Genomic DNA, 138,227 nt, shown 5'->3' with positions numbered 1-138,227 from the left:
CAGAAGCAGAGAGTGAGGACAGACAGACAGGGGCGTGTAGGGTGGGAGACTAAGAGAGCAGGGACAGACTGGACACAAGAAGGACAGAGAAGAGGAGATGGCCATGAGCAGAGCAGAGTCTCTCCGGGTCCATGGGGGCCTGCAGGGGCTGGCGCCCTTCAGCCACCTCCCCTGCTCCCAGCCCACGCCCTGCGAGGGGGAGGGGGCCTCCACCCTTGCTTGAAAGGCTGCAGACCAGACAGTGTGGCTCTGTGGTTCACCAGGGATGAAATCCGTTCTCACCCAGTGACCACAGTGGAGGCAGACGCCGCCAGCCAAGGGCACGGAGTGCCCGCTCCCTCTGCGTGCCCCGTGTTCTCTCAGACTCCAGTGCCCATCCACAGAAGCCGGAGGATTCCAGCAAGCCAGCACATCCCAGTCCTGCTGTCTAGCTCGGGCCAGCAAACCCGTCCTGTGAAGGGCCAGGTCGTACATGGGTTAGGCTTGGGCTGCTGGATGGTCTCTGTCACAGCTCCTCAGCTCTGCCGCTGCAGCATGAAAGCAGCCGTAGATGATGTGCGAGGGGGTGGATGTGGCTGAGTTCTGATTAAGCTTTATTTAGATGAGCAAGCAGTGGGCCACATTTGCCCTGTGGGCTCTGGTTTGTCACCCTGCGATTGTGGTACCCTACGCCCGACTAACTGTGGAGGTGGAAGAGGGGTAGGGGCGGGCCATGGTGGGCCGGTCACCAGCCCACTTGGCTCAGGGGAGGGTTTGCCCTGCCCTCAGAAGGATGTGGGGCTGCCAGACCTCTGAGGTCCCTGTCCTTTAGGATGGTGAACCTCCCAGCCAGAGGCTCTTCCTCCGGTGTGGGGCCCAGGGAGACTGGCCCAGAGAAGCCAGGGTCAGCAGCATTCTGCGTGGATAAAGAATGGAGGCCTGGGGCAGCCACGGTGGGACCCTGAACTTGAGCCCTGGCCCAGGAGACAGACAGCTCAGCATCAGAGGCCAGAGAACACTTTCTCCCCTCGCTGGGTGATCTCCACAGCCCAAAGCTTCTCTGAGGTCCCAGGAGATGTCTCAGAGCCAGAAAGTGGGCCAGGCGGGCTCTCCCTCCTAAGACATCACACACACAGCCCCAAGGGGGCCAGTTCCCAGAGTAGCAGCCAGAACAGACCCATGGCCAGAGGAGAGCTGGGCTAACTCTGCCGTCCCACCCAGATTGGGAAGGCCCCCGAGTGATGCAAACCCAGAGGGGCTGCATTTGGGGCCTCTTTGGCAGGACCAGCTTGGAATCCCCCAGAGGCGCCGGCTGCTCTGCGCCCGGGAGGCAGCCAGTGCTGAATCGGCATCAAGGCCTTGGGCTGAGACCCAAGCTTTCTGTGGCCAGCAGAGGGGAGAGTCGCGGGCGGGGAGCCATCGGGACAGGAGGGTGCCTGGGGAGCGTCTGCCCAGGGGGTGGAGGGTGGGCTGTCTCCTTCCCCGTTCTAGAGCCTTCAGGGGCTCCCACAACCCACCAACCGTCCCTCGCCGCCCCATCTGGGAGCTGCGACAGCACCCCCCACCCCCACCGCCTCCCTTCCTCGTCCTATTCAGAGAGCTGGTTGTCCTCGCCCCTGTGCTCCAGAGCGACAGGAGTCTGGGGGTGTCCTCCCCACTCCAACTTCACCCCAAGAATTTCCCTGCCTGCCCCCATGCTCTGGCCCTCCTGGTCTCGCTGCCTCTGTTGCACAACATTATCATTTCATAATACTCTGAAATATACATGAAGTTGGCTGAATGCAGACAAAATTGCACCATTTACTGCATGAATATTTCATGCTGGCTTCGCTCCGAGGTGTCCGTCTGATGGAGCTGGGAGCCTGGACCTGGACCTCCCTGCCCGTTCGGCTCCTGGCCGAGAGTGGGCAGTGCCGGCTCCTCTGCTGAGTTGGGGTTGCCCAAGGAGGAGAGGGGACCAGGCCTGGGGGGGTCCAGTGATTGTAGGGGGAGCCTGCGGGGTTTGCGGGCGAAGGTTGGATCCTGAGCTACTGTGTGGCAGCCACACCCAAACTTGGTGGGCTGGATATTCAGAATAAAATCTTAGCAAGGCAGAGAGCCCTGGGGAGGGGCAGGAACCACAGGGCACCCGCTGGCTGCTTTTCCAGAATGTTCCAGCACTAGCTGCTCCTGTCCAGGGGGTGCTGGGTAGAGCCCGAAGTGTCCTGGCAGGGAGGCTGCCATTTCACGTCTGCCCACTGCCACCTCCCCAGCCTGGCCCTCTGGGAACCGGGCACGGCAGCGTCGTCCTCCCGCAGACTCTGAGGTGGGGCCGCTGCACAGGGAGCTGCGGAGGGCACCCTGGGCCTGGGAGGGCGGGTGAGGGGCCTGTGCGTGGGGCCGTAGGCATGCACCTGCGCACGGGTGATACGGAAGTGTGCAGGTGGCGCAGGTGCTGGCTCCAGGGAGGATGTGGGAGAGGCCCTGCCACGCAGTAGCGGATCTGCACGGAGCCCCCGCTCCTTGGTGCCCCCTGCCACAGCCTCCCTTCCCTCATCAAAGCAAGGACAGACCAATGGGACAGGTGCCAGAGACTCGAACCTGGCCCCACCCCAGTCTCCTAGCTGCTCCCTGATGCTCTGGACAATGGCGTCCTTTCCCTCCCTGGCGTCCCGCCTCCCTGCTGGGGTACTGAGTATTTCAGTGCAGGTGCCCAACTTCCTCTGCTTACTGTCCCCTGCACCCATCCAATTACTGATTCATTCCTTTATTGAGCACCTGCTTTATGCCAGGCGTCATGATGGCACTGAGGATGCAGCAGAGAACAAGATACACGTGGTCCCAGCCCGCATGGACTTGCAGTCTCCTGGGGCACAGAGGCAGTAGACAAGAACCAGGGAAATATTTATAAGTTGGCCTCAGTGCTGTGAAAACAAGGTCCTGAGGTGGAAGCTAACGGTGGGACTGGCTTTAGACGGTGCTCGTGGAAGACATCTCCGGGGGGGGTGACTTTTAAGCTGAAGGACTCACAGTAGTTGGGCATGGAGAGACTCATGGGAACAGCATTATAGGCACAGGGAAAAGCGTGTATGGAGGCCCTGAGGCAGAGGGAGCATGGTGTGTCCAGAGAACTGCTGGAAGGCCCCAGTGACTGGAGTCAGGTGAGCAAGGCAGGGTTGGAGAGGAAGGCAGGGGTGTGAGCAGCAGGACTTGGCAGGCCAGGGGCAAGAGTGTGTGTTTTCTTTGAAGAGCGAAGTGAAACCACTAAGAGATTTTAGGCTTTGGAGTGACACGGTCCCACGTGTGCATCATTTTAACTCCATCTCCCTGGCTGCTGTGGGAGCTGGTCCGCCCAGCTCTGACAGTCGGTCTGCAGGAGTCATTTGAGGGTGACGTTGAGCGTGCTGCGCGGAGGCAGGTGGCCTAAGGTGATGCCCAGCCTGCGGAGGAGTCCTCGCCGGAGGCAGGGGTGTGGGGGAAGAGGGCAGGGCTGCCACGGCAGGCTCAGAGGGTCAACCTCCACAGTCCTGCCTAGGCCAAAACGCATATGCCTGTTGCCCCAGACGGGGTGAGGGGATGGGAGCACCAGGCGCTGGGGTTAAGGTTCTGAGATTGTGGCTGACTCTTTTTCTTTTCTGTTTTCTCTTCCTGTGTTTATAACATTTGTGCAACAGGTAAAGATTGGGAGGAAGCAAAACGCAAGAGTGCCGGACAGAAAGTTGGGAGCCTGGTGTTCTGGCTCGTAATTGCTGTGTGTCCTTGGGCAAGCCCTCTGCCTCCCTGGGCTCTGTTAAATGAGAAGTGCTGGCCCGCAGTGATTCCTGAGGGCCTGTCAGCTCATGCCACCTCTGTCATTCTTGAGACCCCAACCCTGTTCGGGGGGTGTTTCCCACACAGAGGCTTAGCTGGGCTCACACCCACTACCACCCCACCGTCTCTGAAATGGGCTTCTCATGAAGCTGAGGGGATTGGGAGATTCTTTCAATCAGGCGTGAAGTTCCTTCAACACATTCCAGAAGGCGCCATCCCCTTGGCTCTCCTGACCATGCCCTCCCATGTCTCGGCTGGACCTGAGTGCTGGGGAGCAGGGTGACGGTGGGTGGCTGCTGCTGCTTCTGGCCTCTCTCTCACCCACTGTGCCCAGCACCCCACCCCAGCCTGCGCCAGGACCCGGGGTGTCCACAGTCCACGTGATGGGAGGGACTCCAGGGCAGGGATGGGGTGGCCAGACAGCCCGACCAGGGCGAGGCAGAAGAGGGGGCTGTTGACAGACAGGGGTGGGACGGGGAAGCCAGAGGAGACAGCCACCGGCGGGCAGATGCCCTCGCCTCTACTTCTGGGAGTCAGCAGCGGGTGTGGTGTGCTGGACAGCAGTCCCCCCCAACCCCAGTCACCCACAGTCCCTCCTGTCCCCCGCATCCGAAAAAGGCCAGGAGCATGCCTGAGCACCCCCAAGCTGCAGTGAGGGGCAGTAAGTACTAAGTGAATAGATGGGCGGGCATTCAGAGTCTGGGAAGCTGCACCTGTCCTCTGGCACAGAAGCGGTCAGGATGAGCCCCTGGCTCTGAGCCCCCAGCATCACTACTGCAGCCCCCTCTGCCCCTCTCTCTGCCTTGCTCCCTTCATTACTTGGATACTGTTTCTGTCATCGTCCGTCATTGCTCCTTCTGCAGCCCTCCTGCCTCGCCTCTGCTCCGGCTCGGCTCACTCTCCCTGGGCCGGCACATATTTCCTTTGCCTTCCTGCCCCGCTCCTTCCAGGGTCCCTCTGCCTCTCTCATCTTCCAGGTCTCCATCTGGGGGTGGCTCCTTCTCGCGGTCGACCCCACCGCTGCGCCTCGCGTACAGCCTGACTTGTGCAGGGGTGCAAGCCCTTGTGGGATGTTAAACAGAAGGTGCGCCCTCTGTCACGAGTTGGGGGTGGCCCCTGGCCCAGCTGGAAAGCGCCTGCCCTGCCTTGGCCTCCCTTGAGAAAGTGGCTGCCGTGGGGGGGCCGGCGCCCACCCCCGCAGCTGCCTCTGCGGCCCCTCCCCACCGGCCGGCAGCTGGCGCAGCAGTGATTTATCTGGAGGCAGCATCCGTATTTGCTGCACCGAATCAGCCGCTGCTCCGCTCGTGGGGTTGAGCTGGGGGCCGCCTGGGAGGGGTCTCCCCGGGGGTGTCCAGGCCCAGTGGGCTGCAGAGCGTCGGGGCCTGCACACGGCTGCAGACCCTGCAAGGACAGAGCCCTCTAGGTCTGGGGTCCCCATGGTCCCATGGCCCACCACCCAAACATGTGGGCAACCCCAGACTCCCAACCAAGACCAGCTGTAGCCCACCAGATGTTCAGGGGAAGCTGCCCCAGATTGGGGGGCCAGCAGGTGGGAACAGAGTCCTCGGCTTCCCAGCTTCCCTGCCCCCTGCTTTCCCCTTTCAGTGTGTTAGCCCCTCTGCCCATTCCCCACTCCCCCACCGTGCTGTCTGCCAGGAAGACCCTTCCCACGCTTTCGTGACTCCGAGACCCACCCCTGCCCACTAGCCTTTCCTGACCGCCCACCCTGCCGGGGTGGCCCTCTGGGTGGGCTTCTGGCTCCCCCCGTCTCGTTACTCTCCCTGGAGTGCATGTGTTGTCCTTCTCCTGTGTCCCCCAAGACCTCCTGGGGCAGATGCCAGCTCTGCTGCTCACAGACCACTCACCCCGATGGTCACGCCTGCCTGGGTGGTGGCAGAGGAAGGATCAAAGCCAGGTCTGTGTGAGGGAACCTCCTGGTTGATCCCCCCCATCAAGACTTTATTGTTGTTCTGGGTGTCCAGGTGCCCGGCCGAGCAGAGGGACGAGCATGGCCCTGCGGGTGGGCCTCCCTGGGAGAGCGATGGAGCCAGGGGTGGCAGGTTCCTGACCGACGCTCTGTGTGGCAGGCGGTGGCTGGGCACTCTGCAGGGAAGGTCTCCCTGGGGGGCGGCAGGAAGAGTGAGTGAGACTTCATTCCACCTGCTGTGCAGATGGGGACACTGAGGTCCCACGGCTATTTCAGAGGGGTGGCGTGCACACCCCCGCTGGCTCCAGGTCCGTCCCTCCCCGCACACCACTCGCCCTCACCTGTGCTTTGGAAGGTTGGGGGCTGCCTGAGGATGCGGGGCAGGTGGGAATCGATGGGGAAATGAGGACAGGGAGGTGAGTCTCCGCTGCCCCCAGCCCCTGTCCTGCCTGGCCTTGCCCAGGGGGGTCCCCTAATTCAGTGGTGGCCCTGGACCTCCCCCCCGCCACGGCCCTCAGAGAGGGAGAGCTGGTCTGGCCACCTTGGGGGTTGGTCAGGAGGATCAGCTGCCTCCCGTCCTGAGCAGTGGGCAGTGACACTGGGGTGTCATTGAGGCCCCAAAGGAGTGGCCGTGTGGGTTGTGGGAGCCCATCCTGGGGTGTAGGGGTGCAAATAGAGCGAGCTGGGGGTTGGCACCCTGTGGAGCCCAGTGGAGAGCCAGGCCCTGCCTCTTCTACCTGCACCCCCAGGCCCAGCAGGCCCCACTTCTGTCCCCTGCTCAGACCCCCCACTTCTGAACCACTTCCTGCCTTGGGACAGCTGGGCCACTTCTTCCTCTCTGGGCAGTCCCCATCCTGGGCTTCCCTCTCCCTCCACTGCGCCCACCCCACCCACCCTGTGTCCACCCCTGCCCTGTGTCCCTGTTGCCTGTGTCTCTGATGCCTGTGTCCCTCATGCGGGGCTACAGCGGCCAATTCTGTCCCTTGGCCATAGGGAGTGCCCTACACTAGCAGAGCCAGCCTGGACGCCCCAGCCAGGGACCTCTGCAGACTCCACACCTGAGTCTCCCACGGGTGTGGCTACTGCTCCGAGTTGTGGCGGGCAGGCTGGCCACCCGCTGCTTCCCACTGTGCTTCTGACTCTTTTATCCTGACCATAGGGCTAGTCCTGGCCACCGCTCTCCCAGGGGACACCAGCCTCCCGAGAGCCCCTCTTTGCCTGCCCCCAAGTACATGCACCCTGTACCCCCTCCCCTCCCCGAGCACTTAACATGCATCCCTAATACAGGCTTGGACAGCCTGCTCATAATGCCCACCCATCCCCGGAGAGGAGGGGCTGGCTGCCCAGCTCTGTCCACTGGCCCTTGGCCTGTGGAGATGCCAGTGGAATGTGGCGGATGGTGGCTGTCCTGCCCTGTTCACCCCGCAGGACTGGCCTCTCCCACGATTGGCCTCTCCCAGGGAGCTGCAGGCCCCTTTGTCAGCAGACCGACCCCACTCAGTGTCCCAAGGTGGAGCCTGGGGTTGGGTGTCCAGCAGGGTGTGAGAAGGCTTGAGCAAGCACACAGGCCACCCCTGGCCCCCTGGCGTGCGCGGGGGCTGTCCCGGCTGACAGGGAAGGAAGCTTGTGCTCGGTCCTGCGGGAGGAATTTTCCACAGACGCCCCCAAGTCACGCCTCCCAGTGTCCCATATGCCTCGCTGCCTCAAGCTCCTCCAGGCAGCCAACCTCGGCCCCTCCTACTGCAGTCGAGCCCTGTTGTCCTGCCAGCCCCCTGTCCCCCAGGAGAGCACCTCCCATCTTCCAACTGATCAAGCCCTCCTTGTAGCCACCAGGAGGGTGTCAGGGTCTGGGCGGGACAGAGACCATGCCTCACCTGCTCCCTCTGCCAGAGCATCCTGGCTCCGTGCAGCCAGACCCTGCCTCCCAGGCTTTACTAATCCCCAGCTGGATGTCTCCGCTCCTCCCCTGCATTTGCTAATTTGGAAACACCATCCCCAGTGTAACAGCAGCAGTAACAAAGCCAGCACGTTCCCCAGCAGCCGGCTGGGGTCTCTGGGGCTGTGGGTCTCTTTTGGCGTCTTAAGCTTCTGGGTGCCCTGTCACCAGTCGGTAGCTGCAGGCCCCACCCGATGAAAGCCCAGGGCAGCCTGGAGATTTCGTGGTTGCTGTTTCTTGAATGAATTTTTTTCCAGCCCATTGAAATTCCTCGAGAAAGCCGCAGACGGTCCCCCTTCACCTCTCATGATCTTACGAATTCAGGAGCTGATTCGATGCCCAGGAAGGTGGTCCCAGCCTTTCCCATCCTCCGGGGGAATTCAGCCTAAGCTGTGCCCCGCCTGGCCCGCAGAGGTCCCGGGAGGGTGCTGAGAGCCTCGTGGGGGCCGTCCTCCCTCCCTCCATCTTCAGCCCCTGAGTCTGAGCTCCCAGGATGGCGTCGCCCGTTAATAGTCGCTTCCACTTGGCTGCCTCCTTGTTCATGTCGGCCACTGTGATTAGATTCTGTGTCCTATTTCACCCTCAGCCACCTGTCAGGTAGCTCCCGTTATTAGCTTCATGTTCGGACCAGGAAACCGAAGCTCAGAGAGGTTAAGTAGCCTGCAGAAGGCATCCAGCGGCTGAGGGGCAGAGGCAGGATTTGAACCGTGGGGTTCATGATTCTTTCCCCTCCCGTGACTCGACCCATCTCGGCGTTGGGGTCAGGAGGTTGGGCCCAGCAACGGGGAGCAGGGCAGCATGAGCTTCTAGAAACATCTAGAGCCAACCCACTTCTGAACGAGGCCTGCATACGCCAGCTGTGAGGCCATGGGACTCTGGGTGGGAAACTGACCTTGGAATCTGGGGCTGGGAAGTTCAGGATGTTCTAGAAGGGAAACTCCGTGCACTTGGGTCCAGGAGTGTTGGTGGCCACCACTCCCCAGACCTAGAGCGGCTACGCTGACTGCGCATCTGCCCGTGGGCCCCCATCTCTTTCGGTGCTTAGGACGTGCCCTGGGGTCTCAGGTGAGGAGGCGGATCTAGGTGACAGCCTGGAGATGTGAAAGATGGGCAGAGCGCTCACTCCTGTCGCCTCCTGGGCCCCAGCTGCACATATGGGCCAGCCCCCGGCATCCATGTCCACCCAGGGCCCAGCCGAGCTCACAGGCGGGCCCCCAGCATCCATGTCCACCCAGGGCCCAGACAAGCTCGCAGCCCTGCCTCCAGCATCCATGTCCACCCAGGGCCCAGAGGAGCTCACGGGCCGGCCCCCAGCGGCCACATCCTCCCAGGGCCCAGACGAGCTCACAGGCCAGCCCCCAGCATCCATGTCCACCCAGGGCCCAGACGAGCTCGCAGGCTAGCCCCCAGCATCCATGTCCATGCAGGGCCCAGACAAGCTCGCAGGCCGTCCCCCAGTGGTGGTGTCCTCCCAGGGCCCAGATGAGCTGGCATCCTGGCCCCCAGCGGCCACGTCCAGCCCAGGCCCCGGCCGAGCCCCCGGGGCCGTGCCGCAGCAGCGGCTGCTTGGTATGGATGGTGCAGCATTTTGGGTAATGAAATATTCACAGGTCAGTGATTCCTTGAGAAATGATGGGGATCAGTCAATTCCTTTTCAGGGAGTAATTTTCTTCCCCTTCACAGCCTCTGTTTCATGTTGACAATCATTAGCATGAGAGAGAGGCTGGATCGAAGGCGCTTGTCAGAGGCGGGACGAGCTGCCGCCTTGTCGAGGGTGGCCGGCCAGGTGCCTGGGTGAGGGGCTGGGGAGCCCGACCTGGATGCCCGCGTGGGGTGGCAGGTGGGGGCCCTTGACAGGCTCGGAACCAGGAGTGAGGAGGGCTGGCTGGTGGCCCTGATTGCTCTGTCCTCCTAGGTCTGCCAGCCTATCCCCCTCCGGGCCAGGGGGCAACTGTGGCCCCCGGGACACACTCGCCCTCCCCAGGTGAGCTCTTCCTGACCCCAGGCCAGCAGGGAACACCCCAGGGCACCCCTGGTGACAGCACAGAGAAGGTTCTCCAGGGACTGGGGCCCAACTCTCCTGCCTGGCAGGGGTCCGTTTCCATTGCACTTTGCTAAAGCTGGGGCGGGGGGGGACAGTGATGGAGCAGCTGACACCCTGCTGATGGCTGGCAGCAGGGGGCTACCCACTCCCTTCCCTCATGGTGGGACTGAGCCTGAAGGGGGGGGGTCCACCCTGCTTCCCAGCAGAGCTGCTGTGGGGGTGCAGGCGGCAGGCTGTCTCACCTGACCAGAGGCAGCAGGTCCAGAACACGCTCTCCTAGGCCCAGGCAGGGACCAGGACAGCCCCTTGGAGCCAGGGGGGCTGTGGACCTTTGCCAGGAGGAGCTGGGACTTGGGACCAGCAGCTGCATGAGTCCTGTCCCCAATCTGAGGTGCCCAGTGCCAATCTGGATGCTGTCACATACACACCAGCTGCAGGTGGACAAGCGCAGACGCCTCGTGTGCAAGCCAGCCCGGGCCCTGGGCCAGTGCTGTGATTGCTGCCCCTCGTGGCCAGGGGAGTGGGCCTGAGGGTCGCAGTGATGTGCCGGTGGTAGAGGGGCGGGGAGGCTACCCAGCTGGGGGCAAGGCGTGCCAGTCTGCTCTGCACATGCCGGGAGCCGGAGGGGTGTGGGCGTGATTTTGAGCTAGAACAACTCAGAGAAGGGAAGAGTGGGAGCTAAGCCTGAGCCGAAAGCTGATCAGGACACGGCCATGGATCCTGACTTCAGGTTTAGATTGCCACAACTTGCGGGTGCTACTGGCATCTAGTGGGCGGGGTCAGGGGCATGCTCAGCCTGCTGCAGCACACAGGACGGCCCCTGCAGAGAACGACCCAGCCACAGGCGCCAATAGTGCCCCACGCTAAAATGATAGGAGGTGGGCAGGTGCCAGCTACAGGGACCTAGACGGACTTCCCAAACCAGAACTGGCCCAAGAGAAACCAGAGGGTGCGGTCAGAGCATCCCCAGCGGCCACCCCGAGAAGGGACAATACTGAGTGATCCCCAAAGAGGCAAGACTCCCCTGAGCAGGGACGGCCAGACCCTGCTTACAGGAGGCAGGGCAGCTCAGGGCCGCCTCTGGAGAGCACCAGGGAGCCACTGCCCAGGAGGCCACCTGGGGCCGTTGTCCGAGCGAGTGATGCTCAGACTCAGTTGCACATCAGAATCCCCTGGGCAGCTTTAATAAACCCCTGTGCCCAGGCCTCACCCCAGACCAGTGACATCAGACCCTCTGGGGATGGGACGCAGGCGCTGGTATTTTTTAAAACTTCCGAGGTGATTTCAATGTGTGGCCACGTTTGAGAAGCACCGTTGCGTGGCCTCTGGGGATGGGACGCAGGCGCTGGTATTTTTTAAAACTTCCGAGGTGATTTCAGTGTGTGGCCATGTTTGAGAAGCACCGTTGCATGGCCGGACGGCTGCCCCGTCCCTGGGAGCATGTTTGAAATGCAGGGGCTCAGGCCTGCCCCACGCCACTGAGCCAGAGCCTTGGCCGGAGCCCGGTGCGGGTGGGTGAGCCTCAGGCCTCCGTGCTGGGGGCCTACCCGAGCTCAGTGACCGGGGGAGCAGGATCTGTGCTCCCAACTTCTGAGCTATTTTCCTCGGGGTCTGTGCTTCTCTGGCTGTTGTGGGACAGACAGCACCGAGGGCCCTGGGCTGGTCCAGCGATGCTCTGTGAGACCCGCGAGCTTTAGTGCAGTCACCAGAGCATGCAGGTGGGCTGTCTCCCTCTGAACTCAGAGCCTGGTGACAGGTCAGAGGTGGGCAGACGGCGGCTCCCCTGCCCATGTTAGGGACCGGGCTCGGAGGGCCTGGCCTGGCCGAGAGGCAGGGGGCGGCGACTGACCACCTGCCTGCTCCTCTCCAGGCGGAGCTCTCAGCTCCTCACCACCAGTGCCGGGCCCTGTCACTTAGATTTGTGCTCTGTGCAGGGGATGTCACTGGCAGAACTAACCACAAGGAGCCTGTTCTCCTTCCCTGGGTGTTGGCAGAGCAGGACAGCGCGTCTCAAGGGTGCCTCGCGGGCCAGCCTCCCCCCATGGGCTGTCTTTGAGTGGAAGCATGGGGGCTCAGAGCAGGTGGGGGCTGGGAGTCTGGGCAGGTGGGGGCTGGGAGTCTGTGCAGGTGGGGGCTGGGGGTCTGTCCAGGTTGGTGGACAGTTAAATAGAAGCAGGGGTGCGGTGAGGAGCACCCTCTGCTGAGGTGCGTTGCGGTGAGCACGGGCACCTGGGGTCGGGGGTCTTCATAACTTAGTGCTTCCTGCAGGTGGGGCTCAGGGCGCCCACTGCCCTTGGATGCAAAGCTGGCGGCGGCTTCTGGGGGAGGGAGCTTGTGCTGGAGGATGACTGTCCCCCTTTTGCCACCCATGGTGAGCCCCTGCTCATGGCTGACAGGCTAAGTGGGCCACCTGCAGCCCAGAGCAGAGATGTCCCTGGCGGGAAGAAACCCTGGCTGTGACAGCTAAGGCCCAGCCTGCGTCTAGGAACCACTCTGCACAGTCAAAGGTGATGGCATGCCTGTGGGGAGGGGGCCCCCGTGCTGTGTCTCGGGCCCCCCCAGGAGTGTCGGAGAGGCCTTGGGAAGCGGAGAGAAACATTCAGGGGAGACAGGGTCAGAGGTGGGAGCCACTGAGAGAGGACAAAAGAGACACCTGAGACCCGATTTGTAGGACACACACCCACTCCCCAGGACAATTACCCAGATGCTACCCCCACAGGCTGGGATGACCCCGGGGCAGGGTCGGGGGCCTGTGCAGGAAGAAAGCCACTGTGCTCAGAGAACAGGGTGAGCTGACCCAGCAAAAGTCAGGCTCTGGCCCCTCTCCCGGATATGGGGCTCTCCAAGATGCAGGCTTCCGGGACCCACATCCTTGGGGGCTCAAGTCCATCTCAGACCTGGCCAGCTCCCCTGAAAGAAAAAGGTGAAAGGATCGCGTCCCTCTTACGTTAACCCATCCTAGGAGGCACACTGTGAATTCTCCCCTGTTAGAGATGGGCGGGGACCCCTTCGCTCCAAGTGTCCCCTCCGCCTCCCACCCCGGTCGGTCCCTCACCTTGGTCTCCTTGTCTGGGCGCCAGGACTCCGTGGGACACTGGGAGGAGCCTTGTGCAGGGGTGCAGGGGAGGGGACCTGCAGGGAAGGGGGAGGGGCAGCACTCCCCTGGAACCCTCTTGCCCCCCATCCTCAGAGTTGCTCCTTGATGAGGATCCAGAGGCAGAACAGAGCCCCATGGGAACCATGCCCCCCTCCCCCAGCAAGCCCAAACCCCCACTTCATGAGAGCCCCAGGCTGGATCAAGAAGCAGGAGCTCTTGGCCTGTCCAAAGACCCCAGGCGCCCCCCCCCCACCCCCCCACAGGCCAGTCTACATGAGAAGGCAGGCTCTCCCCTAGCCCGCCCCTCCCCACGGCAGGCCCTTCCGAGGGGTGCGCTCGGCCACCTTGCCTTCAGAAGCCTATGGGCGGCGTCTGAGTGCTCGCTGCTGCAGCTGGGGGCCATCCTCCAGCCTGGTCAGTCCCATGAGGGTCAGCAGGGTGGGGAGGGGGCGCCCACAGGGAAGGGGCCACTTAGAATGGAAATTCCATTAGCGCTCAGCCATGGGCAGCAGGGCCTGTTCAAAGAATGCATTCAATTAAACATTGATTTCTCCGTTTACTCTCAATCATAATGAACCACACTCAGACCCTCCTGCCCCCCACCCCAGACAGTGCCACTCCCCACCCCCCTACCCCCCCCATCCCCCCAGCCTGCCCAGCCCGGCCCAGCCCTCCCGGCTCCACCCCACCTCCCCATCTTTCAGGGGGGATGCGATCTAGCGATGGGCCCAGGGCCCAGGAGGGGCCCATCCTTCCTGGAGTTTGGGAATAATTACAAATGAGGTGCACAGGGGGTCGTGTTAAATGAAAGTGCCACGGTGGTAAATCGTATTTTTATTTACTACGAGGTTGTGTTTTCAGTGTGGCTCCAGTTAAAAGCTGCAATATTTAATTTCCCCTGATCCAGACAGTATTTCAAAAGCTCCATAAAAGGAAAACAGCACCAAGTTTTCCTCTCTCTCTCTTCCCGCAAACTCAGGGGCAGCAGGTGAGGACACCGCTCAGACCTGCCACCCGGCTCCCGGGCTCTCTCCCTTTCTCCATGATTCCTGTCTTCTCGTGCCTCCCCATGTGTTTCTCTCTGCCTCTGAGATCAGGCAGGGAGGCCGGCCATTCTCTGAGGCTCCCCAGGGTGTCTGGGCACCGAATTATCGTAAATACACTCGTTTTCAGCAGCCTGGCTCGCAGTTTGGGGCACGTAGGTGACACGGCCCTGTGCTGCCCGCTCACCTGTGTAAACACCTCCAGTCTCGTACCGTCTGCCGGCGGGGGGCGGGGCGGCGGCTCTGTTCTGATACCTGCCTTGCAGGTGAGGAGACAGAACCTCAGGGAGGTAAGGGATTTGCCAAGGGACCCTCAACTACGGGGGACTGGCGCTCAGGCCTGCTTGACCCAGGCACACAGCTGTGGTGCTGCTGTATTTGGACCTCAGAATGCCCAGCCCCACCCTACTCCCCTCCCAATGTTCACCTGCTGATTTGCTCTGTGACCTCAGGCCCCATACTCACCCTCTCTGAGTCTCCGTAAAATGAAAAACCCAACCCTGGCTGCTCGTGACACAACTGCAAGTTCAGAATCGGATGCCCAGGAGACACCCTCCCACCACCTCGGGCAGGTCCTCTGCCTTCCGCCCACCAGCTCTGCTCTCACATAACTCCCAGCGGCAGGTGGCCACAGACACAGTGTCCTGTGCTTAAGCATTTACTGGCCCCAGCTCCAGCTTCCTGGTTTGTTGGGCTTTTACTGATTCCAGTCACACTAAGCAGCAGATTCATCCATTCTCCTCCTTTATTACAGAAAAGGTGGTGCCTCAGACCTCTCTCCATCCCACCCCCGCCCCCAGGCCACCACGCTGGAGGCGCTCAGGCTCGTCCTCTGGCCTGGCAGCCTGTTTCCTCCGTATGCATAGCTGCTGGGCCCTGGGGTTCCCCCACCCCCCTCAAGTACAGAGCTTCTTCCCCAGCAGGTCCTCAGGGACAGGTCGCTGCGTGCGGTGTCAGGACTGGACCCTGGGAAGCCAGCCGCCCTGTGCCTGCTTGACCCTCCGCTCGGGGCCGGGGGTGCCAGGAGGGGCAGCCCCCGCCCACTACTGGGGCCTGGGATCTTTCTGTCCTGCAGCAAAGGCCCTCAGCATTGCCTGGGAAAGGACCCTCTCAGGGCACCAGCCCCCCCGACCCCTGACCCCCAGTGTGGTGTCTGGCTCTGTCTTCCAAACGCCTCCACTTCTGGTACACCTTGGGCAGAAAAAGAATTCCAGGTCTGAGAAGTGTGGGAAATGGCAGATTCGACACCAGTAAACAGATCTCTTTACTGCGGAACTTCTTGGGGCCTTTTCTAGAACATTCCAGAAGACTAGAGTTCTAGGGTGCATGCTGGTCCAAGGAAAACTGCCTGGGCTCCAGGTGGACTGGAGTCTATCTCGCCGTGCCTCTGCGAGCTGTGGGACCTTAGCCCCATTCCTTTGAGCCTCAGTTTCCCCGTCTGCAGAAATGAGGACTGTAATACTGCCAGGGCCGTCGTGAGTTTCACAACTGCTGTAGGTGGAAGTGCCGGCGCGTAGTAGGTGCTCAGCATGCGTTGTGTCTCCATTCCACCACCGCTGGTCCACACGCACATCCAGAGATGCAGATGAGCAGCTGGCGCCTGGCCGGTGGGTGGCACCTCGGCTCTGGGTCTCAACACTGCTCAGGCCTCTCCCTCGGGGGCCAGCTCTTGGGGCTCGACACTGGAAGCTCTGTCATGTATGAGCCATGTGACCGCAGGCAAGTCTCATAAGCTCGCCAGGCCTCAGTTTCCCCATCTGTAAAATGGAGACAGCAGCATGTGCCTCTCAGGTGTGGGAGGAGCCCGTGAAGATAAGGGGCAGGAAGGCTCTGGTAAATGGACATGTGTGGCCATCACAGCTGGGTAAGCAGAGCCACTGTCAGGGACCCCAGGCCCAGGGTCAAGCAGCCTGGACGTAGGAGAGCGTGGGCTGGGGATGCAGGCCGGGCTGTGCTCGGAGCCGCCCCTGTCACTTGCTGGTAGGGAGACCTTTGTTCAGCGTCTCTCAGCCTCAGTTTCCCCATCAGTACTATGGGGATAATGACACCCACCTCGTCCGACTGGGATGAAGAGTTGGTGAGATGTCCTCGCCGGACACAGGCAGTGTGACTGTCCCCCTGGCTTTGTTACTGCAGAGCACTGGTCCTGCCCTGGCCGCAGGCTCTCCAGGCAGGCTCCTGGCCCCAGAGGGTCCCGTTTCTGCCTTAAGGGAGGGGGTGCTTCTCTCACCTGGTTGTCAGGGCCATGTCCTGGTCCTAAAGAACAATCCATCCTGTCCCACAGTGGAGGCAGGAGAGCAGCTCGTCTCCCTCCCTGGCTGTGGAGCAGTGACCCCTGACTGCCCAGCCTCGTGAGTACAGAGGCCACATCCTCGTCAGCAGGAGAAGATAAACGTTTTTAATTCAGGGAGTTTTTCATGAGCCAGTGGAAGGGAGTAAATCATCTTTCCAGGCCCTGGAGCCCAGAGCTGGTGCCCGGTCACAGCAGGGTAAGCAGCCACCGGGGCCGAGTGGCAGCCAGGCTGGGTCACTTGCACAACAGGTGGACTGGGGACATGGACACCTGGCGTACTGGGCATCCCCAGCGAGCTCTTCTTCCGTGGCGGGGGTGGCAGGGGTCTGCTGACGTCTCTTTGTTACTCATGTTCTCCCAGCCTGGCCTGGCTCTGTGTATTTGGTGTGCGTGCACTGCACCAGGAAGACGTGAATAGGACATGGATGTGAGCGTGCACCAGGGCAGGACTGTGAGAGCACATGCTGTGTGTGTGAGGCAGGGTGCACCCACTCCTGGACACGGTGTGACATGGTGAGAGTGTGCACAGTGTGAGAGCCTGTGCTGTGTGCCTGCACCACCTGCATGTGAGTGTGACACAGTGCACACTGCCGTGCTCAGTGAACTTGTGCACCTTGTGCATGTGTGTGCAGGCGTGTTGCATGCGCGTGGGCATACTACACATGGGAATGTGCCTGTGCGTGTGCTCGAGCAGGTGTGTGCCTTGCACGCACTCGGCCAGGTGCACTTCTGCGTGCCCGCGAGATGAGACCTGCCCGTGTGAGCCAGCACCGTGTGTGTGCATGAGCCTGCACGCGCCTGGCTGTGACCAAGGCACTGGGGGTGCCTGGGTCGTACCCCCATCTGCGTGTGCAAGCACGCATGTGCACATGGCTTCTGGAGAAGAAATGTTTAAAAATGGAGTTGTCAGCCCCGAGTTGACAGGCGCAATCAGCAAAGTGCAGCGTCGGCAGGAACGGCCGCGGCTCCCTCAATTACCCGGGAGGAAATGGCCCCGCTTTGTGCTGAGGAGGCAGAGTGTGGCTGGAATAAAGCAAGTGGAGCAGACCCAAAAACTTCATTAATTAAAGAAACTCATTAATGAGGGACATTTAATCAGCCAAAGATTAGATCCACACTCGCCTCTTCCAGGAGCCGGGCGCCGACCGGGAGGAGAAGCGCCCGCCTCCCTGCCCGCCCCCTCCCCGGGTGCCCCGTGCAGCCAGGCGCCAGCAGCCGGGAGTAGGAGGCGGGCCGCCGAGGCGGGGCGGCGGGGCTGCTCCACGGGGCCAGCTTGCACCTGGGCGGGTGGACGGGGGACACGAAGCGTGCATGTAGGGGGTGCTGGGCGCACAATCACCGGAGGCATGTTCGCGTGACGGGGGTAGTGTAAAGGATATCTGGGTCAAAGGTGCTGGCTGAGGGTGACTTTGCCCCCTTCCTAGGGACATGTGGCAGTGTCGAGAGACATTTTTGGTTGTCACAACTCAGGGGACATGCTACTGGCATCTAGTGGTTAAACCCAGGGATGCTGCTAAACCTCCTGCAGGATGTCCCCCACAGAGAACCATTTGCCCCAAACATCCGTGGTGCTGCGGCTGAGAAACCCTGTCCAGGCTGGAGGCGTGAACGTAATTGGGGGTATAGGGGGGAGTGTGAGGCAGGTGTGAGCACATGTGGCTACGGGCATGTGTATAAAGTGTGTGCGTACTCAAGGGAATGTGTGTGTGAGTGTGTGTGCATAAAGGAGAGTGCATGTGTGTGAGCACGTGCACAGGGCATGCATGTGTGAGTGTGTGTAAACAAGGGAATGAGTGTGTGCACAGGGAATGCGTGTACGCATAAGAGAGTGTGTATGTGTGCCTAAGAAATGTGCGTGTGTGTGTGTCCACAGGCGATGTGTATGTGAGTGTGCACATAGGGAATGCATGTGTCAGTGTATGCATAAGAGAATGTGTGTGTGAGCGCGTGTGCATGTCCCAGGGTGCATCCCCATGGCCTGACTGCTGACGTTCAGAACAGCACGCGTGGCACCTCTGGTGACATGAGGGGAGGGGTCCCCGTTAGGCCTGGAGGAGGCCCCAAGGCTGGAGTTCAGAAGCCTGTGGTGGGTGTATAGGACCCCAGGGCCACTCAAGGCCATCCCTGGGCCCCTGCTTTTAAGTGTGCTTAGAGCATTGTCCCCTTGGGGTTTAAGGCTGTGAGCAGAGTGTCCCTGAGCTGGGGCAGCTCTCTCCTGGGAAGCAACCGTCAGCCCGGGGAGCACCCGCCCTTGATTCATGGGGGCTGCCTCAGGCCCACAGCGGAGGCCCGGTGACAGCTGGCATGGCTCAAACCACAGCTCCTGCGGACTTCTGCAGGCCCCGGCCCAGGACGAGCCGTGCGAGGACAACCCACGGGGAGCTGACCACCCCCCGTGCCTCTGGTCCTGACTGCACGTGCTCTCCCTGGCTGAGACGCCGTCCTCTGGTGGTGGCGCTGCAGTTCCACCCTGCTGCCCTGGTCCTCCCGGTGTCCCACTGCTCCAGCAGCACTCGGCCAGGCTGCCCTTGAGACCAGAGCTTGAGTAAGACAGGGGAGGTTCCATAGCCAGTGGCACAGGATGGAGCCATCTCTTCAGTGCAGGTTGTCCCCCCAACTGAGAGGTCCGGCAGCCTGGGGCCCTCTTCTCAGCAAGGGCACCCCTCCCTTCCTGTGCCAGGCAGAGCAGATATGGAGGGCAAAGGCAGCCTCGCCTCTCTGGGGGCAGCACGAGCCGGGAAGGGGGAGCAGAGATCCCAGGGAGCATGCTGCTCCTGGCTCTAGTCGGTCCAGTTCAGGAGGAAGACCCAAGCCTCTGTCTCCAGGAAGAGCGAAGGAGAGATGGGCAGGACCGCAGCAGGAAGGACCTGGGTTTGCCATCGAGGGGTGCAACCCCAGACTGGCAGGGGTGGCCGGGGGTATGGGAGCCGCATGCCCACTGCTCTCAGCAGCCTGCAGCACAGTCCTGGCTGGAGGCGGGAGGTGGCCCCCGTGGCCCAGCCTGGCGTGTTCTCTGGCCCCAGGCCCCTCCATCCGAGTCCCACTCCTGCTCAGCCGCAGGGAGGAGGGCGGCGGCCCTGGATGCCAGGCACAGGGAGGGTCTTAGGGGTGTGTGTGAGGACCACCTGCTGGTCCTGGGGAAAGGATGACATGCAGATGGCCCCACAGAGACCCTGCGTGGGGGTGGATGGGGACAACCCCTTGAGACGTCTCCCTCCCACGCCGTACTGCACTGGGGAGCACCCTTCCAGGTCAAGGGTGATGGGGGGCCCAGACAAAGGGCTGGGCCCCCCTTTTGGAAATACCACTCCTGCTGTTGTGAAGGGGCCTTCTGTGAGTCGGGGGTCCAGGCCGCCCAGGTAGCATCTCTGTGTGGCCGGGCACAGCCCCCACCCCCAGCACAGAAGTGAGCCCCGGACAGACATGGAGGTGGCTTGGGGCAGGTGCGTGCCTGCTGCAGGAAAACCAGCGGCCGTGGCTGTGGCAGTGGGGTCTTCCTGTAGACAGAGGACAGCACTTCCAGTGATCCCAGCTCCTTCCCCAGGGGTCCCACCACCACCCAGCTCACCTCTCAGGGGGCCCCACCCCCTTGCCTGGCCCTCCTCACGCTGCTGACGGATGGTTAGTGTGCTGCCTCGGTCTCCCCCGCTGGGTGTGAGCTGCGCCGGGCAGCCCTGTCTCAGGGCTGCGGGCAGGGCAGGTGCTCAGAGGTACAAACAGTGAAGGAGCAAGCACGTGCTGCCCGCTGGGATTCTAGACCAGGTGATGCCCTGACGTGCTCACGACTTCGGGGTGTCGGGGCCCTCGGGGCTTATGGCCTCTTCTGGACTTGCTGATGTCCCCACCTCTCTGTCTGCGGGGTCAGATGGGGTCACACCCACGTAATTCTCGGGGCGACACTCTGAGTCCCTCTGGCATCGTCCGGAATCTCTGCCGCCACCTCCTCGAGCTCTGCCCCAGTTCCTGGGGGCCGCCCAGGTGGCTCAGGAGCAAGCCCCCTCACCCCGTGTTCATCCTCTGGGCTCCTCTTCCAGGCCCACCCTCTGTTCTGGCACCACTGGTGTCCACCCACAGCCACTGTCCCCAGATGCTTCTAAGCAAATGTCCTCCCAGGCCGGGTGGGAAGACCCCCTCCCCAGCTCCTGGTCAGCAGGACCCCAAGGCCTTGCAGTCTTGAGGGAAAACAGTCCCTTCAGTAGGACGAGGGATTCTTCCAGGACCCTGGTGAGGTCACCCGCCGACTCGGCCCCTGCATGGCAGCTCCTCCCTGCTTCAAAGCATCAGCTGACGCCAGCAGACCCCAGCCAGGGTCCCAGGCTCACCAGGGTGGGCCCCAACTCAGTCAGGGCACCAACAGAGATCAGGCGCCCTTCCTGGGACGTTTGTGGTTTGTGATCCACGGTGGCAGTTGTCCTGAGTCGGCAGGTCACGAGGGCCTGAGAATCTGCATCTGTAACAGCTCCTGGGAGCGATGCTGTCGGCCCTCGGGCCCCACCTCCAGGACCTCACCGTGTCCAGCTGCAGGGCTGAAGGGTCACGGACACCTGCTGCACGTGGCCACACATGACCAGGCATGAGCACCCAGGGGCTCTGTCCCCACCCAGTGCCCCCTCCCTGAGACACTGCCCTGACCCCCGAATGTCCCTGTGAAAGAAGGACCACCAGGGGCGTTCTCCCAGCCGGTGAATAAATCTGCAGTTCTCAGCCTGGGTGCCAGGCAGGTGCATGACTATGGGACGCGTTATGTAATCTTCGCTGCCAGGGAATTCACCTTCCTAATTGCATTTTGCAAATTTTCATTCATCTGCCTTCCCAGAGCCCTTGGTGACTAGGAGAAGGGCACCGTGGGAGGGAGAGGGGGACATCTGGGACCTGAGGCCACTGGGCGCAGACCGTGGGCTGCACCCAAAGCTGGGTCCTGCCCACCCCGCCCCCACCACCTGCCATCCCCGCCCTCACCTGCCCGCCTCATGTCCTGGGCACCGTGCTCCGTGTCCTGTTCCATTTGCTAAGTGAAGACTGTGGACCCCGGTGACGCTGATATTCCTTAGAGATTATGCAGGACACAGATGTGAGGGTGCCACAGTGGAGGGAGGGCTCGTCCTAGAGCTGCAGAGCCGTCTGCCCTGGAGCCTGGCGGTGAGGGGCCTGGAGGTTGCTCACGGTCAGGATTGGGGGGCTCTCAGTGGCACTCCTCCTTCTGTGGGTCGCCTCAACAGCTGTCCTGTGGCTTTGTCCTCACAAGCCTCTGGGAGGGGGCTCTGACCCCAACGACGTTCTCTCGGTCCCACTGAGTAGGAGCCTGGTGACCGCCAGTCCACTCTCATATGTACACGAACATGCCGCGTGTGCTCACCCACTTATAAAGTCACAGCAGCATCTCAGCAAGCCTCAGGGAAGGATGGAAGAGGCGCAGGGCAAAATGGAGATCACGGGGCAGGGGAGGCGGGGGAGCGGGGACCGGCAGTAAGGATCGCATGGAGGACTTCCCAGAGGAGGTGTTTGAGCACTTCCAGGGCGGGGGTTGGGTTGGAGGAGGGAAGAGGCCTGGATCACAGCAGAGAGTCTCTGCACAAAGCCTGGCCCTGAGCACAGCGCCGGGCCGTGGTTTCCTCTTTGGTATCCCCAGACATAGTAGATGCTCAGCAAACCTTGTAGGTACTCAGCAAACAGTTCTTGACTGAGTGAGTAGGAAGGTGAGGGTATGGGACAGAACGAGTTCTGTGGGAGCTGTAACGAGGCGCTCCTAGGAGTTGGCAGGGGTTGTGGTCAGTCAAGGCTGGGCCTGGGCGCAGGCCCTCCTCAGGGACCCTCCCCTCTGAGTTCTCATCTCTCTTCCCTTCGTATATCTCTGCAGCATCCTTGGGCTTCTCCCCCGACCCTCGCCCTTGGTAGCCGCCCCACCCCCCAGCTCAGGGCGGACGGCTTAGCTTCCTAAGCTTCACGCCAGTGGAGCCCTGGGCTCCCATGGGCAGGGGTGTGAGGCCACTGCAAACTCCTCCTACTTTCGGAGGCAGAAGGGCTCCGTGGGCAGGAAGGGGGCCTTGGGTTGCCCACATGCTTGGGCCTTGGCCCCTCCCCACCTGTGGCCTCGGGCACGGTGTTGATCCCCAAGGAACCTCACTGTACTCATCTGTACAGTGGGGAGAAGGGGGTGCGTGGGATCACCCCAGAACCCAGCCCCTCCGTGGGCCGGCATCTGCCTTCCAGCAGCTGCTGCCCTCACTTCCCCTCTGTGGTCTGAAGAGGGTCCCCATGCCCAGAAGGGGTCTGCTTTTCCCAAGTGCCTCTCAGAGTGGGGGTGCTCTCTTCCGGCCCCCCTGACTCTCCCTTCCCTCCTGCCTGCAGAGGGAAGGCCAGCGAGCACCGGTTGAAGTCTGCTGGGGGGCTTTCCTGTGGCTTGGCACCTGCTGGCTCCCCGTGCTCTAATGAGGGGCAGGGGGAAAGAGGGAGGGTATGGTCTCCAGACTCTGCAAAGGGGCCCATGCGGGTGACCGACAGTGTCCCACCCCGAGTTCTGGTGTCCCTGCCATCTGGCCTCTCATGCCAGAGACGCACATTTGCTGTGGAGCAGGGCTCCACCTGTCCCCAGAGAGGGGCTGCCCAGTGCCTGCACCTGCACACACACAGTGCTACGGATTCAGAGCATGGCAGAGCCCAAGGGGCATTCGTGAAATAAGGTGGGGACCACCGCTCGTCAAGTGGCGGCGAATGGCCTCAGCTCACTCAGCTCCCTTGCTGACCCTGAGTGCAGTGCTAGCGGCCCCTCCCATCTGCCCTCCTGCAGAGACCTCCCGCAGGGCATGCCTGTGGCGGACCCCCAGCCCCAGTGGTCCCCGCCCCGCCCAGCGGCCTCCAGCTCTGCACAGACCCCGGGAGGTGGGACCTGTTGGTGGTGCTTCCTTCAGGCTTGATTGACAATTGAGGGTGAACCACTTCCCAGCACGCCCCGCCCCCCCCGCTTTCGGAGTCCCTTGGGCCAGACGGCTCCTCGCCGGTGTCCCCAGGCAGGACGGAGAGTCGGGGTGGAGGAGAGGCTGATGGGAGAAGAGGATTTATGAATCCACATTATTTCTGATTTGTATGCAGTGAGCTTGGAGGGAATCAGGCTTAATCGTGCGCAAATCCTTCCCCTCGCCTGGGGCTTCTCAGCTGAGATCGGGCCCACCTGGTGCAGGGTGGCTGAGTCTGGGCTGAGGGCCGCAGTGGGCTCTGGCTGGGTAGCCGGGCTCCGTTCTGGGGGTGGGGCTGTGGCATCTCCCGTCGTTAGAGCAGGGAGGCGGCTGGGGTCTGTCAGGGCCCCAGGCTGTTAGGGTTTCCTGAGCCTTGGACCCCCTTAGCATCTGGGGAGGCACATGCCCCCCTTTTCAGAAAATGGTATTAAATGCATAACGTAAAATACATAGGATTACAAAGGAAACCATTTTTGTTGAAATACGCTTATCAGAAGAGAGAAAACGTGTGAAATATCAGTGGCTTCTTCACTGATGCGTGAAATAACCAGGCCCAGGGCCGGGCCTGCTCACCACCCTAGTGTTGGAGTTGGGGTGGGCGTGAAGATCGGCACACGTCGGCATAGCCGAGGCGCGGTAGGAAGGGCCTGTGGCTTCTGTGGGCGTCGGAGTCTCGCCTGGTGCTCATGCCCTAGGTTTGCATGCACCTTGTGGGTGGAGGTGGCATCGACATTTCAGTTGGAGAGTGTAAGATGGAGTGCAGAGCACTTCCCCTTCCAGGATCACAGACGCCCCGACTTCTTTCCCCAAACATCACAGGGAACAAGCACAGAGCACACACAGCACCCACAGGGCACGCTCAGAGCACACAGGGAGCACAGCATTTATGGAGCACACACAGCACCCACAGAGCACACAGAGCACACACGGAGCTCACATGGAACACACAGCACCCACAGAGCACACACAGAACACAGCCTGCACAGAGCACACACGGAACACACAGTACCCATGGAGCGCATACGGAACACACAGCACGCACAGAGCACACAGCACACACAGAGCACACACGGAACACAGCCCGCACAGAGCACACATGGAACACACGGTACCCATGGAGCGCATACGGAGCACACAGCACTCACAGAGCACACGCGGAGCGCGCAGCACCCACACAGCACACACAGAACATACATGGAACACACAGCACCCACAGAGCGCACACGGAGCACACAGCACCCACAGAGCACACACATAGAACACACAGCACACACAGAGCACGCATAGCCCGTGCACATGCGGAACAGGGAGCACGCTGCTCTCAGGCGCTGGACTGATTCGGGAGCATCCTGTCTGGCACCACGTCAGTGCTGGGTCGGCACTGTCAGCCTTCATCTTGCAGATGCAGGCCAGGGGCAGGGAGACTGGAAAGAGAGTGCCAACTCTGGGTAGATGGGCAGGGTGCCCAGGACACCCAGGGAGCTGTCAGGAGACAGGCCTCAGTGTAGGGGGCTCAGTGGGGACCCTGTGCTCTGTGTTTGCACACGCTGAGAACTTGCTGTGTGCCAGGGTGACCCAGCCCATCACCCACCCAGCCCAGCGTCCACCTGGCCCATCGCCCACCCAGCAACCTCCAAGGCATGCCGTCTGTTCCACATCAATGTGGGAGAAGCTTGAGGCCCTACTGGGGAAAGAGACTGTGAACCGGAGGAAAGGACACGAAAAAGCTGGGGGAGAGCCAAGATTCTGGCAGAGGGAAGGTGGCAGGGACAGTGGGAACGAGCCATGCTGGCCCCTCATTGCCGACAGGAACAGCAGAACGCGGGACTCAGGGTCCTGCCCACCTTGGGGGCCCTGCCTGGACTTCCCCTAAGGTCCTGTAGGTCTGGGGGTGGGACAGGCACGCTGTGTGCCCTGTGCCTTCTGGGGTATCGGGGGCAGCCTGGGCACCAAGCCCCTCATGGAGAAGGAGGGACGGAAGGAGGAGAGGAACCCATGAGCCGGATGTACGTGTCCCTGAATGAAGTAATATGGGGCGTGACGGGCTGGCCAACAGCCCTAATTAATAAAAGATACTAAGCTGGCTGCCAGGGGATAGGATGGATTGGATGGGGTGGAAAGAGCAACTGCTCGGGTGGATTCTTGCCCCGCCTTGGAGCCTCCCAGCCTCCCTCCCAGCAAGCAGCGCCCCCTGATCTCTTCTGTGGACCCCTGATCTCTCCCGCCACTCCCAGCGCTGCCCCTACCCCAGCCCCCCACAGAGCCCCCATCCCACCTACCACCCCCATCACCTATCTCCCCCATCGCTGGCTTCCCCAGACCTCCAGTTGCTGGACAGAGAAGGTGAATTGGAACCCGACTGGGGCTGGCCCCGCTCCCCTCCCCAGGGTGTGCTGGAGTCGTCCATACAAGCCCAGGATTGTGCTCGTCTCTTCCCCGCTCCAGTGACTCTGTGCCAATAACTTGAAACCCACAGGGCAGGAATGTACACCAAGGAAATCTGCGGACACCACCAAGCAGGGCTTTTCCCCACAGAGCCAGTTGTTAACCGCTTGCCAGCATACCACTGCCTCCCACCATGGTGGGGAGGGGGCCTGGGTCAGCCCACGCAGAAGCCGTGGGCTTCCTCTGAACCTTGGAGGAAAGCATCAAGCGCAGAGGTGGGTGCTTGGAGGGGCTGGGAAACCCTGGCTGGTTGCAGATTACAGTGAATTCTAGGAAGCTGGGGCATCTTGGGGAAGGGGAGTGAGCACAATGGGTGGCTGACCCTGCCCCCGGCCATGGTGGAGGGCACGCCCTCTGCTACACCCATGTGGACAACAGTCCATACCCATCGGAATGTGCAGTGACTCCAGAGTCAGTCCTGAGTTCACATCCCAGATCCGCCACATACTGGCTGTGTGTGCACGTGGGCAAGTGACTTCCTGTCGATGATTACATGAAATACATTTTTATTGCTTAACGCAGTGCCAGGCTCTCCAAAGCCCTCAGCCAGTGGCTGTCACTGCTACAGTCATCAGCGTTACTCACCGGTTACTGAGCACCTGCTGTATGCCTGAGCTGGGTCAGGGGTTGGGGACTCAGTCCTTGGGGGTCTCGTGAGTCAGGTGAGCTTAGGCTCTAACGCGTTGCCCCTCTGACCCCAGTTCTCTGCTCCAAAATAGCAGCCAGCTCTGCCCTGGGGCATCTGTACGGCTCCCCTCTGCTTACAAAGGCCACGCTCCAAAGTCTCTGCCTTAAAGTGCATGCCTGCAGGGACCTGCCCCCACGCACACCTTTGGGATGACATCTTGAAAAACTCTTGGGAGGGAGGCATGAGATGGTCCGGCAGAGAGAAGTCTCTGCTGTCCATCTTTCTGGGGTGGCAGGCTGGAAGGGACAAGGGAGGCATCTGGAATGGAGATGGGAGCTGGGCCTGCCTCCCAGGCTTCCCTCACTCACCCTCTACCGGCTAGGAGCTGGCTTTCCCAGGGTGCCTGGGCTGGTTGGGGACCCCTGCTCCTGTCTAACAGGCATGCTCTCCCATGAAACTTGGGATCAGGAGCCCCCGAGCTGTGGAGGTGGCCTGTTTCTGGGCTGAGGAAGCAACTGAGTCAGAAGGCAAGAACCTGGTGAGGGAGGGAGCAGCTGCCGCCGCCCACCGGCGACCTCCGTGCTGAGGCAGCCCCAGCTGAATTTTGAATCCTCCCTTCCTTTCCTTCTGGATCATGACAGGTCCTCGAAAACTCTGCTGTGCCTGTTTATTTTCATCTGGGTGCTCCTGGGAAAACAGAGCCCTCCCCCTCTCCTCCAGGAGTAGAGCGCCTCCACGAGTCATCCGCCAGCCTGCGAGCACACCGCTGCCTCTGCTTTCAGTTAGCGGCCCAGGAAATTCGAATGTTAGCCTGAGCCAGCCGCGGTGGAAGGGCTAATTGGTTGCCCCCTGAAAATCACATCATGCATTTCCAATCCTGTTAATGCTCGTGGGGCTTCCACTGAGGCGTCCGCTCCCAGAGGCAGGCCTCTGTGCTCACAGGGGTACCCCAGGCACCCAGAACCGGGCACCAAGCAGGCGCTCAGTGCATTTTTGGAGAGTGAGTTCATGCACATCATTGTCACACTCCCGTTGGCACTGACACGAGAACACCAGCCCTGCCTGCACTCCCCAGCAGGTGACTTTGGACAAGGTGCCTATTTCCTTCTCAACCAAGTGGACCGAACGTTCTCCGAGGTCCCTTTCTAGGATCCCAGTTGTCACAGGTCCCCTGTGAGCAGAGCACAACTCCACTGTCCTCGGAGATATTCCGATAACTCGCACTCTTCCTGCCCAGTGCGCCTTGGATCAAGGCAGGGCGTCTTCCCCAAAACCAAACCAAACCTGGCGGCAGGAATGCGACCGGCCCCTGATGTGTGTGCCCGCCCCGGATGAGAGTCAGTGGCTGTCTGGTCTCTTCCCTTGACATCATCCTGTGTCCCAGCTTCATCTTCGTTGCTTTTCGCTCATCTCTTCTTGCCTTTTCCCCCAGAACTTGTGTCCTCTGATTAGCACATTAAAAAAAGAAAATAGGAACATTACCTCCAAGAAAACAGCCAAATGTATTGGTCTCGCAATTCTCCTTCCCTCCTCCTGTGCCTCTCCTCTCCTTCACCTCTCTGAGCATCTGGTGCTCCCCACACACTGTTCATGCTGTATCTGGGGCCGTCCTCTTGCTCCGGGCAACTCCCTCCTCTGCTCCTACAGCAGCCACCGTGGGCAGGCCCCCGAGAAACGGAAGGTGCCATGGTCAGGGTGACAGTTGGGAACGCCGGCCTGGTCTCGGATCCCAATGGAGCCGTTGACCTGCGTTTCTTCGAGATGGGAACAGCCATACCATGTATTCCTGGGCTGCGCCGAGGAAGAACCACGATGGGTACAGCTGTTGTGGATTCTTCACGTCCTTGGTGGGTCAGCAAGTGGAGGACACATCTATGGACTGCCGTCGTGCAGGCCCTGAGGTCGAACCGGGAGCTGGGTGGAAGTTTCCAGAAGGCAGGTTTCAGCTCAGGGCATGGAAGAGCTTTCTGGCAGAGCTGTTCCGAAACCGAAGGAGCCTCCGGGTTGGCAATGAGCAGAGCGGGGGCAGGAACACCTTTCGGGGAGGACATAGAGGTGAGAGTCCCAGTTTGCCTGGCAGTCGAGGTTGGGTGTCGCCTGTGGTCACCTCCTGTTCTAAGATTCCGAAATTGAAGGAGTCTCGGGCTGCAGACTCCAGAGGTTTGGGCCACAGCCTCACATGTGCACGCCCTGGAATGAGGGGAGAGCAGGACCATCCCTGATTCCAAACTGGGAGGCCAGAGCCGTGATTCTCCTGGCTCGGCCATCACTGGGGGCCCCAGGGACTTGAACCTACACCTCCTGCCTGCCGGAGGTGGGCCCCCAGGTCACCCTACCTCCCCTTCCGACAATGATTCTGCATGGAATCAGGGGAGGGCTGTAGGATAGGCCAGTGATGCTCAGAAGGGCCTCTGTACAGTGTCTTCTGCATCCCCCATCCCAGGCAGCAGACACTCAATAGAGGTGACTCTGGGAAAGATCAGTACTGGGGGGGGCGAGGGTCCACTCCCTTCTCAGGGCCGGTGAGCATCGTAGGGAGTGGGAAGGGCGGATTGCACACTGGACAGTTTGGTCTGTGAGGCTGGTCCTTCTGCCTTGCTCCCCTCCTCTGTCCTGTCTGAAGCCAGCTTTGCCCAGAGCTGGTAGAGAAATGGCTCGGTGCCCAGCCTTTGCCGCCAGCCTCTCTCCCCACTGCAGCCTGGCCTGCCAGCCAGGGGCATGCGGCGCCCTCCCTCCCCGGGGTGAGGAGTCTGAGAGGCAATTAGCCTAATTGTCGTGGAGGGACCGTGAGCAGAGGGAGCTGGAGGACCGCGCTGTGGAGGGGTTGGGGGAGGGGGCTCATGGGGCTTTGTCTGCTGCCACTGTCCTCTTTCCCCTTCCCTTCCACCACCTTGCTCCCTGAGCATCCCGCCTTGCCTGTCACCTCACCCCACACGATGGGAGCACACTGGCCAGGGGACACAGGAACTCAGGCTGGGGCAGAGAAAGCGTCAGGCCAGCTATGTGAGCAGGAACACTTGGAGGGTCTTATCTCTAGATCTAGAAGATGGAGCATCCTCCCACCAGCCCCTGCCTCCAGGCAGACAAGTCACTGTCTCCTTCCACAGACCAAGAGGTAAGGCTGAGCCCAGGGTCACCCAGAAATGGAGGATCCTATATGAAGGGCACACCCAGCCAGAGTGCAGGGGCCAAGACAAGGTGGTCGGCCCCCAGGGGCCCCTGCCGAGAGCCCCTCTCCATCTGTTCCTCGAGCAGGACAAGCCCTTCCATCCCAAGTCACCGTGTTATCAGGATCCAACAGAAAACAGGTGGCTCACCTGCTCTAGGATAACCCCAGGAGAGTTATTTACAAGGAGACTGTATACAGCAGTGTCTGGAGGGTGGGTGGAGGGGACCACCAGGGACAGCCCAGGTCCCCAGAGCTGTTACCACAGGCCAGCGTCTCGGAGCAGGGGGCAGGGGGCAGGGGTCTGGGGGACTGTCTGCTCAGATCACAGGCACCAGACGCAGTCACTCACAGAGTGACTCAAAGCCAGCCACACACGCCTTCCCCGTGATACCTTCCGTCGTCCCCATGTCCGAGTCAGTTCCACCCCTCTGTGTCCATGGCCCTCCATTCTCCTTTGCCAGATGAATGAACTTCAGTCTTTCTGGAACTTACTGCCTTCCAGCTCCCATTGTTGTCGTTTGGGAGTGGCCAGCTCCCGGCGCGGGTCAGAAATAAGGGCACAGAATGCGCCTTATTCATGTTTAAATGCGGGCTTGGAGGAGGGGCTCCGTAAATGTTGCTTGAATTGCACTTAACCTTAAGACATTGAATTCACACTTTGCAGACTGATGTTCAGTATCTCTTATCTGTCCCAACGTCAGCCCCCCAGGGCAGCCCTGGTGGTCACCCATGGTGTGATAGAGGGGGCCAGGTGGTGGTCCAACAACCAGCTCTCCTAGACAGACCTGCTCTGATGTGTAGCATTTGCCAATTCCTGGGTGTAACACTCCCACCATGCCCGGTTTCAAGCTGCCAATGTGCATCCCTGAACTTGGAGTCAGAAAGAGATGCTCCCAGTTGGCACTCAGGAGCCAGAAGGAGCCAGCTCCAGCACGCCACAGGCAGGCCACCACCCTCCCCTCACAGACTCGCCTTGTGCTGTCCGACCCTCTCTTTCGAAGTTGGCGCATGTGCAGTAGAGTGCAGGGGATGCGATGGGTCTGTGCACTTACCTGCTCTGTGACCCCCGGCAGGCACATTGGTCTCTCTGTGCCTCCTTTTCCCCTCTGTAAAAATGGCGATCAAGATGCCTACCACACAGAATTGTGACTAAACATGAGATAATGGGCGCAGAGCAATGGACGCAGAGCAGGCCGTCAACACCGCAGAGTTTCCTGTTGAGTCCTATTCAGTGAAGTATCGACTGAAGGTGTCGGCCAGCCTCCACTGACACCTGGCAGGTGATACCGGAATTATGCCTCTTGGGCTTGTTGTGGGGCCTCGGGGCCATGGTCCTTGGGGCGCACTTAGAGCTCGTCAGTGACCACTCTCACTAGGACTCTCGTCTTCTCTCCTTGCACATTCGCTCACCCTCTAGGCGCGTATTTCTCACCGTCCTACTATGTGTCATGCGCTGCTCTGGATGCTGGAGATTCAGCAACGAGAAAGACAAAGTCATCTGGAGATGATGTTCTGGGAGCAGGAGGCAGACAGTGAATGATGGACATGAGGAGACTCCCAGATGGAGAAGGGCAAAGTGGGGTGGGAGGACCCCAATTTTAAAGATCCTCCCTGAGAAGGTGACGCTGACGGAAGTGAGAGTGCCTTGGGGGTACCCGGGGAAGAATGTTCTTCAGAGGGAACAGCCAGTGCAGATGGCTTGAAACCACAGCTGGACGTTCAAGGAATGGCGGAGACGCTTGTGGGCAGAAGAGAACAAGCGAGGGGAGTGAAGGAGGAGATGAGTGCCCAGGAGTAGGGGGTCCAGGTCACGCAGGGCCGAGGAGGCCATGTCAGTACTGTGAGTTTTGCTCTGAGAAGACTGACTGTGGGGCGCAGCGCAGAGCAGGAAGACCAGGTGGATGCCACGGAGGCTGGACCTGGGGGAGCAGTGAGTGGGAGAGGCAGTGGATTCTGGGTACATCTTCTAGTTGAAGATGGAGCCAACAGAGTTTCCTGCTTGATTATTTGTGGTGGACAGAAAGAGAGGCGCCAAGGGGGACCCCAGGTTTAGAGCTGAGCACTGGACGTGGCGGGTGGTGTGTCCTGAGATGGGGAAGACCTCAAGAGAGGCAGGTTTGATGCAGACAATGGGAAGGAAGCAGGAGTCCCGTTAGGGGTATGTTGAGCTTGGGTGTGTCAAAGGCGTCCAAGTACAGACCGCTGGGGGCAGTTGGAATTCTGGGGAGAAGTCCAGGATGGAGGTGTAACTTGGGAGCGGTCACCACATGACAGTATTTTAAATTTTGAGACTAGGAACCTTCAGGTAGTGAGTGTAGCCAGAGAAGAGAAGGGTCCAAGGACTGAGCGTGGGGGCGCTTCAACATCTAGAGGTAGAGGGAATGTGAAGGAAACGGTAACACACAGACGTAGAAGCTTCCAATAAAGTAGGAGAACCAACAGAGAGTGGTGTGACAGAATCAAGAGGGGAAAGTGTTTCTGGAGAGAGGAGCGGTCCGCATGTTCAGTGCTGCTGAGGGATCGGGTCAGATGAGGACTGGAAACCAACTATTGGGTTTTCAACATGGCAGAGATGGAAACCTTGACAAAGGGAGTTCCAGGGAATGATGCCAGGGAACACCAGTTTGGAGTGGGCTTAGAGAGAGTGGGAATAAAGGAATTGGGGGCCACAGGTCTGGGCAACTCATTCACAACACTTTGCTCCATAGGGAATGGTGTATGGGTGTGTAGGCTGAAGGAACTGTGGAGTCAAGGAGATTTTTCCTTTCCTACCATGGGAGAGACTGCAGAGAACTGCCAGAGCTGTGAGCACATGTGTGGGGGAAGGGCTGTATGCCCACATGCACAGATTGCTCATAGATGGGAGCATGGACCTTCATCCCCAAGGACAGGAGAAAAGGCCGAGTATAGGATATGGGGCAGGTGGGCGAACAGGTGAGCATGGACGTTCTCTTCTATTTTCTACAGAAAACAACAAGCAAGGTTATCACCAAAAGTGAGGATAATGGAGAATGTTTGGAGGGTTGAAGAGAAAAAATGATATGGTCATCCAGAGCATGAGAGCTGAGTGGCAGTGCCAGGCTTGCTTCAGTCTGTGGTCAATGATCTTACGTGAATCACTCTGATTTTGTGGTTTTCTCTAGCGGTATAGACCATTGAGTGGAGTAGGCAGAGCTGGATTTTACCTGTTTTGTCAGGCGAATGTGATGACAGGAGAGAGGGACAAGTTTGTAGAGGGAGGGAGTATAAAGACTTGACCGTGGTCTTTTAGCTTTAACTCATCTATCCATCTACTCATCCATTCACCTGTCCACCCATCCATCTTTCCATCCATCCATCTTTCCATCCATCCATTCACCTACCCACCTATCGATCTTTCCATCCATCTATCTACCCATCCATCTGCTATCCATCCATCCATTCATCCACCCATCTGTCCATTGGTCTGTCATCCATCTCTTCAACCACCATCCTTCCACTCATCCATCCTTTCATCCATTCATTCATCCATCCATCCTCCCACCCATCTGTCTTTCCATCCATCTTTCCATCTTCCCACCCATCCATCCATCTTTTCGTCTGTCCATCCTCCCATCCATCCACCTAACCATCCATCCATTCATCTGCCCATTTGTCCACTGGTCTGTCCATCCATCTCTTCATCTGCCATCCTTCCATTCATCCATCCTTTCATCCATCCATCCACCAACCCACCCACCCATCTCATGCACACTGAGACTTCTGAGTGCAGCAGAGTGCTATGCTGAGAGCAAGAATATGGGGATGGAGGGGAAGTGAGTGGCTTCCACTTCCTGGGAATTCAGAGTCCTCTGGGAAACCAGACGTTCACAAGCTTCTCTAAAACAAGGCCGTCTGAGATGAGCCCCCAGCCTGGCGGGGGGACTCTGCTCAACTCACACTGCAAAACCCAGCCCCTCATTGCCTCTGGTCCCAGTAGACTGGGGAAGAAGGAAGAAAAGGAATGTGACAGATACTGGTTGTGCAGCCCTCGGTGTGCCGGGCACTTACACGCCCCCTCAGGGTGGACCTGGTACCCTCTGCTTCTCCATCCAAGCCTGGCTGGGGGCTCTCAGCCCAGGCTGCACATCAGAAGCTCATGGGAAAGTTTAGTTGTGAATTGACTCAGTTGCCCTGGAGTGGGGCCCAGGCATGGGATGTGCAGCCATGGTGAGAGCCATTCTCGGGACCACAGCCACCTCCACCAAGGGCTTGGAGGAGACACAGGGCCAGGGGTGTGGAGAATCACTCAGGACCCACCAAGCCATGCTAGCTAGCTTTTATTCTATGCTTCCTCTGTCCGGGGCACCCGATGACCACTTGCAGATGGGGAAACCTATTCGAAGAGGATAAACAGTCACCCAGGGCCACCTGGTGGCTAAGAGGGCGCCCCCCCCCCCCCCCCGTGCAGTCCAAGGTCTAGACTCCATCACCTCCCTGCCAGGACCCTCCCATGAAGGGCCACAGTCCTGCACGAGGAGCAGAGGGTAGGTTTGGGAGCCAGGCCACCTCTGTGCTGTCCTGGTTCCTCCCATACTAGCCTGACAAGTCACTTAGTCCCTGTACCTCAGTTTTATTAGCTGTGAAATGGGGCAAGTGCTAGTGTCCACTTGTGGGTAGGAGGGGGATTAAATGAGTTTTTGTCTGCAAAGCGGAGAGCACTGTGTGCTCAGATGTGCTGACCTTGTCATGATGTCACAAATGTCCCTGGGTGCCCCGTCTCACAGCTGCCTCCTGCCCACACCGGACCCCTTAGACCCTGGCACTCAGTGCCCCAAACACACTGCCCGGTGCCCCTACCTTTGTGTGTAGGTTCCCCTGACCATCTGGGTCTGGGCTCCAGCTGGGGAACTGCAGTGGGAGTGATTGGCAGCTGTCACTCAGCAGGAATGGGACCCAGGGAAGAGGGCACTGGGGAGAGTTGGGGGTGGAGTGAGAAGGATGCAGATGGGAGAGGAGCCCCCCTTTCTTGAGGCCTTGGAGGAGGCGGGGAACGGGGGGAGGGTGCTGGGAAGATGTAAGTTACTGAAGGTTCTAATCAAATATTAATCAGTTAATTGATCTCCTGAGGCCGGGCTGCTGACAGCGCTGCCCTGTCCCTCCCCCACCCCCGCCTTTCCACACTTCCACACTCTTCCTCCCCGACCCCCAGCTCCCTCCGCTCCCCTCGGCCCTTGCCCTGGCCCCCTCCCTGCCTCCCTGTCCTGGCCATCACCCTGCAGCTCCCACTCCCCCGGCCTCTCCTCCCCAGCCTTGAACCTACCCTTCTCCCTCTCAGCTGGGAGCTGGGGCATGTTGCCCACATATTTGCTAACAGTGGGTAGTGGGGCTTTGTGGCTGCTTCAGGGCAGTGAGGCGCAAATGAGAGGCATGCATTTGTGTGTGTGCGTGCACGCACGTGCACACGTTTCCCTCCTGTCATCAGGAGTGTGAACACTGCCCCGGTTTCATAGTCTCTGCAGAGAGAAGTTGGGACCAGGTGGCTTTGCCAACCAGGAGGAGGAGGACAGGAGTTCTGCTCATTAGGCCACTGTTCAGCGGTGTCAGGGGTCACCCCAGGAGTCGGGGTGGCACTGAGACAGCAGAGGCTGGGACAGGGGGGCTTAGGGGCAGGGTGCGGCTGGGCCCCCGACAGAGAGTTGGGGGCCTCAGGCCTCCCACTAAAAGGGAGGTGGGCAGGCAGACGGTCCGCGCTGGACAGGGCCCTGGCCTGAAAGCAGAATACCCAGCCGGGGTCTTTGGCCCATTCACTGTCGCCCTCGTGTGGCCAGGCCCTTCAGGGCACCTCCCACTCTAGCAATTGATTCCACATCAGGGCAGTGGTGTGAATTTCCTCTCCTGCTGGATGCAGACGCCACAAGGACAGGGCCCCCGGTCCCGCTCTACGCCATAACCCTGGGCCTGGCACCCCCCAGATGTCCAATAAACAGTTGTTGGGCGGATAAGCGGTAACCATATGAAGGATATGGCACAGAACAAGACCCGGCATGCTCTCTGGAAGGAGCACCCGTCTCGAGGGGGAGATGGACAAGGAGACAGACATCCGAACAGGCCGAGGTTGGCGTGATGGGGGAGTGTGTAGGGTTCCTCCCTCCCGAGGGTGTCAGGAAAGCAGTCACGAGCAGACCAGCCACATCTGTGCAAAGGTCTGTGCGCGCCAGTCAGCCACTCAGGTGAGAGATGGCACCTGTCCTTCCAGTGGAGCACTCTCTCCCCTAGGGACACTCTCAGAAGGCCACAGAGAGTGCTGCACCAACTCAGAGGGCTGCCCCAAGCACCCCCAGCATGTGTCGACAGTGGGGCACAGGGAGTGGGAAAAGCCAGAACCGCCCTGTCCCACCTCTCCTCTGGCTCCATGAGGGTCCCCAGGCCCTTCTCTGGGGCTGAGGGACTTTGCACCAGGGCTGCCTTCTGTGCTCTCCCGCGGTGGTTCTCGCGAGCACCCAGACTGGGGGAGGAGGTCTGGGGTGGGGCCAAGAACCGCATCGATGATGATCTCCCACATGATCTGGATGTTGCAGGTCCGGGCCCCCCATTTGGAGAACCACTGCCCGGAGCTTGGCTGGGCCTACCAAGGGTCAGGGCTTCTCCAAACCCCCGGGGCGGCTGGGGTCAGCTTCGTAGCATCCAGGGAGCACTTTCCCCCTGAGGACAGCAGGCCTTCTAGAGGGCGGGAAGGGATCTACGGGAGATCTTCTCAGGGATCCTCAAGACAGGCCGGAACTTTCCATGCGCGGTAGACGGCATCTCACCACAGCGGCCTCTGTGGGGCCGTGGTGTCCCGGGCCCCGTGTTCTGCGTGGTCCGCTCTGATCCCCTCCCCACAGGCGGTGAATGCATCGCCTACACCCGCTCCGACGACGAGAAAACCGAGCCTCACAACCTTCACGAGGTGGGAGGGAGGCGGGTACGGCTGTAAAGGGCGATAAGAGGGATTCTGGTGCTGCCGGAATGTTCTGTATCTTGACTGATTCGTGTCAGTCTCTGGTGGCGATGGTTTCACAAGATGTCACTGTTGGAGGACGCTGGGTCGATGGCACACTGGATTAACACTGCATATGAGTCTACGGTTATCTCAAAATAAAACACAATTTTTTTAAGTTAGATGGATTGAACAAAAATTCTTTAATGTACTCAGGTCTGACAAGTGTGTGTAAGTGGCCTCAAACCCTGGGTGCTCCAGAACCCTGCCAGCATGGCGGGTACCTTCTGCATCTCTGAGCCGGGGCCCCATGCTGGGGGACCCCCACCTGGGGGCCTGACAAATGCTGCTGAGAGAACAGCATCCGGAGGATGGGTGTCTGGAAACTCACACTCAGCTGGGACAGCACCGGCCCTGGGCTCTTGGCAGGGGCCAGTGTCCGGGCCGGGCAAGGGTCTAACCTCCCTCTCTCTCCCTCCACAGGGCAGTCAGGACGCCACGGCTCCGCCCGAAGCGATGGCCCAGCCCCACCCCCCCCCCCCCCCCCCCCCCCCCCCACAGAATGGCATCCCCGCCGAGTACGCCCCGCCCCCACCGCACCCCACGCAGGACTACTCGGGCCAGACCCCGGTCCCCCCGGAACATGGCATGACCCTGTACACACCAGCACAGACCCACCCCGAGCAGCCGGGCACGGAGGCCAGCACACAGCCCATTGCTGGGGCCCAGACAGTGCCGGTAAGGGGCCCCGTGACCCTGGAGCTTCGCGGGGGAGTGCCTGCCCAGAGGGCTGGCTCAGAGGCACAGTGAGGCAAAGAGGGGGTGGCTTCTGCCTAAGGAGAGGCAGGTCCCATAGTGGGGGTCCCCACCCCCAGGAAAGGAGCTCCCAGCCTTGGAGCTCTTCATCATCTGACACCAGGGATCTTTCTGGTGGCACCTGCTCAGCCGGGCACAGCGGGGTGGGGCTGTGACCTTACCTGCAGCCAAGCCCACCGCCTCCAGCTTCCCTGAGCCACAACTTCAGGCAAACTCACCTCCTCTGGGAGATAGAGCATGTCCTCGGTTGCCAGTGACCTGTTCATGGGAAGCGAGAGAAATGGCAGAGGCCAGGGCCTGGGCTTACCCAGTGTCGTCGGGGCAAGCCGGGAAGGCTGGAGCGCAAGAAGAGGCCCAGGCCCCTCCGAGCTGTCTCGGGTTCCAGGCGTTCCTATCATCTCTAATCGCTTGTAATCTACCTGCTTGGCTGCCCTCCAATCAGATAGCTTCAATTATTTGGTTGTAATGCAGCTCGAGGAGAAAGCGCTGAGCCCTGCACTTCTCAGACATTCCTGATAGCAAAGGAGCATGGCAAGGAGTGGCCCGCCTGCCGTGGGTGTCCCATGGCACTAGCCCCATCCCGGAGACCTGGCTGCTGCCCAGGCCCCGGGACCCCAGCCTGCTCCATCCCTTTCCTTAGCTCTCTCCCCTGCCTTCTCCATGTGCCCCACCACTGCTGCTCTGGATTCATCCAGCCGTCCCTGCGGGCTCCATCCAGCACTGGCTGAGGGGCTGAGCAGGACACCAGCACACCCTGCACTGCCCAGGAACGGCCCCATCCGGCGGCCTCCTGATGGGTGCTCCCCCATTGTGCTCCCTCAGCCTGCCTCCCCCCTCTACTCCATCCAGCCTGGCTCCCAAGATGCTGCATGGATCCAAATATTACCCGCCCTGCCCGTGTGGGCAGCAGCATCCAAGCTCTCTGGGGAGAGCCCACCCAGGCTGCCCCCTGGGCTGGACCAGACCCTCTTCTGGGGCCCAGCCAGTGCCCTACCCCTGCTCACTGTGCTGCCCAGCCTGGGTGTGCTCTGAAGCCGCCAGACTTTTCCATTCCCCGGGGTCCCTGGTCCCCTCCCAAGACACCCCCAGGGTTCCTACAGATGGAAGAGGCGAGGCCCCCAGTTTCTAGAACTGGGAGCCAAACCCTATTGCTGATTCCTCAAACCCATGATCTGCCTGGGCTTGGAAGAGAGAGAGGTGGTACAGGAGCCAGAGCGAGCTCGCCGCGAGCTGGTCACAGCCGGCAGACCCCTCTCTTTCTGAGGGACCATGGCAGACAGGGTGCATCTGTCCCAACCGCTCATGCCGCCCTCATGAGCCACGGGGATTCGCTCTGGAAGCCATCACAGAGACAAGTGATCAGACCCACAGATGCCATGGCGGGCGCCCATAGCTGATACCTGCACGGCACCAGTGAGCCCGGAGGCCTCCTTGACCCCCAACACAGCCCACCCGGGACAGGGTTCCCATCCTCCTTCCTTCGGCTGACACTTGCTGGGAGCCTCCTGTATACTGGGCACTGAACCATCAGTTCCCAGCAATCAAGGACGTGAGAGTCGGAGGCAGCCGGTAGCCTCCGTGCCAGTGAGAGTCCACAGGTCCTGGAGAGGACCCCGGAGTCCCAGAGAGGAAGAGTGCGACTCAGAGAGGTGAGATGCTCGCTGCTTGGGCTGAGCGCCTCCCCAGGAAAGCGCCTGGGCTGTAGAGCCCACAGCCTGGTGAACGGGACAGTGGACCTTTCTTCCTTCGGCCCAGGTCTCTTCGGGGTCTGCAGTCTTCCGTCCAGGGGCACAGAGGAGGGCAGTTGTTCTCCATGCCCCGGGGCCGAATGAGCACTGCAGGTGGAAGTTACCGGATTAGCAGAAGACCGTGAAGACACCCGAGCTGCCCAGCGAAGACCTCGGGGCGCCGCTGGAAGGCGGGACGCTCTGACCCTGAAGTATTAATTCACGCAGAGGCTTCCCACCTGGGGAGGAGCTGGAGCGAGTGCCCAATGCCCCGTCCCACCCTAAGACCCCAGGAGCCACCTTCTTCCCAGATAAGCTGCCTGGCGCTTCCAGCTAAAGGCTCAACACCACCCAGCTGTCCCCTGTCCCCTCCTTATGTGAGGGCTCCTTCAGCTCACCTGAGCCCCTCTGGGCTTCCCCAGACAGCCTAGGATGGGGAGACATGGGGCAGCCGGTGGTCCGGGCTCCCGGCTCTGTCCAGCCCTGCCCTCTCTCCTGTGTGGATCCATATGTCATCACGGTGTTGTCTGTGTTCTTTTGACAAAAGGCAGCACAGGGCGCAGAGCGTGGCTGGGACTGCTGATTGATCAGGGCCCCCCTCGATACTCCGCAGGGCCCCCAGGGGTACAGTTGGGGACCACCTACCAGAGCACTCATTCATTCAAGGTCATGCGGGTCCCCGCAGGTGTCCTCCCCACCCATCTGCTCTTTGCGCGACAGAGCTCACAGGCCCTGCCCTGCGGCCCTCTCTCCCCGCCACTAGCAGGCGCTCCGGCTGCTGAAACCCCACCAGGAGCCGCAGGCTTTGGTCCCCTTCACTCTTGGCTCTCGGGGCTTAAGGAAAAGGAAAGAGGTGGACCGTGTTGGAGTGTGGGGTGGAAAGGTGGATGAGGAGACGCATCCACCCCCCAAACGACCCCAGGGTGAGACCCAGCTGTGCGCAGCCAGACACACTGCCAGTCAGTGCCAATCCGACGAGTCCAGTGATCGGCATTGAGCTCCAAGAATACTGTATCATTCAAACAGAGTCCAAAGTGGACACACAGCTCTAGCCGAGGAGGGGGCTGCCCAGTACCCCCAGATTCTGAAGAAGACGTCCTGAATGGATGACTCAGGGCCATACGCAGAAAATGCCTCCTCCAAGGCAGACTCGCCACCCACCAGGGTCAAGCTGTGTCAGCCAAGCAGCTGATGATCGTTGCAGGGTGCCCAGGAGCTCTCTGCTGGAGCTGGGAAGAGGGGTGATGGGATTGCAGAGCAAGGGGCTGTCCAAGAGCCACTTTATCTAGTGCCACATCAGCAAGCCTTGGCTCCATCCTAGCCACAGGGCTACCGGGTCCTTACCTGCTGCCCAAGGCCACACTGGACCCACTGGCCTCTCCCTGTGCTGGGCTTCGTGTGACCCAGGCAAAGGGGTCTGCAGTCTGCTCCGAGGGTGGGAGGGTGCGAGATGCACTAGGCGGCCTCTGTACCCTGCTCCTAGCCCACCAGGGGTCGGCTCCCGGCCTGGAAATGGGGAAGGCATCCCATGTCAGTGGAGGTGACACAGATGGGGAAAAATGCAGAAGCAAAGCCACTGAGACCAGCCGGGGCGGGGTTGGGGGAGGGGAGGGCTGCTGTTGTTTTGTTTTTTCCTGCATTTGGGAATTGAAAGCAAAGATTGCTTTAAAAAAGAAAAGAAAGAAAGAAAGAAAAGGAAGCCCCCCGGAAAGGCGGTGTGGGCGGACGGCCTGGTCTGCCGTGATAAATGGTGGGAAGGCCTCCATCCCCCCAGGCTGCCAGTGTGCTCTTACACTCCTGGCTTCTCAGCACATCTTACAGCTTTACAGTCATTGAGCCCATTTATCTGCCTCTGTCCGCAGCTGCGCTAGGGGCCAGGGGAATGGGGTGAGGGGCCTCTGATTGGTGTCCTGGCCGCACTCGAGGCTCATTCCACACGACCCCATCACTGGTTCCCTTAAGGGCTTTTGGGGAGGTGTCCACAGTGGGGACACTGGATCTTGGAGACACATAGTGGGCTCAGCCTCCCACGGTCCCCCCGTAGGGGTCTTGGAGCCCTCTGGGTGTGAACTGGGCTGTTCCCACGGTGCTGGCTGACTGCTGCCCTCTGCTGGTCTGAAGCCAGCATTGCATGCCCCTCTCCTGGCTGGATTCCCGAATACAGGTGCCTCTATTCATCTCCTGTACCCAGGAGCAGCTGAGGGTACAGGTAGAGGGGATGCACTTGTGGGGGATGAGGCAGGGGGCACTGGGCCCCCTCTGACCACTGCACAGAAGGAGCCATGCCTTGTTGTAGCCAGAGGGTGGGGCTCGGCACTCTGCAAGAATCCGCTGACACGGTTCTGCTTTGACTCAGCGGCCCAGACGAGCTCTCCGGAGGGCTGGCACAGGCTTGCCTCCTGCGGGGAAGCGTGGGACTGAGGGCGGAGGACAGGAGAAGTGGGGAGGGGCTGGGCTGTTAGGCATCTCCAGGTCCCTGGCTTAATGGGAGGAGCATGTCCCTGAGTGAGGGCCTGGTACAGGCCAGACCCGGACTCTGGAGACCGGCCGCCCCACTCCCACCCTGCCGGCTGCTCCTCCCACGCAGGCCTCCCTGTCGAAGGCCTGGCTCCTGTAGAGGCTGCTGGGGGAGGCACTTGTTGTTGAATCCCAAGACACGGGTGTTGGATTACCTACAGCCCACACTTGGGCACACGTCACTCTCACGGCCCAACAGGAGGGCTCAGAGAACATGCACCCTCAGAACTGGGCTCGCCACGCGGAGGATGGCCAGCCTGCTGAGACGAAGGTCACACGTATCCCCAGGCGAACGAGAGGACGGTCGCTTCAAACCCACGCATGGGATCTTGTGCCAGGTGCTCCCTTCTCGACGCAGGAACGCAGAGTTCTGTCCTCGGCCTCCCTCACCACCCTGGGAGCTGGTGACATCCCCTCCTGTCACCTATGGCACCTGCTTCTCTGAAGCCTGGTCAGAGGCCTCCTGGCTGAGCGCAGGAGAGTGGGGAATAGCCCTGTCCTTCCAGAAAGGATGACCAGGATGGCCATCGAGGACAGCCACTCAGGAGTCCAGGGACAGGCGTGGCCTTGGGCAAGGCTCAGCCCCTCGGTTGAGGCCTCTGGCACTGTGGCCTGGCCTGCTGGCCCGTCTTCACTCTGGGAGGCTTGTCATTCTGATCAGTGCTCCTTCAGTTGCTGGTGACAGACACCCACCAGAAAGTGGCTCAGGTGAACCGACAGCTCCTGGAGCCCCATGGGGAGAGCTCTCCAGCGTCTCTCCCCTCAGCTGTCCTCCCGGCCTGTCTCTGCACTCCAGCCTCCCTCCCACTGCCCACCAGCTGCCTCTGCTCCTTGGGCCACATTGGAGGCATGGCTCCCCACTCGTACCAATTCCAGCGTGGGCCTCAGGGGCCCTTCCTGCCTCTGCACTCTCCAGGCATTTCAGAAAGGCTCCTGTGGCTTTACTGGACCCAGGGTCCCCTCATGCCTTCAGCTGGGGTCCCGTCCCAGAAGCAGAACCCAAGACAAGGATTCAAGTCCAAGCAGTGTGTTAGGGAAGTGATCCCAAGAAAGCTCCAGGAGGGGGTGGGGAGTTGAGACAGGAAAGAGAAGGAAGCAGCAAAAGGTGCGTTCTCAGCTGGTTATCCCCACCGGGGGACGGGGCAGAGTGGAGCCCCCAGAGGAGACCCCGGGAGGGAGCTGGGCATCTGTCCACCCCCCATATCTGTTACCGGCTGAGGGCCGCTCCCGGACACTGACACTCCGACTTTCCTCGCCCGTGGGCTGAGCCCGGAGAATAAGTCCCAGGGCTATGGTCCATGGTTCTGCTGTTTGCCGTGAACACCGGCTTCCAGGTCATGGTGAGAGAACCAGGCACCGTGGTCAGTCAGCCACTCACTCACCCAGCCAGTGCCGATGGGGCGCCTGCTGCATGCCTTTGGCACCAGGGACAGAACCAGGCCGAAGGCCAGCCTGGGAGTGAGTTGGTGCCCGTCCCTGGAGAAGTCTCCCCAGGGAGCCTCCACGCTGCCCACCATACCGCACTGTCCCGGGGCTCAGCATGGCCTTGTCCTCACGCGGAGCTGGGGGGCCTTGCCTTGTGTCGGCTCTGTCTCCTGAGACCCAAGTCTTTCGGAGCCCCTCTGTTGACCAATGTTTGGGTCCAAAATGAGGACCAGCTATAAAGGACTGGACTTGGCCACCCGGGCCTTAAGAGCGTGCAGCCCCTGACGGTGTGAGCAGCAGCAGTGGGCTAGAAGAAGGGGCAGCCCCCGGGGCAACCACCATGTGCCCAGGGCAGGTTCTGAAACCTCCCCACTTTCTCATCAGGGTTGAAAGATGGAATGGTCCCCGTGCCCCTGGAGCTCAGGCTCTGTCGGGGGAAAGAGCAGACCCGTGTCCTTGAGACCATAATACTCAATGGAGCTGAGGGACCGTTGAGGTCAGAGCTCTGTGGACAGGGCTGAGCTGCGGGAGCGGAGGACCCTGGGCCAGGAGGCTTGCCCCGCGTGGTGTCAAGGGCACGGCCGGGGCGGGGCCTGGGGGGGGCCCTCAGAGGTTGAGGCGCTCCTCTGCTGGATCTCCTGCGAGTGTCTGCCCAGACTCCCTCTCAGATCTCTGCCCTGGGTGGGGGAGTCCAGGGGGGTGGGGAGGATCTGATCTTTAGACGCTCCCTCCGTATGGGATGGGAGCTGAGGGGGCCCCTCCCAGCGTGGTCCTCTCCCCACAGCAGACAGACGAGGCGGCACAGACGGACAGCCAGCCGCTCCACCCCTCCGACCCCACAGAGAAGCAGCAGCCCAAGCGGCTACACGTCTCCAACATCCCCTTCCGGTTCAGGGACCCCGACCTACGGCAAATGTTCGGGGTGAGTGTGTGCAGCCCTCCGACCCGGCTCCCACCCCACACCAGCAACAGCCCAGGAGCCAGGGTGGCTCCCCCTAGGTTTCCTGCCTCCCGATGTCTCCTGGGTCCAGCCCACTCTGACCTGAGCCTGGGGGTGGGAGGGAGGGGAAAGGACAGAAGCTCAGGGAAGAGGGACCTGCTGTGGCCACCGACCCCTGGCCAGAGATCTGCCTGTTATCTGGTGCCACCTGTCCTCAGGGCTTTGTTGGGTCCCCTCAGGGCTGAGGTTATGACTCTGTAGTCCCAACCTTCTGACAAGGGCTCCAGAGACCCCTGTACCCCTCAGAGGGCACCTGGTGGGCGGCCCAGCCTCCTGGCCTCACACCCAGCAGCACACTTGGTCCCTACATGATGCCCATCAGCTCACCAGCCCTCCACCAGGGCAGGCACTGTCCTCCCCGCTGTGGCCTTGGGCAGAGCTGGGATCGCATCGCTGTCTGGCTCCAGTCATCTCTCTGCCCGTTCTGACGCCCACCTCTCCATGTTGTGGGGTGAAGGGGAAACCCATCAACTGTGCACACCGGAGGCCTCAGGACAGGCCCCTCGGGACCTCACGGGCATTTCCAGGGACCTGGATCACAGGTTCATGGTCTCCTGTGCCAGTGAGAGAGACAGGGCTGCCCCTTGGGGGTTCTGGCCAGGGATGGGGCAGGAACGGGGCAGCAGAGCATCTGGGCCCAGCTGGCCGGTATGTCCTGCCCCACAGAGGGGCCTGGGGTCACTGCTGCTCCGCATCCCCCCAGCCCTGCCCAACAGGACAGACAGCAGGCAGTACAGGGTCCCTCCTGCTCCTTGCCTGTCCATAGTCCTTTACCCTTTAGTGTGAATTAGGGCTGGCTATCAGTAACTTGTGGCAGAGTCCCAGGAGGGAGGGGAGAGGGACACTGGTGATGCTGCACCCCTCTGGTCCCCAGCCTCCTCCTGGCTTGTAGATGGGGCCAGCATGCTGGCAGGAAAAGATCTCTCCACGAGAAGGTGGGGAGGGGTGTCCCTGTCCCCGCCAAGCTGCACTCAGAGCCCCTCCTCCTGCTCCCCACAGGAGGCAGAAGGGGACCCCTGGGCTTAAGACCAGACACGGGCAGCGGGTGAGGGTCTCCTGGGGCGCAGGCCTGCGGGCGGCAGTCTTAACCCACCCTCCCCTGTCTCCCACCCCCCTCTCTATCTCTGCAGCAATTCGGAAAAATTTTAGACGTGGAGATCATTTTTAACGAGCGGGGCTCCAAGGTGGGTGCCGCCCAGAGGCCGCCACCATTACAGCGCCGGCTGTAGGTCCCGCCAGGCTAACGTGTGAAATGTGCGTTTCCTTCCTGGAGAGCTTCGAGCCCGAGGACCCCTGAGCGACACGGGTGCTTGTATTCCCCGCTCCTCCGCCTGCCCCCACCCACCCCTGTCTGTGTTGTTGCTGCTGCTGCGAGGCTGCCTTCTCTCTGAGCTGCCAGGACCTCTCTGTCTGCACCCGGAGCCCCGCCCCTTGGCCCGGGTCCCCACCCCGAGCTGCTCCTGGGGGAGCCACTGGCCTGCCTCGGAGTTGGCCCGGAGGCCTGGGGAAGGGGCCGCAGGGTGGGAAGGTGGGAGGGTGTCCAGCAGAGACAAGCCTGCTCCCCACTCCAGGAGGGGAAGACATCCCCCTCCCGGGCTCCTGGGGTGAAGGTGGGTGGGGCTGCCCCTGGAGGTCCTGGAGCCCAGCCTCGGCACCCCGGGTGGAGTGAGAGCGACAGTCCTGGCCCCTGGCCGGTTTGGCGTCTCTTTTGTAGCTTTGGCCTGTCCCCTCGCAGGTGCCAGGTGGTCAGCTCAGGCCAGGCTCAAGCAAGGCCAGCGACTGCCCCCGCCTGGGGCCCATACCCCTCCTGGGCATCCTGCCAGTGGCACCAGGACAGACTGAGTCTCTCCTTTAACTCAGCTGACTCAACCCCTCTCTCTCCCTCTCTCTCTCTCTCTCTCCCCCCACCCCCACTGCCCTGTCCCCCGCCCCCGACCCCCATGCCTCCTTTTTTGTCCTTTTTCTCATCCTATGTCTTTCTCTCCGTGTCTGTCCTTCTCCGCTCACAGGGTTTTGGGTTTGTAACTTTTGAAACTAGCTCAGATGCTGACCGAGCCCGGGAGAAGCTGAATGGGACGATCGTAGAGGGACGGAAAATTGAGGTGCTCAGATAAGTGTGCTGCGGCAGGGACACCCCTGAGAACTGCTGCCTGTCACCCTGGGTCCCCCATGGCAGGAAGACAGGGCGGGGGCAGGGCTGCGCTGAAGCCAGAGCCAAGCCTGTCGTCACCTGCCACCCCTGGGGGTCTAGGCTTCAGGCTCATTCAAGGGGCCCTCCCGCCCCCTCCTTCTCCTTCCTGGAAGAGGCCTCCAACTGTGGGGGTCAGCCAGACACTGGCAGGAGCCCCATAAATGTGTGTTTGAGGCTTGGCAGCTCCAAGGACCCGGGCCAGCTCAGTCAGTCCCCCAGTTGGAAAGAGCCATCAATCCCCGTGGCCCCTCTCACCAGGGAGCAGCGGTGGCCCCTGCCCTCCCCTTCCCCACACCACCAGCGCCCTGTAGTTTGCCTCCCGCCCTCATCCCCCAGAGGGTCAGCAGCAATGAGTGACCAGGGCCTAGAAAGGGACCCAGCCCAGAGGAGCAGCAGGGACAGGAGGCAGGGGGTCCCCCCCGCCCCAGACACTACCCTCCCTCTCTGCCCCTCCTCTGATGGGCTGTGCATCCTCACCACAGTGCCGTGGATCTGGATGTCCGTGAGCTGGGCTCTCCGACAGGCAGGACAGCGAGGGGTGGCCAGAGAGGGCACAGCTCAGAGCCCACAGGAGGAGCAGTGGAAGAGCCTGGGGGAGGGTTTCTGGAAGCGGAGGGAATACTGGAGGCCCTGATGCCGGCCAAGCTCCCATGCAGCGCCTGGTGGGCACCTGAGGTTGCGGCCCAAGGCCCTGGGGGCTCACACGGGATGTGGGGGAGGCAGTGTGGCCCAGACCCCTTCCTCGGGTTCCACCGCTGGCCCTGTCCTCTGCTCCATTCCACAGAGGCTTCTGCCTTCCTCCACCCGCTGGCCCCTGGGCAGCGTGACAGGGGCTTAGATATCTGAGAGTAGGCCTCATCCCCTTTGCGCCCGCCTGCCCCCTCCTCCATTGGCCGGGCTCCCCACAGGCACATGCACCCCAACAGAAAGCTCTCTGCTGGCCTTGGGGAATGGAGTGGCTGGCCATCTTGGTGCCAACTAGGGGCCGCCAGGGCACAGTTCATCATGGGGGCCAGCCTGTTAGCGGGCTGAGAGCACTCCATGAAGAGTCCACCAACCAGCTTCGCCAATGGCCTTGGGTTGGTAGAGAGGCCCGGGCTTGGTGTGTGGGAACCGCCACATGAAGGGCAGGAGCTGGTGGGCTGGATGCCATCCCTGAGCCAAGGCCAGGCACCAGCCAGTGCTGGGAGCAGTGTCGCCAAGCCTCCCTGGAGGGGGTGGCACAGCCGAGAGGAGGCCAGGCAGGAGGGCAGGCCAGGGTGGGGGGCCCGGCTGGTGGCAGAGGCTGTCTGGTGCCCCCACCTAGGTGCCCCACGGCCTCCCTCCCGATCCCCCAGCCCCCAGCCCCCTCCGCGGCGGCCGTGGAGGAGCATGCAGAGCAGGACTGGGGCGGCCAGTGGCCCATAGGAGGCTAATGCTCCCCTCCCCTCCCCTCCCTCTCTCCGGGCAGGTCAATAACGCCACGGCCCGAGTCATGACCAATAAGAAGACTGCCAACCCCTACACCAACGGTAAGGGGCCCAGGACCCCCGGGAGGAATGGAGGCCCTGGAGGCGCCCAGGCCACAGATGCTGACCTCCCTGGATGCAAAGTGCCCCTGGTGCCCCAGCTCTGCCCCTCAAAAGTGGGTGGGTCAGCCGAGGCAGGAGGAGAGCTGGGGCCGCCCACCCACCCAGAGACTCCTGGGCTTTCCCAAGTGTGCCTGGTACCCAGAGACCACGTGGACAGGCTTTGGGCACAGAGGGATGGTGGCCACTTCCTGGATTATTACCTATTTTCTAAGTGCTGAAGGAGAGCCTGGACTGGATGTGTTCAGTATTTAGTGAGCGTGATGACAATTAGAGAGACAGTCCCCGCCCTAGGCCTTGGAAACAACGAAAGGTTGAGGCCTCCAGGGGGAGCCCTGCTGGTCCATAACGTGTGAGCGCACCTGACCCTAAGCAGAAGTGGCCGGTGTTTGAAGATAAGACGGCAGATGCTGAGAGCTGGCTGCCGGGAGGAGTGGAGGGACCGCTTGAGGCTGCCGTGTGTCTTGACTCCACCAGGCGAGGGGGCTGGTTTGAGTGTAGCTGGCAACGTGCATTTCATCGGAACCAGCTCCTTCCCCTTGCCAGGGAGCAGCAGCCCTGCCCAGGTCAGGACGAGTCCCCCTGCAGGGCGTGGGCTTTGCTTCTGCCCCTCAGTAGGGACAGAGTGGGCCGAGCCACCCCCAATCTCTCTTGACCCTGTATGATCAGCTGCACATGGAGTCCGGTGACCAGCCAGCACGGGAAGCCTAGGACAGGACAGTGGGTGGACCTGCCACATGACCCAGCAGCAGGGCCTCCCCATCTGTGCGCCTGGGGCAGGGCAGGGGTGCCACTGGGGCGTAATTTACAGGAGATTATTGTGGCTCCCATCCTGCTTTCTTGAGGACTGTGAAAGCTCACATCCTTTCTGATAATCTGAGAGTACTCGGCTTTGCCAGTGTCCCGAGGGCACACTGGGTGTGACCCTTCTGTGATCTGGTGCTTGGCACAGGAAGAGAAAGAGGTAGACACTTTTATAGGGTCAAGGTGCTCATCGGGGGCTACGAAACCACTGGAGCCAGCTGCCCGCTCTTCACCCAAGAGCCACGCGCCCCTGCTTTCTGGGCAGAACTGAGAACGTTGAGGAGCATGGAATTTGGCATGGAATCCGTCCCTGAACCACTGCAGTCTTGGCACGGAATGGGTGTGGCCCCGAAGCTGGTTGAATGACAGGGAATGGAGAGGGAGAAGCCTCTGCTCACCTCTGTGGCAACAAGAGTTCACTTAAACGACTGCGTTGGCCTGGGCAAGAATAACAAGGGCTGCAGGGGGCCAGCCTGGGGTCATCTGCCGGTTGGCAGCGAAGGCCGGCCCACGGGCTCTGCTGGCCTGGGAGTATGGCCCGGCTTCGCTTAAATGGTCCAGAGCACTCAGAAATTCATTGGTGGGTCGGGGGGCAGACTTCCACCGTAGAAAACAAACTCACCTGGTGTGACCAGGTGTTACTATTTACAGAAGAAACAGGTGCCACCCAGGTGGGTCCCAGGCTGCCTCTGTCATCTGGGGTCCCAGACAGTGAAATGGGGCTGGCAGTGACAGGTGGAGGTACTCAGAAGGGAAGCTAGAATTGACAGGTGGAGGTGCCCAGGAAGCCAGAGTAACAGATAGAGGCACCCAGGATTCCAGGATTGGCAGGTGGGGGCCCAGGGCCATCGGAAGCAGAAGTTCAGTCTCCAAGAATAGACCCAGAAGAGCTGCCAGGATGGAACCCGGGGGAGGTGGGCTTGGGCCATTGACTCCAGGACTCTGCTCCATCATGGATTTTTCCTAAGAAGACTCAGTTCTTGGGACTGGAGGCCCTCCCAGGAGATGGACATTTCTTCCCTCCTAACGTGGAATCTATAGAAGATTCCAGAGTCCCAGCAGTAATGATCAGACACAAGCGTCTGCGCCAGTTATGTGAAGGTGAATCAGGGGTGAAAGGCGGCCCACAGTCTTGTGGAGAGTGTGGAGAATGGGTCCCGGGAGGAACAAGGCCCTGGACACTGTCCTGGATGCCTCCCGGCCACCCACCCAGCAGTGGGGCTGTTAGAAGCTGGGTTGGGGGCTCCCATGTGTAGTCTGCCACGATGGCTTGGCCTGGCCCTTTGCCACACTCTCCAGACATGTCTCCCCAGCTGGCCAGGGGGCTCAAGTCCCTTCTGTCTCTCCTCACATGTCACGCACGCTGCAAAGATAAGACCGGGGCAGGCTGAGCGGAGGCTAGGGGCTGGGCATGGTACAATGAGCCACCCCTGCCCATGCTCTCTGGATGCCTGGGGCCAGGGCCTGCCCAGAACCGGCTGGTTTCCACCCCAGAGGCCTTAGGCTGAAGTGGGTCTTCACTCATGCACCTGGTCCCTGGTGGGAGAGGAAGGCTGGCCCAGGAGCAGTGGGCCCTGAGCCGGCCGGCCTGCAGAGAGGGAGAGGCCGGAGCCAGTTACAGCTTGGGGCCAGGGAGTGGCCAGGCATGTGGGTCTGGCATCCCACTGCTGGGTTTGGCCTGGTTCTGCGCTCATCAGCTCTGTGACGAGAGGCTGCGGGGCCTCCCTGAGCTTCCACCTGTTCATCTATAAAATGGGAGGATGGAACATCCACCTCATTGGGTGGGTTTAGAGCGGTGGTGGCACATGGTGAAGTGCTCAGGAATAATAATTATTATTATCCCGAATCCAAAGGCCTTCCCAATGACTGCTTTGGGGAAAGACGGGACCCCAGGGTAGCAAGAGCAGGACGTGGCCCTGGGAAAAGGGACCCCCAGGAGCTCCACCGCAGGAGAGAGACTTTGAGGCAGGAAGTGGGAGGAGGTTTTGGGCAGAGGCCAAGCACTTTTCCAGCAATCTCTGACCCTCCCAGAAGGCAGCCAGGTGCCCACGTGAGATGGCATTCCCGACAGAACCCCTCAGCCCGGCTGTGGGCCTGCAGCCGTTTATATAACGTGCTCCACTTTCCCTTCCTGATTCTCTTCTGCAGAGCTTGTAGACCCTGAGCTGCTGGGCCTGGTGCCCTGCGCAGCAGAGGCCCAGGGGCAGGCTGGGGCCACAATTTGAAGAGTCAAGAAGAGAGTGACCAGGTCCCTGGTATTCAGTGAGCAAAGGAGCCCAGCCAGGAGGCTGCAGCATCCCATGAGGGGCTGGGGGTCTGTGTTCCAGCCTCCCCCACCCACCCTGACTGCAGAGGGAGGGGGTCTGGTCCAGGGGCTCTCTGCAGAGGCCACACCTTCGGATGTCCCCAGGGGGCTCAGCCTGGCGTCCTGAGAGTTCCCAGGCATAGTGTGAGATGGGGAGAGGATGGAGAAGATGGCAACTGGGTTTCTTTGCTTCTGTTCTAGGCTGGAAGCTAAACCCCGTGGTAGGCGCAGTCTACGGGCCTGAGTTCTATGCAGGTAAAGCCAGAGCAGTGGAGCGGGGCCGGGTGCGCCGGGCTGGGTATTGGGCGGTCATTGTCCAGGTCGTTCTGGCTGGAAAGCCAGGGCCTGCTGGTGGAAGGCTTGGCTGGGGGCGTGGTTGGCTGGGGGCGTGGTAGGTGGGTGTGGTCCGGCGGGCGTGGCCTGGTGTGGCTGCGCTCAGGCCCGGCCCCCCTGCCTGCCCTTGCCTTCTCGGTGGTCCCTCTCACCCCGTCTCCTCTCTGCCCCCTTTCCTGCAGTGACCGGGTTCCCCTACCCCACCACGGGCACAGCCGTTGCCTACAGGGGCGCGCACCTACGGGGCCGGGGCCGGGCCGTGTATAATACGTTTCGGGCTGCGCCGCCCCCGCCCCCGATCCCAACTTATGGCGCGTGAGTATCTGGGGGCCGCGGGAAGGGAAGCGTGAAGAAAGGCTGGGACGGGGGGAGGCGTGGGGAGGGAGTCCCACGGCAGCCAGAGGGTCCAGGCAGCCTTTCCAAAACTCCGGGGGGCTGTGGGAACTCCCAGAACTCCACACTGCTGTCCTCTCCATATCAGCACCCCCACCCCCACCTCGCTACGGGGAATCAAGGGTCATTGGCATTTAGAGGGACCGTTAATGGGATCGTGGTTGGCCCTTGAGCCCAGTGAGGGCCTTCTCTGAGCCCTCGCTGATCCATTTGCCCAGGGCCTAGTGCCTTCCGCCCTGATCTGGGGGGGGACAGCTGCCTGGGGTGGAGCGGGGGGGAGGGTGAGCAAGATGGGCCTGTGGGCCCCTGGGTTTGTGGGAGAAAGGAGCTGACCAGCAAGGGTGTTACTCTATTGTTATACCAAAACAGGGCACTGGAGCAAACGCTTGTTAAAATGCCAGTCCCATGGGCAGGGCTGGCACCCTGCCCCCTCCCTCCTCAGCAGACACCGGAGCCGGCCTACCCCACCTCTCCAGCGTTCCCACCACTTTCTTGTCCGTTTGCTTCCAGGGTCGTGTATCAGGACGGCTTTTATGGTGCTGAGATTTATGTAAGTGCAGCCCTGGGGGGGGGAAGGGTGGCATCCTGGCGTCCTGTCGGTTTCAGTGAGCAGTCAGTGTCTTCTCCCTCTCTGCCCCTTCCCCCCACCGCATGCCCATCCTTGGAACCCCGGAGGGCGAGGGCGCTGCGTCTGCCCAGAGCACTGCGTCCCTAGGGACCTTGGCCCAGCTAAGTCTGGGTTATCCGGGCTCACGGTGGGGGTAGTAATGGGTCTCCCAGCAGCCCCATGAGCCAAAGGCACGTCTTCTGCATTTCTCACGGTGTCTAGGATGGGGGCAGTGGGCAACTCTCCCATATCCCTGACCGCACTGGGATGACTGAGTGAGCCCCCATAGGCACCCCATATCCAGTACAGAGCCCCCAAAAGAGACCAAGAGGTGGGGGCTCCAGGGTGGACCCCTGGGCTGGGTCCTGTTGCTTCTCTCTTCCTTCATGGTGCTGCTCTTACTGCTTCCTCCAGCTTGGAGCCCTTGCTGACGACCCCCACCCCACATACATACCTGGCCCAATGCAGACCTCACTTCCATCCTGGGCAGTCGCTTGTAATTCAACGATCCATTTGTGCCAAGGCCAAAACGTGTTCCGAGTTAATGCCCTTTGTCCTTGACCCTTCCCATTGTCCAGGATCACACTCAGAGTCACCCAGGAGTTCCCCATGCCTGTCAGCATCAGCGCCTGGGGCACACTGGCCTGGAGGCAGGTCTCCGGGCAACTGCTGTGTGCCAGCGCCTCACACACAGCCAGACGTATAATTGGTGCCCCCCCTTGTGTGCTGAATGCACAAATGGATGAGCAAACCCACCCCTACCTCACCTTGAACCGTGCCACGTGACAGTCTGCAGTCTCCATTAGACCAGAAGCTAGGTGCCCCCAGGCCTGCACCTGCTACCCCTCACCTGGCCAAGGTGAGGGGTGAAAGGCCGTGTCCTCCCCACTAAGCCGTGCACTCTCTCTTCCTCCCCTGACCCTGCAGGGAGGCTATGCGGCCTACAGATATGCTCAGCCAGCAGCGGCGGCAGCAGCGGCAGCCTACAGTGACAGGTAGAGCCTGGGGACCAGGAGCTGGGCGGCGCAGGGGCAGGGAGAAGACAGCCAAGATCCCTGTAGGGCCGGGCTCAGACAGACAGGAAGCCTCATCCACCACTCAGAGCCTGGGGCTGCCTCAGCCCGGTGGTGCAGGGTCTGGACAGAGGAGAGTAGGCCTGAGTGGGCTTGGAGACCCCTGAGCCAGCAAGCCCCCGCCCTCTGTAATCACTTCCTGCTTGTACAGTGGGAGAGGCCACCGAAGCCTCCAGTTCTGGGGTAGCAGGAAGTCCTCCAATTCCCAGCCCTGGAGGCCTGGCCCTCCTGCCCAATCTCTGGAGGCCCCAGATGAGAAGGGTCATTAGGAGCCTTCGCTTCTGCCCCTGGGCAGGCCTGTGATCCTCCTCAGTGCTCCTAGGTCAGAAACTCTTTGGCTCCAAGAAGGAAAGGCAGAGCATGCCCTTCTGCCACCTCCTGGGGCTGTGGCAGGACCAGGGGGGCTGTGTGCGCCATTTGAGAGCAGCAGCCTCTGCCCAGCTGCCTTTCCCAGTGGGCCCTCAGCCCGTCGGCTACAGAGTTCCTGCTTGGGAACGTGTGCAAGGCCCTGTAACAGTCACGTGGTGGGCTCTGGCCCGGGGACCACCTGGCCCTCCCGGTGGAGGCGGCACCCTCGGACCCACACCTGCCTCGCAGCCTCTGGCTTCGTCTCAGGTGTGTGTGGGTTTTGTCAGGTGCACAGCAGGCCCCAGGACCCAGCCCTGTGCTCCAGGGAGCTGGCATTTCACACGCAAAATAAACTGAGCGAGGGGAAGGTCATCAAGGGGCCACAGGTGCCTCCTTCGTGGCAACGTCCCTGACTCCCCACCCCGGATCTTTCCTCCCTCTCTGAGCCCCTTTCCTCAGCACTTTGTCCCCGTTCTTTCTGGCGATTGAGGTTTCTTCTCCCTCCAAACCAGCTCTGCAAGGACTCCCTTTTCTCTTCCCCGTGGCATCGTGTAGAACAGGTTGCCCCTCGTCAGGGTCAGCGACCGAGGATATATGGAGAGGGTGGCCAGCTGTGTTCTGGACACTTCCTTCCAAACAGGCAGGAAGGATGGCCAGGAGGGCATGCAGGGGAGGGAGGGCCCTGAGGGTGGGACCCCGCTGGAGGATGTTCACAAAATGTCTGGGAAGAGGTGGGAGACCTGTCGCTACCCCTCCACCTGCCCTCATCACCCCCACACCTCCCCCCTCCTTCCCTGTGCTCATCTCCCCAGTTACGGCAGAGTCTACGCGGCTGCTGACCCCTATCACCACACCATTGGCCCTGCGGCGACCTACAGCATTGGGACCATGGTAAGGAGGCTGGGGCCCGGCTGGCCCTTGGCACTGGCAGTGACGAGGAGGGCCAGGCGCTGCAACCAGGGTGGGGCGGGTAGGCCCTTAGGAGGGTGACCCAGGCCTCTGACAAGTGCATCAGTCCTGGCGCCTGGAAGGACCAAGGCCTGAGTTTGAGTAGGGGGAGGACCTGCCCCACTGTGCCCTCGCACAGTCAGAGGGAGGCGGGTCTGCCCCAACACTCAGCTACCCGGTCACGGAAGCATCCTGGGGTGGCCCAATTTTCTGAGCTCCATAGATGTGGAACATAACTAAGTCCTCTCCCGGCCCTCTGTTCCCCTGCCCGGAAAACCAAACCAAACCTCCCCAGTAGAGGCTCAGAGGCAGGCAGGGCCTCGCTTCCCTCGTGTGGGTGTGTCTGTGCCACCGTCCCTCTGTGTCCTGTCCCCACCTAGCCCCACCATTCCTCAGGTCCAGGAGGGGAACAGGGCTGCCTGCTGTTTCTCACCCCAGCCCCGCCATGGCCCCTCCGTGGCCCCCAGGCAGGATCTGCAGGCCCTCTGCTGGGGAAACGGGGTCTGCTCTCCCCCAGTCTCTGCCAGCAGGCCTCGGGGAGGGTGAGGGGGCATGCTCTTGATGGGCTGGCTGCGGCCCAGGGGTGCGGGCCAGTGTGTCTGTGTGTGTGTGTGTATGGCCAGCTGTCGACACATACAGCCCAGCTCACTCTGCACCCCAAAATCGCTTCCAGTGAACACCTACCTTCTGTGCCCACCCCGCCCAACCCCCGGGTGGGGGGCGTTAATGTCAGTTTTTAGCTAGCTTGGCATCCAGCATCAAAGATGAAAACATTTTTGGGGGGTTAAGGCAGGAGGAGCTTCAGAGCCAATGTGGATTTCATTTTTTGATCTCCCTTGGTTTTGATTACTCCCTCCCGATTTTTGTTTTGTCTTTTTTGATTTTTAACAAGCCTCAGACATTCCACGCAGCCTGCGGTGACAGCTGGCAGCCACAGGGCACAGGCCTCTTGGGGGCCCGCACCCCTGCCTGGATCCAGGCCCCGAAACGGCAGCTTGCAGGCCCTTGGCTCCAGGATCAGCTCGGCCCTCCATGCAGCTGCTAGCTAAAAGCTTTCATTAATTCGCAGAGGGTTCCTCTTATGTTTTCATTTTTAAGATTTTCTATTTTTTCCCCAACTTTTCTTCTCTGGTACTTGTCGTTTTCTCTTTTCTGGCAAAACTGGTGGGTGGAGCAGGAGGTTCCTCTGGAGGCCTCTCTGACCCAGGGGAGCCCAGGGTCACAGAAAAGCCAGGACACGAAGGACCTGTCCTCCCGGCAGGACGCAGGCCAGGCCAGGCTGGGCCCTGGAGGAGCAGGGCCCCGGGACCCCAGAAAGCCCGTCAGAGCTGGGCGAGCAGGCGCAGCCCCTCCTGTAGAACCAAGGCCCACTGGGGAAAGGAACCCCGACAGGAGGCCCCTCTGCCCTCCCGGTGTCTGGAGGGGCTGAGTCCTGCCCTGCGGCAGCCCTGCTGGGGCACGAGGAGGAGGGGCTCCCGCTCACACCTCCCCCGATGAAGGGGAAAGGGGGCAGTGAAGGGCCAGGCCAGAGCCAAGACCATCACCCAGAGACATCTCAGACCTCGTCACCCACAAGCACTGTGGCTGGTGACCCCAGCACCCCTGGCCCTGAAACCGCCACAACATCAGAAATAGGCCCAGGCCCCCTCCTGCTGCCATGACAGCTGGCACCCATTCTCCCCAAGGCAGACCATAAGGTGGGCAGCAAATGGGATTCAGCTATTTCTCTTTTTGTTTTTCCTTATTTTTTTTTCTTTTTGCTTTTTCCCCCCTACCAAAAGGCGGTACTGATTGGCTGTTTTTCATCTTTGATGTTGCAGGCTAGCCTCTGCCGAGGAGGGTACAGCCGCTTCACCCCCTACTAGCAAGAGGCCCAGCCCCTAACAGCATTCACTGACTGCCTAGTACACACCAAACCCAGCAGTCCAAAACCAGGCACAGCCACCAGGAGGACAGTGCGCCCCTCCCGGTCAGCGACACGCACCGCTGACCTCCGTCCATAGGTTTTACGTCCAGCCAGCTGGTCTCCCCCCACGATGGCGTGTGTGTCTCTCACCTTGGTTACCCCTGTATGTCTGAAACCTTGGTTCCTATTTTGACTTTGTTGACGTTGTGCCCCCCAAGCCATTTCAGGTACGGTATGCACATAGCGGGAGGGGCGAGGCTGGGCAGGAGACCCCTCCCCGACAACTAGCAATAGAGCTGCCAGGGCACCACCTCCTCCCCATCCCCCGGGTCTACAGAGCCACAGAAGACCCCCAGCTGGCCTCCCCAGGAAGCCACCCCAGCCAGCCCGGGCCAGAACCCCCATCTGTCACCTGGGGTTCAGGGAGCAAGGGGCTCCTGTCCACCCCAGTTGGCAGGTTCCCGGCCACGACAGTACTCCCTTCTGACCTTCACCTAGCTAGTCCTGGGAGCAGCCGCCTCTGCCCAGGCCTCCGCCCTCCTCACCCCCATCCAACTGAAACTAACATTGCTGATTAAATTTTGTTGACGATGTTTCCTGCCGAAGCAGTCACCAGTGTCTCATGCGGGAGCCACACCAGCCTCAGGGGTCCCTTAGCCTGTGCTGTAAGAGATGGAAGTGTAAGAAATCTCCAGGGCCCCAGGCTGCCCCAGGACGTGCTGCCCTGCAGTGCCTGAGGGCCCCTCCAGCCCCCTCCTGCCAGCAGTAGGCTTTCCCCTCCGGGCTGGCCAGCCTGGCCCTGTATCTGCCCAGCTCTTCTCTCCCTTCCCAGCGCCGGGACCGTCTCTTTATCAGGGTGCCTTTTAGAGGGGCACCTGCATGGGAGAGTGGCTGGGGAGCAGGCGACACCCGTGCTCAGGGCTCCCAGCTAGAGGCTCGGCGCTTAGCTCCGCAGCCCTGTGGTCGTGCTGCTCTGGCTGCACAGGGCTCTGGGAGGAGAAGCTGGCTGGGGCTTGCAGGTAGAGCTGAGACAGCCTGGGGAGTCCACCCAGACAGGCCAGGGCCCTTGCCACGTGCCAGCCCCAGCCCCTCCGTTACAGGAAAGTGTCACAGCCAAGGAAGCCCCCTGGTCTAAGGTGCCGGAGCTGGGCCTGAGGGCCGGGCGGCCAGCTAGAGGTCGTGGGTTCCCCCTCAGCCAGGACCTGATCCACGGCCCCATTCTACCAGTGCATCAGTCCCTTGCTGGTGGGGTGGGCAGATCAGGCCCGGGGCACCAGGCCCCTCACCTCCCACTCCCCAGTGCACCGCCTTCTCAGCTGCCTCACTCCGGGCCCCACGTGGCCCGTGCTGCACCATCCATCCACCACCCCCTGACCTCGGCCCTCGTCCGGCCACGCCAGCCAGGCCCCTGCCCACTCAGCTCCTAGCAGAGTCCACAGGTGGCGTCCACAGCCAGGTTCACTGTGGTTTCTCCATTCCTGCTGCCCCTCACTCTTCCCACCACCAGTCCATCAGCTCTCTGCCCTGGAGGGCGGAGATCCGCCTTAAATTTAGCAGAAAACTGGGAATGGGGCTAGGACTTTAGGGCCCAGGTGCTCCCTCCCACCCTGCACTTTGCAGGTTGCAGGGTCCTGTCGCCCTCCCAACACGCCAGGCGGTTGCTTCGGTGAAACTGCAAGTCCCGCCTTTCTGTTTCTGTTGTAGTGAAAGCTTCCACGTTTCCTTCTTGGACCATGAAGGGCAAAAACAAAAAAGCAAACAAAAAAAATCACAAAACAAAAAACAAAATAAAAAAAGATGTTACGATCCAAGCAGCAACAAAACCAACCAAACCGAGAAGCATCTGCCACGTCCAAGTCCCCGTCGGTGCACACCGCAGCGAGGGAGCACGTCCGCGGGCCCGCGCCCCCGCGAGGGAGAGGGCCGGGTGCCCGTCCCCGGCTGGCAGCGCTGGCGGGAAGCGCCCCTCCCGACTCGGGCAGGGGGAGAGCAGGAGAGGAAGGGGCCTCCGTTTTCTATCAAGTCTTCCTTTCCCGGCCCCCCACTCCCAAGGCAGTGTGGGGCCAGTGGCGGAGGACCACAGGCCTGAGCAGGGAAGAGCGGGCCACCGGGTCTTGACCTTTGTTGCCAATCGTGCCAGTGGAGGGGACGGCTGGGCCAGGGAGGGGGGAGGGCAGCTTTTCATTCCCAGGGGCTCTGGCCGGCGCCCAGTCACCCTCGGGTCACATTCTCTGGGCCCCAGCCCACCCCATGCCATGCCGCCAATGCCCGTGTCCTGTGAACCTGGTGAAGGAGTTTGCAGGCCACTGGGGGCTGTCCAGCCAGCAGCCCTGGGGGCCAACCCCAACACCAAGGGCTGACGAGAGTCCAGAACCCCAGGCACCCAGTTCCTCCCTTCACGTGAGGGGCTCTGGGCTGCCCAGCCAGGACTGACTCCTCATAGCCAGGAGGTAGGAGGGCTGGGGTGTGGGGGCCGAGCCGAGGCCTTCCTGTACCTGGCACCTCTTGCTCCCTTTCTGGAGGAGGCCCTGCACCTGGTGTGTGGGAGGGAAGGCCAACCTCAGGCTGCCTGCTGGGATGAGCCCTCCCTGCCACTGCCCCGCAGGGAGCCCAGGCCTGCAGGGGAGCAGAGGGACAGGGACGGGCAGCAACTGGCTGCACAGTGAGGTTGGGAATCAGTGCTCTGTGTCTGGACGGCCTCACCGCAGCAGGGAAAGTGAGGGGTGGGAGAGAGGGCTGCACTGAGCCCTGCTCCCGGGTCAGGCTCCGGGGTTCTGGGGGAAGCAGACGGTATGGACCAGAGAGAAGCCCCTGGCTGGGAGGGATGGCTGGAGGAGGGAAACAGCAAAAAATAACAAAAAACCTGGGCTCCCCACATGGCTCCACTGTCTCATGAAACTTCAAGTCAAAGTGCACCTCAGTTTATATTCAGCATCAGCTCCTCAAGTCCTGAAACCAATCTCCTTTTCTACTCCTGTTGTACATAGCCCCGCCCCCCCGGCTTCGTCCTCTGTACAGGGCACCCCCCCTGCTGTCCTGGACCCTGGTCTTGCAGCAGCTCCACGCCCGCCCCTGCCCCCGGCTCCTCTAGGACGGCCGCCAAGCCCCAGGCTTCCTTTCTTACCATTCCGTATGCTTCCAAGGTGTGACCATTCAAATCAACAGTATTATTATTATTAAGATTATTAATAAAGATTTCTTTCTTCAAACCAGGACAACTCTTTTTGCTTTGGCAGCTCCCGGGCACAGGGTGGAGGGCACAGGAGGGCCAGGATGCCCGTGGGGTTGCCGCCGGAGTATAGGAGAGGGGACAGAGCTGGGGGCATCCTGGGGAGGTGGCACTGCTGCAGGGGTGTTTGTCGCCCGTGCTTGGGGAGGGCGTCTCCTTCGGATCTCACCCACACCACTGGCTCAGCCAGTGTCACGGGGCCGAGCTGTGGTCCCAAGGAGCTGCTTCAAGGTAAACCCACTGCTCCAGCCCCCCACGGGTCCCCATTCCCAGAAGGCTGGGGTGTAGGGGAGTGGCCACCCTCACCACCCCAGGGAAAGGAGGGAGGACCCAGAGGGGAGGCAGCAGATTCCAGCCCAAGAGCTTCAAAGCCCGGGGCCTGGGGGCTGGGACGAGGCCGGGTTCCACCCCCCCCCCGAGCGGGTGCTGCCCAGATGCAGCTCACCAGGACTGGAGTTCATCTTTCACCTCGGATAACGTCGAGCGATTACATCCACCAGAGGGGCACCAGCTTAAATGTCAACAGATTAATTTCCCTGCATTTGCGCCTCTACCGCCGTTGGGACTAGGGACCACGCTCTTCGGGAGCTGGGTGTGCGATTCCGCCACACCATGCTCTGCTAAACCCCTTACTTCTAATTGCTTGCTCACCAGACTGTGAGAAAATAATTGCCACTATAAATTTTCCCTCCTCTGCATAAAATATCCAGGGGAACCAGCACTTAAAAAAAAAAGGCCTCATGAAATAAGAGCAGCAGGGCCTTCCACGCTACTCCCACCTCTGGGGACTGGAGGGGGAGGCCAGGAGCCCCCACCCCATCCCCCTGGTGCAAAGTGAGAGACTCCACGTGCTCCAGGGAATTGTCAAAACGGAGGAAAGTCGGGTGAGTGGTTCCGAGTGGCAGCAGCTCATGTTCGCACCCCCCAAAGGTGCACTACTTCCAGATTCACAGGGAGAACCAGGGGTGCGGGGAGACCTCAGTGTGGCAGTCAGACAGCAGAGGTGTCTTCCTGCGCATGAGCCATCTTACCCTCTCCAGGGCAAACCTGTTCCGGTCCCAGGACTGAACTGGCGGGGCCACAGCATGGGACATGAAGAGGAAAGTGCTCTCCATCAGCAGAGAACACAGGACTGAGAGTCCCGAGGTCTCGCTGTGGCAGAGGCGCATGGGCACCTGGGGAGGCAGGGAGCGTGGGGACAGCAAACGTCAGCAGTAGGAGGAGACTCCTCCTGGCCCACCCCACACCTCTCCGATGCCGATGCCGATGCCGATGCCGATGCCGGAGGACTGGGAACCAGAGCAGCAGGGACGGTGGCGGTGTGGCTGCACTGCCGCCTGGTGGCCTCTCCCCTCACTACAGCGCAAATCAAGTCCGCTGACCCCAAACTGTGACCCGAGGCTGACCGTGAGGCTGAGCTCCACATGGAAGGCCACCCCAGAGTCTCCCTGCCCTCAGGGCCCCCTCACATCTCGTAGCACAGGTGGAGGAAAAGAGGAATGGGAAAGGAATCCCCATACTGGCCTCTGAGACCTGGGGGTGAGAGACCCCAAGAACAAGGGACTTCAGGCTTCTAAGGCTGTCCAAAGATCACAGCAGACACCACTCGGGCCTGGAGGAGAGCAGCATTACCCAAGGCTGTGTGGTCGAGACCCAACCCCGGGAAGCCACCAGTGGCCCAGGTGTCAACACCAGAGCTGTGCGGCTGGAGAAGCCGCCTCCAGCCCGCTTACCCACCTCTCCTCCCCAGAGAGCCACGGGCCAGCCTGAGTATGGACCGGGGAAGAAGGGAGGTGCTAGAAGAGAGAAAAGGAAGCAAGAGAGGAAGGCGACGGCAGCGGGTAGGCCCCGCAGCACCTGCGCTGGGAGAGGCTGAGGAGGGGCGGCGAGAAGGGACGCCAGCCCAGCTCTCCCCCAAGGCAGTGGGCCGGGCTGCAGCCCAAGGGCCTTCCTGGGCCAGCCAGGCCTCCTGCTGCCCGAGCGTAGAGGCAGGGCCGAGGCACACAGACTGCCCGGTGCAAGCTTCGCCCCATACCCATGACCCCAAAGACACGCGGCAGGGCACAGGGCCCTGGGAAGCCGCAGCATCAGGTGGGCTAGACCGTGGCGGCCCGCCCGCCTGCCCGGGCGGAGGTGCAACCTGGCAGCAGCCTGGCCCTGGCTCCCGCTCCTATGAAGCAACACTGCCTGGCCCCTGCAGGCGCCCGTCATTCCTGCGCCCACCCCCTCGGGGCCTCTGCTCTCAGTCCACACCCTTGGACCCACACCATTCTCAGCATCGGCATCTTTCAGCTTACTAGGAAATGTCTTTCATGGAATTTTCTGCACTAAACTTTCCCAAATGGTTTCACTTTTACCTGGGAACTATATACCATGGAGAGGGTGCAGACAAAAATGGGAGGGGTCCGTTCACCTCAGGGAATTATCAACCGACTTTGTGGTTTTCCTATACCAATGCCCCCCATGAAGATGCCACTGCCCGCATCCTCCTGGGGTCCCGTGGTCCCTGCCCCAGCCCTGGGAACCCGGGTCTCCCCACTGCTGCCTGCACACATCACGGCCCAGCAAGGAAGCAGCCTCGGACTTGAGGTGGGAAGACGGGCTTTAATGTCCAGTCACGAGGCAGGCATGGAGTAGAGCATGGCCGCCCTGCCCCACTCGGCCTGCGGCACCAGAAACCCCTCCTTGGGGACAGGCTCCACGAGGAACTCCACACGGCCATCCTGGCCGGGCCCTATGGCTGCCACTGCCAGGTCCACTATCCGATACTGGTTGACAAAAGCCAGGCCCAGGAGCGTGGGCTTCTCGGGCCCCGGCGGCCCCCCGCCAGCAGAGCAGCCGGCTGTCCCTCTGCAGCAGTGGACCCGGAAGCATCGGACGTGGGAGAGCAGGTAGGACCAGTGCAGAGTACAGCTGAGCTGGAGGCCGGCAGGGTGGCCCTCGCCCTCAGAGGCAGCCTGCTGCCAGCGCAAGTGGGAGACAGTGACCGCCTGCACCCGCGGCAGAGGCTTCAGCAGGCTGCCGGCGTCCACCACCTGCCAGGAGACAGAACTCAGCACAGCCGGGAGGGCCCAGGGAGTTCTCGGTGCCTGCCCCGCGTGGTCCCACTCCCCAGGACCCCCACCCAACTCTCCTCTGACCCAGGGGAGGCAGGAGGTGGTCAGCTTGGGGCCACATTCCACCTCTTCTACAACGGGACAGACACCTCAGCCTGAGCCCCAGCAAGGCACCCGGGATGCCTCACCTGGATTTCTCCAAGGCGACAGACGAAGTCCTCCTCCTGGCTGCCCGGAAGCCGTGAGAAACGAACAAAGAGGTCCTGCAGGAGGCAGCCGCGCAGGCTCACCTCGTAGCAGCTGGGGGGCGAACAGAGGCCGGTCACAAGGGGCCTCAGCTCGCTGCCTTCAAGGCTGGCTGCTGGGAGGCCCCATGCCGTGGCAGTAAGGGAGTTCCAGCGGACCCGGTGGTGAGCAGGAAACCCTAGACCTAAGGTGTGACTGTGACGGCTCGCAGCGAGCGTCCTGGCTTATGTTGTGGAGCTGCCTGAAACCCAGGGGTCGCCCCAGGGCCCGTCCATCCCTCCAGTTCTGGGGCTTCTTAACAGAGAGGGCCCCTCACTCCTCAAGTCCCCACCCTAGCGTGGCCATGCCCTGCCGGGGACGCAAGAGGAAGGAGAGCGGCTCACCGCTGGATCCAGCCCCCGCGGAGCTGCTGGCCGCAGTGGCCCACCCATCTAGCCAGCTTGGCAGGGGGCACCCGGAGGGGCCGGGGGCTGTACCGTGAGCTTGTTTCTGCTGGAGGAGGAAACATGGGACTTGAGAAAGAGGAGAAGCCAAAGGAAACCACACCGGCAGGTGTCCACTGAACAGGGAGCCCTGGGGGCCAGCAAGACTCCCTGTGGCCCCAGCGCTGTGACCTGCCAGGACGGGCTGAGGCCCCAGGGGAAAGAGGAGGGGGTGGAGGGGAGAAAGCATGCAGATGGATGTCCAGGACTGGACTTGGCCTAACTCTCCTGGCTTTGCCCCCGCCCTCAGACACCCCCCCTCTCGGTGCCATGGCCGGCAGGAGGCCCAGCCCTGAGTCCTGCGGGAGCACACGTCCAACCCACACAGCACGCTGTGCTGCCCAACAGGGGCCAGAGGTGTCGGCTGAGAGATGAACCTCTCTGTCCGGGCCTGGACCCCAATGGCGCCAACAAGAGCAGAGGCAGGATCTGCCAACGCTGCCCACGGCAGCTCCCCACACCCCAGGCACCCTGCTAGACTCCTCTTCCCCGAGCTGCCTCTGAGAAGAGAGAGACCTGCAAGGAGAGGCAGGAGCCGACCCCATCCCCTCACCGTTCAAGGCTGAGATGCCACCGATGTGACAGCTGCCCACACTCCCTGTGGTGAGCTCCAGGGCCACCCCGACATCCGAAGGCCCTTCGAGCTTGTACACCATGGACAGGAAGATTCTGGGCGGCACAGGGACCTGCAGGGAGAATAACCTGGAGGAGGAAGGTCGAGATGAGAGGCCCCCGAGAAAGCCTGCCGAGACCCCGAGCCGGCTCCAGGTGCGGCCGCCAGCCTCGCCCTCCAGGAGTGGGACCGTGCAGTCCTGCTCACCGCTGGGCACAGCCCTCCCCCGAGGCCAGACCCTTTCACAGCTGAAAAGTCTCGGCTCTGAAATACTATAGGCTCCCCGTGTAGGAAGAACCTAAAGGAGTCAGACTCTGAGACAGAAGGTGGAGCGCGGGGGGCCACGGCTGGGGAGGGGGAGGGGGAGGGGGTGGGAGTTGGTCAATGGGGATAGTTCCATTTCCCAAGATGAAAAAGTTCTGGAGATTGGCTGCCCAGCAGTGTGCAGACAGTTAATGCTACCGTACTGTACACTCAAAAACGGTTAAGATGGTAAATTGTATTATGTGTTCTTTACCACAATAAAAAAAAATCTCAGTTCTGTCCTCGGTCCTCATTCTGGCCTCCGCTGCCCATCTGTCCAGTTCAACGATCGACATGGACGATGGGAGACGCTGAGCCCCCACGTCTCATCTCCACTCACTCACCTACCTCACAGCCACATCTCCAACCTCACGTGGAATCGCCCCCCGGATGAGCAGGGAGCTGCCCCCGTTCCAGGCATCCGCCAGGCAACAGTGGGTCTTCACCCAGCCCCGTCTGGCCCCTTCCAGCCTGTGCTCTCCAAAGAGGGGCTGGATTTCCTGGGCGCTGGGGTGGTACCAGGGCCCCACCGCCTCCTCCTGAAGGAAAAGAGAGGATCAGAGGCGGGGTGGGGGCAGACAGCACAGGGCACGCAGACGAGCTGCCATCATTGCCCTTCACGCACCCCAAGGCCCCTCCCACCTCTCCCAGCTGAGGCTCGAAGACACGGAGAAGGCAGCTATGTGCCATGCCACAGACAACCAGGAACCCCACTGCCCTGGTCACCCAGCATAGAGAGCCACACACCTGGCCATAGCAGACTCTCCGAGTCCCCATGCCCAGGCAGAAAGAGGTGACAAAGGGCAAGGAACAGATGCTGTGCGTGGGCAGATAGCGTTCCAGCAAACTCCAGAACCTGCAGAGAGACACGTGGAGGCAGTGGCTCTCATCCGGAGTAACGGGGCCTCAACGCCCCTTGAACTCGTTCTCGGGGCTTTCCTGCATCCCCTCCAGCATGACTGCAGCTCCCCAACTATGGACGTGCAGGAGATGCAAGGCTGTGGGAGTGGTCCCTCGGGATCCCCAACCTCCGTCCTTCCTGTTGAACTGGTCTCCAGGACCCCCCACCCGGAAGCAGCCAAGGTGGCCAAGCCCCTGGTCCTGCCGTGACCACCCCTGGAAAGCTCACTGGAGAGCAAGTCCTGAGCTACCGCAGGAAGCAGAGAAACTGCCTGAGACCCGCCGCCATGAGCCTACACTCAGCCCCTGGGACGGGCAGGACTCACTTGTCCTGGTTCTGGAAGAAATCCTTCTTCTCCAGACACTCGTACACCCAGCCAGGAGCAAAGAGAGCCGCCGAGAACCCATGCTTCCGGATCAGCTCCAGGGACTAGGGAGACAGCAGTCAGGGAGACGCCCCACCCCGAGCAATGCTGGACACGTCAGGACCCACCAGCACCCAGACACAGACCTGGGTGCTCTCGGGGGCCAGCCTGGAAAGGGGAGGCTGGAGCTGGCAACTACTCCCTCTCAACTCCACTTAGGGCTTTTAGGATTCATCCCCTGTAGTTCCACAGCCAACCTGAAGAGGGCGTGATGGCGGTGGGGAGAAGAGCTCAGGGAGATGTCCAAGTGGGCAGGGGTCTGCTGGGGGAGGGGGCGGGGAGGGAGGTGGGGGCCCCTCTCAGGATGCACGGGTCTCTCTCACTACACCTCTTGTTACAGCATCAGACTCACAGGGGTGGAGAGGATCTTCAGTTATCGGACTAATTTATTCACTTAAAGCTTAACTAAGGAGTAAGAACGTCCCGTGGCACCGGGACAGCCGAACCCCTCTTCATCCTACACCATGTGGGGCAGCGCCTGTACCCCTTCCTCTTTTCTCACTGCCAGCACTGCCAGCACAACTGGCCTCACCAGGAAAACCTCGCTCATTTCCAAAGCTTGGGGTGTTTACTCGGTCCTCAGCCCTGAGCTGCCCGTGAAAGAAAGTGCTGCCCCCGAGCCAGCCTGGTGGCGGGAACTGCGAGCTCAGGGCCTTCGAGGCATGCAGCCTGAGGGAGGAAGAGCCCCTAGAGACCGGCAGTCCAACAGGCACCCCATCCTCCAACACCAACACAAGAAGGACCCTCTGGCTAGAAACGGGCTGGAAGTTAAGATTTCGGGGCACTGCTTAGCCTTAGGGCAGGTCACCGACATTTCTCAGTGCCTCAGTTTCCCCATTCTGGCAAGAATAACTGCCACCTCTCTTTCCCCTGAGGGTGCAGATGGGAAGAAAAGATCTGCCACAAAGCCAGGCACGCAGGCCGCACTGCCCACCTTGTCCGTGTCAAATCGACCCCCTAAGACGTTCCCCCGGGCGAACACGTCGACGCCCACGTACACATCGGCCAGGCGCCCCCCGGCCAGCGCCAGCATCCGCTCCAGATGCTCCTCCCGCCAGTTGTAGTTGGTGAAGAAGCCGTCACAGGAATCGAAGAAAACCCTAGGAGGCAGCAAGGACCGGCCATGAGGACCAGACCAGGGGCTCAGGGTCACCCGCCCTGCAACCCCAGCCTCCCTCCCCCCACCCAGCATCCACTCATAACCGACAGACTATGGGCTGCCTCCAGGACCCAGAACAGGCTGCTCCCGGAGAGGGAGAGCCCAGAGCAACGGGCGACAGAGCACCAATTCTACCTGCTGACATCACGCTGTGCGATAACGCTGCCTCCTCCTCTGTCCACCCAAGGCCATCGGCCATGCAATGCTCAGGAGACAGACAGGGCTCCCGCCCTCTCTGCCCAGAGGGCCGGCCGGCCGGCCCTGCAGACCCACCTGTTGTGCTCGTTCAGTTCATTCTGCCATTTGAGCTGCCCGCTGCTCACCACGCTGTCATACCAGAGAACCAAGCCCCTCGGAACATGCTGGTGTAGCTGAGTGGTCAGGTACCGGAGGAAACGGGGCATGTTCCCCACTGCGGCCAGCTGCGGAGAGGGACGAAGACAGGACCCTCGGTGAGGCCCAGAGAGGTCTGTGTTGAGAAGTGCCAGGCTCAGGACAGCAGGACACTTAATCCCAGGAGCAAAGAGACCCACCAAAAAAGCCATGGTCCCAGAAGCCCCTCAACCCCACGGCCACCGAGCGGAGGGTCAGCCAGAGCCCGTGTGACTTCGATTCCCCTCTGAAGCCAGAAGGGCACAGGCACAGCAACCAGGAGAAGACAGATGCCACGAGTGGGGAGGCGGCATGAGAAGGAAGCCACACACGCAGCCCAAGCACAGCACAAACATGGGGAAGGACAGGTGTCACCCTGAAAGAGCCAGAGAAGCAAAGCTCAGCCCAGCACGGTCTCTGGACACAGTGCTGGAGGAGGTTCCGTCTCGCTGTGAAGTGACAGAGACGTCTGAGCTGGCTCTAACTGGGAAGCAGGAAGTGGCTCCTGCTGCTGTAAGGGAGCCGGCCCAGCCCAAGCCGAGAGGAGGCTGAGGATGGCAGCGGAGGGACCCTGCATGGCAGCAGGGGCGGGGCGGGGCGAGCGCCGGGAGAAAGGCCTGCTCACACTCAGCGAGTTCTCAATGTTGATCAGCCAGCCATCAAATCGGAAAAACCGGGCAAGCGAGACCAGCTGGTCAGCCACCACCTGGTAGGAGTGCTCGTCCCCGGCCAGGAAGGCTTCACAGAGCTGCCCACCTGCTATCCACTCGGTGATGAAAGTCCCTGCCAGGACAGGAGAGAAACAAGGTCAGGCATGGCCTCATTCTCCCTCCGACCCAGCAGCTCGCAAAGTGTGGCTCCTGCACCAGCGGCACAGGTATCGCCCACAAACTTGCTAGACAACTTGAATTCTCGGGCCCCATCCGTAGATATCTAGTGAGCCAGACACTGCAGTGGGGTCCAGCAATGACTCGCATGCAGGCGGGGGCTTGAGGAGCACTTCTCTACCCGGGGTCAGCCGCCCACGGCCTGTGGGCCACGTCCAGCCACCACCTGTTTCTGTACATACAGGTTCACTGGAACACAGCCACACCATTTATTCGCCTATTGTCCGTGGCTGCTCTTGTCTCACTAGCAGTTACAACAGCCACCCAAGGGCCTGCAAAGCTGGAAATATTTACTATCTGGTCCTTTCCAGAAAGAGTTTGCCTACACCTGTCCAAACACATCCAGGCAGCCCCCAGGTGAGGAGCTCTGCTCACTAAGCAGCAGACCAGGCCCGAGCCGTTTAACCCCTGGGTCCCCTGGCAGGTGTGCCACGTCTGCCCGAGTCAGACGGAGGCCAGTCCCCGGCTCTTACCCAGCACACAGACTCCGTGCCTGTGGGCGGCATTGGTCCAGCCCACCGGGGGGATGGTGACGGTGTGATGGCTGAAGTACACAAAGATGTCAATGTACTGCCAGTGGTAGAAGGAGTAAGGATTGTGCACTGCCGTGCCCTGAATAAACCTGAGCAAAGAAACAAACAAAACCAGGAGGAAGTGAGGACCCAGGAAACAGAATAAGGACACAGTGACCTCAAAGTGAAAACAGAGCAGCCCAGGTCAAGTTTCCCGTCAGTTCCCTTCAGTCGGCACTAACCGAAAGCTTGCTGTGGACCAGGCACTGTGAAGATACCAGAGCGAGAAGCAGGACTGCGCCACAGTCCTCACAGTGAAAGGATTAGCCTAACGGACACATTTTCACAGGTCGTGCAGGCCTTCGCTACTGGATCTGGCCAGACGGGGCATTTTTAGCCTCAATGCACAGACAAACAAAGGACGGAAGGAAAGAGAAACAGATGGGCGCATGTAAAAGCTCCCTGTCTCGGCTTCCCCGTTCTATTCAGAGGTAAGCCGTTCCTCCGGGACACAGTGTCCTGCATGGAAGGCTGGGGTGATAACCACAGGAGCGGCACTAACATTTCAAAACCTGTCCGTTTGTGCTTTGGCCGCCAGCTCTGACTCAAGCCATCAACCCACACACGACGACATCGATCATCGTAGCCAAGACTGTTTTATGGACGTTTAAAATCTCTAATCTGACTCCACAGCAACTCCGGCGGATACGCCCCTGGCTGGGAGCGGGAGGCGGCGTGTAACAACTCTGAGCATCAGAAGCCAGAGCCAACGGCCCGAACACAGAATCAGAGCTTAAGCGGGGAAGGTGAGGAACAGAAATCAGGGAAGCACAAGTCTCTAGGCCAGGCAGCCAGATGAAGGTGCCCTGACACCACGCCCTCCCCAATCTACCAGAGTTCAAGTGCAGGCAGGCCTCGGAGTCAGAGGGTCTCAGAGCGGAAGGACGCACCCACTACCACCAAACCCTTACAGACAAAGCAGAGGCCTGAGCCCCTCTCCCCATTAGGGGTCACCCAGTCCCGCGTCCCATCTCCAGCCAGTGTTTCCGCACACAGCACTCTCCCCACCCCCACCAAAGGAAAACAAGTGACAAAATAAGGGTTAGGCGATGTGCTCACTTGTCATCCAGGTACCCGCCCATCATGTCATGGCACAACAATGTCCGGGGCCTGCGGCTGCTCAGAGGGGGCTGGCGACACTCGGAGGGCTGCAAGGCCACGTTGAAGCCGTCCTCCACATTGGGCGTCCATGCCAAGAGCTCCTCCAGGGAAGACAAGTAAAAGCTGATGGGCTTGGTGGTGTCCTTGTCATAATATCTACCTGGTCAGAGGAGGGAAACAGTGAGGAATTACCAGAAATCTGGGGATTAACAGAAATGCTCCGACAGTAACCGAGAGGGGATGAGAGGGGAAGGAGCGGTCCCGGACAGAAGCCTGAAGAGTGAACGCGGAGACAGGCTGCAGAGCCTCCGTCCTCACCTGGCAAAGGCTCCGGGCTAAAACTGACCACCTGACGGAAGACTGCCTCTTCTTGCTCCTCCTCGATTCTAAGCAAAGAGGGAGTTTAAAAGTTTTTCTAAATAAAAAGGTAAAGAAAAAGAACAGCTAAAAGTGAATAAACTAGGCCCCATCTGGACGTGCAGGGGGAGGTATGCTCTGGCTTGCATTTTTTAATGCAAACTACGGGAACATGGATCAAGTCAAAGAGGCTGGCAGGCGCCCGTCTTCGGCAGCAGCCCGTGTCAGCCAGAGCTGAGCCTCTGCTCGGACACACAAACCACCTCTACCCTCTTGTTAGGAATACACCCCCTACCCCCTAAAACAGCCACAAGGTATCACCCTGCAGAGACCAAAGATATATACTTCACAGGTTTTGCCACGTGCAAGGGGCAGGAAAACTCAAAGAACTAGAAGGTTTAAGGGCCTAAGGGAGCAGGGGCCAAGCTTTCGCTACAGTCCACATTTCCCTAACTGTGCTCCATGGAGCCCTCGCTGACCCCCAGCTGGAGGGCTGTTGTGGGGAGTAGAGCCCCTTTGGTATGTTATGGTGGAAGACCCTGGATAAATCTAAATTAAACAGCTTTTTTTTTTAATTATTACTATTATTTAGAGCAGTGAGAAGACAGCGCAGCTGCCACTTATCGGTCATGGGCTTCAAAGGTGACATGCTCTGAAGCTACCAATGTCCGAGGCCACTTCTTGGTTAAAGGGGGTATCATCTGCCAACACCCCACTTCCACCAGACACCTGTGGGCAAAGCTCCCTCTTTAGGATCCGCCACACCCGAAACCTTTGGAACCTGGCTAATGACGGCCAGGGGTGGCAGGGATGACAGACTAAGGTGGAAGGGCCATGGAAAATGCTCCTTTTCGAATTTCACTCCACCACTCCACTCTTCCCCAACAGCCAGGGACCACTTGCTTCCCACTCTTGTCCAGTCTGAACTGGACCAGTCTCACTCTTTGGGTTTAAAAACAAAGCTAAGGATGCTGTTTCCAGAAGGCCACATCTGTCCTCCTAACTTCCCCCAGGTGAGCAAATGTCCCGACAAGGAAGGAAGCCCAGCCTTGAAGGGCATGTTCCTCTCTTATATGCCTCTGTGCTTTTGCCCATTCTGTTCCCTCAAACTAGAACACCCTTCTCCCCACTCTCCATCTGCTGAAATCTGCCTCCTCCTGAAGACCCAGTTCAGATGTCCCCGCTCCAGGCGCCACCCACTTCTGGTCCAGCAGGGACAGGAATAACCCTAATTACACCAGCTGGCCCCCACTCAGCAATTACAAATGGCACGCTAGGATCCCCTGCGTAGACCGAAGGCCCGGGGAGAGAGGTGGCATTATCAACCCATTTCACAGGTGAGGAGGCCGCGGCTTCCTGCCCACACGCCAGGATGCGCAGACCACCACCAACCACCACCATCCCCGCACCCGGCGCTCTGGGGTCCCACCCCGGTTCCGAGACCCCCTCCGGCGCCCAGTGCCGGGCGGGGGTCTCTCCTGGGGAAGGGCTGGCTGCCGGCAGGGGCGGGCGCACTGGCTCGGGCAGGACCCGCGGCGGACAGCGGGCGTAGGGGCCCGGGAACCAAGGTCCTGCGCCCCGAGCCCGCCCGCACCCCGCGACCCGGACCAGGCACCCACCGACTCCGGCCCGACGGCCCGCCGCGGGGCTGGGGCCTCCGGTTTTGCCCGCCCGGCCTCTCGCCCACCTTCTCCGCGGCCGCCGCCGGCCCGGCCGCCGCTCCCGCCGCCATGCGGCCACCCGGGTCACAGCTCCGGCCGCCTCCATGGCGCCGCCGAGCCAGCCGCCGCCGCCGCTCTCGGCCCCGCCGCCGACCAATCGCAGGCCTGGGCCCGCCCCCGCCACCGCCCGCCGGCCAATGGGGGCTGCGCGGCGCCGCTGCCCGGCCCCGACCCGGCCCAGCAGGACTCGGTGCGCGCTCTGGGCCCGCGGCGCTGCAGCCCGGACTTTGTAGCCGGAGGAAGGGCTGGGGGCGGGGCCTGGTGGGGCGGGGCCTCAAGAGGGCGGGGCCGCGGCGAGGGGCGGGGCCTGGGTCTGAGCCCAGGGTTCCGGAACGCTCCTAGGAACCTGGTTTTTCGGGCGCGAGTGGGGGTTCATCTCGGAGAGATTACGCCATCTGACAAAGTCAGTAAACTGCAGATGTGAGATCTGAGCTGAGATCGTGTAAACCCTATTCAGGGATGATTTTCAGAAAAAGGTGAAATCGTAAATCTCATTCAGGTAAGGACAGGTGCTAAAGACGTTTACTCATTAATCAGCGAAGGAACCAGACAGGTGTTAGAACCAAAAGACAATCGAAAAAGAGACCCACCTATACATCAGGGATATTGAAATAAATGTGTAAATGGGGCAGAACTAGTTTGTCCTCAGGGTAGGGGGTGGGGTGGGGATTGTTGAAACTCCTGCTGGACAAGACGATTTAAATGTCCATCAGTAGCTTAAACTTACAAAGAGCTGCAAAAAAGACAACTTTCTGAACAGCTAGAATCAGAACAAGGATGTGCGGTGTGTAGGCAACGCACAGTTTTCCATTAAAACACAGATGTTTTTCTGCACCCCAAAATCTGCACTCTACGGTAACTGCAGGGCCCTCAACACACAGGGCCTGTAGGTATCTCAGAGATGACACCTCCCCAGCATCTTGGCCACAGAGAAGTTAGCAGTACACATGATAGAATGGAGGCCTGAGGAGCAGGGAGAAACAGAAGTTGGAGGAGAAGGGCCTGGGAGGCGGGACTCAAGGTGGCCACACAGGGCCATGTTTGGGCCAGCCTGAGGCTCTCCTCTCCCAGCCCCCACCACCCCTGTGTGCAGCTGGGAGTATTCGGTGCTGGACTGCACCTGCTGCCCAGCCAAGCTGAGAGGGCCTCTTTGTTACAGTTGCAGACTTTGAACTTTCTGAGTCGCCAAGCTTCCATAAACCCTGAGAGTGAGGACGACGCTAAGGCTGTGGATTATGGGCCCTGGCCATGCTGCAAGGGGGACAGGTCACTTGGGAGCAGACAACGGTGATCCACAGGAAGGACAGAGATTGCAAAGCCCTGGGAAGTTTGCAGTGAGAAGGGGAGTAGGGTCACATGCTCACTATACTGTGCTTGGGTGAGCACCCAAGATGTGGACTATTTGGTCTACATTTAACCAGGTGGTCCCACGTCCTCGCTTGCCTGTTAGCAGTAAAAATTAATAAACTTTTTCTCCTAAGATGAAAACCTAGTTCTTGGAGACACTTTAAACAGCACTTGGGTGATGCTGAGTCTCTGGGGAAAAATATGTCTCAGCCTCCCTTCTCTTCTCCTCTCTGCAGCATTGGCCTCTAGTCTGGAGCGGGGGCAGCCCCTGCCCCCACCCCCACCCCGGGGCCAGGGAAGAGTCGGATCTTGTTAGCCCCAGCTTGCTGCCTGCCCTGCAGGCCCACGTGGTTCCTGGTCTCTCTGTGGGTCAAGATGAGCCTGGAGGTCCCATGTCTGTCTTGAGCTCACACTGGTCCCCGCTGGGGCTCCAGACCCGGCTGAGGCCTGGCTGGACCCCTAAAACCCTAACCTTGTAGGATTTCCATATAAAATACAGGACATCCAGTTCAATTTGAATTACAGATAAACAAATAAATAGAACATGAGATATTCCTATACTAAAAAATAATTTCTCATTTGTCTGAAATTCGTAATGAGCTAGGATCCTGTATTTGCTAGTCTGGCAGCCCTACCTGTGAATCTGCACTGTGGCATTGCTGCAGAGCCACCCTGGCCTGCTATGGGGCTCCTCTGATGCCTCCTGGTGGGCCCTCAGTTGTCCTTTGCTCCATCCACACCAGCACAGGAAGCCAGGCTGGCTCAGGAAAGCTGAGCCTGGGGACCTTCCCTACCTGACCATCCTGAGCCACCAGCTTGGTGTTGCGGAGTGGCCTCATGTTACCTGTGCTGGCTGCTGCCCCCACCCCTCTGCCAGGCCCGCCGTGGGAGACCTAGGTTCACATCTGCCTGCTTTGCCCTCCTTCCCCCTCTCCCTGTGGCGTCCCACAATGTCCTGGGGCCAGAAACCAGAATCAGGTGAGTGGACAGGACCTGTTCCACAGGCTTGGTTGTTGATATGCAGAAGGGTGTGGCAGGAACTCCTTGTCCCCCGCATCCCTTCTTTCCTCCCCGTGTCCTTTAGAAGTAGAAGCCCTGTGTGTCAGCTGGCTGTATGGCTGCCCAGATAAAGACAACATTCCCCAGCAGCCCTTACAGCTTAGAGGGGCCGTGGGAGCAAGTTCTGGTTTCCAGACGAGAGTGGAAGTGATGTGCGTAATCTGGTTGTGCCTGCAAAACACAGGGGCAGGCCCTCCACTTCTTCCCTGCTTCCTGCTAGCTGCCAGGTGGGTGTGAGGATGTGATGGTGGGAACTACAGCCGCCATCTGAGACCATTAGATGGAAGCCACATGTGGAGGACACAGAGCAACATGGGGGAAGGGGCCTGGGTCCCCGATAGCACAGACCACAGTATTGCCCTGGACTGCTTGTGTCCGGACTCCTCTGTAAGGAAAATAAACTTCTGTCTGATTTAAGCCAATACTACTTGGGTATTTATTACAGTCGCTGAATTTATGGCGGGGGGATACAGGAATTTAGAAAAACCTCTCTAAACAATAGCCTGCTTTGCAAGGCTATTATCCTTTTTCTGCAAAATCTTGTTAGCTTATTCTTTCTCATTGCAATCCTTCTGTGATAAACCCTGCTTTCCCTCTATTCAGATAGACGCCTCAGACCAGCTGGGGCATGAATAAAAATCACATTAAAGTCTTTTGACTGTTGCTCCCTTTTACAGAGTTCTCCCTCCGAGATAAGATGGCAAACCTGGGATGCCTGCCCTTACTGGGTCCCCATATTATTATTGTTATAATTACATGAACATTGCATTCATCTTCTCCTTTTAAAAATTTAAAGCATTGCAAATAAAATTAATGTTCCCTTTAATCCACACTCCTCCCGGTTTCCTTGCCTCCCCCTGTCCTCCGGAGACCCCTCAATATTCCATCAATGCTGTCAGGATGGCCTGTATCCTTCCAGATGTCTTAGAATACTTTTATGCACCTGTATGTACGGTGCAACTGTATTATGTTGTTTGTGTTTTATGAACGTGGGGTCGTGTTGTACACATTATTCTGTATCTTGTTTTTTTCACCCAGCAATATTTTTGAAACCAAGCCACGTTGATTTATATAGCTCTAATTTGTTCATTTTGACTGTTACTTAATACGCTACCATTTTAACACATATATTCTACTTACCTGTATACCCATCAGTGGACATTTACATAGCAAACTACAATTATTTTTTAAATGTTAAAATAAACATTGTATAAACCTTCAAGGACACACATACTGTATGTTTTTTTCTTTTTCAGATAAAAACATGCAAGTAGAGTTGCTCACAGTAACAGCACGGACATTTTCACTCATAAACTGTTGTGCAAAGCGGCCCCACCATTGACATTCTCCCCAGCAGGGTGGGGGTCAGTATGGGTTGCCCCACAACCTCTCAGACATTGATATCATGGAACTTTAGGACTGTTGCTCACCTGCTGGGTGCACGCAGGTGTCTCGCTATTGTTTTCACTTGAAGTTGCACAGCTCTTGGTATTGCTCAGCCGTTTGGGAAGGAGTTATTTCTTGAGTCAGTCCTTTTGGGGCCTTTGCACATTTCTGCTGTGATGTGTAGGAGGCTGTCACATTCTGGATAATCATATTCTGCCTCATACACAGAAATGGAGCACATGTGTGTGCTGTTCTTGGAATTCTCAAAGACTTTGTGGCATAGGTGTTTTAGATTTCGATATGGTCACATTTGTTAACGTCGTCCTTTATGGCTTTGCTGTTTTCTCCTGTTTAGGAGGACCATCCCGACTTCAAGGTCACAAAGATATTCTCCTGCATTTTTAGCTAATAATTGTTCAGTTTAGTTGTGTCTGTTTCTTATTATCCAACTTCCAGATACCCTTTGGGGATAGGTCTTTAATATTTCATCTTCCTTTTTGGTTATTGACCTATTCAGATTTTTCTCTTTCTTCCCCAGCCAACTTTGCTAATAAATGTTTTCCTAGAAAAGTGTCCATTTCATTGAGGTTTTCAAATGTGGAGTATTAAGTCTTTCCTAATCACAGTTTTTAATTTCTTGGTTCTGCCCTCTCTTTAATTCTGATGTTGTTTATTTGTGTCTTCTTTCTTGTTTTCTTGGTGCTTTTTGCTGAAGGACTGTCTATTTTATTAGTCTTTTCAAAACACACGCTCTTGATTCTGTTCTATTTTTTTGTTTGTTTTCTATTTCACTATCTCCACTTTTATTTTCTTTCCTGTTATTTTCTTTGGATTTATTTTGTTGTTCTTTTTCTGCTTTCAGAAGTGGACAGTTGGTTCACTTATTTTTAAGCCTTTCTTGTTTTCACGTGAATACAGTGGAGGGGACCCACTTCTCTCTGAGAGTGATTTTCCCTGCCTCCCACAGGGCTGGCCATGTAGCACTTCCATTCCCATTAAGTTCTAAATACTTTGTAATTTCTGTTCCAAAGCAGTCCTTACTTTGCTGCAGTGGATGGAATTCGTCAGCCTTTTCTGTTATGACTAGTGCTTTTGTGTCTTTTTCAAAATGTGCTTCTGTTACCGCACAAAGTTGGGGTTCTCTGCCCGATGCGCATAAATAAGCCAATTAATTATGGCATCCGCCTTGGGGGAAAAATCAGCTTTTATTCTGCGAGACGGATGTCCAGGGAGACAGGGGGCGTGCGCCCTCAGATCTGATTCCCAGATTCAGGATTTGGGGCAAAATTTAAGAGGTTAGGGAGAACGGGCTGCACGTGGAAACGCTGGTGGGGCAGGCTCTGATTGGTAGGCTTCAAGCATTTATGGTGAGGTTATAAACATTTATGACAGGGTTCTAAACGTTTATGATGGCGTTCTAAACGTTTTTGATGATGTGGGGAAGGAATTTGAACACCAGATCTTCCTGAACGATGGACCCCTAGCTTCTGATAAGAGTCCGACTTTCAAATTTCCATCCTGTCCTGGTCCTTGGGTTCTGTGGGGAGGAGGGTCTTTGGTTCTGAGGTCGTTTCGGGTCACGATTCCTTCTTTTGCGCATGCCCTGGCTACGTGACTTTGCAGTTTTTCTGAAAGACAATCCTCCTTCACTCTGTTGATAAGAGATGGGGTCAGTTGAGCCGATACCGGAGGGCTGGCGGTTACACTTCCCTGCCCCAAAGTCGTGAAAATATGAAGTACTCCTGTCACCCAGGGAAGTCCCTGAAACATTTTCCATGTCTAATACTTTGTTTTAAGTTTTGCTTTCTTATAGGAACCAAGGCAGAACGTTGCCAGATGGCCAAACAGCAGAACTGGTCCAAACCAGAAAGGTCCAAGACGGCGATGGGGAGCCATGCACAAAAGGAAATGTGTGCAAAGGGTGCCACGTGCAAGAAAGGAAGCCTGTGCCTTCCCCAAATGCCCCCCGCCCTGAGCCGTGACGCGGAGACCCCTCTGCATTCACGTCCCATGAGGACCATGCTCACCTTCCCTTCCGGGAGAAGGTGTTTTAGAGCACGACCTCTGCCTCCTCCATTCACTGCTCAGTAAGTAAAGGTTCTGCTCTGCTGTTCCGAACCCCCAGTCCCCTTCTATTGGCGTGAGCAACTCTGGGCAAAAAGACCCACTTGTGGGTCACCGGTCCCTTAGGGTTGGGTAACTCTCCATCATCTGTTATTTTCTAGAAGCTTCATTGTTGTGCCTTTCACCTTCGGATCTCCTGCTCACCTTGGCTTTTTTGTTTATGATGTGACGGAGGAGGCCGTTTTCTTTTGTACCATCCATATGATACAACCCCACTCATTCATGGTTTTGGGGAAGGCTGTCTTCACCCCATGCTCTTCAGTGATTATTTCTGGAAAATCAAGTGTCCAGACATACTTGACTCTGTTTTGGATTCTGCGATATTGTAATTTATAGTAGGAAATGTATACTTGGTCTTGTTTCTGGCACAGAGCTCCTAAAACCCTTGAAATTTCCTAGGTGATAAGAATGTAGGGTCTGCCCCAGCTTCTCGGGCCCCCCGTGTGTTTGGGCTGGAGTCGCCCGGTGAGCTTCTGCGCTGCTGTTGGTGAGGTTGCTCGGGGCCTGGAGTGCGGAGGTCGCCCGAGGCCTCGAGGATGTAACTCAGCCGAAGGCACCAAAGGGAAAAACTGTAGGATGGGAGAAAAAAGTCATCCATCCATACAGTAGAAAAGCAGATCAAATTATGAGAGAGGCTCACAGACAAGAGAAAAATGAAAGGCTGAAGAATGAAGAGGAGTTGCGTCTCAACCTTGTTGATGAAAAACTGCAGTGGTTTCAGAATCATTTTGATCCCCAAAAAGTAGGCTATTCAAAGAAAGATGCTTGTGAATTAACTGACAGGTGTTTAAATCGACTCAACAGTGAGCAGGAGCAGACTGAATTACATAACAGCATCAAAGACAGGCAGGGAGGGCACGCTGTTCCCAGGAGACAGTCAGCAAGCGCACGACGGAGCGTGAGCAACAGCGGGTATGAAGGATACAAGGATGCATGCGGCCTTGAGGTTCCAGACGCTGTAAATGCAGGTAATCTGAAAACTCTCAGGGAACAGGATTTTGATCTGAAGAAATTGCCAAGCACTACAATGAGAAAAACTTGTGCTAATGACGCACTTCCCAAGAAATGCTGGAAGAAAACTGTTACAACTGTAGACAAAGATTTAGAGGAACTGGAACTGAAAGATGACTCTGCCTTAAACCGCCTTGGATGCGGAAATGACGTCAGTGGCCTAATTGTCTCTGCTTGACTTGAAAATAACGTGAGAAAGCTTCAATTTACACCTGAATTGATTATGGTAAATAATTGTCTGGTTACAAGAATTTGCTGTTGAACTCATTCTCTTACATGAGGAGAACACTTTGTCCAGTTTCAAAAACAGTGTTATGATTTTATTTAAAAATGAATGTTGCTTTTCATTTACATTAAGTTGCTAAAATAGATATAACGAAATAAAATAAAATAGAGATCTTTAAAATCCATTTAATCTGAATTCCCGGGGTGGAGGGAGCAGTATGAATGAGGACAAAAAGTGTTTTCATTTTTTCCTTCGTGTTTACTTAGGATCAACTAATCTCCATTTGGGGCGTGAACAGCAGCCTGCTTTCTGAAAGGGTCCTCTGGATGCTTCTTGAGCAGTGTGATTGCAAAATTGCCTTTCAGTGATAACATTTCAGTAGTCTTCCTTAAACATTAAACCTATTTCCTTTCCTTATAAAATAGGGAAAATGTGATAAGGAATTCATACACACTGATGGATGGTACATTATTTTTATTATCTTTGAGCCTTAGTTAAATGGTAGAAAAAAATAAACAGTGACTATTCTTGTCATGTTGATGTCCCACGCTTAATCTGTTATCTTTTGATAGGGATAATTGATTTCAGCTTAGCTCTTCTTGTTTTGCGTATTATTTTCTGCTTTCTCATTGTGCCAAGTGATAGGTTTTATTTGTGGAAACAGAACTAAAGATTAGTGAGCCAGTTATTTCAATTGTGTTATTTTTTCTTCTAAGAGATAGGTAAAATGACATATAATATGACACATAATATATAATATAAATAACATATAATATAAGTATGATATAACTAAGTTTTTAATGACAAAATATAACTCAGTTTTCAAGTATCATGAAAAACATGCATGTGGTAGAATGTTCTTCACAGAACTTTTTAAATGCAAGCATCTTTTAGTTTATTTTCTAAAGGATGCAATACAAGTGTATTTGAGTCTTTTCAAGAAAAACAAAACATTAATGCTGTATAAGGTTAACAAGATATCAATTAAGTCTTGTCAACAATTTATTTAAAGTTACAGCTTTTTTACTTGGAAAATTAAAAATAAAATTTATTTCCATAAGAAAAAAAGAATGTAAAGGTGTCTTTTGTTATCTATAACAAGCCCCTTTCAGCCACCCCAGAGTATATGTTAATGAGGTGACTTCTGGGAAGCCCCTAAGGATGGAAGCTGGTTGCTAGGGAACCAACCTTGATTAGTGAGCTGGCACCTTCTGTACCCCCGCCGGCCGCCTGCTGGGAGGGGAGAAGGGCTGAAGATTGAGTTAACCACCGATGGCCAGAGGTTTGATCAATCATGCCCGTGCAAGGAAGCCTCCATAAAAATCCCTGATCTTTGGGGTTCCGAGAACTTCTGGGTTGAACACAGGGGGGGGGGGGGGGGGGGGGTGCACCCAGAGAGAACATGGGAGCTCCGTGCCCTATCCCCATACCTTGCCCTCTGCATCTCTTCCATCTGGCTGTTCCTGAGTTATAACCTTTTTTAACTGTCAATCTTAGGTACATCCAAGCCTGTCTAGGCATCTGCTTCTCAGAGGGTGAGAACCAATGTACCATCCATGAATTTAGATTTTGCATTTCTGTGAATGATATTTTCTAGTTCTCTGTATTGAGGTCTTACACATGGATGGTTAGATTTACTCCTAGTAAGTGACACTTTGTAAGTGGCGTCTTTGATCCATTAAAGAAGACTGAAAATCCTTCTCATCTCCTCCTGTCGAAAGGTGGAGTCCACTACCCACCCCTTCTCTGGGCTGACCAGTGGAATGTGGCCACAGTGGCTGCCGGTGACTTCTGAGCACAGGTCTCAGGAGGTCCTGGGCTTTCTGCTGTTGCCCCCTCCGACCTCTGTGCTAAGACTGCCATGCTATGAAGAAGTCTGAGATGAAAGAGAGCATGCAGAGGGAGGCCCAGACATCTCAGCCCTTTCAGGGGAGGCCCCAGACACAGGAATGAGGCCAATACAGGCCACCAGCTCCAGCTGGAATGCCAGCTAGAGGAGGGACCCCACACAAGGCCAGCGGAAGAACCGCCCAGCCAACCTACAGAATCGTGAAATATAGTACATGGTTGGTTTTTTTAAGCTACTGAGTTTTTTAGGTGATTTGTTATGCAACAATCGATAACTAATAAGTATTTGTTTTTAAATTTCATTTTCTGTTTGTTGCTGGTACAATGATTCTCATAGATTGACCTTGTATCCATCAACTTCTCATTCTAATCATCTATCTGGAGATCCTTTGGGATTTTCTGGGTAACATATCAACTGTGAAGAATGGCAGGTTTATTTCTTCTTTTACATTCCTTATATCTTATTTATTTTTCTTTCCTCACTGCACTGGCTGTGACCTCCAAATCAATGCTGAATGAAAGTGTCATGGTGGGGTCCCGGTCTTGTCCCCAGTTCCCAAGAGAAAGCTTGCAACACTTCACCATGAATTATGATGTTTGTTGTACGTTTTTTGCAGATGTGCCTTATTAAGCAAAAGAAATCCTCTGCTCTACTGAGTTCACCAAGAGGTTTCAATCCTAGATGGGCATTGGATTTCACCAACCATTTTCTTCTACAGATCTTGAGATGATGGTACGATTTTTATTCTTTATTCTGTTAATGTGGTAAAACACATTGATTTGACAATGTTGTCCAAGTCTGTATTCTGGAAAAAAAAACAATTTGTGATGTATTATCTTTCCTGTTACTTCTGGCTTTGGTTTGCTAACATGGTGTTTAGGACTTTTCTTCCTATGTTTGCAAGTGAGGTTGACTGACCACTTTCCTTTCTTGCAATTTTCTCATCAGGTTTTGGAATCGAGATTATGATCATCTCATAAAACAAGTTGGAAGATAGTCCCTTTTTCTCTTTTCTGGAAGAGTTTGTGCAAGATTAGGGTTATTTTTCCATAAATATTTTGTAAAGTTTACTCATAAAACCATCCGAGCCTAGAAGTCTATTTCATGGAAAGTTGTTTGATTACAGATTCTATTTAATACTTTTAAGACCATTCAGATCTTCTTTTTCTTCCTGTATTAATATTGGAAGTTGTGTTTTTGAAAAAAGAAAAGTGTCAATTTAATCCAATTTTTCAAATTTTTAGCAAGGAGTTATTTCTAATATTCACTTATTTTCCATTTCCATAGCTTCTGTAATGACGTTTATTTTGTTTTCCTATTTCATTAATGTTTCCTTTCGTCTTTGTTGTTTCTTTCCTTTGTCTTTCTTTGGGTTTAATTTGTTGTTCTTTTCCTAACTCCTTGAGGTTGGCGCATCTCCTTGATTTTTCAGGCTGTCTTCTTCTCTAATGTTGCAGTAAAACCTGAACGTCAAGCATGGCTTCAGCGTGTCCCACAAGGTTTAATATGTGGTTTTTTTCACTTTAATTAACTTCAAAATATTTTCAAATTTTCTTGTGGTTAATTTTTGAATCCATGGGTTCTTTAGAAGTTTATTCCTTAACTTCCAAACGTACTGGGACACCTTAATTTACTTTGTGTTATTGACTTTTAGTGTAGTTGAATTGTACTCAGAGAACATACTCTGTATGATTCAATCCTTTGCAGTAAAACTTGCTTTATGGCCAAAACACGGTCAATTTTTAAAAGCAGTTCATCCTCACCTGAAAAGACTATATTCTGCGGTGTTCTGTATATGATTATTAAGTTACATTTTCTCATCATCTTGTTCAAATCTTCTATACATTTATTGATTTTTTAAAAAATATGATTATTCTATCGGTTACTAAGAGAGGTGTAGTAAAATTTCCCAGTATGATTTTGCATTTATTTATTTCCCCTTGTTTGCCCTTACGCATTTTGAGGCTGTGTTATTAGGTACATGCAGACTGAATTTGCCTTATATCTTCCTGGTAAATTGCATAAGTAACCATCATGAAATGACCGCCTTTGTTTCTAGTAATGCTTTATGCATTAATGTCTACTTTGTTTCGTATTATTATAGTTATAAAGCTTTCTTTTTGTTAACATTTGCAAGGTAAGTCTCTCTTTCCATCATTGTACTTTCAATCTTTCTATATTCCTATGTTTGAGATACTCTCTTGTAAATGGTACATGGTTGGGGTTTTTTACAACCCAGAATAATGATCTTTGCCTTTTAATTGGAGCAATTAGTCTATTTACATTTAACATAATCATAAGCATATTTGGTTTTAAATCTACCATTTCAATGAGTTTTAGCTCTTTCCTCCCTACTCAATATTCCTGTTTTTCTCCTTTCTTGCCTTTTTAGATTGATGGAATGCCTTTTATTATTTCATCCTCTTCCCCCTTAGCTTGGCTGTTATATACCCTTTTACTATTATTTAATGGTTATTTGAGAGATTATACTACATGTCCTTCATTTATCAAAGTCAAATATTGTTTGATACTTTTACTTATTTTCAAGACAATGTATGGATTATGGAACACTGAAACTTCATATATCCCTATATCCGTTATTTTTGCATAATAAAGCAACCTAAATCTAGTGGTATTAAACAAGAGTAGTTTTATTATACTCACAGATTCTGTGGTTTAGGGACTTAGAAAGGGCCCAGAGGGGACCTCTTGCCTCTGTTGTATGATGTCTGAGGCCTCAGGTGGAAAGAGCCAAAGGCTGAGGTTGATTTGTTGGCTGGAGGCGGGCATTATTTGAATGTTTATACACTCATATGTTTGATAATGGATGCTAGCTGTTGACTGGAACCCAAGCTAGGAATGTCACCAGGTACACCTACATGCGGGTGTCCCATGGAGTTGCTTGGGCTTCCTCACAGCATGGTGGCTGGATTCCAAGAGCAAGTGCCTCAGAAAGAGCCAGGTAGAAGCTGTATTGCCCTTCATGACCGCGCCTTGGAGGTCAGATGACATCCTTTGTAGTCAGAGCCCCACACAGATTCAAGGGAAGGCAACACAGACACCCACCTCTCAGTGGGACAAGTGTCAAAAGTCACATCATAAGGTGAACATGTGGATTGAGAGATATTGTTGTGACCATATTCGGAAAATACAATTTGCCACAATCCTCCTCCAGACGTATACCGTAGTTGTTGGGAATATTTTTACTGTATGTATTTTAAACCCCACAAGACATTACAGTCATGTGTTGCTTAACGACGGGTATAGGTTCTGAGGAGTGTGTCATTAGGCGATTTCGTTGTTGTGGGAACATCTCAGAGTGCACTTATACAAATCTAAATGGTGTAGCCCACTAAACACCTAGGCTCCGTGGTACTGACCTTACAGGACCACTGTCAGATATTTGGCCCACCGTTGACCAAAATGTCATTACGTAGCACAATGACTTTACTTATTTTAATGGCTTTATCGGGATATAATTCAAGTGTAACATAATTCACCCATTTAAAGTGCACAGTTCAATGGTTTTTAGTATATTCACAGAGTTGTGCAATCATCACCACAATCAATTTTAGAACATCCTGTCACTCCAAAAAGAAAGCGATTAGCAGTAATTCCCCAGTCGTCCCCCCACATGCACCCAGCCCTAGGCAACCGCTATCTACTGTCTGTCTCTATGGATCTGCCTGTTCTGGACATTTCACATAAATGGAATTGGACAGTATGTGAGTTTTTTGTGACTGGCATCTTTCACTTAGGATAACTTTTTCGAGGTTTATCCATGTTGTAGTAGCATCTCTACTTCATTCCTTTTATTTCCAAATACTGTTCCATTCATTCATTCATCCGTTGATGGACATTTGTGTTGTCTCCACTTTTTTGCTGTCATGAATAACGCTGCTGTGAGCATTTGTGTACAAGTTTTTGTGTGGGTGCATGTTTTTATTTCTCTTGGGTGTATACTTAGGAGTGGGATTGCTGAGTCATATGGTAACTCTGTTGACAATTTTGGGGAACTTCCAAATTGTTTTCTAAGACATTATTGTTTTTCATACAGGCAATATTTATTTAGAATTACCACCAAATTTACCATTTTTCTTGCTCCTCAATTGTTCCTGCATCCCTTACCTTCCCTCTGGGATCATTTTCACTTAGTGCAGGTTTTCCGGTGACAAATTCTCCCAACTTCTGTTTGCTTGAAAATGTCTTTATCTTTTATATTTTCATTGAGAATAGAACTTTAGACTGACAGTTTTTATTTTTTTAAGCCCTTTAAATATACCATCCCACTGTCTTTTGGTTTCTACTCCTTCTGTTGAGAGGTCAATTGTCCTTATTATTGCTACTTTGAAAGAGAAAAGTTTTCCCTATTTCTGTTTTAAGATTGTCTGTTGTTGGTTTTTAATGGTTTTGCCACCATGTGCCGTGATGGATGTGAACTTGTTTTTATTTATTCTGCTTGGAGTTCACTGGGTTTCTTGAATCTGTGCCTTAAGGACTTTCATCAATTTGGTGAAATTCTCAGCCATTTTTTCTTTGAAGATTGCATTCTTTCTCTCATTTCTCCTTCTGGGACTCCACTTGCACATATGTTGGGCTTTCTCATTGTCACCTCTGTACAGATATAACCTCTATTCCATGTTTTTCATCCTCTTGTCTCTGCATGTTTCTTGCTGAATATTTTCTTCTGATTTATCTTCTGATTCACTGATTTTTCTCTTCAGCTCTGTACAAGATGCTGGTATAGTCACCCACTGAGCTCTTCATTTCACTTGTTTTATTTTTCACTTCTAGAGTTTTCATTTGATTCCTTATTATTATTATTAGTTTCAAGTTTTCTGCCACAATTCTCAATCTTCTCTTTTATCGCCTCAAATGTAGCAAGCGTAGTTGTTTTAATTTTTGATTGTGATAATTCTGTGAGTTTTTTTCCCCACATGATAAGCATTTAATACATACTGGTTTGATATTTTTAATAAGTAGCATCTCAAACTGAATGGACAACTAACTTAGTGGCTATCTCAATTGAACTGTTGGAACATTTTCTCTATCTCTAGGCAGGGAGGTCTCCAAATTATCTGGAGTGTATGGACTTCCAATCCTATTTGTGAAAATCTCTAAAGTGCAGATTCCTTGTCCTCGCCTGGCCGTCTGCATAATGAGAAAGGGACTCTGCTCTATTCCGCCCTAGGAGGAGCGGGTTACCAGGGCCAGTCAAGGTAGGAGCATTTGAGGTCACCATGCTTTTCCAATCCCTACTCCAGCTGTGTAGTGACTTCAGAGTGAAAGGCATGGTTCTCAATTAGCCATTCCTTCTGGAATGCTTCCCTTGGCACCTGAGTCGGCCTCCTGCATTCAAGTGATCTCAACCATCAGTTGATTCCAAAATACTTGTTCAATAACACTTTTGGAAGAACTAACTCCCATCCCACCTCACTGACCCCTGCCCCATCCTAAGCCAAGCCCGGCATAATGAGACTGGCTCTGAAGGTTGCACCTCTGGAGCTACAGGACTTCCCAGACCTCAACAGAGAAGGTCAAGGCATTCTAGTGTGTGTGTGTGTGTGTCTTTTGTTTGTTTTTTATGACTACTTTATTGAGATATAACTTACATACTATACAGTTTACCTATTTAAAGTATGCAATTCAATGGTTTTTAGCATATTCAGAGTTGCACAACCACCACTACGATCAATTTTAGAATATTTTCATCACTCCAAAAACAAACTTCATAGGGGCCAGCACAGTGGCACGGTGGTTAAGTTCACACGTTCCACTTCGGCGGCCCAGGGTTCACCAGTTCAAATCCTGGGTACGGACGTGGCACCACTTGGCAAGCCACGCTGTGGTAGGCGTCCCACAGGTAAAGTAGAGGAAGATGGGCAGGAATGTTAGCTCAGGGCCAGTCTTCCTCAGCAAAAAGAGGAGGATTGGCAGCAGATGTTAGCTCAGGGCTAATCTTCCTCAAAATAAATAAATAAATAAATAAATAAATAAACCTCGTACCTGTTAGCCATCACTCCCCATTCCTGACATTCTCCCTACTCCCAGCCCCTGGAAACCTCTCACCTACTTTCTGTCTCCATGGATATGGATTTGCGTATTCTGGACACTTTACAAAAATGGAGTCATACAATATGTGGTCTTTTGTAACCGGCTTCTTTCACTTAGCAGAATGTTGTTGAGGTTTATCCACGTCATAGCATATATCAATCAGTACTTCATTCCATTTTGTTGCTAAATACTGTTCCATTGTGTGTATAGATCACATTTTGTTCATCTATTCATCAGCTGATGGATGTAGGGTTGTTTCCACTTATTTGTTTATTATGAATAAGGCGGCTGTGAACATTTATCTACAAGTTTTTGCGCAGACATATGTTTCATCTCTTTGGGGTATACGCCTATAAGTGGAATTGCTGGGTCATCTGTAGCTCTATGTTTAACATTTTGAGGAAATGACAGACTGTTTTCCTGTGGCTGCACCATTTTACATTCCTGCCAGTAGTGCATGAGGGTTCCAATTTCCCTGCATCCTTACCAACACTTGTCATGCTGATTACAGCCGTGCAGTTAGTTGTGTAGTCGTTTCTCACTGTGGTTTAGACTTGCATTTCCCTGTTGGCTAACGATGTTGAGCATCTTTTCATATGCTTACCAGTCATTTCCATATCTTCTTTGGAGAAATGATTATTGAGATCTTTTGCCCATTTTTAATTGCGTTGTCTTTTTATTATTGAGTTGCAAGAGTTCTTTATGTATTCTAGATACTAGTCCCTTATCAGATATATGATTTGCAAGTATTTTCTTCCATTCTGTGTTGTCTTTTCACTTTCTTAATGGTATCCTTTGAAGCACAGAATTTTAAATTTTGATGATGTCCAATTTGTTTTTCCTTTCATTACTTCTGCTTTTGGCATCATATCTAGAAAATTATTGCCTAATACAAAGTCATGATGATTTACACCTTGGCTTTTTTCTAATAATTATATAGTTTTAGCTCTTATAGTTAGGTCTTTGATCTGTTTTGGGTTAATTTTTTTATATGGTGTGAGGTAAGGGTCCAATTTGACTCTTTTGCATGTGAAGGCATCATGTTTTAGTTGTTATATTTTCTGTAACCTTCTGTTTTTTTCATGATCTGGACAAGAAGGTCTCATTTTATCCCAGTTACTATGGCCCAGTAAAACCAGCTTGCCATCATGCCATTGTGTTCCCATAGAGAACGCTACAGAAAATTATCCTTGAGCGTACACACACACACACACACACACTAACCCTGTAGGGTGGGGAGTGCCTTCCTCACTGCCCCCACCCCGGCCACAAAGACTTCTGAAAGTCCTAACATAAGCAATTCTTTCCTTTGGTTGAGTCATCAGCCATTTCTAAGTCCTTTTGCTAAAACACTAATATTTGTATTGCAACTGAGTTTTTCAAGTCTTTTAAGGGACGGTTAGCGAATTCCTTACCAGCTGGGGTCAAGACTTGAGGAAAGGAGCCTATGCAAGATAAAGTGCTTTGGAGAGGGAGTCAGAGAGAGCAGGTAACTAGGTGCCAAGCATGCAGTTCTTCTGAGAAGACTGGCCTCCATGTAACTCTGCAGTTAAAATCCTGGAAAAGTCCTCTGGAAGGCAGGCACCATATCCTATTTGTCATTATGCCCCCAGCGCCCAGCACCTGGGCTAGCACAAGCTCAAAGAGTGAGGGACATCCAAAGGAGCATTGAGTGGGCTCCGGAGCAAACACTGCCTCCTCTCCCATGCTGGCTTGGCTGGCGGTGGGACAGGTGCTACATGTTCCATGTGACTGTCCCTGGAGAGAGGGTGGACGGTGGGTGAAGCTGACTCGTTCTTTCCACCCGCCTTTGGGAAATGCACTCATCGCCTGCTCCCAGCTGCATAGAAGCACATCCTCTGCCGAGTGGCCTCAGCTCTGGGGAGGCGGAGGCCTGCTCCTTGTCCTGCAGAGTCTGCCTTCCCCTGTCTGGCCCCAGCCCAAGGCTGAGTATGACCGCATGGGCTCATCCCAGAACCAAGCAAAGGAAAGACACCAGCTGTTTGCCAGCATGCTGGCACCAAAGGGAGCAAGCCAGCTTCTGCACTGCCTGCTGGCAGTTGGATAAGGGCCCTGGCCACTAACCCAGTTGGCAAGCAATGGAAACAAGAAGAAGAAACTTTTGCTATTCACCACTCAGGCATAAAGGGGGCTGTTGGTGGGTGTATTCAAGCCTGCAGGTCATTGTAGTGGGTTGAATTGTGTCCCCCTGATGTCCAAGTCCTAACCCGATACCTGTGGATGTGACCTTATTTGGAAATAGGATCTTTGCAGATGTAATCAAGTTAAGCGTCTTGAGAGGAGATCATCCTGGATTTATGGTGGGCCCTAAATCCAATGAGTGGTGTCCTTAAAAGAGAAAGGAGAGGGAGATCTGAGAGACACAGGAAAGAAGGCCACGTGAAGACGGAGATAGGCAGAGTTTAGAGTGACGCAGCCACAAGCCACGGAATGCCTGGCGCCACCAGAAGATGGAGAAGTGAAGAAGGACCCTGCTCTACAGACTCCAAGAGGAGAAGTGGCCCTGCCGACACCTTGATTTTGTACTTTTGGCCTCCAGCGCTGTGAGAGAATAAATTTCTGTTGTTTTAAGCCACGCAGCTCATGAGAGTTTGTTACAGCTGCTGCAGGAACAAATACAGTTGTCCAAGCCCACCTGCCGCCCGTCACCAGCGGACTCCTCCAAACACAGGGCCTCCAGGGGGGCCACACCCAGCCGAGGCCATGAAATGAGTTCCCATGAAGAACGAGGGCATCCAGGGCCCAGCCTGTGCCTGCTGGGTACCGATGTCCCCAGATACCAAGCTGAGGGTCCCCAGGCCTCCACCAAGCAGGAGATGGGGTTTGGGGCTGGGGCTAGTAAGGAGGAGGATTCAGTTCAGTGACCAAACAGACACGGCCACGATGCTGAAACACACAATTCCGAGTTTAATGTTTTCTGAAAGAGCACTGGGACAGCACAAAGCAGCAGGCAGGTGCCCTGCTCACTGGCAGGCCCATGGAAACACAGTTTTGAAAGTGTGACCAGCAGAAGTCCTGCAGAGAGAGGGATGTACAGACCCCGGACCCCACAGCCAGGCCCAGGGAGGGCAGAAGGATCGGTCAAGACCAAGGGTCACCAGGTGGTGGGAAGGAAGGCTCCCAAAGGGGCTTAGGAGCCCAAGCAGGTAGTAAGAGTGACCCTGGGTCTGGGCGTTGCTCTAGAGCAAGGTGGGGAAGGGCTGCCCGGCAAGTCAGCCACAGGCCAGAGCACCAATTCCAGGCAGCCACCCACGCTGAGAGAGGGTTCTGACCCCGGTGGTGGGGACGTGTCTTCTCTCCTGGTCTCAGGGACTGAGCCCCGTGGGAGCTCCAGAGACAGAAAGAGGGGGAGACTTCCAGCCCCTTCCAACTCTCTTCTACTCTGGGGCCCAGAGAAAGCCTTTCCCACGTTGGCTTAAGCTGCTGGTCAAATAGGTCGGGGGGAGGGCACTGGAGGGGTGCTGAAAGCTGAACCCTACGGGAAACAGGACTCTGAGACGGTGTGCGAGGAGGATTTATAGAAAACGTTATGTAACCATGACAGCTGCTACAAAATCTAAAGTTCCAGCACCTTCCACAGCTGACCCGTCTGAGAGGCCGATGCCAGAGAGACAGGCACGGAGGCCCTGCCCAGGGCTGGAGGGTGGTGTCGGGAAATGGAGCAGAGCCGTGCAGGATGTACGGCTCTGCCTGGGTTGTACTGGCTTTGCACCTCAGAGAAATATCTGCATGCCCTGAGGTCCCCAGCTGCTGCCAGGAGCCCATGGGTTCCAACGAGCAGGCTGCTTCTCCCAGCCCAGAGACCTTAAGGCTCAGGGCTTGGCTGACCCTCTGGGGAGCTGACATTTGCTTCCCCAGCCTGGACCCCCTCATGGTGGTGGCTCAGAAAGATCAGCTGAACCCTTGGGTAAAGCCAGAGGGCTGTCCATAGGACGTGGACGTCAGTCCAGCTGTCTCCCAGGAAGGTTCATACGTGGCCTAAAAGAATTCAGCCAGATGTGGTTTCCGGGGGCCCCAAGCTGACCCCCTTTGCCTGTGGCCTCAGCATCCACGTTAGATCTTCTCTTAAAAAGGATCTCTGGCAACCTCAGTGGGAAACAGCCCTCCCCGAGGAGCCAGGGTGGCTGGTGGGAAGGCAAAGATAACATGCCCTCCCCTCCTCCCCAGTTTACTTTGCTCCTTTCACAACCTTTAGAATTTGCTTAATTGTTTCCAGCGATGGGAGCAAAGATAACTTAGTCTGGGACACCCTGAGGCATCGCGTCGGCCGTCTGTGCGGGGTCACCTAAGGATATGTACACAGAGGGGAGCTGGAGGTCCTGGCCGTTCTCGCAGGCGCCTGCCCGGTGATCATCTCCAGAGCCAGCAAGGCCTGGGACCACACAGCCTTTTTATCCTCCCACTCCCGTGAAGGGTGTCGTGTCGAATGCCAAAGCTGGGGACGTGGGGACCAGGGGAAGCAGGGCCGAGGGAAAGGCTGATGGAGTCAGCCTGGTACTGGACCATGGGGGTCCGGGGAGCAGGGGGCGGCGGGGCAAACAGGAGGTTAGCCTCTGGCGGTGCAGCAGGCGTCTACGGCTCTGCGGCGTGCTTGACCAGGTAGCCGCTGAAGGTAATGTAGGTGTCGAACTCGTCGCTGAAGATGGCATTCTCCCGCTCGCCCTTGAAGAGGCGCACCCACACCTCGTCCTGCTCCTGCAGCTCCAGCATCAGGCTCTGACTCTGCATGATGCTGCGGTCGCTCACCTGGGCGTACAGAATCACCACCTCCTCCCCGTTCTTCATGATGTGCAGGTACGTCTCCTTCTGGTTCCAGGTGTGCACGTTGAGGCTGAAGAAGTAGATGCCGGGCACGTAGCAGTAGAACTTGCCAGTGAACATGTTGAAGTGGCTGTAGAGGTTCACGAACTCCGTGTCGAAGATCACCGTCTGGTAGTAGTCGTTGCTGTGCAGGGGCTTCTTCCGGCCCACCGAGAAGGCGGCATAGTGGTTCTTGCACCGGTCCCCGGGGGCCCCCATGGACCCCTTCTGCCCTTTGGGTCCCACGTGGCCCCTGGCGCCCACGGAGCCTGGTTTACCGTATTTCCCTTGCAGGCCTCGATCTCCTCGGTCGCCCTTCTCACCTAAAAGGGGCATGAAAACACGTGGCGTCAAGCAAGCAGACCCGACCTCAAGGATTCTGCTGTTTTCATCCAGAAGCAATAATTTTTATTTTCCTTCTGGAAAATCCTGGCAAAGAAAAGGGAACATATGGGTTTGTCCAAAAGCAACAGGCTCTGTGGCCAGGCCCGCGGCTCACTGGGAGCAAATGAACTGCAGATGTCGGGCTCCGCCTCAGGTCTTCCCGGTTAGACTCTGCAGGGCCGTGCAAGGTTATCTGCAGCCTCAGGACTGTGCTGTGCGGGTGACGGCATCTCAGAAAGCGGGCGGGAGGGCAGCGGACCCCAAGCCTCAAAACAAAGAGCATGAGGCATGCAGTGTGAAGGCAGGTGGGGTGACACCCCAAGCTGCCCCCAGGCTCCATCTCCTGGCTGGGGCTGAGGGCCCCATCCCATCTCTCCTCTTGGAAAGAGGCCAGAGCCTCAGAAATGGAATTTTGTCCTCCTCCCCATCTAGATGACAGCCCTGAGGGAGACATTCTGCTCCTGCCTGGTCCACCCCAAGGACTCCACCTTCTCCCCACACCAGGATGGAGCAGCCCCCCAGGGCAAGGTCCCCTTTGCTCCTCTTCACAGCAGCCTGACCTTTCAGGATGGTGATGTTGATCTGCGGCACCGGTATGGCCTGGTACACGGGGGTACCAGGGTCGCAGCAGCGAAAGCATCGGGAGGCAGTGGGCTCCTCACCCTGCTTGGGATTGTATTTTTCATGTTTTTCTTCAGTCCTAAGGGAAACAAAGACATCACAGTGAGAGCCCTGAGCTCTCAGAGCCGGGACTGCCTCCCTCTTCTGCTGCCAGAGGGTGTGATGTACCTGGCGTGCCTTCTCTCTCTTCTGGATGCACAAAGCGGTGTGTTAACGTTCCATCAAGAGAGACCACACTGGCTCTTGGTGAATTCTGGGACCCTACATGAAATTTCAGAAAGAGCCCCCTGCCCTCTGCTAACAACAATTCACGGTAATGGAAACAATAATCATAAAAACAGCAATAACTTGAGGGCTTTGCAAGATAGAGGCTGCTTTGGAGAAATCTGCCATTCTAGGAGGTCTTCAGATGCCGTGTGACAACGCTGTGACTGACCATCCCCTTCATTCATCCATGATTCTAGCAGACGCTCTGTTAAGCTGACTCATTTGTAAATGAGAGGGCTCCACTAGATCTGGGGGCTTCCTCAGCAGCTGGAGGCTGGACGCTAAGGTTTACAACCTGACATGTGAAGACCGGCTCCAGGGCAGGGTGGACGGCGACGGCTCCATGCTGCCACCTCGCGGCACCCTGCTGCATTGCACTGTGCTCTCCCTGGCTTGTGGCTCTTTGCATAGGCTCTAGGGCTGTGACAGGACGATCTTGGAGGTGGCACAGCACTTCTCAATGGGCCAGATCCTCATCAAACTCCACGCCCGCTTTTAAAATCCAGACAATGTGGAAATGGACCTATATGCCCTAAATTCAGCCACTCAAGAGCCCTGAACTCCCACATGGACCCCTGCCCCCACCTCTGGCCACAAGTCTCCATCTAGAGGTTCAACAAGCCCCACAAATGTCAAGTATCCAAAACTGATGGCCTGTCACTTAGCCCCTGAAATCTTCTCTGTCCAAACCCTCCTCCTAGCATCATCATCAGTTGCCCAGAATGGAACTTGCAGCCTTATCCTAGGTGCCTCTCTGGCCTCACCACAACATTCTGAGGATCACAGAGTCCTGAGGAGTCAGGCACCCCACACACACCAAAGTACCTCCAGAACCTGGGCCCTCAGCCCTCTTCATCTCTGGAGGACCGTTACCATCTTGACTGCTCACCTGAAATTCATCTCTCCACACATCAATTCATCCTCTTCTCTGCCTCCCTGCAGTGCTCTTTCTAGACCTCTATCAGATTTAAACCTCTCCGTGACCTGCTACCCCCTCCATGATAGCCCTCCGTGACACCTCTGTAGGATTAAGCTCAGAAGAGACGCTTTCCCACCAGGCTCATATCCCCTCCGTGTTCCACCCTCTGGCACCAGTTCCCACCACCCTGAACCCACTAACCCTCACGGTGCCAGACACTGTCATGGCCACACCTTCGCACACACCGTCCTGGTTGCCAGGCGGCTTCCCCTCCTTCTGCACCTGGTGTCCTTTGAGACCCAGTCACTCCCCGTCCCTCCCACTCCCACCCCCAACCTTGGGGGTGCACCTGCGCTACAGAGCCTACCTCACTGCACTGGGTTGGGGGGGTGGTGTCTGCCCTGAGAGCCTCAGAGCTCCTGGAGGCCAGGGACTGTGTCATTCATGTGTGTGTCCCCAGTGCCTAGTGGATGCCCAGACCAAACCAATCGTAGGCACTCAATCAATGTTTGTTGAATAAAAAGAAGGAGGAGGAGAGGGAAGAGAAAAATAATGTTGTTACTTTGCTCCAAATCCCATGCAATTCCATGTACTCTAAGTGAGCCTGAAGCCTCGGCGATCAAGTCAGCCCAAAGCTCAAAATAATGAAGAAACTCAAAGCCTCTGGCTAGCGCCGAGGTGTTATTTGATAGTTTCATGAGAAATCCTACGCATTTTGTGTATTCCTACAAAATAGCCTGAAGTCTATATATCACTGAGGGTCATGGATGTAAAGACAATGCCACTCAGAAGAACATCATAACTGTTCTTTTTTTTTAAGATTGGCACCTGAGCTAATAACATCTGTTGCCAATCTCCTTTTCTTTCTTTTTTTTTTCTCCCCAAAGCCCCTCAGCACATAGTTGTATGTTTTTTAGTTGTAGGTCCTTCTAGTTGTGGCATGTGGGATGCCGCCTCACCGTGGCCTGATGAGCGGTGCCATGTCCGCACCCAGGATCCAAACCGGCGAAACCCTGGGCTGCCAAAGCGGAGTGCACGAACTTAACCACTCGGCCACGGGGCCGACCTCTGAACTTCATAATTTTTAAAGGACGGCCACCACTTCTCTCGCCAGTCTTCAGCAATCCTCCACCATCTCGCAACCTGACCGGTGGTCAGGGTCACGGGGACCAGTCCTTGGTCCAGCATTGTCCCTGCCTCCTACTTCCAGGTGGCACTTAGAACTCTAGCAGATATTCTCAAAGGACAAAGCAGGAATGGAAAGGCAACTGAGGGCTGGGGCTGGGGTTTTGGTGTGCTCTTTATTTAAGGACATGGCTGTGAAACCTCACACAGACCCACATTCCTTTGGGGTTGGAATGAGGCTGGGTTACTGCCCTCAGTTTCAGATAAGGCGCCCGGGTCACTGAAAGGAGAAATGGCTCGTCTGTCCTCCAGGACCGCCTCCTTCACATCTAGCTATGAATAAGCGCCCTGGGGTGCTCCGGACCCCAGGCACAACCCCGCCAAGCCACAGCTCCCTCACCCACACCTCCACAGCCTCACCTCTCAGCCGGGTCCAGCGGCGGCTCCCTGGTCCCCTCTTGCTCCCGCTGTTCCTGCTGGCCAGGTGGCATACGGCCCAGCACCGGGCCACAAGCAAAGGTCAGCAGCAGGCAGCACACCAGTACGAGTCCCAGTCCACGGGAGCCCATCTTCCCGCCGGGCCCTGCTGGGAAAGACGCATGGGGAAGGACATCGGTTGGAAGGGACTCTGTAGAGAAACAGCCGAGAGCAAGGGTGTCCCCAGACCCACAAAACCAAGAAGTGCTTCAGTCACAGAACCCCTGGGAGGACGGCCACACACAGGCTCTCTCGCACATACACTCCCACATGCATGCACTCTCACACTCGGCAAACACACACGTACTCATACTCTCATGTGTGCACACACTCACACAATCTCAACACACTCATTCGTATTCACACACAAACCTCAGTGCACACACACATGCACACACTCACTCTCACAGGCTCACATACTCTCACGTGCACACGTGCATGCACACACTTGACACACTCACATGCTCTCTCATTCTCAAACACACTTCCATTAGGACTCAACACATTCGCACACTCAACAACTCTTGGTACACTTATGCTCACACACTCACATCCACACACTCTCATATTCACACTTGCACACTCATGCACATGCACACTTTCAGCATACTCACATGTACTTCCATACACACACATAATTCATATGCACACTCACTACTCTCATACTCATACATGCATGCCCACACCCAACATACACACTCTCAACACGCTCATAAACTTACACTCACACCCACACATGCATGCGCACACACACACTCTCATGCACTGGCATACCCTCCCACACATGCACACTCTGTCCCTGGAGCCTCAGCCCCCTGGGCTGGCATGGGAGCACCAAGCTGCCTCATGCTGCTGAGCATGGCACTGCCCGAGCCCACCACACCTCCCAGGAAGGAGATCCCTCGGCCACTGGACTCTGTAGACGATCATTAATGGGCCCTAGTAGGACGGTGAGAAAAATCCCGAATTAATTCGGGTGATCACTGTCCAATGCCTCTGACTCTGCCCCAGCCCTGCACTCTGGGGGCCCATGAGCAAGCAGGCGGCTACAAGTCGCTCTCTGGCCACCAGGGGGCACGCCAGTGAGCGTCCTGGAGCGTCTGATTTAGGCACAGTGTCGGCCGGCCCCAGCCAGCATTCACTATCCATTGGGGCCAACCTCATGTCGCTTACTCACAGCGCCCTCGGCAAAAACTCTGGACAGGACCCTCCTCACCCAGGATTGAGACTGTCCTTCTAGAAGGAGACGTCCATCAGGGGTTCCCAGTGAGCCCATGAGGGGGCAGCGCTTGGGCTTAATACAGGCAAAACTTCCCACTTGTTTTCACCCTTAGAGGTATCACCCGGATAACTTGGCGAGTCGGGTTTACACGCGTGTGGGTCGTAAGTCACACGTGCCTCGGCTGTTTCTGGGGAGCTGGGAAACCTCCCCACCGTGGGAGGGGCGACTGTGGTCAATTCCATCCCATCTTTGTTCACCAAACCTACAGTCTAACATCTCAAAGGACCTATGAGGACTCAACTCAGTGCTCTCAAATGCACAGTGAGAAACCGAGGCCTGGCGGGAATAAGGACCACCCACCCCTGGCAGCCAAGTTATGGGTGGGATCCGGGTGGTTACTGAGAGACGAATAGGAAAAGCAAGGAGAACAATCTCGAAAGGTCCTACATGTGATTTCTCTTTAATTCCTCTTTCACGTCTCAGGAAAACAAAAACGGAGACGGAAATCTTTTTTTGTCAGTGATTATCTACCCAGATGAATGCCCCTTTCACATGCCCTGGGAAGCCGCGGACTTCCTTCAAATACCGCGTTGCTCAGAGGCTTTGTGGCCGGGGAGGGCATGACCTCTCCACTGGGTCAACTTTTGGACTTTGTTCTCTACTCTGTGCCTTAGGGGGCTCACTGTTACAGCTCCACAGCCCTCCCTGCTGGAGCCCCCGTGCCAAGTCGGGAACCTGGGGGAGGCAGAAGATCCGGGAACAAGAGCCCTGGGACAGAAAGGCAAGGGGCCTGGGCTCCCAGTGGAGCCTCAGAGACATGATGAGGCTCAGCGCCAGGAAGGCTGGCCTCCTCAGGGACCCCCTCCTCCCCTGTCACCCATACCTCTGCCGGGCCTTTAATTCTCTGCCTGACCCCCGACCCCACCCACTGCTGTGGATTAGCTGGGCCCCCCCACCTCCAAGTTCTCTACCAACCAGCCATCTCTCCCAAGTGTCAGGGCCCAGAGACCTTCCCAAAGACCAAGAGACTGCTTGGATCAACCACCCACTCAAAATCTCTACTACCTCTCCTCCACTTCTCAACGGAAGTGTGTATGTGCATATGTTCATGTATAAAGGTCATACTTAAATTATCTATCCACCTATCTACCATTTCTCCAGGCTCCTCGGCAGGGTAAGCACGACCCTCCCCGGTCTGCCCCCACTCTTCAGCTGCATTGCACAGCACCCTCATGCTGTGTTCGAGCTCCCTGCTTCCCAAACTTTAGTGTGCACACATAGCACCTGGGAAGTCTTGTTAAAATGCAGGTTCTGATTCAGCGAGTCTGGAACAGGGCCCTGAGCATCTGCATCTTCAAAGATCCCCGGGTGCGGCCAGTGCTGCTGCTCCAAGGAGCGCACTTTGAGCAGCAGGGTCCAGCCACGCCCCCAAACTCCTGGCATCTGTCCACCTGCCGGCTTCCTTCTCCTCTGGCCAGGAGCACGCTTTTCTCCTCCTCTTTCCTACATAAGAACTAGGCTCACAGGACCCACAACTGCACCAGGCACTGTGCTGGCATCCATGCATCATTTCAATTAATCCTGATAGCCTTATAAGTTAGGGTTAGGTCTGAAAACACCTCTGCATTAATAATTTTTACCCCATCACAGGCCTTGGATGGACCTGAGTGAATTCTTTAAGGAGACAATATTCATTCATTGTTATCCCAAATTTACAAATGAGGAAATAGGGCTGTAGAGAAGTTGATTAGCCTGACGGTCCGACTTTTACGGGAGGGCGGGGGCTGGATTTGAACTTGGACAGGCTGCCCTCGGATCACAACAAAACCCCACCGGCTCTTCAAGACCCAACTCAAGTGCTTCCTATTCTTCCTGAAGGCTTCCGGATCCCTCAGCCAAAAGCTCGCCCTCCTCTCTGTAAATGTTGTTTTTCATATTGTCCCCTCCCGCAGAGAGCCGTGCTTGGCCTGTAAGATTCTGCACAGCAGACTGTGACGTCCTCTGGGCCTGGGACATTGTCTTCTTCATCTGGGACCAGCCAAGCATCCTGCAGCACTCCGAACCTGACTGCTGCTCAACAAATATTTGTCAAACGGAATTCTCTAAATTTATTTCCCTATTTCTGTGTTTCCTCTGTTTTTCCTTGGCGCCTTAATAATTACTCTCTCTCTTTTTTTTTTCTTTTAAGTGCCAAGCTTGCCTCACTTGAAAGGAAAAGAGATTTTCCTTTCTTTAAACATTTTTTTTCCTGAACCCAAAGTAATATATATTTATTTTGGAAAAGTTGGAAAATGTTCACAAAAGGAAGTGAAGAGCCAGTCACCTTGGATTCTTTTGTCCCCAGGGGGTCTCAGCCTCAGCACGATGGACATTTGGGGCTGGCTCACTCTTGGTCATGGGGCCGTCCTGGGCATTGTAGGATGTTTAGCGGTGTCCCTGGACTCCGAGCAGTAGATCCTATTAGCACCCCCCACCCGCAGTCATGACAACCCAAAATGTCTCCAGACTTTGGCACATGTGCCCTGGGAGGCACCCAGCCCCCCAGTCGAGAATCAATGCTCAACCCCCAACGGAAGCACCATTTTGCACGTTGGTGTGTCTCTTCCTAATCTGGAAAAGGGTTTTCTGTACCCTGATCAGAAGAGATGGGGACCAGGATGCAGCCGGTCTAGGGGTGATGCTATCAGTGGGGGCGGGGGCATGGCCCAGCAAAGACTTGCTGACACCGGGCTGGTGGAGTGAGGCCCTCAGGGGCTGGTGCTTCTCCTCAAGAACCTCTTCTTTGGAGCCAAAGCAAACCCAGCTTGAAATCTCTCCTTCTTCCAACACTTCTTCAGAACCATTTTACCAAGTCCCACAGTAAAGCCAGCGTCACGACATTATGATCTTTTTAGTCACTTTCGGGCAAAAACAGTATTGCCCAACTTCTAACCAAATTTGGCTCCAGATCACTTTTAACGATTTCCAGTGAAATAAAGTCCTCTACAAAGGGTGAGGTTTTGCCCCCAGTAAAGTGACTTAAAAGAATGTGCTGTACACAGCGAAGGCAGGTCGGGGAAGTGGCCCCCAGGACTCCTTGGCCAGTGGTGTGTAACCCGCACGAATCTGGACCCACGTGGTCCAGTCTCCAGGCTGCCTTGCGGTCAAGGCATCTGAGGTCAATTCCAAAATGACTCAAGTTCTGGACTTGCCTTTCCCAAACCCAGTGAAGAAATTCATTTGCCAAATTCCAAGAACACCTTTTTTCTCCCACCCGTGTCCCTCAGGACCTTCCGCTCTTCAGAGTCCCTCTCCTCAACCTCCTCATCTACCTGCAGCTTAACCCTCCCCCCCGACAAGGAACAGACCCCCTTACAGGAGCTGGGGGGCAGAGAGAGAGCACTGGGCCAACTACGGGATCTGGAGGAGGGCGGGAAGTCTGAGACCACTTCCTCGTTAATAATTTTTATCCCTCGTCAGACCTCTCGTGGACCTGGGGTGAATCCTTTCAGAAGACAATCTTCATCCACGTGTTCAAGTTTCCTCATATCTGTTTAAAATCGGTCCCAGTCAACTGTCCCAGTTATTTTTTGGCTGCCTCCCACCTCCATGTTGTCATGCCTGTGTTCTGACAGTAAACTCCCAGAGCTCAGGCTCCACATGTCTGCGTTTCATCTGATGCCACACCCAGCCCAGCGCCATTTGACAACAGCATTTTATAAACATGGTTTTCCCTCTTTCTTACACCTCATCAGGCGACCAGCTGTTCTAGAGGCGAGAAGCCTAGGATCTCCCTGGATTAGAAGCTGACTGTCCAGTAAAAGAGACAGATGTGTGCCCAATTATAGCTCAAGACAGAAAGGCAGGTGTTGATTCAAAGTGGTAAGTGGGTAGCACTCCAGACCTGTGCTCTCCAGTGCAGTGGCCGCTAGCCACATATGACTATTTCATTTGAAATGAATCAAAGTTAAACAAAATTCAAAATTCAGTTCCTCAGTCACGCTAACCACATTCCAAGAGCTCAATAGCTACACGTAGCTGGTAGCTACCGTATTGGACGGGGCAGAATAGAGCGTTTCAATAATTGCAGAAAACGCTATTGGACAGCTCTGTTCTATTACAATGAAGTCAGTGGGGGAGGAAGGAGGAAGTATGAGCAAACAGCAGGCCAGAAATCTGGGAGTCATTTAGACTCCTTCCTCTCATACATCCGCCACATTGAATCAGTCACCAACCCTCTTTAACATCTCCTGAAGGTCTCTTCTCCTTTCTACCATTTGCCTGTATTTGATGCTTTCCAGGAGCTCTGGCTGTGTCCCAGACCTCAATCCACCCAAGACAAATATCTTTGTCTGGCTTTTCTAGGGCCTCGACATCACCCCAAAATTTTACATGCTTCTCCTGAGAAAGCTTGGCATAAGATAGAACTTTTGCCCACACCTAATGGCTTCTAAGTCAAGAATGCCATCCAGCTCAGCATCCGATCAGCCCGTTTCATACGGCATCAACCTTCCGTCTGCCACCACCCCTTCCACACATCTGCTCCTGCCGCCTTCCCCTCCCCGGTCTGCTCTCAACCAGAGAGGAAGCCCTGGGGCTGTCTCCCTCTGCTCTGACATCTGGGGGAATTCTGTTGAGAAGCTCAGAGCTCTCCAGTGGCTGCAGGAGGTCTCCTGTATTCAGCTCCTGGGATGCCCAGAGAGGAGAAAGCGCCATGTTGGGGTATCCCTCTGGCCCTGATGACCATCAGGATTTTCTAACACGTGACATCTGCTTGCCTTCCCCAGAAGCCATTCATCACACTAATTTGCCACTTACCAGCTCCTCTGGCAATGGGCAGGAGGGAGGCAGAGTGACTTCCAGTTGATAAACAACGTTTGTTCTCCAATTCCAGAAGCCCAGTGAATATCTAATTTTCCTGTCTGTAATTGGGCAGCCCCAGCTGATCCTGGACCCTCCCCCGCTTTCCCCCAACCTTGTAGAGGAAGCAGTGGGAGGGTGGGGATCCCTTAGTAAAGGAACTCCCTTCAACTGAAGGTGAGCAGCGCCCTTCCCAAGAGATGTGGGTGTCCTGGCACCAATCCCACTCCCTGAATCTCCCTCTTTTCCTTTTTCCAAGAAGCTGCGTTCTGGCTTTGAGGAGGAGGGTTTATTTTTTAAGGCTTGGGGGTTTATTTGGTTACCTCTGAAGCCCACAGCTGGGGATGGAGATGGGTCTTCCAGGGCTACTTGCTAGTTAATAAGCAAAGGCTTCCTTTTGCCTGGATAGGAGCAAGGTCTAGCTTGAGACAAAACAGTGAAGGAAAGAGAGGCCAAGCATTCTCCCCATCCCAAAACATCTCCATCCTCTCCTGGGACAACTGACTGCGCCTAGACCAGGAAAGGCCCACCTGGAGCGGAGAGCAGACATGGTCTAAGTTCCTGCCCAGGCCCTGCGGACGAGGAGACCACGTGGGCTGCAGGCGTCAGGCCTGCAGGGGCACCTGGCCAGCCTGGCCTCCACAGCTATGATTCCGTCCCAGTGCAAACAAAGATTTCCTTGACTGGAGCACTGTCCTTAGATCACCTCCCAGCTGTAAGGCCTCGGGCGGCAGGCCTGGCCCCGCTTTGAGAACCGCGTGAGAGAGAGGAGCTAGTGACAGCTCGTGCGTGAGCTCGCTCTGCAGGTGGCCTGGCCCACTGCCCACTTCCCCGCAGCAGTGACGCCCTCGGGGGGCTGACGGCTCCCGAGACTGAAGGAGGAAGGAACCTGGGAGTTCCGTGAGCCGCGCCCCACCACACCAGCCTCTCACAAGCGGCACGAACGTCTCTGGTTTTCTGGGGTCTAGACATCCCCGCGATGTTTTTTAGGCATCCCCAGGGGAAGCTTGGCAAACGATGGAACTTTGTCCCACACCTAATGGCTCCCAGGTCAAGAATATGATTTAGCTCAGCAGATGGTCAGCACCCCTGCCGCCCAGTCCAGCCCAGACCGTTCTGGCTGAGATCGCCAGTGTCCCTCCTGACACCCAGCACTTGCTGCCCCATCTTCCGTGAGCGCTATGGGGCGCCTGCTGAGGAGACCACCTACCGCCTTCACCCCAGCTCTGGCCTACCCAGTGTTTATCCTTCTTGATCTCCTCTTACAGACAGGTGTCTGCAGGCTGTGTCCTCGGCTCTCAGCTCCTCTCACTCCAAACGTTCTTTCCTTCTGTTATTTTCTACGAGACGGCTTCAAGCGACATCTCCTTGATCCTCGTCTGCACCTGGGCCTGGCCACCGAACCCTAGGCCTGCGCTCTCCCAAACAGCAACCGCTAGCCCACTCACGGGGCAAGTCGAACCAGACAAGAGGCAAGAGTCAGTTCCCAGATACATAAGCACATTCTCAGTGGCTGCCCTCTCGGACAGCACGGCCAGGAGAACGTTACATCGTTGCAGAAAGTTCTGTTGAGCGCTGGTCTAGAGCCAGGCATCCGACTGTCTTCTGAACATCTCCTCTTCGCTCTGTCACAAGACCCTTGAACCCCCAATTAATTCATCTTCTCCCCCAGACCCCACCATACCTGCTCCTCCTCCTGCAGCTTATGGCTCAGGGGAAGTCGGCACCGTCCACACAGAGGCCCCGGGCTGGAAATCTCGGAGCCATACAGACTCTTACCTCCACGTACCCATCACCTCTCATCTGTCACCAAGCCTCCTGAAAGTCTGCTCTCCCCTCCTCCCCCTTGGCCTCTGTCACCGCTTCTTCCTCAGCTCTTCGCTGGTCCCCCGTCTTTCATCCACCTTCCAAACTGTCTTCCAGAGGCAGCTTTCAGAACTGCAGATCTGAATGCCACCCTTGGCTTAAAAGGCTTCCCACAAAAATAAAGGAAACATTTAAGCCCGAGCTTCACCATCTGGCTCCTGCCTCACCTCTGGCCCCGTCGTCCTCACACCTGAACATGTATCCTTCACTCCAGCCGTCTGGAGCCACTCGAAGTCCCCAAAACAAGGCAGTCGGTCTCATCCTCTGTCTGTCCTTTTCTCCTACCACTTTCATCATCTGTGTGTTCGTCAGAGCCAGCCTGATGCCACCTCCTCCAGCATCTTGGACAGACTGGTCTACAATCATTGGCCCTCTTATCTTGTCCCCGCACAGCACCCCTCGCAAGCAGGAGCTGTGTCTCATTTCATATGCGTCTCCAGTGACTGATATCTGACTTTCAACAGTGATTGAGCTCCACAGTCACCTTTCAGCCATTCCCAAGTGGCAGAGCCATCATCCACAGAGGACTCCAGGCTCCCACACTTTTTGCTATGGCCTCAAGCCGGTGTGTTCAAATCTCTCTCTAATTCAGGATGGGAGTGGTTTTGGGGAGACGAGGGGAGGGGGACAGTGACCCAGGGCACCCTATTAAGCGCCATCAGAACACTGAGTCCTGCCATGGCCCCCTCACATCTTTTTCTCAAATGTTCCTCTTATCTACACTCAGAAAATCTGCTTCAAAAAGAGTTACAACCCACTACCCCCATTACCTAAGGTTGCAAACCACCCAGGTGTCCTGCAAAAACAGTCTAATTCAATAAATTATGGTGCATTCACACAGTGGAAAGCTAAAAAGGAGGCGGTTATGGGGCAGCAAACTCAAAGGCCTTTAGCTACTGTCCGCGGGCTGGGTGTAATATAACAAGGAGGGGTGGGGATGGCCGACAACCAGCCACCAGGTGCTTCTTTTAAAGGCATTTAAATAAATAAACAAATAATGCTGGCGGGGGCGCAGCTTCAGCCAGCAGCACCAATCAGTGCCCCCTGTGAATAGATGAAGATTTACTGACATGGAAAGATGTTCCTAAACGGTGATGAGTGAAGACGGAGGTTGAGAACATGCACACAAAAATACACGCCCATAACACACACGGACACTCAGCCCCAAAGAGCTGAAGCCACCCACCTGGCTGCTAGCAGCAATTATCTCTGGGTGATGAAAATATGGATGTTTGCCATTTTCTTATTTTGGCTTCTCTGGGTTTTTTCCCTATAACAGTCACGTATTTTTTTCACACTAAGTACACATTATACTCCACTTAGAAAAATGACAAATAAGCCCACCCTGGGGACTAAGGGAGCATTTTGTTTATGCCAGGGAATTTGACTCTATGTGCAGAGAGGGAGAATGGGGGAGGGTTTGGGCATGCTGTGGCAAATCCGTGACTCAAGCAGGACCACGCGGATATAAAACGACCCGGTGCTGAAGCCCCACATTCTTTCACAGTTGTTTACTGAGCGTCTACTCAGTACCAGACAGAGGGCTGGAGACTGGGGCCACAATGGAACAAGAAGATCCAGCTCTTCCCCTGAACAGCGGAGGCCCCGAGTGACCGTGGGTGCAGGTCAGGCCAGGGAAGGGCGTCTCACCTGGACGAGAATCAGGCCAGCTGGAGACAACGCGTTTTCTAGAAGGAGGGGGATTTGTTTTGTCTTGGACACACTGGTGGCACTTGCTACTGAAGGAGGCCACCTGTGGCACGAAACAGAAGGAATGAGCCAAATCCTTGAGCCCATGAGGAATTCTGCACAAGGGCCAGGCGAGTCAACAGGACAGGTGCAGCCCCATCCTTTATCCCAGATTCCTTCTAAAAAAGCCCTGCTACCATTGACTAAGCACCTACTAAGTGCGGGGCTCTGGGCACGGTGCTCTCCATACACTATCGAGCTTGAGCCCTATGGGGCACCTCAATTTCTCAGAGCAAATGGGCTCAGAGCGAAGGAGCCACTCACCCCCGGCCCCACCGTGGGGAGGTGCTGGAGCTCAGGGGAGACCCAGGTGTGTCTGACAGCAAACTGCCTTCCACTTCACCCCGAGGGGTCTCCAGAAAGATACCAGAGAGGGCCAAACTACGCTGGGCCAAACTGTGGCCCAGCAGGCTCTCCCACCTGTTGGGCGTTCCCCCTCTTAGCTCGTTTGGCTACAGCTGGAACGGCAGCCGCAGCATTCGGCTCTGCGGAGTTTACCAGCCAGCTGAGCCCCTGCATCGGTTCACTCGGCAGATTGCTGTGCGCCCGCCCTATGCCAGCCACAGGATGGGGCACTGGGGGGTCCATGATAACCGTCTTCACGAAAGCAATGCGCAGAGCTGTCCCTGCTGGCGGCCAGCCAGCACCTTAAAACTCACCGTTGGACTTTAATTCCTTTGGATTAAGACACAGAATCACCAGGAACACCCTCCTCGTTCCTCAAAATGTGAGGAGCGTGGGAGGGGCGGCCCGCGGAGCGTGCATTTCTAGGGCATTGCTTGTGCGGGATGGAGAGGCAACCGCACGTTGGTGAGCTTCGAAAGGACGTGGGAGGAAGAAGAGCACACCGTGCAGGGACGGCAATGGTCGCATCCCACCCCCAAGACCCTCTGACGGTCAGGAGCCGATTGCAAAGGGATCTGAGGCCAACTGCAGCTAGCAGGAAGGAATGGTGTGAAGAATGCACACTGGGGGGGGGGGACAGCATCATGCCCTGTGTCTGCCCACCCCTTGGGGGACTGTCTAGGGATAAGGCTTGGTTGGACCCCCTAGAAGGGGCCCCTGCAGAGAGGGAACTGGAAGCGGGAGAATGTGGGAGCAGAGAACAGAACAGAAAGGGGAAGGGCGGGCATCAGACTGTGCCCGCTGGCTCCGCCTGCCCAGCACGTGCCATTCTCAGGGTCTCCTCAACCAGGGTTTACAGCCAGTTTACAGAACTGTGGGTCTTGCTCTCGTAGCTATACCTTCACGGGGGAGGGGGGTCTTGAAGGCCAGAAGACCCAAGAGCCCCTTGACCACCCCCAGACCCACCCAGACCCACCCATCTCTCACCAGAACTGCTTTAGACTCCTCACAAGGAGAAAGGGCCCGCGTGTTTCCAGGTGCACCTCAGTCCCCAACTCTGAAGACCAGACCCAGAAACCTGCAGGGCAGAGCCCAGCCCAGCCCAGCTTCCGGCCTGCACCCGCCTGCAAATCCACCAGAGCTGGCAGCTTTCCCAGGCGAGGTCCTTTCCCTTCTCTGGTCCCCAGGGCAGAGGGTGGCTGGTAACCAACCAGATGTCCCCACCACTTGGGGAGGGGGTGCAACCTGAGACGAAGGGTTTGGGGCATTCCACCAAGTGTGGCTTTACCAGTGGCCAGCAGTAACATTTGACCCAGCACAGGGCACCAAGAACTTGACTCCCCCCTGCCCTCCACCACCCCCACTGCCCGCCCCACCTGCCTGCCTCTTTTCCCATCCTCCCTTCCCATCCTGCCTCCTTCGTCTCTTCCAAACTCTGCTCATCTCATTTTAAGAAAAATTCCTACAGGAGCCAGAGAGATGGTCAGACACTGAGGCCCAGCCTCGCCCACAGCCGTCCCGGATGGGGGGACACCCCAGTATGACTGCCAGTCCCATCCACTGCTGGAGAAGGAGCTGACTGCAGGGGCCTCTGGGGCAGGCCAGCAACACCCCAGTAGGCGGTGGGGGGCCTCCAGTGCCTCTGCCCACACCCATCTCTCTTTGAGCCCAGTTCTGGAAAGCAAGAGTGAGTGGCTTAACGGGATACAGGGAGCCACTCACGTCTCCCGCGTCACAGGCATCACCCAACTGCAACCCTGACAAGGACTCAGGAATAAAGATGCCCCCCCAAAGGGTTCAAGAGCTCCCACTCCTGCTCACGCCACTGAGCCCTGCCCCCAAGAGGCAGAAAGGCGAGGGTCAGGGGCACAGGCGGCAGCAGCAGAAGTTTCACCACAGAGCTTGGGGAGGAGGAAAAGAGGCAGCGTGTCCCGCTTCTGCTCGTCTGTAGTTAAGCGCAGAACGGGCCCCACCAGGCCGAGGAACCCGGCATGGACCCAAAGAATCCCGAATCCCCAGCCTCATGGGGCCAGCTTGCTGAGCTGCCCCGAGAAAGCATGGAAGGAAGTGCCTTGAGCAAGCTTTGATGGCTCTTTCCCACTTGTTCTCTAAGCAAGCGGGCAGACAGGTCCTCCTCGCACTGCCTGAGGGTCCAGGAGATGCCCGGGTGCTGTCCAGGGAGCCGCTTTGTCTCATTTAACTTTAAGAGAAGGCAGATTTCAGCAGGTAAAAACAGGAAAAAACAATAATCCTCAGCCCACAACGTAGTTGCACCACCGAGATGAAGCACCTGGGAGGCCAAGGCCCCACTTAAACATCTCTGGGCTCTCAGGGAGGGGAGACAAGGCTCCCTCTGAAACACCCAATTTTCTCTCCAGCAGATGGGCAGGCAGAGTCGCCTTAGGCAGTCAGCAGAATGTGGAGACCACAACGGAACCTGGAACCCGTCTCTTCTTCCTTTCCTTTGCGAGCTGTCACCCCCATCCCTAGCCCTGGAGCCTCAGCCACCCACAGCTCCAGGAACAGGGACTCACAAGAGGGGCCGGCCCCTGAAGACAAAAGTGCAATGGCAAGCTCATGTCTTGTGAGGACGCCCAGCAGCACGACTGTATCTACGAAATTCTTTTCATCTTTGTTTTGATGGGTGAAGTTCAATGCCAGAATATTTGGTTTATGAGTCATGCTAATTACAGCTGGGGGGGGTGGGGGGGAGGGCAGGAGGCACCAGGAAGAACAACAGAAAGAAGCATGTTCTGAAAAAATTATGCTGTGCTGGTTGCACTGAATAGGGAGGTTACATCCCAGGAATGAGGAGGCAGCTGCCTGCGTCCTTCCTGGGACCACGTCGGCTTTCTGGGCTCCACTGGGGAGGGCGGCCCTCGCTGGCTTGGCAGCACCTGCCCCAGACAGGCAGCGGTATCCTCTGGCTGGACGAGGGCCCTCCGAGACCTCCTACACCCGTGTTTCTCTGTTTCCCTGACTTGCTGTTCCCCCGGAGCACTTTCCTTGGCGTCACAAAAGACTCAAGATGGGAGAAGGAAGAGAGAAAGAGTCAGAAGAGAGGGCAAGGGTCCCTGGGAAGCAGAGCCTGGCAGTCCTTCCTGCCCCAGGGCCCTTTCTCCGTGGGGTGCTGGGAAGGGGAAATTTGGAAACTTAAGGAAGCTTGGGTTCCAGCCTCAGCTCGAAGACTTGTGCATCCTTGAGCAAGTCACATCTCTTCTCTGGGCACCGAGATGCACTGAGTCCCGGTCCTTCCTCTACTGCCTCTGGGCAAGTCATGAGCCTCTCTGAGCTTTTCGGGGGTGAGCGCCATTGATAGAATTGTCAAGAACAAACATTTGCTCAGTGCCTGCCGTGCAGGAAACACACACACACACATCCATGGCTGCCATTATTTTTATTGCCGCTGTTGTGATTGAGTCATCCTAAGCTGCTCTCAGCTCTTAAGTCAAGAGGGCAAGTGGGAAGGAGGGTGGGAAAGGACAACGCAACCCACCGCCCCGATCTCTCCTTCACCTGTATTTTTTCTCTCCTCTCTAGGAAGGGACGTTGAGCAGGCCTCGTGGAGAACGAACTTCCTTGCCACGCAGGCCTCTCCCTGTAGCACACGCAACAGTGAGGCCGCCTACTTGTGACCTCGCACATGGGGCTGGCTGCGTGCTTTCCTGCGCTATAAAAAGCAAGGGCCCAGCAGCCTCTGAGGACCTCACATCCTCCCACAGGGACCCGGGAAGTAGCTAGTGGTTGAGAAAATTCAGTTTCTCAGAACACTCCCCATTTTCAAATCGCGGAAGAAGGAAGCTCCACGTGTGCCAAACTGTCCCCTTTCTTAGAAGCCAAGTGAGACAGAGGAGGCAAAAACAAGTCACAGAGAAGGGCAGCTTCCTCCCTCCCTTCCAAGGGGACCCGGAGGGCCCATTGTGCCCAGAGCACAGGGGGTCTGCGGAAGATACAGGAGCTTCCCAGGAACTGGTGGGGCCCAGGCCAACAGGATATGGGCACCTACGACAAGTGGGACCACACCTGCATGGGTGGAGATGCCCTAGAGTTGCTGGGCGGTACATGGTACGTAGACGCAGAGAGGCATGCGTGGTCCAGAAGCCTGAGGGCAGCTCAGCGGCTCGGCCCCAGACTAGGGGCTACTCTCAGAGGTGCAGACAACCAGGAGGGTCCCCAGGAAAGGGACATTATTTTTCCCTGTCCAGGCTGCATCCCCTCTGAGAACACCAAGGCCATTAGATCCCGGGCCAAAGTCAGCATTTCCTGTTCCGTGTGGGGTTCAAATTGGCCACAGGCAGGGCTGGACAAACCTGGCTTTCAGGTGGTCCAGGCAATATTGGGGTGGGGCGCTCCCCACCACGTGCAGAGGGGACTTGAGCACCATTCCTTTTCCTTTCACGTCCTCAGAAAAGCACCAGAGAAGAGTGAAGCAAGATAAACACCCACAAAACATGGGAGGGGTATGATCCCTGCTGACAGCATCCATCTGCCCCAGAAGCAGACCGAGGCCACAGCTCTCCAGGGCACCTCCGCTCACGAAGCGAGCAGCAAGAACGGGCAGCGGACCTTCGCTGACCTCCTGGTCTTCCCGCAACCCCCACCCACTACCCCTCCCACCCCATCCCAGGCACAACTGCCACCCCGGCCCCTCCCACTCGGCTCCTCGCCGGCCGGTGAAGGTGTCTGCTCCGCTCCGCTCTGGCAACCGGGCTGAAGCCCGAAAACGAGCTGAAGCAGCGCTGGGTCCCGCCCGCCCGGTCCCGCCCGCCCGGCACCTACCTCCAGCCGGCGTCCGAGAGCGGGGCGCCCGCGTCCTCCCCGCGGCCTCTCAGGCTCTCCCAGCGCCACTTAGAGCATCTCCCAGGGGCGCAGCCTCCTCCTCGTCAGGTCCGGGGGGAGAACAGACGCGCCGAAGGAGAGCGCGGGGAAGAAGGAAGGGAAAAGTCCTCGGGAAGAAGGCGCAGAAAGTGAGGGGGGGATGGGGTGGGGTGCGGGCAACACAGCCCCTTCCCGGCACCTTGATCTCCTTGGCTCCAAGGTCTCTTTGGTCAGAAGCGGAAACGCGGTTTCTCGAAAGTAAAGGAAGAGACGAAGAAGGCAGGACAGACGCGTAAAGAGCAAACCCCAGCCAGATGTGAGCGGCCGCGGAGCCTCGAACGCTCCCAGCGCATTTTATCCAAACAGCAGCCGCCGAGGATTAACTGTGTGTGTGCCCGGCGGGCAGGGGAAGCCAGCGCTGCCCTCCTCCTAGCTACCCTGGGAGCCAGCCCAGGATGGGGATGGAGGGTGGCCACCTCCAAGTGTCTGGAAGTCCATCCAGGTGTCGGGGGTCTGGGGGCCCAGGGCAAGGAGAGGTGGGCCCCCTGAGTTCCTTGGTGGTAGGGGGATGGGCTCCAAGGAGCTCAGGGGGCACCTGTAGCCACCCCTGTGGGATCAAGTCTCTGGACGGTGGCAGACCTGACACATGCCTTCCATCAGGCCTCCACCTGGGGTCCAGGGACCACAGACAGGTTTGGGGGAATCTGTGGACCTCCTAAAACAGAATGCAAAATTGTGTGTGCACATGTGTGTGTACACTTGTGCATTGTTGGATGGCAATGGTGTATTGCTTTGATCAGAGTCCCAGAGGGTTCTGTGATCCAAAGGTTAGGAACCCCTGTCTGGGAGGTGCAGATGTTCCAGAGGACAGTGTGAGCCTGGGGGGGGGACAGAACAGGAGGGACTCAAGCATTTCTCAGGCTTTATCAGATCTTTCAGTCCTTAATATGAAAAATGGACATTTTCTCCATTTTATACAAAAGTTCTTTCCAAACAAGTCCCTTGGCCCCACCTCGCATCCCGATACTGCCCCAGGCTTCTCAGGAGTTGCCCCAGTTATGCTGGTCTCCATCCCCAAACTCTGATTCAGACCAGATAGTTCTAGAATCTGATCAGATCACGAGGGAGGAGGGATCTGGCCAGAGAAACAAACTCTGCGCTGCTGTGGCAGTTTTCTTTCTTTTCTTGCATCTCCCTGGCCTCCATGTTCTCTCCAATCTGCTCAGACGTCATTCTTGCACTTTTTATCTTGTCACCGCTCCTCCTAGGGCCTCCCTCTCTGGTTAGACACAGGGATGCTGGTTTGGGATGCTCAGAGCAGAGCACAGTGGCTGTGCCTCACTCTCTGCCTTCGAGTGTCCTAGCCACCTCAGCTCCCGGCTGTCTGCTGGGAGGCTAAGAAATCAAAATGGGAGGAGAAGGGTGTGCATGCCTGACATCTGCCGGCACACCTTCTAGCCAGGGCAAGCTGAGAACGATGGAGATGGAAGAAGAGAGAGAGTTCCAGGCAGTGGAGGCAGCCAGTGCCCTGTGGCCACTCCACGGAGACCCTGCAGCCAACCCCCAACTGTGGAAGCAAAGGGAGAAATGCTCCTGATCCTCCAGTGGCCCTGGAGAACTTCAAGGACACTACGGCAAGATTAAGTAAACATGTCTCTGTTGGAGATGTGGTCTCAGCTAGCGTTAGATGACTGGGAAGGCCTCATGATCTCCATAATGAGTCTAAGGCTTGGCAAAACTTACATCCCAGGTTGCTTATCGACACAGGAAAACCTAGAGATAAGCTCGTCTTCGTTCCTGTGCATAACATGAGGAAATTCCCGGTCAACAAGACCCGGGCCAGCACACTGATGACCTTCCCCCAGTTGCTCTGTCCTCAAATAGCCTTCACAGCGGGAGACCAGGGAGACCACAACAAGAGAAGCAGAAAAGGCGAGCAGACTGCATCTTCACGCAGCACCTGCGGGACCTTGGTCTAGGATGTTAGAGAATCCAGGTCTTTCTCGAAACTCCTGGGAATCGGGAACTCCCTGAATGCAGTAGGAAAGTTCCCCATTGCCCCATCCGGGAGACTGACCTGAAGAAGTCATGAACCGACACCAGAATTCAGTGCACACGAAGTTGGGCATGCAGCTTGAAAGAGAAACAGATGTGGAGATGGGAGATTTGTTCCCCCTCTTTACGCCATGCGAGATGGCTTTGGTGTTGAAGAACTAAAAGACCGTTACCTTTAAGATAATTCCAAGACATGCACTCAGAGACCCAATACAGAGCGAAGCTTTAGAAATACAACCAAATAATGACGGTCTCTTCCAGCAGCGACTGGCTTGTTCTAACAGGAAGTTTAGATCCTTGGCCTGGGATGCTGCCCAACCTCGCTGGGCCTTAGTTTCCTTGTCTATAAAGCAGAGACAGGCCCACCGTCTTTCATCTGGAAACTGTGAGGCCAGATGTGTTGGGAGTAAGATGCAAATATCACATAGGGCATCTTACCCCAGCAGAATTAGGGGCAGCGCCCCTGCGTCAGACACTTGAATATTCTGTAGTGCGATAAATGAAGGCCATTCATAGCCTCACAACAGTTCAAGTCACGCTGTTCTGTCAAATTCGTTCTTGCCAAAGTTAGGGCAAAACTAAGTTTTCAGAGCTTTTTGTATTGGGGGGAGTTGGGGTAAAGGATTATGAAGCTGTAATTTCTCACATGGTTGATCAAAGGGGTGATGGAGCACACACAAAGTGCTAGAATGTTCGTTATAACTGTCACTATCATAAGTATAATCTTCCTTCCCTCCTCTTGGGTTGAGTCTCCATAACTCCCAAGAGATTAGAAAACTGATTACTCATTTTTCTTGAGGCAGAAACGGGGCTGGGGGGAGGGGAGAGCGTTGATATTAAATGTGGCAACAAGAGCCTGGGGTTTCCCAAGATATCTGTGTGAGACAGAAGGCTCGGCGGCATGGGAAGTCCCAGAGAATGGAAATCGAGGTCTGAGAGCATCTCGGGTAGAGCCTTCACCACCCACAACTTAAGCCAGCAGGCAAATGGGCAAAGACGCACAAGGCCAGGCTCCCAGAGAAAGCCAGTCAGCCCTCAGTAAAGGAAATAAAATACGTCACCAAACACAGAGCTTGCCAGGTCCCTGATGTCCTTTGTCATCTACTTCATTACTGCTTTAAAATTGTAAATTGGAAAGATGGGAAATCGGGCAAGCGAGGGACCGCCATGCAGACTGTTCGATTCTCCCTCAGCGTGGCCGTAGTGCCCCCAGGCAACCAGGGCAGAATGTTCTCAGTTCAGCAAAAGCCTTCCTGTTGGACTGTCCAGGCTGGGGCAAGAGTCATGGCAAAAAAAACAACATGAACAAATCAGAACCCAACCCCAGCAGCAGTGCGGGAGAGATTTCATCAGCCCTATGATGGGCCAGAGGCCTGGGCAAACCAGAGCAAAGAGCAGCGCCCCCAAGGTCTCTCTCTGAGGCTCCCTACTGTACGGCAGGCCACGCCCATCTGAAATTCCCCAGGAGCTTGCAGCTCCTGCACAGGGACGTCTGGGCCAGACTCCTCGAGGCTTCCCGAACATTCCCAAGTGGCTCCGCTTTCTCAGACAAGGGCAGCTCCTGGGAGGTAAAGCCCAGAGACTCAGAGGGGGAGGGCACATTCCCCAGAACCCCTGCCCAGGGGGCAGCACACTCTGTCCTCCCCCGTTTGCCGATTCTTTCTCTCTCCCTGGGCATGTCATTGCCGCTCACTCTGTCTGTTTCCTCATCATCGGAAAAAACTATGTGACCTCCATCAAAGTCTGCAAGACGCTCGGTTCCAGATAAGCACAGCCTGTCATTAGTGGCACTGTGATTTTTCCTACCGCGGCCTGAATGTCCTGCCTCTCCCAGCTATTTTGGGCCGGGCTGCCCCGTCATCCCACAAGGGTAGAGACTGGTATTGCAAACTTTTGAATTCTGTTCTGAAGGGGAGCGACAGGCAGGCTCAGATGGTGGCGTCCTACTGCCAAGGGGTGGGGGTGGGAGAGTCTCCATGCGGATTTGGAGAAGGAGCTGAGATGGAAACTTGGCAGCCAGAACCAGCCTCCCTGGCCGCTGGCCCATGCTCGTTGCTCCTGGATGGTGGTGTCCGTGTTCTGGAAGGCTCGGGGCAGGTGGGGATCAGGACTGGCAGCTGCAAGGACAGGACAGGCTAATCTGCTGCTTTACGATCCTCAGCCTGGAGAAGACCCCTGTCTGAAGACAACAAGCCTCTCCATGGAAGTCCCGTCTGGACTCTTGATGCAAACACGGGCAGTCAGGGGTGAGAAGGTACGCGTGCAGCCTCACTTCTGCCATTTATGTGCTTTCTGACTCTAATGAAGACATTTCATGCCCCGTGCCTCAGTTTCTCCGTTGCTCAACGTTTACGCCCCTATTTTGGAAATTCCTTTTTGGCACTTTCAGTTACACGGAGAGAGTCACAGACGGGACGATAGGGCAATATTTTACTTGATAAATAAAATGGGAGGGCCCCCTGGTGGACTGCACAATTCTAAGCACTGAACTATGAAATGAATGAGTAAATGAGTAAGTAAACACATGAATGAACGATTAAAGTGAAGAATTTTTAGACTTTTATGCAAAGCCACAGAAACAAAAGGAGGAGAGAATTTCCAGAAGGAGGCTGTGGCAAACTCTCCAGCGACGCGAAGAAGACAAGAAAAACCTAATTGTATATGAGCCCTGAGTCCTTGTTGACTGCACGGAGAGCAGTTGCATGGCACAGCCTCTCTGGGAGGCAGTGTCTATTCACTAGAGGACATAAGCATCCTTTGAGCCAGTGATCTTTCCTCTAGGAATTTACCCTACAGATATGTTCACAGTTGTGCTCAAATATGTTGAAGGCCTACAGCCCTGAAGCATTGCTCTAATGTCAAAAGATCATAGATATCCTACAAGGACATCATTAAGGGTCTGGTAAAATAAATTACAGTACATCCACATAGTGGAATGCCACACAGCTTTTTAGACAATGAAGCAGCTCTCTATATAATGATATGGAACAATCTCCAAGCTATATTGTGAAGTGAAAATCAAAAACCTTATTGAAAAACGTTAAAGAAGACCTAAGAAAATGGAAAGGCAAACCATATACTTGGGTAGAAGAATGAATATCATAAAAAATCTCAATTCTCTCTCAGTTGATCTACAGATTCAAAGCAATTCCATGCAAAATCCCAAAAGGTTGGACTGGCTGGGACATAGTGAGAGGCACAGAGGAATTGTCCTACAACATATGAAGGTTTATTATAAAAGAGAAATAGTGAGGACAGTGGTATTAGAGCAGATGTGAAAAATTATAGCAATACAACATAATAGAAATCCCCCCAGACAGACCCAGCTATATATGGAAACTTGAATTATGACAAAACTGACATTGCACGCTTATTTGTGGGGAAAGGATGGATTATTTCCCCAAAACAGCACCGAGATGTTAGGCATCGGCAGAAGAAGAAATATAAATGGCCCAAAAATATAAGAAAAGATACACAACCTTTCAGTGATCAGACAGTGAGAAGACATTTAATGCAGATTGGCAAAATTAAAACATCTGACAACATCTGTGGAGCAAAAGGGTCTCTCATCCATTGCATGCAATTTTATTTTTGTAAAAATTACAATAGGCAAAACTAAACAATATGTTGTTTAGCACATACATAGCTATGTGCTGACGTTATAAAATAATGCACGAGAATTATTAACACACATTTCAAGATTGTGGTTACCTCTTGGGTGGGAGGGCTGGGAACCAGGAAGAACACCTAGAGAGCTTTCAAGATAACAGGCCTGTTTTATTTTTTAAGCTGGGAGGCATATATAGATACAGATATCTTAGCAAATAAAAGACTTAATTTAAATAATAGTAGCATACGGTACACGTTGGGATTCAGTTTAGCACGACGGGAAACAAATGAATTCCAGAAGGGTTTGTTCCCTCTGCCACACCCCCACCCCCCACCTCCGCCAAGGAAAAGTGTAGAACCATATGTTTAACACATTTCTGTTTGGTTTGGAAAAAGGGAATTGAATATATGTGTTTATGATTTGTTTGTGTGTCATAAAATATTTCTAAGAATAACCACAAGAAACTAGTAATAGTGATTGCCTCTGGGCAGGGAATGCAGAAAAGGGTGGGAGGGACGGTTAATTTTCACTGTGCACCATTTAGATAGTTTGAATTTTCCCCTGTGCTTCTCTTACTTGATGGAAGCCTCTTGAGAAACCGGGGATGTTCGCACGCACGCAAAGCCCGAAGGCGCAGCCCGGCAGAGCCCCGAGCTCTGCGTGATGCTCCATTGCTACCGGGCTTTTTTCAGGATTTCTAAAATGGGCATCATTGCAGGACTCGGGGGTGAGAGGCAGGGATGCCTTCTAACGCATTCCTTTAAAATAGCTCCGAGGCAGGGGAGGGGACTGCAGAAAACGGATGAATCAGAGACGCTTATTTGGGGGGGACGGGGTTGTTGATTGCAAGTCAGCAGCCGGGAGACCCCCACCCCCGCCCAGGATACTCCAGCCTGTGGACCTGTGCCCTGACCGCTCCTTAGGAAACTGACCAACAGAGAGCCAGGGAGAGGCGCTCTTTGAGAATGACGGGGGCAGAAAGGGGTCCGCGCTTCTCCAGCTCCGGGCAAGGGTTTCCACAATCTCAGCTCGAGGAATGATAACCCCCCGCCTCCAGTAGCCTTCATCCTCACCCCCACCCCATTTTTGGTTTCAGAATAACGCGGTGGAAGGGCCTAAGGGTGGGCAGGGCAGACGTCTGCATCTCTCTCTCCTGTCCTTCCGGGCCGCTGCTCCTCCTCCCGGACCCGCTCACTGAGCAACAAAAACTACAACCCCCAGCAACCCCAGCCCGCGCCCGCGCGCAGCCGCAGAGTGGAGGCTGCCGGGAGCGTGTTGCTCGGAGGCGGGGCGAGCACGCCGGGCGGAAGTCCACCGCCGCTCGGACCCGGTCTTGCCCGCAGCGAGGCTCCGCCGCCTGCGGGTCCCGGAGCCGGCCCGCACTGGGTGAGTGACGGCTGTGCCCGCGGCCGCCGGTGTCCTTCCTCGTGACGGCCCGCCCCGGAGCCTGCCGCCGCTCTCCACCCCTGCCACGTCCCGCCCCTGACCCCGCAGCCTCGCTCCCCATCTGACCGCGCGGGGCCTCTGCCCCCTGACCCGCAGACCAGCTCTCTCCTCGGACTAGGGGGGGACGCCTCCCTCTGACTCTCAGAAATTGTCTCCTTCTTCCGACCGGTGGCGGACACCTCCCCCCTCTGACTTACTAGATACCTCTCCCCTCTGACACTGGACACGTCCCCCCTACCCCCGCCTTGCAGGACCCCTACTCTCTCTGATTAGTGCGGGACACCAACCCCCTGTGACTTGCTGGACACCCCCGCTCTCTGACTTGCTGGACATCTCCCCTCTCTGCCTTGCAGAGCCCCTCCCCACCCTGACTTGCAACACACCTCCTCCCTCTGACCTGGGGGACTCCTACCCCCTCTGACTAATGTGGACATCACCCCCTCTGACCCTGAAGGCCACATTCCCTTCCTGACTCGTGTGGGACATCTATCCCTGAGGACAGCCCTTTCCTGCCCCCCTGTGATGTCACCACCCCTACTCTGATCTGTGCAGGGCCTCTCCTGACCCATTGGGGAGCCCTCCCCTCTCTGACCAGCGCTCTGTCACACCTGCAGTGGGCCGACCTTCCCCACCCCAGGCCTTCCTCTCCTGCCCCTCTCAGCGCAGTTCACTTTCCTGCCTTTTGCACCCAAACTATTTCTCCTCCCCACTTCTTCTTTCTCCTCCTCCTCCCTCTCCCCTGTCCTGGTCTGGATCCTTTGGGGATCAGCACCTCCTCGCCCTGCTTGCTGCTGGTGCCTTCCCCTTGCCCTGTGTGTCCCCGGGCTTGGCGGGCACCTGTGGTTCCTCTTCTGTCTGCCAGACACTTCTTTCTCCCAAGTGCCTGAGTGTCCCCAGCAAACCAGTATCTCTTAGCACGCTTGCCCCGTGGCTCGTTCCTGTCTCAGGGTGTGTGCTTGACATCTTTTCCCTCCACGTTTTCAACAGAACATAGGTGTGGGAACACGCATCTGCTGATGTTGGCTGAATCTTGCTCGCTCTTCAGTGCAAGGTCCTGGGGTCACAGAATGGAGAAAAGGAAGTCCTTCGGGAGCTGTGGGGTCTCTCCGGCCTCTCCTTCCTTTCCCTTTGAGGAGCTTTATTGAGAAAGATCTTCCTGGACTGGGCTGCAGACCCTCCTCCAGTCCCCGCCCCACCCACGGGCCTCCCAGCAGAACAGTCCAGCCTGAGCCTGTGGGCACAGTGGGGCTCCTTCCAGAGCAGCCGGTGGCCGCCCTGGTGCCTCTCCCTGCCAGCCTCAATGAGCCTTCTATTCAGGCCTCAAGCGCCCTGCTGAAAGGCACATTGATGGCCAGCCCGCTCCCCTCTGGACTTGGCAGGGGCGTTCCGACCTGTGCAGTCCAGAGGTCTTCCGGGAGAGGACTCAGGTGATGTATGGACTGCTCGGGCACTGTCACGAGGCCACACAGTGGTCTGGGGATACAGGAGTCTCAGTTTCCTGGCCCTTGTCCAAATTAACCTGATCACAAAAGGCAGTGGTACATCATGGAGTCACAGGGTGGTGGAGGAAATCGGATGCTTGAGAGTGTAGGTGCCACTTTGTGGCACCACGTGGTTCCTCAGTTGAGGTGTAAATCTGATCGTCTGATGCTTTCTGTTAGCTGGAAGTCTCCTTTCTTCCCCCTAAAGCTATACCCCAGGTGTACTTCATGCCATGTTTTCATAGCCCATAGCAATGTGCTAAATGTGTTGGTTTAAGCTGTTGGTACTTGAGGACATTTTACCCGCCAGTCTCACTGTGCCCCAAATCTATCATGCCTCGTTGCGCCACAGCGTCAGAGAGGAGAGAGCAGCGTGCAGTGGGAGGTAGGTGCTCACCCCCACTCCCTGAATGTGGCCTTTGAGGTGCACACGAGCAGGCTCCCACAAACACGCACGGCCCCTTTCATCTAAGTCCCAGGACTTTCCGGGCGGCAGCGTGGCCGTGCTCCTGGCAGCTGTGTAGGGTAGGTGTATAAATGCTCCAATGTTTTCTCTTTCAAAGACAGAGTATCTCACATCTGGGAGTGTGGTCCAGAGTCCTGAAATAGTCGGGACTGTGCCGTGGAAGTCATTTCTCTGTTGTACAGACATTTGTGGAACGGTACTCAGGATCCTGAAAACAAAAAGAAAAAAAAGGACAATGATTATTATTCTCCCTTTAGTAACGTTCTGGAGTGTGGAGATTTCCTGGAAAGCTCTTATCAAATGCCAACATTAAGGGGATTTAAAACTTTTATATTGATTTTTTAGGACTTTTATGTTGATTTTCATTTTCATTAGACCTAGACAATTACCTAGGAAAAAGTAATCCTGCTAATGGAGAAATCTGTTTGGGAAGATGTCTCGGTTTTCTCTTTTGTCCACCTTTATCTGGAATCCTACTTGTTGATCTGTGGTACGTGCAGGCTTTAAATGGAGCTCACAGTTCCGGGTTCCCAGACAGAGCGCTGCTTCCATCGTGCTCAGCCAGGGGACGTGCCGTGGGGAACGAGGCAGGAGCAGGGTTCCAGATAGGGCCATGTGCAGGCCTGGGGCCAGACTGGATACAGTTATGGCGAATGACAACGTGGCCATCAGTGTGAGACTAGAGCCCACCCAGAATGACTCCCAGGGGTCCCACAGGGAGGAATGAGTCCTGCAGTGCTGGCCACTGTCACATCTGCAGCAGGCCAACCTTCCCCACCCCAGCCCTGGCCTTCCTCTCCTGCCCCCCAGCACTGAGGAAGGTGGGAGAGAAGGTGGGTTCGGGCAGGTGCAGCTGCACTGTCTGTGGGAGCAAGCCCTGATTTGGGTCAGTCGTGGGATTATTCATCCCCTTATTCTCAGGCTCTCTGGAAAACACCCCCAATGATGTGTAGTGGTATTTCAACTGAGAGGGTAACTTTTTTCTTAAAATTCCTTCAAGTATAACGTTGATGATACAATTAAACATACCCAGCCCTACTGTGATGCAGTAAGTACAAACTGTAGAGGATTCTGAAGCTGTGCTGCCCACCCCATAGACAGAGCTATGTGTGAACAGTCCTGGCCCTTAGGAAAAGCTGGGGGTTCCTTCCCTGTCTCCCACCTCGTGGTTGGCAGAATAGTGGCCCCCAATATGTCCATGTCCTAACCCCCAGAACCTGTGAATGTGTTATGTGGCAAAGGGGGATTAAGGTAGCAGATGGAATTAAGAGTCCTAATCAGCTGACCTTAAGATAGGGAGATCATCCTGGATTACCTGGGTGGGCCCAATGGAATCACAGGGTCCTTAAAAGTGGAAGAGGGGACAGAAGAAGAGTGTCAGAGGGGAATGATGGCAGAAAGGCACAGAGAGATCAGACATTGCTGGCTCTGAAGGTGGAGGGAGGGGCCACAAGTCAAGGAATGCGGGCAGCCTCTAGGAACTGGACAAGGAAGGAAGCAGATTCTCCCCAGACCCTCTGAAAGGAACTCAGCCCTTGATATTAGCCCAGGGACCCATGTCAGACTCTGTCCTGCAGGGCTGTAGAATAAGTTTGTGATACCTACCAAATCTGCAGTGGCTTGTTACAGCAGCAATAGAAAACTGATATACTCCTTTTGGGTAGCTGACTTAGAAGCAGAAGGCTGAGCAGCGAGTTATCCTGAACTGTATTCAACTTGGTCCAGTAAGCAGTTGCTAAGGGGGCAAGGGGAGGCAGAATTTAGTAGGATCCAGGGTCTCCGCCTTTAAGGAAGTTACCGTCTGGGAGGAGGAGCGACCTCAGTAATCCATAAAGGACAGATTTGACTACGATGATGCCCTTTTCCGTCCTGGTTTCCTTCTGCTGCCCACCCCTGTCCAAAATTGAAATGGCATTTTCAAGTACAGTAGGAAGGCTTGGTGAGTCCAGAACAGAATGCCTCGCAGCAGGAAACATTTTCAGGGAGGCTGGCCCACAGGAGGTGTTTCACAAACACCCCTGTCCCCAGACACGTCATCCGCGATCTCTCGGCCGCCACCCGCGCTGGTGCTCTGGAACCCTCGGCCTGCCTTTGCCGCTCTAGAGCGTCTGTAAGGTCCGCGGGTAGCTCTTTGCTTTCCAACCAGGAAATACACTTTGGCAGTGAGCAGAGCGGGGACTCGGAGGCCTGCCTGCTGTGGACTTAGCGTTCAGAGACTGTGGTGGCAAGGGGAGGCAGCTGCTGGCAGGAGTGAGGGCCTGCGGAGGAGGAGGCAGGGAGCTGGGTGTGGCCCTCCTTATCTCTCACTTCCTGCCCCTCCCTCGTTCCTGAAAGGAAAGAATTTGCCCTGGCTGCTGCTGGTAAACCTGTTTGTTCTGCCACCTGTCACATAGTGCTTCAGAAGGAAGCCGGAGAAAGAGACCTTCTCCGGGTAGGCTGTGTCAGGAGTGGCTGCCCCTTTCGTCTAAGCCTTGCGTAGAGTCTGGTGGCAGGCCCAAGGATGACCCGTGAAGGTAGGGTGTCTGACTCGTCCTCATTTTTCATCCTGGGGTAGGACTGCAGCATCACCCCGAGTGTGCATGGAGAGAACACGCTGCTCACCTTGGAGTCTGGGAACCCACTTGGGGGTGGACACACATGGTCCACCTTGCTATACAGGCCTGTTCTGTAAGGAGGAACTGGTTCGGCAGAAAACAGCCATGCCTGAGTGTCCTTGGGTTATTCTTGACACCACCCTAAAAAGAGGGGGTGGGGAAGGAATTAGGACCCCGAGCCTCCTGGGTGCTTGTTGCTCCTCATGGGTCCTCTTTCCAGGGACACTCCCCTGCAGTGTGGGGGTGCAGGAGAAAGGGAGCCAGCAGGGGTGCAGGCCCTGGGGTTTCTGACCCGGAAAGAACCTGTTTGCAGGCCCACCTGGACAGGTGAGCCTGTGACAGTTTACTATAGCAACTTGGTTCTCCTTTTCCTATAGCAGCTTGGTTCTCCTTTTCCTGATTAGACAAAATCAACACGCTCTCCTGAGGATGGTGGGGTTGACAGACTTCTGGTCACAGTACAGCAAACATTTAACTGACGTGGAGCCTTGAGGGTGTGGGTGAGGAGAGAAGTCCCAGAGGGCCCCGCTTCCAGGAACAGCTTTGTCTGTTTCAGCTCTCCCCTTCAGTGGTTCATTTCTGTTGGCGTTTGTGGCTGAGAAATTCTTTTGTTTTCTTTTGAATGAAAATGCAAGCCAGCGCTCTGCACCGGGCCCCCAGCAGCACAATACGCAGGCTCTGACCGTCAGTTTTAGGTGATAAACCAGCAGAGGGTCGTGGAGAACAAATGGAAAGATGACTGGTTGAAAACTTTCTTTTCTACAAAATAAAAGTAATTCCTTGGGGTCCTGAAGGAGAGATGAAGACCACGGCTGGGTGTTGGTCCAGAGGGAGGTTATTCTCGGGGTGACGCTGCAGGATTTTCTGGCAGGCAGCCAGCTGTGCTGTCACTGAAGGCAGTCATTCTCTCGTTTCTGCCCCTCCGTTAGGTCCTGGGAATCAACCTGACCCAGCAGAGCCCCTGCCCTCCGGGAGCTGTCACTGGGGAGACTGGTCGGGAACCGGTCCTTGCTGTCCAGGATGGCCCGTGCTGCTGCAGAGCCACGGCCCACACAGAGGCGGCCCAGAGCACAGTGTGTCAGGCGCGTTTGTCTCTAGGGCTGCCGTAACCAGTTACCACAAACTTGGTGGCTGAAAACAGCACACTTCTGTCCTCATATTATGGAGGCCAGATGTCCAGTCTCAGTATCCATAGGCTGAAATTAAGGTGTCTGCAGGGTCGTGCTCCCTCCGAAGGCTCTAGTAATCGAAGGCACCAGGGGAAATTCCATCCCTGCCTCTTCCAGCTTCTGGAGGCCTCGGGTGTTTCTTAGCTGTGGTCACATGGCCTTTTCCCTTCTGTTTTTTGAGGAAGATTAGCCCTGATCTAACATCCACCGCCAATCTGCCTCTTTTTGCTGAGGAAGATTGGCCCTGAGCTAACATCTATGCCCGTCTCCCTTTATTTTATGTGGGATGCCTGCCACAGCATGGCTTGACAAGCGGTGCGTAGTTCTGCGCCCCGGATCCGAACCTGCGAACCCCAGGCCACTGGAGCGGAGCACGTGAACTTAACTGCTGTGCCACCGGGCCGGCCCCCTTCTCCTCTTCTGTCGTCTGCAGATCTCCCTCCGCTTGCCTTTTACAGGGCTACTTGTGATTGCGTTCAGGGCTCACCTGGCTAATTGCCCCATCTCAAGAGCCTTGGTTCAGTCCTACTTACAGAGTCTTTGTTGACACATAGGAGACGTTCTCGGGCTCAGGGATTGGGCCTGGACACCTTTGGGGCCAGTGTCAGCCTCCCACAGGAGGGAAGCTCACTAGTGGGGGAGAAGGGGGTAGGGACAGTGGAGGCATGATTCTCATGGCTCAGCCAGAGACTTCTAGATGGTTCCATATGGTCAGAGGAGATTAGCATTCCAGGTGGAGGAAGCATCCTGTGCAGAGGGGCAGCACGTTGAAGATGGACTCATAAATTACCCGGCGTCATGCGAGCGGAGAGCGCAGGAGGAAGCGGGTCTGTCTGCAGGCTGAGGGGTGCGTCCTTCAGCTGGAAGGCGTTGGGGTCTAGTGGAGAGTGTTAACCCAGCTTTGCTTTTCAGAAGAGTCGTTCTATCAGTCATGTGAAGGATAGATTTGAGAGGGTCCAGACTGGAGCCCCTACGGTTTGTCTGTGGGTGGATAGGTAGTAGATACTTCCAGCTTTGCAGGCTGTGTAGTCCCTGCCTTGCGGACAGGTGAGGGGACCTGGCGCCTGCCGGGATGTGAAGAGGAGAGAAGGCGATAGGACTGCTGGCCAGGGTGACTGCTGAGGGCTGGGAGTGTCCTCAGCCAGGGCAGTAAATTCCTGAGGGGAGGACCTGTTCTAGGTGCCTGCGGGCTTGTGACCAGGAGGCTCGGCAGGTGGGCACGTTGGCCTGGAATTCAGAAAGGTTCAGGCTAGGAAGGCTTGGGAGCCCTCACTTAGAGACCAAGGTCACCTTGGGTAGACTCAGAAGGAAAATAGGTGGGCAGCAAGGGAGGAGCCAGCCTTGGAGGTTTAGAAGGGATAGATGGGGAGGAGGACCCGCAGACAGTGTCCCATTCATGTCGCCATCCCTGCTGTCAGGAGATGCAGAGGGACACCCCATGGGACATGCTCTCAGGGTTGCACCTCAAGAGCAGCCCTGTGGTTGGTCCTGTCCGGGAAGCACGGGGCAGACCCTGGTATGGAGTGTCCAGCTGGGACAAGGAGTGAATGCTCTTCCAGGATGGTGAGGGCTGGGGAGGGACAGAAGGCGTCACGGGGACGCTCCGTTCATAAGCTCACGGATTCACCGTGCGTCCACAGTTTTTACTGAGTGCTTTCACTGTACCAGAGAGTGTGGTCTGGAGATCCAGCGGTGATGCAGGTGGGGACCTGGACACGTGTATATAGACTGTGAAGAAGGAGCCAGAAGGGCAGGCGTGTCGAACTGACCCCTTCGCCCGGGACCAGGGCAGCCTGGGGTGTGGGGGCGTGGGCGTATGGCTCCACCCTGGGCCCCTGGCTGCTGAAGGAGGCTGCACAGTCTCTGCCGGGAGCGAGCAGACAGGAGATGCGGCGGGATCACCGGTGACAGTGAGGATGGTGACTCAGGAATGGAGAGGGAGTTAACCAGGGGCAGTGAGGACGACACATCACAGTGCTGACAGTGGGCTACACAGCACCCATTGTGTCCACAGCACCTGCAGCGCAGTGTGACAGCCAGGCGGCTCAGCCATTGGGGGCTGGATCCAGGCTGTGCGTTTGCAGAATAACTGTTGTGGGGCATGGGGACAAGGAGGACGAGGCTGTTGAAGATGCGGTTTAATGACCCAGCACGGGCTGTATTTTTCATTCCTTCAGCAAATGTATCCTCAGTTCCCATGCTTGCCCAGCTGTCAGCCAGGAGTGTAAGCTGGCGGCAGGCAGGTCCTTGCTCCCTGGAGCTAAGGCAGAGCAGAAAGAGTCAGTCAACATGCTGAGAGGGTGAGGGGAAGGAGCCAGGTGCTGTGGTGGAGAGGGGCAGTCTTGGGAGGTGGGCAGGCCAAGTCTTACTGAGGAGCTGACATCTCAGAAAAACCTAGAAAGGTGAAAGTGAGGCGGGCACTCGAAGAACCAGGGCAGGAGTGTTCTGGGCGGGGGCTCAGGAGCCTTGCCCTGGGTGGGTGAGGGCGAGGGTGGTCGGCTCTCTGGGCGAGAGTGAGGTCTGGGCAGGGCTAGCCACGCAGGTAGCAAGGGTCTACTCCTAGAGTGGGCCACTGAAGCAGGCAATGACGGGTCTGATCGACTCACTTGAGAAGCAGGTGCCGCCGGCCGTGGGGGTGAGTGGTTGTTGAGGAGGGGCGAGGCGGCAGAGGGGCTAAGGGGCTGAGGGAGGCTGTCTGTGTGGTTCCAGTGAGAAGGGGCTGTGGAAGCAGATGAGAGCCGACAGGAAGGAGACGGGTGGCCCAATTGACGGTGCTTGTGATGGAGTAGATGCTGCGGAAGTGGGTGGGGACCCAGACCACACCTAGGTTTTCTGAGGTGGTGGTCGTTCATAACTTTCTGCCGAAGTATAGTATTCATGCAGAACAGTGCATCTCCTAGAGTTTTGATGAAAGCTTAGCCTGGGCAGCTGTGAATATGGTTTCCCCATCACCACCACTATTCCTGAGGGAATATCTGGGGGCAATTGGGTTGGAGGAGAAAGGGGAGAAAGACTTAGGTTTTGAAATACTGTGTTTAGAGTTCGAGTTAGAAATCCAGGCACAATTTTGAAGAGGTGAGATATAGGACTTGAGAGCTCGGTAGCCACGTCGGGCTGAAAACAGATGCTGGGCGGCTTTGGCCCATGTGGCTTTTGAGGCCACACTTCGTGCAACCATGCAGCAGGCGCAACCGGGAGGAGCAGGGTCTCCTGTTCCCCAGCCCTGAGGGCCTCAGCGACCAGCTCCCTGGCTGCGTGGCATGGGAAGCGACCTCCTGGGGGAGGAGGGCACCCTTGTCCAGGAGGGAAGTGTGGAGGCCAGCCCCACGCACTGTGCTCACTCCTTAGAGGTCACTTCTCTGCACCTGACCCTGTGGCCAAAACCTAAGAATCTGTCCCAAAAGCAAGGGAATGGGCAAGCTGGCTTCCACATGGAGCCTGGGCCAAGTTTTTCATCCTCGGAGCCAGCACCCTGCAATGTGGAGGGGGACCCGGCCACATAGTCTGAGTCGGGGGCGCCCAGGGTGGCATGGACTGTGGAGTCCCCACGTCCTTCCCAGCTGCCACCTGGCAGTGAGAGGAGCACCTGCCCCTAAAGTCACACCATTGGTGGTTGTGCAGGAGGAGGCGGAAATGCCCCAGTGGTCGGGCGAGGGGAGTTCCTTAGGCTGGGACGTGCTGAGTTACTCCTGAAGGACAGAGACTGAGCCACAGCCTGGGGCTGACGTTCGCTGATTCTGCTCCCCCAGCTTGGCGGCTGCCTGGGAGACAGATGCTGGCCTGGCGCTGCTGTGGCCACGCTGAGCTGCTGTGGCCCGTGCTGGGGACGTGAGCAGGGGCAGGTGGTGAAGACCTGCAGTTCCTGCTGCCACCATCTGAAGATGGTCCTGCACCTGGGGAGTCGGCTGGGGGGCCTGAGGCCAAGCCGCACCCCAGGTGAGCCCAGCTGTCCTTTACAGCTGACGCGCTGGCACGCTGGGCTCCAGGCAGAGAGGGCCATTCAGACTCTGGTCCCTCAGTCATTTGCATTAATAGAAAGGTGCCGGGGACAGATGTTGCCAGAAACAAGTATTTCTGTTTGGCTTGAATCTGTTTTATACTTAGATTTGAATTTTACAGAAACTTAACCCAGAGGGGAGTAAAAACTTGCATAATGAGCATGTGTCTGCTCTTTGCACTGTTCTAGGTGCTGGGGACACAAATGAACAAACCGGTAACTATGTACCATGATGTCAGGTGGTGACAGATGCCAAGGAAGGGACGGAGGGTGCCATCGGGAGGGCTTCTCGGCTGAGGTGACATTTGGTTAAAATACAGATCTGTACCCTTTCTGTTATCCTCTCCCACCCAGCCCCCTCGACCCCCCCACCCCTCCCCACACTCCTGGCCTCACTCCCCTGCTGTTCCCTCTTTCTGGGATGGCAGAGCAGCAGCCTGCACAGACCTTCTTTCTCTCCCGCCAGCTGGGTCAGAGGAGATGGAATAGTTTTCCTTTGGGAGGACTTCTCATCTTGCTGAATAAGAGAAAACAAAGCTATTGCTAGAGTCAGGATTTGATTAAGCCAAGGAAGGAAGGGCCGCAAAGTGGCGGCAGTACTGTTTGTCCTGGATAAGGCAGCCTTCAGGCCGTGCACCTTCAAGTCATGGGGAAGCCACTGTGCTTTGCGGGTCGCTGACCTCTCTCCTGTCTCCCTGGGTGTGCAGGTCCCATCTGCCCTGCAGTCTGATGCCTGTTCAGCCCTCCAACCACCTGGAATGGAATGAGTCTATGCACTCCCTCCGGATAAGTGTGGGGAGCCTTCCTGTGCTGGCGTCCATGACCAAGGCTGCGGACCCCCGCTTCCGCCCCCGCTGGAGGGTGATCCTGCCGTCCTTCGTGGGCGCCGCCGTCCTCTGGCTGCTCTACTCACACCGCCCACCCCCAGGCAGGCCACCCGCACCCAATGCCCACAACTGGAGGCTCGGCCAGGCGCCTGCTGACCGGTACAACGACACCTACCCACTGTCTGTCCCCCAAAGGACGCCAGGCGGGACTCGGTACCGAATCGCTCTTATCGCTGACCTGGACACAGAGTCAAGGGCCCAAGAGGAAAATACCTGGTTCAGTTACCTGAAGAAGGGCTATCTGACCCTATCAGACAGTGGGGACAAGGTCGCCGTGGAGTGGGACATAGGTCACGAGGTCCTGGAGTCCCATCTGGCAGAAAAGGGGCGGGGCATGGAGCTGTCCGATCTGATCGTCTTCAATGGGAAACTCTACTCCGTGGATGACCGGACAGGGGTTGTCTACCAGATCGAAGGCACCAAGGCTGTTCCCTGGGTGATTCTGTCCGACGGCGACGGAACCGTGGGGAAAGGTATGTCGGGCCGCTGCGTCTCTGGGTTTGGTGAGGTGCTGGGGGAAACGTTCAGCCGCCCATCTGCCAGCTTGGTTTGCATGCACTCACGGAAAAGCGTTCTCGTGCCCAGAGGAGGGGGCATCGGGAAGAGCTAATCTCCCTCCTGCTCCTGGCCCATGGCCCCCCCAGCCCGGGAGCACAAGCCTTGTGGCCCTCCGACCAAAGTGGGGTCCGGAATAGGAGCCAGTTGCTAGAGCACTGCCAGCGAGCGGGGTCTCTGCTGGGAGAGGGCTAGGGCTCTGTCCGCTGTGGCTCCAGGGCCTCTCAACGGGCCCTTTACGTCTTACGAGGTATCTTCAGAGCCCGCTGGGACTGCACCCTCCACGTGCCTTCCCTTCAAAGCCCTCGTGTCCAGTTGCGCTCTTTGAACTGAGACCGTATTAAAAAGTAAACTTTTGCTGCCTGGCGCTCTTTTCTGAAAACCCAGCAAAAGAAGGGTCTGTGTAAGAGCCCTTTGAGGGGAACCCGACCTTGAAACCAGCCGTGACCCACAGCTCTGTGGTTTGCTGGAAGGAGTTAGCACCTGCGGCTGGCATGGGACAGAGCTAGAGAGCGAGCCGAGGTGGCCCCTTGCCTCGGGTGGGTGAGGTGGCAGGGGCACTGGGCGCCAGCAGGAGGGTTGACAGGAGCTGCCTGTGTGCCCGAGCTCTTAGTGGGTCTGCACCTTCTGGAAAGCTGAACCACTGCAGGATGTCCGAGGTCAGGGGGAGAATTGCGTTAGCTGGGCCCATGGGCACGCTGTCTGCCAGGCCGTCCCCGTGCAAACTCCCTGCAGGGTCTGCCCGAGGCTGGGGCAGCTGGCCCGAAACGCGCCTCAGCCTGGGTCCTAGAGAAACTGTGTTGCCCATTTCCTGCCTCCGTCTGTCATAGTTTATGTAGCTCTGTTCTTCCTCTTGGATCGGGAAGAAAGCAGAATAAAGGCAGCCGTGGGGTTGCCCTTCGGTCGGATCATCCAGAAGGGACAGAAGACCTGGTGAGTGGAGAGCATCTTATCTTGAAAATGGCCCAGAGGGCTGAGCCCAGGATCACAGGAATTCAGCAGGTCCCTCCAGAGCCGCCTGCCAAGAAGCATTCCCGAGGCTGCTGCCGGCTCGTGGAGAGGGTGGCCACTCCAGCTCCTCGGGCCGGCAGGAAGCTTGCAAACCCTCTGGGAAAGCAAGCACGATTCAGAACATGGGTGGAGGAATAGCTGAGAATACACTGGAGGAGCAAAAGTCCCCACACGTCTGTGTGTGTTGCAGCCTTCAAAATCAGGTTCACACCGAATCAGTCCGTCTAAGAAAAGAATCATACCGATTGGGATGGACACCATGAGCCCCCACGCCAGCCCCTTAGCAGCTCTGGCTACTGGCACTCAATTTACCCTCAGTGACATGTCAGGTATGGCTGCAAGGACAGCAAACGTGTTCTGCTGTGATGGGCACTTCAAGTGCTACCAGTTCCCTGGCATTTGGGCATGATCGTGAAGTGGGGGCTTACAGCTTGAGAACGGGGTTTGACGATCAGAGGAGATTGACAAGCTGTCGGCTGGGCCTTTCGGAGCTGGGGGAGGGGCACCAGCGGCAGAAGCAGCTTAAATCGCGTTGAGAGGACGTCCCCGCAGAGTGTTCTGGATTGAGTTGCCGAAGGAGAATGTGCTGGTTCCTGGAGGGGAGGGAGAGAGGAGGGGGACGAATAAAGACGGGAGTGTAGGTGCCCACCTGCCCTGCGTGAGTTGTCGTGGGGTCTGCTCTGGAGACGGGTGCCCGACTGCTGACCCTCTGGAATGGAACTCTGAGCCAGGCCATCCTGTGCTCTGCTCTCTTGTCATGGCCTCATGGCCTCTAGTGAAGTCTGAGCCAGGTCACCTCTGACACCCATGGCTGCTGGACCGAGAGGGCTCTCTGCTCTTGCCTGACCAGACCCCACAGGAGCCCGATGGCAGAGGGCTAGCCATCATCTCAGGCACGCCCCTCTCATTCTTTGTCCCTAGGCTTCAAAGCTGAGTGGCTGGCTGTGAAGGACGAGCATCTGTATGTGGGCGGCCTGGGCAAGGAGTGGACCACCACCACGGGGGAGGTGGTGAACGAGAACCCGGAGTGGGTGAAGGTGGTGGGCTGCAAAGGCAGCGTGGCCCACGAGAACTGGGTGTCCAGCTACAATGCCCTGCGGGCCGCTGCTGGGATCCGACCACCAGGTAAGGGACCAGGCCCCACCAGGTGGGCACGGAACAGACACCGTGCACCGGGCGTTTGTTTCCAAACACAGCAGCTTAGTTTCTTTCTTAACTTTGTTGATTTCAGCTGTCTGTGATGGCTGCTCCCATCGGGCCAATGGATTCTCAGGGCAAATGAGCCGTTTTCTCTTTCATCCCTCACTCACCCGGACAGATCACCTCCTACTGTCTCGGTCCACAGCCCATCACGCCAGGCCTAGTTCTGTCTGTTCCCTTGGGGGTCGGGGCCTCAGGCCTCGCACCTGACATGGCAGAAGCAAGACGGATAGAGCCCTGGTTCTTTCCCCCGTTTTCCGAGGGTCATCATGGTTTTTAGTGGGGAGCTGCCGTGCTTGGAGCGGCCTGGTCAGCCCTAGGCTGAGGGAGACGAGCCTCTGAGGACATTGCTTTGCCTCCAGAGGACTCATTCTCCAGCCTTAACTGTAATGGGAGTGATGCTTTCTCTTCAGCCTCGGGGCCACCTCTCCCCACCCACCCGTCTGTTCTTAACAGATCAAACCTGCTCATCTGGCTCTCTCCCCTGGGCTCTCTCTCCTTCCGTCCATTAGCACCCAGGAAGCAGAAATACAGACTGACCCCATAGCTGTGGCTTACCAGCGGCTCTGGGGAAAGCCAGCAAGGGAGCTTGGCGAGGGGAGGTGGGGCGCACCAGAGACGTGGTCTCCTCCTGCTTTCCCTCTGTCTTTTTAGTCTGGATAATCGGGAACAAAGCAGAGGGAGAATCCCCCGGGAAACACGGAGACCTAGAGCAAAGACGGGTGGTGCTGCTCCGGCCGACAGGCCACCTCACTGCGTCTCCCGGAGCGCGTGCAGGGAGCCCCGGGGCCCCCCGCCTGCTGCAGGGCCGTCGAGGGTGCTGCACGCCCTGTGGTGGGGAGGGGCGGGCGCGCCCGATGGGGCGCGTGACCTGTGGGTCTGCTGTGTGTCCCCAGGCTACCTCATCCACGAGTCCGCCTGCTGGAGCGACACACTACAGCGCTGGTTCTTCCTGCCGCGCCGCGCCAGCCACGAGCGCTACAGCGAGCGGGACGACGAGCGCAAGGGCACCAACCTGCTGCTCAGTGCCGCCCAGGACTTCGGCGACATCTCTGTCAGCCGCGTGGGGGAGGTGGTCCCCACGCACGGCTTCTCCTCCTTCAAGTTCATCCCCAACACCGACGACCAGATCATCGTGGCCCTCAAGTCCGAGGAGGACAGCGGCAAGGTCGCCACCTACATCATGGCCTTCACGCTTGACGGACGCTTCCTTCTGCCGGAGACCAGGGTCGGAGGGGTCAAGTACGAAGGCATAGAATTTATTTAAGCCGGAGAAATGAAGACGTTGAACTGGGCTGAGGAGTGGACAGTTTTAAGCTACATCAGGACTCAAATTTGATAAAAACCAGAGGACGGCACTTTTACGTGGTGTTTTGTTTGCTTTCCTCCTCTCCTGAACTCTGGGGCGGATGCGCGGTGCAGAGATCTCCAGGCTGATCGGGGAGTCAGCGCGGTGCTGAGCCCTGTGCTCCCCAGCGGCCCTCTGCGCTGCCGCCTGGTGGTAGAAGCAGATCATTGCAGGCATCTTAATTTGGGGCCCATGCTCTCTAATTCTGCTAGGCCCTTTCTTCCTTCCATCTGACCTCCCTGTCTTCCTTTCCGTTTGTCCTTTGTTCAATAAATCTTTCTTGAGCTCTTCCTCTGTGTCAAGCACCGTGCCCCTGACAGGGAGTCCGAAGTGAACCTGCTCGTAGGAACTCCCAGGCTACCCCTTTTCTTTCCTCGTGAACCTCGGGCATTAAACCCACCCCCCAGGCCCTCGGGAAGGCACCTGTGTCCCCGGCAGGATGCTCAGGGCTGTGAGCGAGGGCAGGCCCGGGGTCGCCCGGCCCCTCCCCGTCCCACCCTCATGGCAGACATCTCAACTTCATGGGGCCGACCCATGTTCTCCTTCAGGAAAATTCAGTGGCCACGTAGCACTTTGAAGTTTTAATTATTAACTTCTTTTAATTAAAGCAGTTTCGTTTGTCATAAAATTGAATCTCCAAGTCTTATCAGGCAGGGCGCAGTCGCATGGTTAAATTCATTCCCAGCAGTGGAGGAAATTGTAATTAAGCAGTTAAGAGTTGGCAAGACAAGTGTTTAATTGTTTCTAAGTCCTTGGCCAGAGGTTACAAAGATAAAGAAGGCCTTGCCTTTTTCTAGGCACTGTCAGAAATTGTTGTGCCTTTAAAGCCCCCCAGGAATGACGCTTTCCTTTCCTGATGGTGAGGCCGGGTCTGAGGGCCGCGGCCGCCGCTGGGCTCCTTTACTCCGGAGCTTGTGGACGAGGCCTCCCTGGCCCTGGGCTTTCTGTCCCTGGCCTTTTATTTCTCCTCTTCCCTCTGGAGCTTTGCCGCCTCCTCTCCGTGGAAAGTCTTCACGAAACCTTGGCTTGTCTTTGTCCCTGTGGCCTCTTCTCAGTGCTCCAGGGTGAAGACTGAGGGTTCGGCACACGCCAGCCAGGACCAAAGCCTAGAAGGGCTGCTGCATCCATGCCCCTCGCCAGAAGCTACCTCACCCTCGGGACAATGTAGGGGTCCGTGATGGCCGGGAAGGGCCGTCTCTTGGGCTCTGACTGTTACTGTGCGGCTCCATCTCACAGGCTTTTCCCACTCTGAAACTTTAACACAGCCGCTAGCAGGGGCCCCAGTAAGGACGGCCGTCTGTCTGTCGTCTGGTCGTCTGTTTCTTCCAAACAAACGGCAGAAGAACGGAAAACAAGCTGTTGAAGGTGACACGTTTCTCTAGAACTCGGCTCCCACTGGGCACAGCCTGGAGTACCCAAGTCTTTTCTGACTTTGCCTGCCCGGGCTCCCTGGCTCACCTCCGTGTGGAACGTCAGTGATGTTAGGGCTGTGTGACTTTAGAAATACAGAGACGAGACCAGGAAGGTTGGAGGACTTGGGACAGTCACTAAGTTGAGAGCTTTCTGCCTCAGCCACGGCCTAGGTGCCCAGAAGCAGCATTTTCACACAATCAGTGATTTTCAAATATTTTAAAGCTAGCCTCCCCCCCACCCCATATTCGCTGCTGTAAGCATAATGATTGTGTTCCTTCCTACTGGAGCCATTGTTTTGTAAACAATAAAGTGCCAGAGGGGACTGTGAGTTCTCTTTTGTCTCCTGGTCTGTGTTGGCTGTTCTCCAAGGGTGCCGCCTGGGGAATACAAGAGAGGTGATGGTTCACACGCCTGCTCAGTGAAGGGTGTGTTCTGTCTGTGCCCGTGGGGGGGGCAGGGAGCACTGGCAAAGGGAAGCAAGAAGAGTTCTTGGCATGGGACGTCTGACGTGCCATGGGCATTCGTGGGGCAGGGACCCATGAACCTTTGCAGACCAGGGAGCTTTTCTGGAAACTGAATCGTCCAGTCCAACTTTTGGTGGTGTCTGAAGATGCTCTTTGGGTCTTAATGCTTAAGAATATAGGCTCTGGATCCTCCTGAGTCCAGTCCTGGCTCTGATACCTTGTAGCTGTATGACTTTAGATAGTGATCTGAGGTCTCTATGCTCTAGTTTCCTCATCTGCAAAAGGAAGATGATAATAGAGCTACTTCGTAGAGCTTTGGGGAATGGTAGATGAACTCACACACATGCGGGTCTTACCTGACGCTTAGTCAGCTCTCACCCGCTTTGATCTTGCTCACCAAGTAGAGGTAGCTGGAAGATTTGGTAATGAGGTGGGGCTCCGGCGAGAGGTCTCACTGATCTGGGTGTCATTAGTGTGTCTGATGAATCTGCAGGAGCGAATGAGACCATGCCAAAGGACATCAGGGTCCTAAGAATCCTGACATGAAACCCCAGGCACACGGGAAAGGAAGGGACTGGCAAAGGAGAGAGACTTGAACTGGAGAAGGAAGAAACCGAGAGAGTGGGTGTCATAAAAGCCAGTGCCCATATCTTCCTTTGTCCCACCCCCACCCTGCTCTGTGTCCCCAGAGGCTGGCCTGAGTGAACCTCATCAACCCTCTGGGAGTGAGCCCGGACTGGCAGGAGGGAGGGCAGTGAGCTGGGAGGCCCTGATGCCCTCCTGCAAGGTTGCCTCCCACATCATCTCGCAAGGCAGCTCCCTCACGCACTCCCCGGAACCTGGGCTCCAGTAACCGCTCCCTGCCCTTGTCCCTTCTGGCCTGGGAGTGGTCGTAGCTCCAGATACCACGCTACCCCTTGTGGTCTCACTGTTCCCTGCTCACACACACCTCGTAAATAGCCCCTTTTGCAGGGAGATCAAGTAAGAAGGTCTGGAGACTGTCCATGGACTAAGCAACAAGGACTTGGTGTTCTTGGTGATCCTCGTGAGGACAGTTCAGGAGAGTGGTGGAGGAGCAGCCAGAGCGCGTCCGGCTTAGGCGGGAACGAGATGAGGAACTGCAAGTGGAGGGGCAAGAAACTGAAAATACGTTCTCGACCATCTCTTGAAGAAGTCATGACACCTCCACTCGCACAGCCGGCTTGGCGCTCTCCTGTGTCCAGTGTGCAATTCATTAGCGAAAAGAAAACTCCAAAAAGTCGTCTCAGAAATGAGTGGGTAAAATGAGATTAATTTATTTCCAATGTTAATTCTATCCTCGTATGCACTTTAAATTGGTAAATGTTGAGGTAACTTATACCTTAATAAAATTGTTAAAAGATTTAAATAAAGCAAAAATAGAATGCCTTCACACAAAGAAAATTCCAGGCCCAGATGGCTTCACTGGTGAATTGTACCAAACATTTAAGGAAGAAATAATATCAAACCAACACAAAGTCTTCGTGATTTGGGGAATTGGGAACAATTCCCAACTCATTTTATGGGGGCACCACTACCCTGATACCAAAACCAGATAAATGTTTACAAGAAAAGAAAAATACAGACCGGTATCCCTCTTGAACATAGATGCAAAAATCCGTAGGAAAAATTTAGCAAATTGAATCCAGCCATATATAAATATGAAAACTCTTCATGGCAAAGTGTGATTTATCCCCAGAATGCAAGGTTGGTTTACTATTCTAAAATTAATCAATGTAATTCACCATATTAACGGACTAAAGAGGAAAACCATATGATCATATCAAAAGATACAGAAAAAGCATTTGGCAAAATCCAACACCCATTCATGATTTTAAAAAAATAAAACAAAACAAAATAAACTCTTAGCCAACTAGGAATGAAAGGAACTTCTTTATCCTGATAAAGGGCATCTGCAAAAAACCTACAGCTAACATCTTATTTCACGATGAAAGACTGAATGTTTCCTCCTAAGTCTGGGAACAAGGTAAGAATGTCTGCTTTGGCCACTGTTTTCTCCCCTACTTAACTTTTTATCTTGAAATCATTTTAAACCACATAGACGTTACATAACTCGTACGGTGTTGCTGTGTTCCCCTCACATAGCTTTCTCCAGTGGTAACACCTTATGTTACCATAGACAATTATCCAACCCAGGAAAGTGAGTTGCTCTCGTCACTTTTACTTATTATCTATCCCATTGGAGGTTCCAGAGAGTGCAATTAGCCACAGAGAAAGTCACACAGATTGGAAAAGAAAGAGTAAAACTGTCTTTATTTGCCAATGGCAAGATCGACTAGGTAGAAAAGCCTCAGAAATCTTCAAAAATAACTGTTAGAACTAACAGTTGAGTTTAGCAAAGCTGCGGGATACACAGTCCACATGTAGAAATTAATTTTATTTCTATATACCTGCAGCGAACAATTGGAAATGGAAATTTTCAAAAACAGTGTCATTTACAATAGCACCAAAAAACATGAAAGAGATTAAGTCTAACAAAATGTGCAAGATCTCTATGCTGAAACTAAAACACTGATGAAAGAAATTAAAGGAGACTCAAGGGCAACGATACACTGTCGTCGTGGATGGGGAGACTCGGTTTTGAGAAAGAAAAATAAAGTCAAAGGACTTCTACTGCCTGACTCCAAGAGTTAGTATAAGGCTATAAGTAATCAAAACTGGAGTATTGGCACAAGAAAAATAGACATGTAAATCAATGGAAGAGAAGAGGGTCCAGAAATAGACGCATATGTGTGTGGTCAGCTGATTTTTTGACAAAGGTACCAGGGTTATTCAGTGGGAACAAGATTGTCTTTCCATAAGCAGTGTTCGGACAATTCTAATCTCTGGAGAAGTAAATGATTGAAACCCTTGTCTTCCACCAAACGTGAAGTTAACTCAGAATAGATCATGGACCTAAACGAAGAGCTGAAACAACAAACTCCTACAAGAAGACAATGTAGGAGGAAATCTTTGTTAGGCAAATGTTTCTTGGATATGACACCAAAAGAATGATAAAGTGAGCTTTAGCCAAATTCAAAACCTTTGCTCTTCAGAAGACAAAACAAAATTTGCAAATCATATATCTGCTAAAGGGACTTGTATCTGGGATATATAAAGAACCTTTACAGCTCAGTAATCAGACAGACAACCCAATTTAAAATATGCGTAAGATTTAAATAGACACTTCACCAAAGAGGATGTGTGAATGACAAACAAGCATATGAAAAGATGTTCAAACTCAGTAGTCATTAAAACCACGAGATTCCACTACATATCCGCTAGAATGGGTGAAATTAAAAAGCTGGCAATTCCAAGTATTGGTGAGGATTTAGAGTCCCTGAAATGGTCATAAAATTTCCAGTAGGAATGCAAAGCGGTTCAGCCACTTTGGAAAACAGTTTGACATTTCCTTGAAACCGTAAACCTGCATCTACCCTGTGACCCAGTAATCCTATCTGTAAATATTCACACAAAGGAAATAAAAACTTGTGTTCTCACAAAGATTCGTGACTTGTCTCCAAATGTTCCTAACAGCTTTATTCCTAAGAGTCAAAAACTGGGAATGACCCACATGTCCGTCAATGCATAAACGCATGAACAAATTGTAGTCTCTCCGTACGATGGACTACTCCTCAGCCAAAAACTGAACCAGGTACCGATATTCGCAGCGACGGAATCAATCTCAAAAGCATCATGCTAAGTAAAAGCAGCCAGATAGATGCAAAAGATGACGTACAGTGTGTTCCCATTTATGTGAAATCCTGGAATGGGCACAGCTGCATGTCGGTAAGCAGACCGCTGGTTGCAGGCTCGGGGCTGGTGGAGGGGACTGATGCAAAGGGGCAGAAGGGACCATTTGGGGATGGTGAAAATGTCCTATATATTATGAGGGTGGTCGTGGTTGCCATCTATATACATTTGTCAAAACTCCTTCAATGGATGCGTTTTACTGTATGTAAATTATATTTCAAGCCAATTAAAATAAGAAAGAAGAGTGTGGGTTTGAATCCCAGCTCTACGTGACGTTGGGCAGATTTCGTCCCTCTGCGCCTGTTTTCTCATCTATAAAAGGGGTTAATAAGAGCGTCTCTTCCCGTCGCGGTTGGGAGTATTCGATGGGCCAGTTCACGTCAGGTTCACAATAGTCCGGGGCTGCATCAATACTAGCATTATAGGTAATGTTTCCGTATTCTGCCGGGGAGATGGAGGAGAGGCACAAAAAAAAATCCTTTAAACCAGCCAGGGGTTCTCGTCTCTGAAGCCCCCAGCCCTCTCCCTGCGGCGGCTTGGCGGTGGCTTCCTGGTTACAGCAGCACCGTCCACACTATCACAAGACGGCCTGATTGCTTGTGGCGTCCAGGCCTTTCCCAGTCT

General features: G+C 56.2%; 4 protein-coding genes and 1 pseudogene across 10 annotated transcripts; 3 read left to right on the top strand and 2 right to left on the bottom strand.

Moving 5' to 3' along the window:
* The first annotated feature begins 36,759 nt into the window (after window positions 1-36,759).
* Window positions 36,760-56,163, top strand: RBFOX3 (RNA binding fox-1 homolog 3). Its single transcript, XM_046676912.1, has 11 exons — window positions 36,760-36,981; window positions 43,513-43,650; window positions 44,859-44,912; window positions 45,738-45,830; window positions 47,370-47,430; window positions 50,798-50,851; window positions 51,112-51,244; window positions 51,833-51,872; window positions 52,857-52,924; window positions 54,163-54,241; window positions 56,119-56,163. Exons 1-11 carry the CDS (start codon window positions 36,760-36,762, stop codon window positions 56,161-56,163), a joined length of 987 nt encoding a protein of 328 aa, XP_046532868.1.
* A 5,854-nt stretch (window positions 56,164-62,017) lies between these two features.
* On the bottom strand, window positions 62,018-71,812 carry ENGASE (endo-beta-N-acetylglucosaminidase). Of its 3 annotated transcripts, none has more exons than XM_046677574.1 (14): window positions 71,594-71,812; window positions 69,868-69,935; window positions 69,508-69,709; window positions 68,350-68,498; window positions 67,615-67,772; window positions 66,891-67,039; window positions 66,393-66,558; window positions 65,360-65,463; window positions 64,881-64,989; window positions 64,482-64,672; window positions 63,771-63,919; window positions 63,119-63,227; window positions 62,678-62,789; window positions 62,018-62,468 (listed from the first exon to the last, which is right to left on the bottom strand). In XM_046677574.1, exons 1-14 carry the CDS (start codon window positions 71,671-71,673, stop codon window positions 62,049-62,051), a joined length of 2,166 nt encoding a protein of 721 aa, XP_046533530.1. In that variant the 5' UTR covers window positions 71,674-71,812; the 3' UTR covers window positions 62,018-62,048. The 3 variants fall into 3 exon arrangements, with proteins under 3 accessions (XP_046533530.1, XP_046533529.1, XP_046533531.1); XM_046677573.1 differs by having other exon boundaries at window positions 71,526-71,788; XM_046677575.1 differs by having other exon boundaries at window positions 69,508-69,705; window positions 71,594-71,643.
* On the top strand, window positions 71,672-78,718 carry LOC124247275 (translation machinery-associated protein 16-like; annotated as a pseudogene).
* A 10,865-nt stretch (window positions 78,719-89,583) lies between these two features.
* C1QTNF1 (C1q and TNF related 1) lies at window positions 89,584-113,326 on the bottom strand. 3 transcript variants are annotated; one of them, XM_046677514.1, is made up of 4 exons: window positions 113,253-113,326; window positions 95,241-95,403; window positions 92,449-92,588; window positions 89,584-91,827 (listed from the first exon to the last, which is right to left on the bottom strand). In XM_046677514.1, the coding sequence occupies exons 1-4, from the start codon at window positions 113,290-113,292 to the stop codon at window positions 91,277-91,279; spliced, it is 894 nt and encodes a 297-aa protein (XP_046533470.1). In that variant the 5' UTR covers window positions 113,293-113,326; the 3' UTR covers window positions 89,584-91,276. The 3 variants fall into 3 exon arrangements, with proteins under 3 accessions (XP_046533470.1, XP_046533471.1, XP_046533472.1); XM_046677515.1 differs by lacking the exon at window positions 113,253-113,326 and adding an exon at window positions 110,098-110,486 and having other exon boundaries at window positions 95,241-95,406; XM_046677516.1 differs by lacking the exon at window positions 113,253-113,326 and adding an exon at window positions 110,098-110,486.
* Window positions 113,327-117,076: 3,750 nt separating this feature from the next.
* CANT1 (calcium activated nucleotidase 1) lies at window positions 117,077-133,696 on the top strand. 3 transcript variants are annotated; one of them, XM_046676967.1, is made up of 5 exons: window positions 117,095-117,187; window positions 118,235-118,674; window positions 127,662-128,314; window positions 130,329-130,532; window positions 131,504-133,696. In XM_046676967.1, the coding sequence occupies exons 2-5, from the start codon at window positions 118,595-118,597 to the stop codon at window positions 131,872-131,874; spliced, it is 1,308 nt and encodes a 435-aa protein (XP_046532923.1). In that variant the 5' UTR covers window positions 117,095-117,187; window positions 118,235-118,594; the 3' UTR covers window positions 131,875-133,696. The 3 variants fall into 3 exon arrangements, with proteins under 3 accessions (XP_046532924.1, XP_046532923.1, XP_046532925.1); XM_046676968.1 differs by lacking the exon at window positions 118,235-118,674 and having other exon boundaries at window positions 117,077-117,187; XM_046676969.1 differs by lacking the exons at window positions 117,095-117,187; window positions 118,235-118,674 and adding an exon at window positions 121,360-121,707.
* The last annotated feature ends 4,531 nt before the right edge of the window (window positions 133,697-138,227 follow it).

This window comes from Equus quagga, chromosome 11 (genome assembly GCF_021613505.1).
Source record: "Equus quagga isolate Etosha38 chromosome 11, UCLA_HA_Equagga_1.0, whole genome shotgun sequence".
NCBI classification, from domain to species: domain Eukaryota; kingdom Metazoa; phylum Chordata; class Mammalia; order Perissodactyla; family Equidae; genus Equus; species Equus quagga.
Note: the sequence above shows the minus strand (reverse complement) of the source record. Positions and strands in the feature narration are given on the sequence as shown.

What these genes read in the sequence shown, in the direction of transcription:
- RBFOX3 (XM_046676912.1), top strand. Translation starts at nt 36,760, where the DNA reads ATGGCCCAGCCCCACCCCCCCCCCCCCCCCCCCCCCCCCCCACAGAAT. An exon ending in GCGGCAGCCTACAGTGACAG is followed by an intron (nt 52,925 to 54,162) that starts GTAGAGCCTGGG and finishes TCATCTCCCCAG; the next exon opens with TTACGGCAGAGTCTACGCGG. An exon ending in CCTACAGCATTGGGACCATG is followed by an intron (nt 54,242 to 56,118) that starts GTAAGGAGGCTG and finishes TTGATGTTGCAG; the next exon opens with GCTAGCCTCTGCCGAGGAGG.
- ENGASE (XM_046677573.1), bottom strand. Translation starts at nt 71,638, where the DNA reads ATGGCGGCGGGAGCGGCGGCCGGGCCGGCGGCGGCCGCGGAGAAGGTG. An exon ending in GGGCCGTCGGGCCGGAGTCG is followed by an intron (nt 69,936 to 71,525) that starts GTGGGTGCCTGG and finishes CTCTTTGCTTAG; the next exon opens with AATCGAGGAGGAGCAAGAAG. An exon ending in GGAGAGTCTGCTATGGCCAG is followed by an intron (nt 64,673 to 64,880) that starts GTGTGTGGCTCT and finishes CTTTTCCTTCAG; the next exon opens with GAGGAGGCGGTGGGGCCCTG.
- CANT1 (XM_046676967.1), top strand. Translation starts at nt 118,595, where the DNA reads ATGGCCAGCCCGCTCCCCTCTGGACTTGGCAGGGGCGTTCCGACCTGT. An exon ending in TCTTCCGGGAGAGGACTCAG is followed by an intron (nt 118,675 to 127,661) that starts GTGATGTATGGA and finishes CTGGGTGTGCAG; the next exon opens with GTCCCATCTGCCCTGCAGTC. An exon ending in CGACGGAACCGTGGGGAAAG is followed by an intron (nt 128,315 to 130,328) that starts GTATGTCGGGCC and finishes CTTTGTCCCTAG; the next exon opens with GCTTCAAAGCTGAGTGGCTG.
- C1QTNF1 (XM_046677514.1), bottom strand. Translation starts at nt 113,292, where the DNA reads ATGACAAAGGACATCAGGGACCTGGCAAGCTCTGTGTTTG. An exon ending in CCTGGCAAGCTCTGTGTTTG is followed by an intron (nt 95,404 to 113,252) that starts GTGACGTATTTT and finishes CTTTCCCAGCAG; the next exon opens with GGCCCGGCGGGAAGATGGGC. An exon ending in CAACATCACCATCCTGAAAG is followed by an intron (nt 91,828 to 92,448) that starts GTCAGGCTGCTG and finishes TGCCCCTTTTAG; the next exon opens with GTGAGAAGGGCGACCGAGGA.